The following is a 144,179-nucleotide window of genomic DNA, read 5'->3' on the forward strand; positions in this document are numbered from 1 at the left end:
TACATGGTAACGGTCGAGTATAAGGCCTACACAAAGCTCGGCCTAACTCAGCAGGAACCGAAAGCAGCAGGTTCTTTGTTTGCAGCAGGAATATGTTCCCAGGAAGGGGCCCCCACCAGACCGGGGCAACACCAAAAATAAATTTAGACACCTCTGACAGCAGCAGGTTCTTTGTTTGCAGCAGGAATGTGTTTCCAGGAATTGGCCCCCAGCAGACCGGGGCATTACAAAAAATAAACTTAGATGCCTCTGACAGCAGCAGGTTCTTCGTCTAAATGCAATATTTTCCTTTCACAATTTTTTTTTCAAAGGTATTTTAAGTTTGTAACGCCCACAATAAATTATTACAAAATTAGCTCCACTGCACCGGTCTGCTCTTAGTTTCCATATCGGGCACATCGAGTCTGGAGCAGAACACTGCCTACAGTAAAAATTTTATCCAGTGACCGCCTAATGTACCTCCAGCCACCCAATCACAAGTTCTTTTCTGTCAGGTTAATGCCTAATTTTTGGGGCCTGTACTGGCCTACAGTAAAACTTTTAGCCAGTGACCGCCTAATGTATCTCCAGCCACGTAATCACAAGTTCTTTTCTGTCAGGTGAATGCCTAATTTTTTTGTGCCTATACTCCCGTGGCCTAAAATAAATTCTTTCTAGGCTCCAGCAGGGCACATTTTTTAGAGTTTTCCTTTAAGACGCAGAAAATGGGCCCCTGATTAAAATGCATATTTTTTGTGGGAATTTTTGACAATGATCCCCCTCTGGTATATCACTGTCCATGTTGTGGGACTATTTGTGCACTTCTAGTAAGTATTTGGTGGCTGCAAATATGACCTGAAGGTTTTTCAGGTTCGCCTGCCATTAAAGTCAATGGAGCCCGCCGCAAATGCACGGTTCGCGAACATATGATCGCGAACGCGCGTTTGCGAACTGTCCCGGCCGATGTTCGTCCATCACTACCTGTAACCTCGTACTGGCTACAGTTATCCTGTGTATGCTGGTTGCCGTTTGGGATGTGCTGGCTGCAGCATTCTGTGACTGGTGTGAACTGACACTTGTGATTGTGTGTCATGTGCTTCTGGTACTCATGATTCTGGTGGGGTTAACATTCCCTGACCTGTTCCTGGGTGTGGCTTATCAGGTGCCTTCGTTATGCAGCTATTTCTACCTGTGAGCTGTGGGGCTTGTGGTCAGTCTGTCTTGTGCCTTGCTGGGTGTAGATCTTTGCTGCTGACCCAGGGGATTTTGCCATCTGCCCTTCTGTGTGGTGTCGCCTGGTAAAGTGTTGATGTTGTTGTATCCTTGTCCATGCCTTGCCTGATTTTCTGTACCTGTTCTGTGTCATTAATGTTGTATCCTGTCTGTTCCATGTTTTGCCTGGCAGTGTAACTGGTTCTGATCCTGTCTGTTCCATGTTTTGCCTGGCAGTGTAACTGGTTCTGATCCTGTCTGTTCTATGTTTTGCCTGGCAGTGTAACTGATTCCGAATCCTGTCTGTTCCATGTCTAGCCTGGCAGTGACTAACTGCTTCTGATCCTGTCCTACCTTCGTGAGAGGGCTCCTGGGTTCTCCGGAAGGAGGATTATCTAGTCTGTGTGCAGCTCTACCTGAGACAGCCATGCTTCTGTTTCGCATGTGGTCCAGGCATTTGCTTGTGTGCTGATTCCCTTTTGTCGTCTGATCCATGTCATGTGTTTGTTTGGGTTCCAGTACTTTTGTTGTTGCTTGTTTCCGCTGGTGCTTGCACCACCGTGGTTCTTTGTGGGTGGTAGCCAAGTGTACCGGGACCATCCTAAAGGTGCGACCAGTGAGCCCTTGGCCAAGTTCTTTCCCACCACCAGGGACTCTGAAGAATGGGGCTCACTGTCTCTTCACCCTCTGGGGTTTTCCTCTGGTCTACTGGTGCACTTGATTCAGTGGTAGTGCTATCCCATAATAGAGGTAGCCTGCAATCGGGCCGTGTAACTGTTTGTACTTGGAACAGAACCATTCCAGTCAGCATTTAGGGAGGGAAGAAATGCAAATGAGTTCTTAACAAGCTTTGCCACTAATGCCAAAAGATGTAAGGCAGCTATCCTATAAGTCAATATTCAGCTCTTAAAATAAGCCTTGAGACATGATTTGGATATTAAATAAGCCAGCACCTCATCTGCAGACAGCTGTTTCGGGTGATTGCCCTTCATTAGTGCAGAGCAGAGAGTACTGGCTTAACTGGGTAGGAGGCCTGTGTCCGAGCAAGGGCGGGAACTAACTCTCCTTAGGGAGAGAGCACCTTAATCAGTGTGAGGAGACTTATGGGCCATACATGCTCCTCTGGAATTATGGGAGTCAGCATTTATGCATGACCAGGTCAACTCAGACAGCTATTACCATGCTGCACAGCCCCTGAAGCAGACAGCGAAACTGCTTGTTCTGCTTTTTACATCTTTCTCAATATAGAATAATGATGCAGCCGTTTAGGGTTCCTGGAATAAAGGTGTGGTGGAGATACAGCTGGTTATGCCGGTTAAGGAACTTCACTTATTCTGTTAGACAAGGTCATAGACATACTGTATAATAACTGGTTAGTAGCATCCGATCCATACTGTCCATGTGTGTAAATCTCTGTTCCATCCTGTTATAGACTCTATATCACTGAGAAGGTTTTCTCTGCAGATAATCAGCCAAGGACCGCTCAGAATTTCAATACATGTCAGGGTAGGTCTGTGGTTCCTTGGGCCCAATTGAGGACATTGCTTTATGGGCCCTAGCAGAGACCCTCGGGAGGTAAAACCTCAATATTCCACCGGTCAAAAGACCGAAAATCCCTGTAGGGGCATGTGACGAAACCAATCTCACCACGTTGCATTGGAGAAGCCTGGTTGCCCGCCTGCTTCCTTTAGACTATGGCCCCATGTTGAAACGCTTGATTTTCCCCTGCAAAGACTATGTAAAAGAATTTGGCTCCATGGCAATTGAACTGTATTCGTGTAGTCTGAGTGCCATTCGCCTAATAATTGAATGCACTCAGACCTGTTAAATGTCTATGTTTTATGCAATAGCTGCACAGTTAAATATTCTTATGTCTTTTGCTACCATGTGGCTAATTAAGTTTTGCCTCTGCCCTTGGAGATAAATTGGATTACTTCCCAATTGTCTCCAGGACAGAAGACATTGTGTAAAACTGTGTATTCTCCTGCCTGTGATAATTACATTAACCCATTGTGTAAGGTAATTGTATCACAGGCAGAGGGGAGGATTTTGTGTGGGAGTGTCTTAGTGTATTGTACGTGTTTACTGGTTGTTTTACAAAACCCTGTGGGTGTTACTAATGTGTATATAAGAACAATAAACACACAGCTCTGGCTGTCCACTGCTTTACCCTCAACACAGAGCCTCGTCTCGTTCTTGGGGGGGATTCACTGTATGCTGTTAGAGACTGATTGCTAGGAGTGTAAGCCGCTTGGGTGCGTTTCCTATTCGTCTGCTAGCACCTATTCGTGAGGTTCCGTTCGGGAGTATGGAGCATTCCCTTGTATGCCGTTCGGGAGTTTGGTGTTCTGTAAGTAGCTGTGCCTATAGCTCTGGAAGGGAAAGATCGCCTAAACGGTTTTAACCCCTTTTATGCCCGGGGTGCTGTTACAATTGGTGGCAGCAGTGGGATTGGTTCTCACAGCCCAGAAGAACATCTACAAAGAAACATCATTCCCTGGAATTACAATTTGAGGACAACTCATGTCCCAGTACAGCGACCCTGACAGCAGCAGGATGGAACCATTAGTGGCATACGATGAGGAAGACCTGGATGGCCGGGATGCATTAAGGAAAGGCATCTGGTACCAGGCCCTGGATAATGTACAATACCAGCGAGGCGAGAGTCTCCCCAGTGAAGAGCAGCGATTGCAGAAGCAAGTGGCCCTGAGGATGCCCTTCCTGGGAGAGCAGCCCCTGGAGGAATGGGTGAAGGAACTAGAGCACCGGGTATGGCAGGAGCTATAGCTGGAGGATGCCTACCAGGCGCTCTGGTGGTATATGGCACAATATATACCCTGGACAGCTGAGCATGACAAGCCAGAGGGAGAGGAGTTTGATGGTCCTGGCTTGTTATGGGAGTCCTTTGCAGAGCCTGACTTCGGGAGCCCTGCACAGTCTAGACTTCAGGACATTTTCTATGAGAGGGAGGCTAGGCAGGATTGGGATGACCCCCATGAGGTAGAGAAAGACCTGGCTCACCTAGCAACCCTGGAGTGGGAACTGGAGCAGGACTACAGAGATCTCTTACTCCATTGGAAAGGCTCAGCAGGACAGCAAGATGACAGACCCGGATCCAGACCCATTCATCTGGGCAGATATTGTGGAGTGATACTGGGAAGAACCCCAGGTGGCTGGTGGAGATGGGACCGAGGTCTCTCCACCAGTCCTGCAGGGAATTGGGAGCCCAGTCTCCATTCCCCAGCGGCTGTGTGATTTACAGGGAATTGGGAACCCAGTCTCCATTCCTCAACGGCAGAGTGTCCTACAGGGAATAGAGAGCCCAGTCTCCTTTCCCCAGCAACAGGACACTGTACTGTGAGCGGAAACAGTTGGTCTCCCTCCCCAGAGGCTGGAAGTATGTATGGGAGAGGAGCTTGTTACCCCCTCTCCCTATTGGCAGTGTGAATTGCAGGGAATTGGGAGCCCAGTCTCCATTCCCCAGCGGCAGGCTGAGTTACAGGGGGCAGAGACAGTCGGTCCTGTCCCCCAGCAGCAGAGTGTTTTATTGGGAGAGGAGAGCTTTGTCCTCCCACCCCAGCAGCAGAGTGTCCAGCAGGTAATAGAGAGCCCAGTCTCCTTTCCCCAGCAGCAGGACACTGTATTGGGAGCGGAGACAGTCGGTCGCCCTCCCCAGCGGCTGGAAGTATGTATGGGAGAGCAGCTTGTTACCCCCTCTCCCCAGCGGCAGCTTAACGTACCAGGGGGAGACAGTAAGCCCCACAACAGTGCAGATGGGACCGTGGTCTCTGCACTTACAGCCCAGGGGGTAGGGACACTGTTCTGTGCCCCAGCAACAGGGCTGTTTAGCCAAAGGGGAGACAGACGGTCTCCCCCTCCAGCAGCAGAGCTGGGTATCCAAAGGGGAGACAGTCTGTCTCCCCCTCCAACAATCAGGCTCCAACCAGGCTTCTTCCGTGGTAGCGCTGGCACTAGGGCAAAGTACCGCTGGTCTCTGCCCACTCAGCAACCCACCAAGGCAGTCTACCAGTCCCCCACACAGCCATAGAGAGGCACATGGACAGGTTTCTCCCTTGCTCAGATGTAGTAACCATTTATTGTGGGTGGGCTGTTCTCATGTATGCATTGCTTGTTCACTGCATATTTATTGCCGGCTAGGCTGTAACGGCAACACATTTCCTCACACAACCACACATTGCGAGTTGGGTAATGAATACATTTCAATATGCTCAAAGACCAAAGCGCCAGCAGTAACCTGCCTAAAATAGATGCGCCTAACACTACTCCCCACCCGACATGTTTCGCTGCGATGCGGCTCCGTCAGGGGTTCGTTAGGTTAATACCCCGGACCCCTGAGGAAGCCGCATCGCGGCGAAAACATGTCGGGTGGGGAGTAGTGTTAGGCGCATCTATTTTAGGCAGGTTACTGGCGCTTTGGTCTTTGAGCATATTGAAATTTATTCATTACCCAACTCGCAATGAATGTGGCTGTGTGAGGAAATGTGTTGACGTTACAGCCTAGCCGGCAATAAATATGCAGTGAACAAGCAATGCATACATGAGTAAATACCCTGGAGACATAAACAAACAATCCAAAGATGATTAATTGAGTAATTACTGTAGGTTTAAACCAACTCATATTCTCCTGTAGGGACATATCCTACTCAGGGCATTGCAAACTGCACATATAAGGAGTCTCATCGGGCAACTTTGTGGCAAATCTTTCAGATATTAGGCAAATCTTATCAGTTTCATCAGAATAAATCATGTGGAAGGGTCGATTACTGTTCAGCGGCAAAAGAGGAGCCAGTTATCAGAAAGACTAAGTCATGTCCCAAATTTGTCTAGTAGAAGAAATCTCTCCTCCTTCTATCAGGCTATGAACCTGCCAATATACCACTCTCAGTACATGAACCCATTGATTTCTACACCATCAGGGTCACAGGTTTGGGCGGCATCTTTTCCTCCTCTTACTGATTAATCCGAGGCTTGTACGCTTCGCTGCCAGTGGCTATATTATGCTACGTCTGCTTACATGTTGTTGTTTTTCTATACTCAAGTTGCTGGTTATATCCCATCTGCCACCTATTCACATTACTGGGTGGCAATCTTGGGTATAGATGCTATATTGCTGTTGCCAGAACAGCAGCATTTCAATGTTTGCTGGCCATCCACCTGTTGCTGATATTAGGACCTGATAGTAACATTACACCAATGCATGATTATCTGAAAGTTCAGATGTAGCAAAATTAAAGGGGTTGTGTCCTAAATGATTTTTCGCTTTAGAGTGTATTTTCATGAATTACTCTACCTCCCATTCCTCGATTTTTTTTTTTTTTTTTTTTTATTTACCTCGTTTGCAGTTTTCTCTTATCCTCCCCCATGCTTGATTGCTACTTCCTGGTTTGTCATGTGACTGCTGTCCCGTTATGCCTTAGGGCAGTGAGATGTGTCCTGACATCAGCAGTAAGTACATGTGGTGATAAACACGCCTCTTGTTCTTACCAATGACGCTTGTATGTCCTGTATTACAAGGCTCCAATGCAGGACGAAACCTACAGTTTGCTGCAACTGTGTATTTAATGTGTTAACCCCTTGCCTACCGCCGCATGACTTTCTACGTTGCAGCGGTAGTCTCTTATCTGTAATCCGACGTATAAAAGCATCGGGTGACATCGTGATCTGCCGGCGGTCAAAGGGAGGTGTGCCGTGGCCAGCTGGAGCGGTCACACAATGATGGACGCCTTTAGCATCCAGCTACAAGCGTCTATTACATTGTAAAATCTAAAAGCCGGCAGGGAGCGTTTTTTGTTAGGTAAAAGTGCCACCTGCAGGCTGGGAATTAACCTCTTCCTGCCTTGACAGTGGCAGAAAGGGGTTAATTCGCTTAAAAAAAGTAAATAAAAATAAATTTATAAGAAAATTAATAAATAAAAAACCCTTGTAGCATTTTGGCGCTGTACAAGATTTTTCTGGCAGTTCGGTGCTGAAGAACCAGCAATACAACAATGAGGCCGCCAAAATCGAAAATGCGCTCCAGTCTTTTGAAATCTTGCGGCGGGCCCAGCCAGTAGATAAGTTACATAAATAGCGTCCATTTTCAGGGTACAAGCGTACGGGAATCGTTTTAGAAATGTTTTGTCTACAAACCTTTTGTAATAGTTAGAAAAAAATAGATAAAGGAGAATTTTTTTTTCATAATTTTCAGGTTGTTTTTTTTCATACGCCTCCCCAACCTTTCTGAGCATAATTAAAGAAACAAATAAGATTCCAAAAAAAAGCTGGCTTATCACGATTGTGGTCAGCCTCTATACCTCCCATTAGGCCTCTTGCACATGACCGTATGCCCTCCGACACATACAGTCCGCGAGCGGGCCATATGTCCCGCTTTGCACGTCTGGCTGCCCGTGGGACTACTGTCGCGCACTCATATGATTTTATGAGTGCGGGACAATAGCGCCGTGCGTGGCCCGACATCCACAGCATCATTGTAATCTATGATGCTGTGCGCTCCCGTGCACACTGGCGTACATACAGGGGTCGCCGTTGCGACCGGGCTCGGCACTCCAGGGGGCCCGGCCACCTGTGGACCCCCCCCAGGCCGCTGGCAGGGGCCACGCTGTAATCACATGTAATGGAGCGCTCTGATGGGGCCCAGCATGAAGTACAGTGGCAATTTTGGGCCCCATCAGAGCGCTCCATGCCTCCATTACATGTATAATAGGGGGGGGGGGGGGGGAGCGTGCACTCACTCACATCTGACCAGACAGTTCCGTTTCCATAGTGAAGCAGGGAAACCTCTCTCCTCCCTGCTTCGCTGATCTTCAGAGCTCAGGAGCTCCCCCTGCTGGCCCCACATTGCGCTGCTGGCTGTGGGAGGAGAGCTGAAAGCCAGGCAATCTGCCTCCTGTCATCAGGGAAGAAGGTAAGTGTTTTTTTTTCTAACGCTGCAGACTGGGGGCAGGGGGCAGGGGGGGGGGGGTTGGGTTGATGGGCACAACTAGAGTGAGGGGGCACAAAAGTGGGCATCTCTACTGAGGGGCACCTTATCTGGCATAACTACTGTGAGGGGGGCACATATGAAGGCATAACTATGAGGGGACACATATGAAGGCATAACTACTGTGAGGGGGCACGTAATCTGGCATAACCACTGTGAGGGGGCAGATAATCTGGCATTGCTATTGTGAGGGGACACATAATTGAGGGGGCACATATCTGGGCATATCTACTTTGAGGGGGCACAACTGGGCATAAATACTGTGAAGGGGCACTTAATCTTGCATTACTACTGTGAGGGGGCACATAATCTGGCATTACTACTGTGAGGGGACACATAATCTGGGCATTACTACTGTGAGAGGGCACATATTTGGCATTACTACTGTGAGGGGGCACATAACTGGGCATTACTACTGTGAGGGGACACATAATCTGGCATTACTACTGTGAGGGAGGCACATATCTGGGCATAACTACTGTAAGGGGACACATATTTGGCATAACTACTATGAGGGGGCACATATCTGGGCATAACTACTGTGACCGGAACAAAGGTGGGCATAACTACTGTGAGGGGCCACAAGGTGGGCATTAGTACTGTGTGGTTGCACTTAGGGGAAATGTCCTAGATTACCCTGCTATACATTGGCATGGCTCAGTCTTACAGGCCAGCACAGTGCCCCCTGCTGGTGATTTCACAGGGGCAGTCACCATCCCTTCCTTATGTGATTATTCATTTTTTCTCACCGCAGGGACCTTGTTCTGGATCCAGCTGACGCCAGCGACACCCTGGATGAGGTAGGACCAGATTTTATTAGGACTGGGTAAGTGTAGCCATGCATTGGGCTTAGGGCTCTTTCCCGTGCGTGGAATCTGCTGCGTGAAAGAGTGCCAAGCCCCGTTCCGGACAGCAGACACACGGAGCATTAACATGATTGATAATGCTCCGTGCCTCTCTGTGATCTTTTTACTACAAAATCACAGTGAGATAAAGTTGTCACCGTGATTTTGTAGTAAAAAGATCAGTCAATCATGTTACTGCTCCGTGTCTCTGCTGTCCAGAATGGGGCTTGGCACTCATTCACGCAGCGGATTAGCCGCATGGAAAGAGCCCTTAGTAAGAAACTCTGCCGGTTCTTTGTAAAAATGTTTGCACTGTGGCCCATAACACTATAGTTACACCACTCTTAAGGGAGATAGTGGGGGGGGGGGGGGGTGGAGGCAGGTTGGGAGGGGGCCCCATGGATCAGTTTCGCACCGGGGCCCAATGGATTGTGTGTACGCCACTGCCTGTGCACATTATCAATGCCGCTCTGGGACATATGGCCCGCATGTCACGGAAGGCATACGATCGAGTGCAAGAGGCCTTAGTCATAGTAGGGGGGAGGGGGGGTTGGAGGCTGTGTCACGTTTATTGCAGTCAAGTGTATACACTGATATACAAAGTTTTTGCTGAAACTGTTGCACCTTGTTTTAAAATTATTTCATGTTTGGAGATGTATTTTATCTCCAGCAGTGGGGGACCACAGTGGGCTCTAATGTGGCACCGCCATACGCAAATGCGTTTGTCATCATTTGAGGAAGACCATGTGTACAATGATCCATACTATCAAGAACATGTTTTTTTAATAGAAAATATATATTGATCACATGTTTTACGTGTGGGCGGGGCCACTCGAGCCCCTCGCGTCCTTTTTTTAACCACTTAAATGGAGTGCTCGCTGAATTAAAATTCACTATTTCATATGATCAAACGAAAGTGAGCTTTTTGGATACTCTAGTCATCAAGAATGAGGAGGGTAATTTATGTACAGATTTATATAGAAAAGAGATGGATAGGAACAGTATACTGCATTTTACAAGTGCCCATCCCCTATCATTGAAAAAGGCTATCTCTAAATCGCAAATTCAAAGGGTCAAAAGAATTGTCTCTGACCCACAGTTACAAGATTTGAAGTAAGGGGTTATCCACCTCAAGTTTTGAAAGAGGCTACTGTTACCTCGACACAATCAAAAAGGAGCAATAAGGACCCCCGCATTGCATTTCACACATACATTTCAGCCTTTTAATAGGAAATTCGACCATATTGTTTGTAAATATTGGACATTTTTCACCTTTCTGCCCAGGCCATTTTTAGCAAATCTGACGTGTCACTTTATATGGTAATAACTTTAAAACGCTTCTACTTATCCAGGTCATTCTGAGACTATTTTCTCGTCACGTATTGTACTTCATGACAGTGGTAAAATTGAATCAAAAATTTTCATTTTTATTTACCAAAAAATACCAAATTTACAAAAAATTTGGAAAAATTAGCAAATTTCTATTTCTCTACTTTTATAATAGTAGTAACCAAAAATAGTTAATACTTTACATTCCGCATATGTCTACTTAATGTTTGGATCATTTTGTTAATGCCATTTTATTTTTTGGGGCCGTTAGAAGGCTTAGAAGTTTAGAAGCAAATCTCCAAAACCTACTTTTTGGGGACCAGTTCAGGTCTGAAGTCACTTTGTGAGGCTTACATAATAGAAATAACCCAACCCAAAAATGACCCCATTTTAGAAACTACACCGCTCAAGGTATTCAAAGCTTATTTTACAAACTTTGTTAACCCTTTAGGTGTTCCACAGGAATTAATGGAAAATGGAGATGAAATTTCCGAATTTCACATTTTTGGCAGATTTTCCAGATTTTCCATTTTAATCCGCTAACAAAGCAAGGGTTAACAGCCAAACAAAACAATATTACCCTGATTCTGTAGTTTACAGAAATGCCCCATATGTAGTTGTAAACTTCTGTACAGGCACACGGCAGGGCGCAGAAGGAAAGGAACACCATATGGTTTTTGGAAGGCAGATTTCACTCGGATAATTATAAGCTGCCATGTCACATTTGAAGACCCCCTGATGCACCCCCAGAGTAGAAATTCCCCCAAAAATGACTCCATTTTGGAAACTACGGGATAAGGTGGCAGTTTTGTTGGTACTTTTTTAGGGTACATTTGATTTTTGGTTGCTCTATATTTTTAGTGAGGCAAGATAACACAAAATAGCTGTTTTGGCACTGTTTTTATTTTTTGTTATTTACAATGTTCATCTGACAGGTTAGATCATGTGGTATTTTTATAGAGCAGGTTGTTACGGACACGGCGATACCTAATATGTATACTTTTTTTAGAATTTATGTTTAACACAATAACAGCATTTTAACACAATAACAGCATGTTTCAGTGTCTCCATATTCTGAGAGCCCTATTTTTTTTATTTTTTTTTCGGCGATTGTCTTAGGTAGGGTCTCATTTTTGTGGGATGAGATGACTGTTTGACTGGCACTATTTTGGGGTGCATATGACTTTTTGATCGCTTGCTATTACACTTTTTGTTATGTAAGGTGACAAAAAATGGCTTTTTTGACATCGTTTGTATTTTCTTTTTTTTACGGTGTTCACCTGAAGGGTTAGGTCATGTGATATTTTTATAGAGCAGGTCGTTACGGACGTGGCAATACAAAATATGTATACTTTTTTTTTTTATTTATGTAAGTTTTACACAATTATCATTTTTTAAAACAAAAAAAAAAATCATGTTTTAGTGTCTCCATAGTCTGAGAGCCATAGTTTTTTCAGTTTTTGGGTGATTGTCTTAGGTAAGGTATCATTTTTGCGGGATGAGATGACTGTCACTATTTTGAGTAGCATATGACTTTTTGATCGCTTGCTATTACACTTTTTCTGATGTAAGGTAACAAAAAATTGCATTTTTTTTTTTTTTTTTTACGGTGTTCACCAGAGGCGTTAGGTCATATGAAGAAAAAGAGAAGTTCCAGCATTCAGGATAAAACCTAGATGTTTTCTTTATTCATAATGGACACAATTCACATACATGGACAGCTTCTCCCTCCACCGCTAGGTTGACATGTTTCGGACTTGTTAGTCCTCTTCGTGTTTCAAGTGAGGACTGGTCCGGTCTGTTCCGTGCATGGGAAAAGATATGGTGAGCTGGAAAAACATGCTTGTATATGTTAGGTCATATTGTATTTTTATAGAGCAGGTTGCTACGAATGCGGCGATACCTAATGTCAACTTTTTTATTATATATATTTTTTTTTTTACATTTAACACAATAAAACCATTTTTGAAACAAAAGAAAATCATGTTTTAGTGTCTCCATAGTTAGGGCAATTATCTTAGGTAGGGGTTCATTTTTTGCGGGATGAGGTGCCGATTAGATTGGTACTATTTTGGCGGGCATATGCCTTTTTTGATCGCTTGGTTTTGCACTCTTAGTCATGTAAGGTGACAAATGTTTTTTTGACAGTTTTTATTTAATTATTTTGACTGTGTTCCCCCGGGGGGTTAGGTAATTTGATATTGTCATAGAGCTGGTCGATACGGACGTGGCGATACCTAATATGTCTAGTTTTATTTTTTTCCCTATTTTTCACAATTTTTTTTTATTTTTTACTTTATTTTGGGAAAAAGATGCGTTTTTTTTTTACTTGAAACTTTACTTTTTTTTTAAAACTTTATTTTTTAAACTATTTTTTCACTCTGGGACTTCAACTTTTGGGGGTCTGATCCCCTTTACAATCCATTTACTTCTGTATTGTGATGTATTGGCTGTAAGTGTATTACAGACTGTAATACACTTACAGCCTGCTTGCCTGTGAGATCCAGGGGGCTGGATCTCACAGGCTCTCCCAGAAGGCAGCCAAGATGCCTAAGGAAGGCATCGGGCTGCCATCGGGTCCCCGTCACAGCAGCGCGGGGACCCGATGGCTGCTTCCTCCCTGCACGGACATCGCACGTGCCGCGGTCAGCGCTGACCATGGCCATGCAGGGGTTAATAGGCCGGCATCGGTGATTTCACCGATACCAGCGCATACAGCAGGTGTTCGGCTATCAGTGACTGAAACGCCAGAAATGCCAGTGTGAAAGTAGCCTAAGGCCTTTAAAATTAAGTGCTTTTTTACCTGTGATTCTACTAATGTCATTTATCTGATAAAGTGTCCTTGCGGTTTGACGTATATTGGGGAAACCATGCAATCTGTAAAACATTGCATATTCAAAGACATACTGATAGGGACCTTAGATTGTGAGCCCCATTGGGGACAGTTGGATGCTAATGTAAAGCGCTGCGGAATATAGTAGCGCTATGTAAGTGCATAAAAAAAATTATTATATTAAATAAATAAATATGCAAGCATAAATATTTGCACAGGCAATTTGCTATTACCTTTACCATTTCATTTCCCTAAATTTCAACATTCTATCTCAGATAAGATTTCAGGTACTGGAACAGGTGAAGAGACCTAGACGGGGTGGCGCAGAGAAGTGTATTGGATCCATACCCTGGGCACATTACAGCCCAGAGGACTGAATAGAAAGTATGAGATTATGCATTTTTAATATATTGTGTTATTGCATTATCAGGTAACTCATGATGATTACCTTTTTCTTTCAGACAGCAAATCAAAGATGACTCGCTGCAATCTGAGCGGTATCAGTATTTACGTATTTATGTTTGTATGTTTTTAAGTATGTAGCGTGGATAAAATATATTGTTGTTCTAATTGATTGGCCTTCGCATGATCACTGCCCATTTTTCGGTGTTTGACGTCACGACACGTGGCGGAGAGACTGTTATTTAGGTTTGTGAACTTTGTATTAATGTAAGCTGATGAAGGCTGGACGGGCCGAAACGCTTCCATTATCACATTATTGATGAATTAATTAAATAAAGAGTATATGATTTGAAGATTGCAAGTGCTCACTGGGAATTTCTTCATTATACTGTGGATCCTTTTCCTTCCTGGGCCGGCGCGTATTGGTTCTGAGTGCCGACTATTCTTCTGGATTCTTCCCCAACAGCACCAGCAGGAGGATATCCCGCCTCCCAGGGACTGGAAAAACATGGAGACCAATAATTTAAAAGCCCCCTCCCCTTCAGCTCCTTCAGTTCTTTTCTTTCCCCGGGACGGATGGAGACCTTCACAGGCAGAGGGGTCTGTAACGGATCACCTGGCACCCCGACCGGGTACCTCCGTTGAATGAATGCTCCTAGTGCTTTCCGAGGACTCCAAGCACTCCACTTGACACCGTACGCACTGCAGACCCCACGAACTGCCGAAGCTTGGTTGAGGTCTCACCGTCTCCTACCCACCCTGGACCTACGACAAGGCTCCAGGCTCCAGTGGGTGGACCTCTCCTAAAACCAGAGATCAGGAACAGCCCTTAAAAGAGCTAGTAGTTATAGCCAGGGGAGTATACACGTATAGCAATCCCCACACACATGAGACGAGGCTCTATGTTGAAGGTGAAACAGGAACTCCCTTTATTTTAGCACACAAGCATTTTATACACCTCTCCCAACAATGTTACCACCCACAGGGTTTTGTAAAAACAGCCAATCACATGTACCTACAGTATTCAACCTTCCCAGCAATTGTACACAAAATCCCCTTCCCTCTATCTGTAACGCAATAAACAAAATACAATGAGCATTTGTCTGAGACGCAATTAACTAACACAATGAACATTGTCTGAGACGCAATCCACAAAATACCATTACCAAACGTAATGGACTAACTTGACCCCTGGTCTAATTCATGGGGGTGAGAGTTCAAGTTAGTCCAAGTCCTTTGTGAACAAATGAGGCCTGGCTGATGAGAGGGCCCATAATCCTGGGGCAAGAGGCGGGCACGCAGCCCCCTCCAAAACCCAGTGGCGAGGTTGGTTTCGTCACAGGGTCTCTTTTTTTTTTCTCTCTGCCCCTGGAAAGACGCTCATCCTTTGGTTTGTTGGACCTGAGAATATCTTAGGAGAGCTGTAGCAGAGCGCAGGACTCGGGGGGGATGGAAGCTGTCTTATTTCTCTACCTGCGCTTTGGTGTAAGTCCTGCATGGATTCAGGCAGCCCTGGGCTATGCCATGGCTGAGTGGGATCAGCAGGCAGGAGGATCAGGCCCACATCTGTGGAAGGCTAGGGCCGAGCCTTCTTCTTGCATTGGACAGGATAGGAAGCAGGCTGGTTTAAAAATAGAGGCTGACACAGAGCCTTGTGTGTTTGGCATGGTGATCGCAGGATGTCTCTCCCTCCTGAGGCAGATGTGGTGAAAAAGATCTCTGACCCTTCTAGGGCCCTTGGTGGTGGTTCTCAGAGTTAGGCTTTCACACGGGCGAGTATTCCGCCTGGGTGCAATGCGTGATGTGAACGCATTGCACCCGCACTGAATCCTGACCCATTAATTTCTATGGGGCTGTGCACACGAGCGGTGATTTTCACGCATCACTTGTGCGTTGCGTGAAAATTGCAGCATGCTCTATATTGTGCGTTTTCCACGCAACGCAGGCCCCATAGAAGTGAATGGGGCTGCGTGAAAATCGCAAGCATCCACAAGCAAGTGCGGATGCGGTGTGATTTTCACGCACGGTTGCTAGGAGACGATCGGGATGGAGACCAGATCATTATTATTTTCCCTTATAACATGGTTATGAGGGAAAATAATAGCATTCAGAATACAGAATGCATAGTACAATAGCGCTGGAGGGGTTAAAAAAAAAATATAATTTTTTTTTAACTCTCCTTTTTCCACTTGACCGCGCAGCCCGGCTTCTCTTCTGTCTTCTTCTTTGCTGTGTGCAGGAAAAGGACCTGTGGTGACGTCACTCCGGTCATCACATGGTCCGTCACATGATCTTTTACCATGGTGATGGATCATGTGATGACCGGAGTGACATCACCACAGGTCCTTTTCCTGCACACAGCAAAGAAGAAGACAGAAGAGAAGCTGGGCTGCGCGATCAAGTGAATTAAGGTGAGTTAAATTATATATATTTTTTTTAACCCCTCCAGCGCTATTGTACTATGCATTCTGTATTCAGAATGTATTATTTTCCCTTATAACATGGTTATAAGGGAAAATAATAGCAATCTACAGAACACCGATCCCAAGCCCGAACTTCTGTGAAGAAGTTTGGGTACCAAACATGCTGATTTTTCTCACGCGCGTGCAAAATGCATTACAATGTTTTGCACTCGCACGGAAAAATCGCGCATGTTCCCGCAACGCACCCGCACCTTTTCCCGCAACGCCCATGTGAAAGAGGCCTTAGTCAATTTAATCAGTATTCCCTCTATGTTTTAGGGCAAGACCTCTGGGAAATCTGCAGAACCATCACTAAAAAGCAAAAAATGTGCTTTATGCAAGAAACTGCTGTCTTCCTCATACAAAAAGCATATATGTGTCAGATGCACGGAGAAGGTAGTTTCAGAAGAAAGCCCTTCTATTATGGAAAATCTCAGAGCACTCCTTAAAGAAGAGGTTAGCTCTGCCATAGATTCCAAGTTATCTAATCTACCCCAAAGACCTTCCATCTCTAAATCGGATCCTCAACAGTCTATGGAGGAGGACTTAGAGCTAGATGAAGGGGAATGAACTGATGATTCAGATTCTGCCTCCTCTAAAGACGATTCTGGAAGGCCGCTGTGTTCAGTGGATGAAACTGAAGCCTTATTAAAAACCATACGTGCCACCTTTAATGTAGAAAACTTTAAAGAAATGCATTCGATCCAAGATCAATTATTTAAAGGGCTTGGAGAAAAAGAGGAAGGTGTTTCCAGTACATGACACAATTAAGAAGTTAATAAATAATGAATGGAAAGATCCGGAAAAATGATCAGGCATTTCTAAATTGTTCAAGAGAAAGTATCCGTTTGAGGAATGGGATTCTGCTCTCTGGGACAAGACTCCTAGAGTTGATGCTCCAGTAGCAAGAATCTCAAAGAAATCCTCTTTACCCTTTGAGGATGTAGGACTTTTGAGGGAGCTTATGGATAAAAAAATGTGAGTCCATCTTGAAAAAGTCCTGGGAGGCAAACACAGCGAATCTTAGACCAGGGATTGCCACAACCTATACAGCTAGAACCTTGTCCCTTTGGGTATCTCAGTTATAAGAACACCTAACCTCAGGTACTCCAAGGGAAAATATTCTGGCTTCTTTACCGGTCTTAAAACAGGCTTCAAATTTTATTGCTGACGTCTTCGCTGATGTGGTTAAACTGGCGGCTAGATCTGCTGCCTTATCTAACACGGCCAGAAGAACAATATGGCTAAGATCCTGGTCTGGGGATGCAACATCCAAATCCAGACTGCAGCATCCCATATGAGGGGGACAGGATTTTTTCCCATGGAATCAAAATATTTTTTTCAGCGTCGATCCTTTCGTACGCAAAGGAGGGGCAGGCAATACCAGGAAAAAAAGAAACTATGCACCGCTGGCTGACATCCAGAGGTAGAGGAAAGGGCTTCCTGTTCAACCAGGATAAATCTGCCAGACAGTCTAACAAATGACGCCAGCGGTACAGTGGGAGGAAGATTAAAGAATATTGCTTGTGCCTGGGAACAGATATCTTCCTCCCATTCGATTCTATCTCTAATCAGGTCAGGTTACAGGAAAGAATTCGACTTCTACCCTCCAGAAAGGTTTATGGTAAACGAAACCTTAAATCCAGGAAGACAACTTCTCTTGGAATCCCAGATTATTCTCCTTTTACAAAAGAATGTGTTGATTCCAATACCGTCGGATCAAGAGAAGGAAGGATTCTACTCTCCGATTTTTCTTGTAAAAAAAACAAACTGAACTCGCAGGGCTATAATAAACTTAAAGGGCCTGAACAAATTCGTAAGCTACAAAAAATTCAAGATGGAAATGATAAAATCAACAATAAATCTCTTAACAAAAGACTGCTTTATGGTAACATTAGATCTGGCGGACGCCTACTATCTCGTCCCCATCCATGTAGATCACCAGAGGTTCATAAGGTTAACAGTCTATATTCAAGGTCGATTCCAACACTTAGAATTTCAAGCTCTTCTCTTCGGCCTTTCTTCAGCCCCGAGGATATTTACGAAGATTACAGCGGAAATTTCCAGCCAGTTCCATCAACAGGAGATCTTATTCATTCTGTATTTCGACGACTTTCTTCTTATGGCAAAAACAGAACAGATTCTTCTGGATCAGATCATAATAGTGAAATAAGCTTTGACCTCTTTAGGTTGGATGATAAATACAGAAAAATCTGATCTCCAGCCTTGCAAGAGGAAAAACGTTTTAGGGATAGAGCTGGATTCCCATGTGATGACCTCAAAGGAAGAAACTAGTCTTGGTAGAGAAAATAAAATGGTTTCTGCAATCAAAATTGGTCTCCGAGACATTATGACAGTGTTGGGCCTTTTAACTGCAACCATTCCAGCGGCAAAATGGGCTCAGGCCCATATCGGAGGGCTCCAGTCCTTTCTGCTTGGAACAGAAGTCAGTCATCCCTGGACAAAAAAGTATCAGTCCCTCTGAGTGTAAAGCACTCCCTTTACTGGTGGCTGATCCAAAAGAATCTAAACCAGGGGGTTCCTTGGCAACACCAACCTGGTAGTCATCACCACGAATGTGAGTGGCTCGGGATGGGGAGCACACTGCAATCAAGAGCTAATACAAGGCTCTTGGAACATAGCCCTGACCAGATCTTCCTCAAACGTAAAAGAATTGATGGCAGTCCTGAATGCTCTGATGAGATTTTTTCCAAAAAGCCGAAATCAAAATGTAAAGATCCTGTCAGACAATACCACGTCTGTGGCATACATCAACAATCAGGGTGGAACAAAGAGCAGAGCTTTGGCCACCATAGCAGACAGAATTTTCAGGTTAGCAGAAGATCATATTCTTTCCATCTGAGCGGTCCACCTGAAAGGAGATCAGAACGTCCTAGCAGATTATCTGAGCAGAAAGACCCTCAGAGAAGGGGAATGGTCTTTGAATCAAAAGGTCTTTGACCAGATTTGCAAAAGATGGGGATCCCCGATTCTGGATCTTTTTGCAACAAGACACAACAAGAAAATAGTTCCCTTCTGCTTCCTGTCCTATAAAGAGCTCTTTTCTGGGGGATGCCTTTTCTGCTCCTTGGCCGAAGGGCCTTCTGTATGCCTCCCCTCTCATTCCCACATGTCTAGCAAAAATTGCAGAAGAGAACTGTCAAGTAATCCTGGTGGCTCCTTGTTGGCCAAGAAGATCCTGGTTTCCCTTCCTGCTTCAACTGTCAAAAGGGAATTATTGGCGTCTTCCTCAGGTTCCAGACCTTCTTCTGCAGGGTTCGGTAATACATCCAAACTCCCTGCACCTCAACCTCTCGGCCTGGATGTTGAACGCGACATCTTAAAGGAAAGAGGCCTTTCGGATTCAGTGATTACTACCCTACTTAAGAGCAGGAAACCAATTACCTCAAAAATCTATAGTAGAACCTGGAATGCTTTTCTAGTTTTGTTTCTGCAGGTTCCTGGGACCCGTCCATGGTTTCGGATGTAAAAATCATCTTGGATTTTCTTCAGAAAGTTTCAGGGTCCAAATAAAGGACAGGCAGCAAGTAAAGCAACCATTGCACGTTGGATAAAAAGGACCATTTTCCAGGTTTATTCTCAGAAAGAGGTCGATATTCCAAAAGGGTTAAAAGCCCATTCTACAAGAGCCGTATCAACTTCCTGGGCAGAAGGTGCCTCAGCGTCCCTTGATCAAGGCTGCTACCTGGGCAAATCCATCTACTTTTTTCAGACGCTAAGCTAGATATTGCATATAACAAGGACTTATCCTTTGGACGTCAAGTCCTTTCTGCGGTTGTCCCACCCTAGAGGATGTTTGCTCTGGTAATCCTCCTGCTGGTGCCGTTGGGGAGGTGTTAATCCAATTAACGGTAAGAGTAATTTTCATCTTTCCTTAAAGGGACACTGACAGGCCCAAAAAGCATATTTAGGCATATATATGACAGTACAGGTCTTATAAAGTGTATTAGAATCATCTAAGTATCCCCCCTGTCCACCTTATAAATACAGTAAAATGAAGTTTTATAACCTGCTTGAATCGGGTTCAATCTGCCCAAGGGGCAGTGTTTCATCTCAACTTGCGCCCAGCCAGCCTCTCCCCAACTGCCGTTTGAAGCGCCGCCCAGCTCATCAATATTCACTTCGCTGGGCGGCTACTAGTGTCCCCGACGCAAGATCCGGCGCATGCGCAATTAACCCCTTTTGAGATGTAACAGAGCAGCGCTCTGAAGCGCTGCTATGAACTGTGCCCGGCGCATGCGCATAAAGCAGAGGCTGCATCGGCCTCTGAGAATCAGACTGTGCGCAGGCGCGATGCGATCCCGGCCAGTGAGGGTGCCGGGCGCATGCGCTGAAGATGAGCCGGAGGCCGATGCCCATAGTATTGTATTCGGCATGCGCCGGATCTTGCGTCGGGGACACTAGTAGCCGCCCAGCGAAGTGAATATTGATGAGCTGGGCGGCGCTTCAAACGGCAGTTGGGGAGAGGCTGGCTGGGCGCAAGTGGAGATGAAACGCCGCCCCTTGGGCAGATTGAAGACGATTCAAGCAGGTTATAAAACTTCATTTTACTGTATTTATAAGGTGGACAGGGGGGATACTTAGATGATTCTAATACACTTGATAAGACCTGTACTGTCATATATATACCTAAATATGCTTTTTGGGCCTGTCAGTGCCGGTGTCCGCAAAATGCAGAACGCACATTGCCGGTGTCCGTGTTTTGCGGACGTGTGAAATTTCTATGCAATGGGTCAGTGAAAAACAGAGCACACATGGAGCTGTTAACTGCAGCACTGTTCCTACTAAAGTGAATGAGAGCGGCGCTGCATTTACACAATACAGAGCTGTGTACTTCTGACACTGACTTCTGGTACCGGAGCTAGAGTGTAACAGCTGATCGATGGGGGTGCTGGGTGTTGGAACCCTGATGATCGGTGAACAGACCATCACTATCAAAATCCTGGACAACCCATTTAGAATAGTTCCATAGTATGACTGAACAATTGTGGTTTTTCAATTATTCTTCCTGAATCCTTGAGAAAAAACACATGAATGTAACCCCTATGAAATCAGAGGTAGATGTGGATGCTGACTGCTGTATTATCTTTTTGATGCCTTTCACAAATGTTTTTTTGTTAGTTTTAATCATAGATCGTGATACTTTGCATAGCAGCAGTCACATAAAGTTTCTTCTTTATGGATTCCTCTGGAATGTGACTGCCCACAGCCGAATGTGTAAACACTTCACCAAAATTCCAGAAAAATCACCTATAATGAAGGCGGCTCCTCAGTAATGCTGGCAATGACGTGCCTATTTTCATGTAAACATCAGCAGCATTGTGTAACTGCAGAATTTCACCACTCAGATCGCCACATTTTGTCTTTTTGGGTTTTTTATAGAATAATTCTAATCACATAATTACTGCATATGGGCAATTCTACCGATCAAGAGTTCAAAGCTTCATTGCATGGTCATCCAGGTTAGTGCTGTTCATCATCGTCCACGTTTTAAAGCTGAGTTCCGGTGAAATTTTGGAAAGACCTATAGTTTAAATCAAGATTCTATAGTAAACATTTTTTTTTTTTTACATTTTGGTTGATATCTTTACATTTTCATGACGCTAAATTAAAATCAATACATACATGCTTCTCTGGAATTTTGGGAAGAAGGGATTCAAATGAGCGTTTAGAAAGAGGTGCTGGCTTATTTATTATCCAAGTCATGTCTCAAGGCATCCGTTCTTCGCTAAATTTAAAAAAAATCCTTCAGTTTTCACACTAACCACTAAAACGGGCCAAACACATGAGATAACATCTGGTCCTACAGATGGACATTACATGATAAATGACAGTTTCATTATTTAGTCACCAAAAATGAAGCGAAAATGGAAAAGCCATGTGTGAATGCCACCCCATGAATCAATAGATGTAGAACCACCTTTAGCAGCAATAACTTGAAGTAATCATTTTCTATATGACTATCAGTCCTTCACATCGTTCTGGAGGAATCTTCTTTGCAATGTTTCTTAAGTTCATCGGGGTTTGAGGGCATTCATTTATGCACAGCTCTTTTAAGGTCTCACCACAGCATTTCAATTGGGTTTAGGTCTAGACTGTGTCCATTGCAGCACCTTGATTCTTTTCTCGTTCAGACATTCTTCTGTAGAATTTCTGGATTATTGTCCTGTTCCATGACCCAATTGTAGGTGTTGGATAGATGGCCTAGTTTTTGGTGGATAAATATTGACATGTTGTGATTTGTCAATGTGTTGCTGTTCATCTGAGCTTGGGTATGTACCTAATTTTAAGACCTTCTAAGAACCAGATGTTTGTTTATGTCCTAATATGTAAGACCATAGAATTCAGAGAGAGTAGACTTGGTTTTCTCACGACTGTATGTACATCTCAGGAGAGTTGATAAGTTTTGCAATGTGGTTTTCGTCCTTCTGGTAAGTTCAGGTGAAATAGATAAAAAATACATGTGCACATGTACTTGCTACACAGCTGACAACCACATTGTGGTCAACAACATGTGTTTTTTGTGAATTTTTTTTTTTCTACAATACTCCCGAGGGTGGAGTAAAATACCATTCGCACAAACAAATTTGCACAAATGGAGTTTAAAAAGTTGCAAATCCATGGTTTATAACTTTTTCAACGAGTTTTCAATAATTCACTATAGACTTTATAATCGCATCTCACCACAGGATTTTTGGTGAATTAAAGGGGGGAAAAAAAGTAAACAAAACACCATGAAAATGCCACGCAAAATGAAGCCAAATTCTGTATGCAGGCCCAGGATTTTGATATTAATGTCTTTTACGGGTAGGCCATCAATATTAAAACCCTAGGCATTTTAAGGTATTTTGAATTAGATTTCTTTAGGTTTCTTTACGTAGCTACGTGGAAGTTAATTTCTTCTGATCAGACTGGCAGCAAGCGTCAGGCAGGAAACTGTGGTTTAGGAGTTTTGCACAATCCATGTTCTGTAACGTCTTTCGTATTACTTATGTATATTCTGAGAAGAGCAAATCTCATAAATGAGACACGAACTGAAGTCCCAATAAAATTTTATATAGACTTCTAAGAATCTGACAACTTTAAAGGGGTGCATCATCTGCATCATCTGGAAATTACATAGTATCTCAATTAGGTTTTCAGTAGAAACATTTTTCCATGTTACTACCCAAATAATAAAAAAAAAAAGTCCTGAACTGTCTTCGCACAATGGCCACTGAAGCACAGGGTGATATTTTCTGTTTGATGCAGCTCACTTGTCAGCTTTGTATAGACTGGGACAGGGTTGGCAGAGTTATCTCATTACTATTGCACACACTAAGACCCTTACTGCATGGACACATGTAGCGCCCACTGTTTGGCCACCATGCATATAAACACTAAGCTGGTTTTACCACAAATCTGCATGGTTTTTAAATGGTTGTAAATGTCTCACGCCTTTTTTGAAGGTGCTGTTTACTTTCAGAAAACATAACAAAACTATGACATACTACAATAAAATTTAGACTAGCACATTCATATTCATAGTCGCAGGTGCATATCCATCAAGCAAACATGGTTGATAAAAAAATGGCTGCACAACATTTCACATACAAACAATAGAGCTGAGAAATGGGGATCATTCTAAATTAAAGTGGTATTATACCTACTAGAAATGGAAAAATAGAAGATCTTTGCGCACATTTTTGATCAAACGTGTGTCGGGCCCATCTACCAGGCGTCAAGGTGGCTTCCGCAGATGGGTACCTAACACTAATATACCGCCTCTCTTCGACTTGCCTAAGTCTACAATTTTCAGGGCAGTGTAGGAACCAGCTACATTTATATTAATCACAAAATGGTCCTAAGCACTTCACCAGGGGAAGTACGACGGTACACTCCTCAGCATAATCCCAAAACACTACAAAAATTTGAGTGCGAAAAACACCTAATTGATGAAAAATATATTATTATTCCGCTGTTGCACATAGGCCGTCTTCATGTCGTATACTTGTGTAAAGAGACTCCACATCAGCTGTAATCAGAAGCATCTCATCTGTCATTTGTATCCCCTTGATGACCTGTTGTTGTAGGTGAAAATCTGCAAATTTTCTCACTCAGGCTATTACCCGTCACAATAGGACGACCCGGAGGATCCTGACTGTTTTTATGAATCTTGGGAATAATGTAAAATGTCGCAATTCTTGCATGTTGGACCTGTAGACATTCCCTACTTTTTTTTTTTAGATAATCCCTTTTTCAGTCGCTATATCCAGAATTTGATTCAGTTTATTCTGAAAACACAAGAGGGGATTATTTGGTAAAACCGTATAACATGTTTTGTCTCTCAATAATTTGAACGCTTGCCGTTCGCACATCTCTGTAGGCCACACATTATTTTCACCTTTATCAGCTTGTTTAATCACCGCCCCCTTAATTTGCTTCAGTTCTTCTACAGCTTTAAATTCTGCTTTAAGATTTCTCATTTTGGTATTTCTTTCCATGTGACTCAAATCTTCACATACTAATTTAACAAAGATATATCTATAGAAGGGCAGATGTTAAAAGGTGGAAATATTTGGGATTTTGAAACCATCCCTTTAGGTATGGGGCCTACCTTTTGTTTACCAATCAAAGAGGTGTGTATCTTTTATTGCTGTGAAAAGATGCATATTAGTTGAGGGGCAAAAACTCAAACCTCTTGGTAAAACATTTATTTAATCAACTGTTAATGAAATATCAGAGATTTATTACCTGAGGTGTATCGTCCTTCCCTTTCTTCATTGCTCTATTTTCAATTTAGTTAGTTATTTTTACGTTTAACATTTTGATTGCGAGTTAGCCAATTCCCTCTTGTCCTTCCCATTTTTGGGATAGATTCCTCCATATTGAGGGAACTTGCCCCCGAGACAGATCCAGTTGATGAAAATGACTGTGTGCGGGACCAGGCTGATCTTTCACCTGTTCCCTGCTGCCATATATATACATTTTGATTATTGTAATCCATTACATCTTGGTTAAATTTTTTAGTTATTTCCTTTTCCCATATCGCAAAGCTGGACGTCAGCTCCTCTTCAAAATGTTGGAGACTATCCCCAGTAACTTCTCCCTTAATTTGAATCTGCAAGGCTGCAATCTCTTCCTGAATATTTGCCAGCTTTCTACTATTTACATCCATAATGATTTCCATCAGTTCAAATGAACACTTTTATTTGCTGTCTCTTCCCATCTCCCTTTTAGGTCCTCATCCTCCTAATCCAAAGTTGGGAAATTTTTGTATTCTCAAGCCTCTTGGGATAATTCTTTTATGTTTATAATAATCTAGAGCTGTCTTATTTCACCATATTTTGATCTTTTTATGGCATAAAGTTTTCAATCTTTTTTGCAATTCTATCACTTTGACAGTAGTATTATTAAAAACCTGCTGGATTTCCCTGCTAAATAGATTATCCGCTTGCGCCAACCAGGCTTGCTCTCTGGCTCCTACGTCCATAATACTGGGACCAGAACTCTGTTACAAAAACAGAAACGATAATATTAAACACAAAATTGTCCAAAGCACTTCACCAGGGGAAGTACGACGGTACATTTATACTCTGCTCAGAAGCCCCAGGTAGATGGGCGTTGATGCCTGGTAGATGGGCCCGACACGTTTGATCAAAAATTTGTGCAAAGAGGTTCTATTTTTCAATTTATAGTAGGTATAATACCACTTTAATTTAGAATGATCCCCATTTCTCAGCTCTATTGTTTGCATGTTAAATGTTCAACCATTTTTTTATCAACCATGTTTGCTTGATGGATATGCACCTGTGACTATGAATGTGCTAGTCTAAATTTTCTTGTAGTATATATTGAGGGTAGCGCCTCTTTTAGACTGAGCAATGCCCATCTGCCTAGGGCTTCTGAGCAGAGTATAAATGTAGCTGGTTCCTACACTGCCCTGAAAATTGTAGGCTCAGGTAAGTTCAAGAGAGGCGGTATATTAGTGTTAGGTACACATCTGCCGAAGCAACCTTGACGCCTGGTAGATGCGCCCGACACACGTTTAATGAAAAATGTTAGCAAAGAGCTTCTATTTTTCCATTTCTAGTAGGTATACCACTTTAATTTAGAATGCTCCCCATTTGTCAGCTCTATTGTTTGTATTTTTTTTATCAATCATAACTATGACATAGTGGGAGTAACTGAAATATGGCTGGATGATAGCTATGACTGGGCAGTTAACATACAGGGTTTCAGTCTGTTTAGAAAGGATCGCAAAAACCAGAGAGGGTGAGGGGTCTGCCTTTATGTAAAGTCCTGTCTAAAGCCCACAGTCCGAGAAGATATAAGTGAGGGACATATACAGTACAGACCAAAAGTTTGGACACACCTTCTCATTCAAAGAGTTTTCTTTATTTTCATGACTATGAAAATTGTAGATTCACACTGAAGGCATCAAAACTATGAATTAACACATGTGGAATTATATACATAACAAACAAGTGTGAAACAACTGAAAATATGTCATATTCTAGGTTCTTCAAAGTAGCCACCTTTTGCTTTGATTACTGCTTTGCACACTCTTGGCATTCTCTTGATGAGCTTCAAGAGGTAGTCCCCTGAAATGGTTTTCACTTCACAGGTATGCCCTGTCAGGTTTAATAAGTGGGATTTCTTGCCTTATAAATGGGGTTGGGACCATCAGTTGCGTTGAGAAGTCAGGTGGATACACAGCTGATAGTCCTACTGAATAGACTGTTAGAATTTGTATTATGGCAAGAAAAAGGCAGCTAAGTAAAGAAAAATGAGTGGCCATCATTACTTTAACAAATGAAGGTCAGTCAGTCAGCCGAAAAATTGGGAAAACTTTGAAAGTAAGGGCTATTTGACCATGAAGGAGAGTGATGGGGTGCTGCGCCAGATGACCTGGCCTCCACAGTCACTGGACCTGAACCCAATCGAGATGGTTTGGGGTGAGCTGGACCGCAGAGTGAAGGCAAAAGGGCCAACAAGTGCTAAGCATCTCTGGGAACTCCTTCAAGACTGTTGGAAGACCATTTCAGGGGACTACCTCTTGAAGCTCATCAAGAGTGTGCAAAGCAGTAATCAAAGCAAAAGGTGGATACTTTGAAGAACCTAGAATATGACATATTTTCAGTTGTTTCACACTTGTTTGTTATGTATATAATTCCACATGTGTTAATTCATAGTTTTGATGCCTTCACAGTCATGAAAATAAAGAAAACACTTTGAATGAGAAGGTGTGTCCAAACTTTTGGTCTGTACTGTACATGTGGATTCACAGTGGGCAGAAATACATAGAGGCAAAAACAATAATAAAATACTAATAGGAGTTTATTATAAGCCACCGAATATACTAGAGTCCACAGAAAATCTACTTCTAAACAAGATAGACGAAGCAGCAGATCATAATGAGGTCATTATTATGGGGGACTTCAACTACCCAGATATAGACTGGGAAACTGAAACCTGTACATCTCATAAAGGAAACCGGTTCTTGGCAATAACCAAATACAATTACCTTTTCCAACTGACTAGAGGGACGGCCATACTGGACTTAGTATTAACCAATAGACCTGACAGAACAACAGGTGTGCAGGTTGGGGGACACCTGGGAAATAGTGACGATAAAGTAATAACCTTCCAATTGTCATTCAAAGGAGTGTTTCTTCAGGGAGGAACAAAAATACAAAACTTAAAAAAAGCTAAATTTTGCCAACTAAGAGAGACCATAGGCCTAACTACGGTAACTGGGACAAAGTCCTTAAAAAGAAAAATACAGCCACAAAATGGGATATTTTTTAAAACCATCCTAAAATCTAATTGTGAGATATACATACCTTATGGTAATAAAAGGTTAAGCAACAAGAAAAAAACAATGTGGATAAATAGACTTGTAAAGAAAGCAATAAATGACAAAAAGAAAGCATTTAAATCACTAAAACAGGAGGGTAGCGAGGAAGTGTTGAACAAAACAGAATATGTAAAAGACAAATAAAAGCAGCCAAACTAGAGACCGAGAGATTAATTGCCAAAGAGAGTAAAACTAACCCTAAAATGTTCTTCAATTAGGGCTCATGCATGGGACATGACAATTTGCAGTCCCCAACACACGGGCAACATCTGTGCGGCGGCCAGGATGGATCGAGACCCATGGTAAAAAAATAGAACCGTATCCGTGATGTGGGGTGCACACGTCCGGTGCCCGTGTATTGCGAACCCACTGTATGCGGGCTGCAATACGGCCATGGCCGGGCAACAGCCGTTTGCATAAGCCCTTATATAAATGGTAATGGTAAAAAGTATAAATCTGAAGGTGTCGGCCCTTTACAGAGTAATGAGGTGGGAGTTGCAGTGAGCGATGAGGAGAAAGCAACGCTATTAAATATTTTTTTCTTCACTGTATTCACTGAAGAAAATAAACTGTCAGATGAAAGTCAGTATGTAAAAGTAAATTCCCCATTAAAAGTGCCCTGTCTGACTCAGGAAGAAGTACAGCAGCATCTTAAAAAGATAGACAAATTGCCGGAACCAGATGGCATACACCCCTAAGAGAATTAAGTAATGTCATAGTCAGACCCTTATTTCTGATATTTAAGGATTCTATACTGACAGGGAGTGTTCCACAGAATTGGCGCATACCAAATGTGGTGCCAATATTCAAAAAGGGTCCAAAAACAGAGCCCGGAAACTATAGTCCGGTAAGTTTTACATCTGTCGTGGGTAAACTGTTTGAAGGTTTTCTAAGAGATGCTATCTTGGAGTACCTAAATGGAAATAAGCAAATATCTCCATATCAGCATGGCTTTATGAGGGATCGGTCATGTCAAACTAATTTAATCAGTTTCTATGAGGAGGTAAGTTCTAGACTTGACCGTGGCGAATCAAGGGATGTTGTATATCTGGACTTCTCCAAAGCATTTTACACTGTACCTCATGAAAGGTTAGTATATAAAATGAGAATGCTTGGACTGGGGGAACATATCTGTATGTGGGTAAGTAACTGGTTCAGTGATAGAAAACAGAGGGTGGTTATTAATAGTACACACTCAGATTGGGTCACTGTCACTAGTGGGGTACCTCAGGGGTCAGTATTGGGCCCTATTCTCTTCAATATATTTATTAATGATCTTGTAGAAGGCTTGCACAGTAAAATATCAGTTTTTGCAGAAGACACTAAATTGTTTAAAGTAATTAACACAGAAGAGGACAGTATACGGCTGCAGATGGATCTGGTAAGATTGGAGGCTTGGGCAGATAAGTGGCAGATGAGGTTTAACACTGACAAATGTAAGGTTATGCACATGGGAAGGAATAATGCAAGTCACCAGTACATACTAAATGGTAAAACACTGGGTAACACTGACATGGAAAAGGACCTAGGAATTTTGGTGAACCACAAACTAAGCTGTAGAAACCAGTGTCAGGCAGCTGCTGCCAAGGCCAATAAGATAATGGATTGCATCAAAAGGGGGATAGATGCCTGTGATGTTAACATAGTCCTACCACTTTACACATCACTAGTCAGACCACACATGGAGTACTGTGTACAGTTCTGGTCTCCTGTGAACAAGGCAGACATAGTAGAGCTGGAGAGGGTTCACAGGAGGACAACTAAAGTAATAACTGGAACGGTGGGACCACAGTACCCACAAAGATTATCAAAATTAGGGTTATTCACTTTATGAAAAAGACGACTGAGGGGAGATGTAATAACTATGTATAAATATATCAGGGGTCAGTACAGAGATCTGTCCCATCATCTATTTATCCCCAGGACTGTGACTGTGACGAGGGGACATTCTCTGCATCTGGAGGAAAGAAGGTTTGTACACAAATATAGAAGAGGATTCTTTACGGTAAGAGCAGTGAGACTATGGAACTCTCTGCCTGAGGAGGTGGTGATGGAGAATTTACTAAAAGAGTTCAAGAGGGGCCTGGATGTACTGTATTTCTGGAGTGTAATAATATTACAGGCTATAGCTACTAGAGAGGGGTCGTTGATCCAGGGAGTTATTCTGATTGACTGATTGGAGTCAGGAAGGAATTTTTTCCCCTAAAGTGAGAAAAATTAGCTTTTACCTCACAGTTTTTTTTTGCCTTCCTCTGGATCAACTTGCAGGATAACAGGCCGAACTGGGTGTACAGATGTCCTTTTTCAGCCTTATAAACTATGTTATAATGATATTTCCACGTCTTTGAAAACCATAACTTTGTGGTAAAACCACCTGTTGGCTTAGGGTTCAACTGCAATGCAGCAGCAGTGGCACAGTACCCGAATAGTATAGAGTAGGGTATTTGGATTTAGCCTTTAAAAGGAATTCCAGTATATTACTTCTGATGGGCCATCCATATCTGATTAGTGGGGGTCTGACAACCCTGCTTATCAGCTATTCTGGAGTAGCTCCAGTGCTGGAAGACAGCGGTAGAACTACATAGCTCCATCCACTACAAAATTGGTGGGCGCTGTATATTTCCGGTGCCAACTTCTGACAACAGGGGTACCCCAAAACAACTGATCGGCGAAGGTGCTGGGTTTTGGACCCCTGCCAATCAGATATTGATGGTACATCAGTAGTACAATCCTGGAATTACCCTATTATGGGGACTTACTTTTTGTTTCTATAAATATTTGGGTTTTATTTAAAGGGGTTATCCAACCTGATGTTGTTCTTGGTCATAAATTCAGAATCAAACGTAGGACATCAGCGCTGCAAGGCACCAGTGCTAACCACTGAGCCACCGTGCTGCCCAACTAGTTGAGTTGACTTTTCAGGTACCAACAGTAGAGGGTGGCATTTGTCAGGAAAAAGAGCTGTGAGGGGGAGCAGGAAAGGGTGAAGATTAGAAATGGAGAACATGAAGGAGCTCCACCAGAGAGTGGAAATAAGGACATAGCTATAGGGGGTGCAAAGTTAGCAGTCGCACCGCTGCCTATGGAGTTCTAAAGACCTCTCTGCCACATAAGACACCAGTATTACTAAGGCTACATTGACATGTGTCACGCGACATCTAGGGTACAACTACACCAACACATGTGTTGCACAATGTTCATGTCGCACAAGATATTTGTAATGCTAATCTATGATGTTGCACTGCAACATGAGACATGTTGCGACGCGACAGTCACTCAAAAATCCATCTTGGATAGATTTTTTTTCTGACTGTCGTGTTGCAGTCGCAGCATGTCTAGCATTACAAAATCTGTTGCGCGACATTGGTTCGACAAAATGTTGCGTAACACAAGTCGTCGTGTAGATGTAGCCTAATGGCACACAATGGCTTTTGTACTAATGCCCAGGAGCTTTATTTCACCTCTTAACAGTGCTTTAAGTGGGCCAAAAGAGGTGCCGGTACTCTATTAGGCGCCGGTGCTCCCCCCCCCCTGCACATCAGACCCCCCCATCACACACATATATATTAGTTCCTCTATGTACCAGTACAGTACCCCCCCACCACCGCACATTCGTTCCTCTCTGTACCAGTACCCCCCTGCACATCAGACCCCCCCCCCCTCATCACACACATTAGTTCCTCTCTTTACCAGTACCCCCCCCCCCACCACCACCACACATTAGTGCCTCTCTGTACCAGTACCCCTCTGCACATCAGACCCCCCATCACACACATATATATTAGTTCCTCTATGTACCAGTCCCCCCCCCCCCCCCACCACCGCACATTCGTTCCTCTCTGTACCAGTACCCCCCTGCACATCAGACCCCCCCCCACTCATCACACACACACACATTAATTCCTCTCTGTACCAGTACCCCCCTGCCAGGGGGGGGGGGTACTGGTACAGAGAGGAACTAATGTGTGTGGGGGGAGGGGGGGTGCCTGTCACTCACCAGTACTCTTCAGAAGTTGGATTCCAAAGCAAAGTCGATGTTCTTTGCTGCACCGTCCGACTCCTGACTCCAAGGAGGACCAGTCACTGGTCGCCGCACTGATCGCTCCTCAGTCACAGGCGCGCGGGAAGGAGTTGACGTCACCTAACGTGAGGTCAACTCCCTGCCTGCGCCAGCCTGAGCCGTACTCTGCAACGACCCGCCCCCCTCCACTAGCTGCCCAGCCAACGACATTAGGGAGGAGATACTGCCAGCTCTCCGCTGCGCTCCGGTACCGGAAACCCACGTACTGGGCGCACGGAGAGGTGCTGGTACTCTCCAGGGCAATTTTTGGAAGTGGCGGTACTGAGTACCGCCGCGTTCCGGCCCACTTCAAGCACTGCCTCTTAATGAAAAGAGCTTGGACTGAGGCCTGCCATATTTGATGACCGTGATCAGAACCCACCAGTTTAGTCAGGACTGGCTCACCATTTAGTGTGTATAGTGGTTCCCCGACTCTCCACCCGTCGTAGACAGGGGAAAATTTTCTAAATCCATGCCACCTTAAAGGGGAATTCCAGGACTGGATCCATTTTAAAATAAGCCCCCTAGCATGTCGTAAACAACAATACTCACCTGCTTCCTGCTGCTGTGTTCTGGCGCTCTGGCTCTGTTTGGCTATCTTCCACTGCCCAGCTTCTTTACTTCCGAATGGGGTAGGACGGGCTCAAGTGTGCTGATTCAGTCAATGGCATTTAGACCATTTTGTACGCCTAAAACAGGAAATTATTAATGAGATGGGCCTGCCGGACCATCCCCTTCCTCACCCACATCACGCCCACTTTTTTAGACCTGGCGTAAGCGGGGAAAAGTCTCAGATTGCGGCATAACTTTCCGTTGTACTGCAGTCTGCGCCAGATATACGCCTAATATAGGCATATTTCTGGATAATAAATGAACCCCCAAATGTTTAGCAAATCCACAAGAAATCTGTGACAAGGTGACATCTGAATATACCCTTGCTGATATCATCATCACATAACATAGTGTAACATAAGACAACAGGTTTAATGTCAATAAAACAAAGTATGATAAAAAAAAACAGCAGTTTATTAAATATAATTATATCTACATAACAGTCATGGCACCTGATACACAGCATGTAAGTGACTACTAATGGCTTTACATAAAAAGCTATACCAGATACCAGCATCTTCTCCTGTCAGTCCCCTGACCACCTTCATGGTGGTGGTGACAATCAGAAATATGAAAATTCATAACTAGATATTGCAAAATGTATACTGTTTGGCAAGTTAAATGTTGGGAGATGTAGTGCAGCGGTGGCATCAGTTTTATTGTACACCTTGAGTCATACGAGACTTGGTCAAATTTCTGTAAATATATATGAGAAAAGAGTAAGGGTCCCTCTACACTGGCCGAGAATCCAAAAGATAATCGCTAACAAGTGAATCATTGTTTGCCAGCAGCAGATTGTGATGACACAGCACGATCTGCCGCCGGCAAACGATGATTTTTAAACGTGCTGAAAGATTCCATTTGCCCGATGAACGAGCGTTTGGGGTAATCGGCAGAAGTATTACACTGCCAGATCATCAGCAACGAGAGTTCATTCAAACGCTTGTTAGCGATGATCTGCACAATTATCTACGCCTCTAAGGCTACTTTCACACTAGCGTTTTTGCTGCTGATCATACAACCATCTGCAACCGTTATGAACGGATCCGGTTGTATTATCTTTAACATACCCAAGACGGATCCGTCATGAACTCCATTGAAAGTCAATGTGGGACGAATCCGTTTTGTATTGTATCGGATTGTGTCAGAAATGCTGCGGTTTGCTCTCCGGTGTGAGAACGGAATGGAATGCATTTTAGAGCACTCCGTTCTGTTACGTTTTGTACCCATTGACAATGAATGGGGATAAAACGGAAGCGTTTTTTTTCCAGTATTGAGACCCTATGACGATCTCAATACCGGAAAATATTAACGCTAGTGTGAAAGTAGCCTAATATATGCTATACTCTGGAGGAGATTGTTGCATGTAAATGCAGCGCTCTCTTCCACCAGGGAGCAGCAGATTGTCAGGAAGGAACGCTTCTCTGTCGTATATGTAAAGGGACCTTTAGAGTGATGGGCAGCAGCGGTGCGGTATTCAGTTGCCTGTTGTACTGCCAACCCTGAGGTTGGTTGGTTGCCTGAGCAAGAAAGCAGCAAATTTATCCACATGGCATCAAGAAAGATAAATCATCATTCCTGTGGCTCTGCCGGCTGAAGACTGGTTTCCACTCATGGGATTGTGTAGATTCGGACTTCACTGCTGTCAAGAAAAATGTAGACATGGTTAGAGTTTATATACTTGCTGGGTAAATATCAGAATAAGATATTGCAGTGTCCCACTCAGTGATGGTCGTGGGCACTTCAAACTTTTGTATTTGCTTATCAAAATGTATTGCTGTATATTCCTGTAATACCTATTAACAGGCTGTTAGTGTGTCATTACACCCTTTTGCCCATAGGTGGTGCTGGCATCACATATATATATAGCTGGGGTATGCTAATAGGAAGTATGAATTCAGTAGAGAAGTTGAGGAAGTTAGTGTAGGAGCAGAACAGGCCTAGTCCACCATGTAGCTGCCATATTAGCCCCCTTGGCTGTGGCCAGGCTAAGGGAGCACACAGATCAAGAACAATGTTGTTGCAGCACAGCCCAGACCAGTGAGTCTACGTCTGAATATAGAGAAAGTCTAGTGGAGGTTGGAGCTAAATTAGCCAATGTACTTCACAAGCACCAGTGACCAGGAGGAACCTAAAAGTACCTGGACACAGCCGGATGATTAAAGGGGTATTCCCATCTTAGAAAATGGGGGCATATCGCTAGGATATGCCCCCATTGTCTGATAGGTGCGAGTCCCACCGCTGGGACCCGCACCTACAACGAGAACAAAGCGGGGAGCGCTGTGGCTGGAGGACCCCGGATTTTCCGGGGTCTGTCCACCACCAAGCGCTGCTGCCATAGAAGTGAATGGGAGTGAACCGCACATGCGCGGCCCATGCTCCCATTCATTTCTATGGGGCAGACGGCAATAGCCGAGCCAGTGCTCGGCTATTTTCGGCGGCCGCATAGAAATGAATGGAGGGCTCTGCGCATGCGCAGTGCGCCCTCCGTTCATTTTCCGGCTCCGTTCTCATTGTAGGTGGGACCCGCACCTATCAGACAATGGGGGGCATATCCTAGCGAAAACCCTTTTAATGTGCAAAATTATCCTTTACCACATGCCTCTATGGACATAGTTGACCATAATTCTTCAGTGAGCATCCATTCCAAAGAATGGAGAAGACTGATGCCTGCCATTAGGGAGACCGCCCTGTGGATTGCTACTGACCAGTCAGAAGTTTATTATATCCAGTATCCAGAGTGCTAGAATGTGGACCTAATCTAGGCAGATATAGAAAGAAAGGAGAACTCCTCAAATTACAATTACCAAGCCTTTTTCAAGGAATACATACAGCTGAACTGATAGTTACATTACTGCTTTATTATATCATTTTATGCTTTATAAGAGGCACCCCAGGTTTAAGAGGAGAAAAATAAGAAAAAAATATTTTTCATCAGACCTCATATCAGGTCCTCAGATCAGACCCCCATAACTATCAGGACATCAGATCAGACCCCCTTATCAAGACATCGCATCAGCCCTTCATGTCATAACCCCATCAGACCTTATATCAGCCCATAGTGAGACCCCCATCAGACCTCAGATCAGATTAAAATAAAAAAAACATCTCTTACCTGTCCTGCGCCGTGGCTCCTCTCCAACTCCGGCAGAAGTTGCGCTCCCCTGTCTTCCCGGCCGGCACTGCTCTGTCACCTTACTTGCGTGCAGCATCAGGTCATAGTGCGTTTGCTTACCAAAGTAGCAGTAGCTACAAAATTCTGTTTGTGGGCGTGTACTTAACCACCTCAGCCCCCAGTGCTTAAACACCCTGAAAGACCAGGCCACTTTTTACACTTCTGACCTACACTACTTTCACCGTTTATTGCTCGGTCATGCAACTTACCACCCAAATGAATTTTACCTCCTTTTCTTCTCACTAATAGAGCTTTCATTTGGTGGTATTTCATTGCTGCTGACATTTTTACTTTTTTTGTTATTAATCGAAATTTAACGATTTTTTTGCAAAAAAATGACATTTTTCACTTTCAGTTGTAAAATTTTGCAAAAAAAACGACATCCATATATAAATTTTGCTCTAAATTTATTGTTCTACATGTCTTTGATTAAAAAAAAATGTTTGGGTAAAAAAAAAATGGTTTGGGTAAAAGTTATAGCGTTTACAAACTATGGTACAAAAATGTGAATTTCCGCTTTTTGAAGCAGCTCTGACTTTCTGAGCACCTGTCATGTTTCCTGAGGTTCTACAATGGCCAGACAGTACAAACACCCCACAAATGACCCCATTTCGGAAAATACACACCCTAAGGTATTCGCTGATGGGCATAGTGAGTTCATAGAACTTTTTATTTTTTGTCACAAGTTAGCGGAAAATGATGATTTTTTTCTTTTTTTTTTTTTTTCTTACAAAGTCTCATATTCCACTAACTTGTGACAAAAAATAAAAACTTCCATGAACTCACTATGCCCATCACGAAATACCTTGGGGTCTCTTCTTTCCAAAATGGGGTCACTTGTGGGGTAGTTATACTGCCCTGGCATTCTAGGGGCCCAAATGTGTGGTAAGGAGTTTGAAATCAAATTCTGTAAAAAATGACGAGTGAAATCCGAAAGGTGCTCTTTGGAATGTGGGCCCCTTTGCCCACCTAGGCTGCAAAAAAGTATCACACATCTGGTATCTCCGTATTCAGTAGAAGTTGGGGAATGTGTTTTGGGGTGTCTTTTTACATATACCCATGCTGGGTGAGATAAATATCTTGGTCAAATGCCAACTTTGTATAAAAAAATGGGAAAAGTTGTCTTTTGCCAAGATATTTCTCTCACCCAGCATGGGTATATGTAAAAAGACACCCCAAAACACATTCCCCACCTTCTCCTGAGTACGGAGATACCAGATGTGTGACACTTTTTTGCAGCCTAGATGGGCAAAGGGGCCCACATTCCAAAGAGCACCTTTCGAATTTCACTCGTCATTTTTTACAGAATTTGATTTCAAACTCCTTACCACACATTTGGGCCCCTAGAATGCCAGGGCAGTATAACTACCCCACAAGTGACCCCATTTTGGAAAGAAGAGACCCCAGGGTATTCGCTGATGGGCATAGTGAGTTCATGGAAGTTTTTATTTTTTGTCACAAGTTAGTGGAATATGAGACTTTGTATGAAAAAAAAAAAAAAAAAAAAATCATCATTTTCCACTAACTTGTGACAAAAAATAAAAAATTCGAGGAACTCGCCATGCCCCTCACGGAATACCTTGGGGTGTCTTCTTTCCAAAATGGGGTCACTTGTGGGGTAGTTATACTGCCCTGGCATTTTCCAGGGGCCCTAATGTGTGGTAAGTAGGTAAATGACCAGTGAAATCCGAAAGGTGCTCTTTGGAATGTGGGCCCCTTTGCCCACCTAGGCTGCAAAAAAGTGTCACACATCTGGTATCGCCGTATTCAGGAGACGTTGGGGAATGTGTTTTGGGGTGTCTTTTTACATATACCCATGCTGGGTGAGATAAATATCTTGGTCAAATGCCAACTTTGTATAAAAAAATGGGAAAAGTTGTCTTTTGCCAAGATATTTCTCTCACCCAGCATGGGTATATGTAAAATGACACCCCAAAACACATTCTCCACCTTCTCCTGAGTACGGAGATACCAGATGTGTGACACTTTTTTGCAGCCTAGGTGGGCAAAGGGGCCCATATTCCAAAGAGCACCTTTCGGATTTCACTCGTCATTTTTTACAGAATTTGATTTCAAACTCCTTACCACACATTTGGGCCCCTAGAATGCCAGGGCAGTATAACTACCCCACAAGTGACCCCATTTTGGAAAGAAGAGACCCCAGGGTATTCGCTGATGGGCATAGTGAGTTCATGGAAGTTTTTATTTTTTGTCACAAGTTAGTGGAATATGAGACTTTGTATGAAAAAAAAAAATAAAAAAAAAAATCATCATTTTCCACTAACTTGTGACAAAAAATAAAAAATTCTAGGAACTCGCCATGCCCCTCACGGAATACCTTGGGGTGTCTTCTTTCCAAAATGGGGTCACTTGTGGGGTAGTTATACTGCCCTGGCATTTTCCAGGGGCCCTAATGTGTGGTAAGTAGGTAAATGACTAGTGAAATCCGAAAGGTGCTCTTTGGAATGTGGGCCCCTTTGTCCACCTAGGCTGCAAAAAAGTGTCACACATCTGGTATCGCCGTATTCAGGAGACGTTGGGGAATGTGTTTTGGGGTGTCTTTTTACATATACCCATGCTGGGTGAGAGAAATATCTTGGCAAAAGACAACTTTTTCCATTTTTTTATACAAAGTTGGCATTTGACCAAGATATTTATCTCACCCAGCATGGGTATATGTAAAATGACACCCCAAAACACATTCCCCAACTTCTCCTGAGTACGGCGATACCAGATGTGTGACACTTTTTTGCAGCCTAGATGCGCAAAGGGGCCCAAATTCCTTTTAGGAGGGCATTTTTAGACATTTGGATACCAGACTTCTTCTCACGCTTTGGGGCCCCTAGAATGCCAGGGCAGTATAAATACCCCACATGTGACCCCATTTTGGAAAGAAGACACCCCAAGGTATTCAATGAGGGGCATGGCGAGTTCATAGAAATTTTTTTTTTTTGGCACAAGTTAGCGGAAATTGATATTTTTTATTTTTTTCTCACAAAGTCTCCCGTTCCGCTAACTTGGGACAAAAATTTAAATCTTTCATGGACTCAATATGCCCCTCACGGAATACCTGGGGGTGTCTTCTTTCCGAAATGGGGTCACATGTGGGGTATTTATACTGCCCTGGCATTCTAGGGGTCCTAAAGCGTGAGAAGAAGTCTGGAATATAAATGTCTAAAAAATTTTACGCATTTGGATTCCGTGAGGGGTATGGTGAGTTCATGTGAGATTTTATTTTTTGTCACAAGTTAGTGGAATATGTGACTTTGTAAGAAAAAAAAAAAAATTCCGCTAACTTGGGCCAAAAAAAAGACTGAATGCAGCCTTACAGAGGGGGGGGGGGGATCAATGACAGGGGGGTGATCAATGACAGGGGGGGTGATCAATGACAGGGGGGTGATCAGGGAGTCTATATGGGGTGATCACCCAACTGTCATTGATCACCCCCCTGTAAGGCTGCATTCAGACGTCCGTATGATTTTTACGGATCCGATCAGTCTATCAGTGGATCCGTAAAAATCATGCGGACATCTGAATGGAGCTTTACAGGGGGGTGATCAATGACAGAGGGGTAATCAATGACAGGGGGGTGATCAGGGAGTCTATATGGGGTGATCACCACAGTCATTGATCACTCCCCTGTAAGGCTGCATTCAGACGTCCGTATGATTTTTACGGATCCGATCAGTCTATCAGTGGATCCGTAAAAATCATGCGGACATCTGAATGGAGCTTTACAGGGGGGTGATCAATGACAGAGGGGTAATCAATGACAGGGGGGTGATCAGGGAGTCTATATGGGGTGATCACCACAGTCATTGATCACTCCCCTGTAAGGCTGCATTCAGACGTCCGTATGATTTTTACGGATCCGATCAGTCTATCAGTGGATCCGTAAAAATCATGCAGACATCTGAATGGAGCTTTACAGGGGGGTGATCAATGACAGAGGGGTAAATCAATGACAGGGGGGTGATCAGGGAGTCTATATGGGGTGATCACCACAGTCATTGATCACTCCCCTGTAAGGCTGCATTCAGACGTCCGTATGATTTTTACGGATCCGATCAGTCTATCAGTGGATCCGTAAAAATCATGCGGACATCTGAATGGAGCTTTACAGGGGGGTGATCAATGACAGGGGGGTAATCAATGACAGGGGGGTGATCAGGGAGTCTATATGGGGTGATCACCACAGTCATTGATCACTCCCCTGTAAGGCTCCATTCAGACGTCCGTATGATTTTTACGGATTCGATCAGTCTATCAGTGGATCCGTAAAAATCATGCGGACATCTGAATGGAGCTTTACAGGGGGGTGATCAATGACAGAGGGGTAATCAATGACAGGGGGGTGATCAGGGAGTCTATATGGGGTGATCAACCCCCTGTCATTGATCACTCCCCTGTAAGGCTCCATTCAGACGTCCGTATGATTTTTACGGATACGATCAGTCTATCAGTGGATCCGTAAAAATCATGCGGACATCTGAATGGAGCTTTACAGGGGGGTGATCAATGACAGGGGGGTGATCAGGGAGTCTATATGGGGTGATCACCTCCGTCATTTATCACTCCCCTGTAAGGCTGCATTCAGACGTCCGTATGATTTTTACGGATCCGATCAGTCTATCAGTGGATCCGTAAAAATCATGCGGACATCTGAATGGAGCTTTACAGGGGGGTGATCAATGACAGGGGGGTAATCAATGACAGGGGGGTGATCACGGAGTCTATATGGGGTGATCAGGGGTGATCAAGGGCTAATAAGGGGTTAATAAGTGACGGGGGGGGGGGTGTAGTGTAGTGGTGCTTGGTGCAACATATTACTGAGCTGCCTGTGTCCTCTGGTGGTCGATCCAAACAAAGGGGACCACCAGAGGACCAGGTAGCAGGTATATTAGACGCTGTTATCAAAACAGCGTCTAATATACCTGTTAGGGGTTAAAAAAATCACATCTCCAGCCTGCCAGCGAACGATCGCCGCTGGCAGGCTGGAGATCCACTCGCTTACCTTCCGATCCTGTGAACGCGCGCGCCTGTGTGCGCGCGTTCACAGGAAATCTCGCGTCTCGCGAGAGGACGCACCGGCGCGTCCACCCAGAACAACAGGACCGCCGCAAAGACGCAATCCTGCGTACGGCGGTCCTGAGGTGGTTAACCCCTTAATGACCTGCGCCGTACATGTACAGCGCAACCGGACGTGACTTAACGCCCAGCGCCGTACATGTACGGTGCGCAGATCGGTCGGCTGCAGGAGCTGCACCCGCCTGATCCGCGGCAGGGGTCCGGCAGTCACTAATAGCTGGACCCCTGCTGTAGATGTCGGCGCATTAACCCTTGATGTGCCGCAGTCAGCGCTGACTGTGGCACATGCAATGTCCTTGCGGAGATCGGAGCTGCCATTGGGTCCCTGCGCTGCTGTGACGGGTACCCGATGGCAGGGAAAGCAGCCCGATGCCTTTCTTAGGCATCGTGGCTGCCTTCCGTGACAGCCTGTGAGATCCAGCCCCCTGGATCTCACAGGCAAGCAGGCCGAAGTGTATTACAGTGTCTAATACACTTACAGCCAATGCTTTACAATACAGAAGTATTGTAAAGCATTGTAAAGGGGATCAGACCCCCAAAAGTTGAAGTACCAGAGTGGGACAAAAAATAAAGTGAAGAAAGAAGTAAAAAAAATAAAGTTTTACAAAAAATGAAAAGTTTCAAGTAAAAAAAAGTGTCCTTTTCCCAAAATAAAGAAAAATATATATTTTTTAAATAGGGAAAAAAAGAAAAATAGACATATTAGGTATTACCACGTCGGTATCGCTCTATAAAAAATATCACATGACCTAACCCCTCAGATGAACACCGTCAAAAAAATAAAATTGTGCTAAAAATAAAACATTTTTTTGTCACCTTACATCACTAAAAGTGCAACACCAAGCGATCAAAAAAGCATATGCCCCCCTACCTAAGACAATTGCCCAAAAAAAAAAAAAAAAACTATGGCTCTCAGACTATGGACACTAAAACATGATTTTATTGTTTCTAAAATACTTTTATTGTGTTAAATGTAAAAAAAATATTTAAAAGTAGACATATTGGGTATCGCCGCGTCCGTAACAACCTGCTCTATAAAAATACCACATGACCTAACCCTTTAGGTGAACACTGTAAAAAAGATAAAATAAAACCGGTGTCAAAAAAGCCATTTTTTGTCACCTTCATCACAAAAAGTGTAATAGTAAGTGATCAAAAAGTCATATGCACCCCAAAATAGTGCCAATTAAACCGTCATCTCATCCCGCAAAAATGATACCCTACCTAAGACAATCGCCCAAAACATAAAAAAAACTACGGCTCTCAGAATATGGAGACACTAAAACATGATTTTCTTTGGTTTCAAAAATGATATTGTTTTGTAAAAAAAAGTATACATATTAGGTATTGCCACGTCTATAACACAGAGTGCTGTCCGCATCTTTTGCGGACCCATTGAAATGAATAGTTTTGTATACGGAATCAAAATACGGAACATATACTCCTTGCTCCGGCGAGCGGGTCTTAGAGTTTCACAGTCCGCGCATCCAGGTTGTCAGATCGCATGTCGGAGGACTTAGACTATTTTATTCCTTTCAGATGCACTGCGCATGTATTCCCACTTAGTCAAAATTGTTGTCCCTCTGTATGTATACCAATTAATGTTTCTCTGCATGTTTCCCACTTGGTCAGGATTGTTATCTCTCTGTATGTATACCAATAAATATCATTCTTAGAAAAACTACCTTCTATTTTTCAAAGGAGATTTAGTTTTGGGCATAATTGAATATTTTATAAAATGTAATAAGCTATAAAACTATATAAATATAATAGGTTCATAATTTGATCCATATATTAGATCTTAAATGGATAAAAAAATCATGTGACAGAAATGTAAATATATTAAATTAATTGATATTCAAATACATTATTCATAAGGAAAATTATTATTTTATTCTAATAATTTCTAATAATTTTTTTCTATTTATTACAGTAAGAATTGATTAAAGGGCATTTATGCTAATTATGGATTTCCTACCTATATTTATATTACTTATTTTTATTTATTCAAACATTTTAAAGATGAACTTCGAGGATTTTTTATATATCTTATCTATAGTTTATTTTTATATATTTTCTCAGATTAGGTGAAGGTCAAATGGCCAATCTGGAAGCATACAGTGGGATCCTAATTGGCATCAGTTGCACAGATTTGAAGTTATTTGGACTGATTAACATTTTTCTGTTTCATCATACACCAGTCTATCTTTGGCCTGTAAGTTGGTAAATACCAACAAAGGGCTGGGAAAGACTGCTAACAGAGTGTTCACTAAAACTGATAAAATACCTCCTATGAAAAAATTGTTTTTAGTAAATTAGATGAGCAACTCGAGAAGGAAATAAAGGAAATACAAACGTTTAATCAACATCCGGACTTTCTTAATCTGGAAGCTAAACTAAAAAAGAATTTAGATAAATTAAAAAGTGAGATAAAAGAAAGGAAACACAGAAAATACAATAGGGATAGTGTGGACTTTAAAAACGATCAAGTCTACATTTGGAAAAATAGACAGAATACTATAGGACCTTCTCAAAAGTTCACAGACCTGTCAGATACAGAAAAATCAGGGACAGATGGCTCAGTGCAATCTGGAGCACTAAAAGGGGCATAAAAAGAAAGACTTTTAAAAAAAGAAGATGCCAAACACCTAAATGACAAAATAAAGATCAGGTTTACATAAAAGAAACATGCTCAGATACAGGCATGAGAATGCAGACGAACACTTTAGCTGGAAAAGAAACAAGCGGAAATGTGAATATGGCCCCACAGACATCTTTTGGTGGTTTACAACCTTTTGTCTTTTCACAACCCTCACAACAAATGATGGACTCATGACAAATCCAGTCAACACAACCATCCAGCTCTTGTGGCGAGAAGGGTATGGCAGAACTAATATATGCATCAAATTATGAACCTATTATATTTATATAGTTTTATAGCTTATTACATTTTATAAAATATTCAATTATGCCCAAAACTAAATCTCCTTTAAAAAAATAGAAGGTAGTTTTTCTAAGAATGATAGTTATTGGTATACATACAGAGAGATAACAATCCTGACCAAGTGGGAAACATGCAGGCATAGGCAGGGATGTATGGGGGACGTACTACAGACGTCTTCTCCCACGTCTAATAGCTAATAATAGGGCAATAGCGCTGTGTCATAAGCAGATATCTCAGTAAGAAAGAAAGTAACTAACTTGAGTTTAGATCAGAGGCGTTGCTAGGGTCTCAAAAGATCCAGGGCCCAAGCACCAATGCATATGGCCCAATTCTCTAAGTTCAACAACCGCATTCCCCCTCCCCCTGCAAACACTAGCACTGAAGACATTTTGCTGTACTTGCTATACCGCAGCACATACCTCTCACATCCAGGGCCTCCCAGGTGACGTCTCCTCTGATGTAGATCTTCTCCGTTATCATCTTCTCCATTCCGTCCGTACAACTTCTCTCAGCCGCCTCTTCTCTGCAGAGTCTGACGCACAGACATCTTAGCTTCCTTACTTTTCTGTACCCCCATACAGATAATCTTCCCCATAGTAATAGTGCTCCTCATGGTCCCACCAATAGTAATTCCCTTCTAGAATGCTCTCATTAGTAATACTGCCCACTACTGGACCCAACAGTGATAATGCTCCACAAGAGTGCCCTCATTAGTAATACTGCCCCCTACAGTGCCCCCAACCGTGATAACGCTCCCCAAGAGAGCCTCCATTAGTAGAAGAGCCCTCCAGTATTAATAATGCCCTTACAGAGCCCCCAGTAGAAATAAGGCCCCCTATTGTTCCCCCAGTGGTAATAAAGCTCTCTGCAGACCCCTCAGTAGTAATAAGGCCCCCATAGTGCTCTTAGTAGAAATAAGGCAGAAATAAATCTATAAGTCCCTCCTATAGAACCTCCAGTAGTAATAAGAACGCCTAATGACCCCTGGATTTAAAATGCCCCCACAGTGCCCCTAGTATTTATATCTCCCCCTACTGTTATAATGCTCGCCCTGAAGCGCCCCCAGTATTTATAATGCCCCCTGCAGTTCCTTCTGTAGTTATATTTCTTTGTTTAGTGTCTTCAGAAATTATAATTCCTCAGCCCCTCCGCCATACAGTCCCATGTAAATAACTCTATTTCGCTTCCTCCGCCAAAGAGTCCCATATTAATACCATCATACCATCTCTCCAGCCTCCTCCAATATACATTCCCATACAAATAACATCCCTCTCTATCTACAGCCCCCTCCAAAATACAGTCCCATGTAAATAACATCACACCATCTCTCCTGCCCCTTCCAATATACAGTCCCATGTAAATAACATCACCCCCTCCCCAGCCGCCTTCAACATACAGTCCCATGTAAATAACATCACCTCCTCGATATTCAGTCCCATATAAATAACATCACTCCCTCCCCCAGACACCTTCAACATACAGTCCCATGTAAATAAAATCACCCCCTCCCCAGCCACCTCCAACATGCAGTCCCATTTAAATAACATTACCCCTCAACATACAGTCCCATGTAAATAACATCACCCTACCCCAGCCACTTCCAAATTTCAGTCTCATGTATATAACATCACTCCACCTCACTGTCCCATGTAAGTAACTTCCCTCCCTTCAGCCCTAACATACAGTCCCAGTTAAATAAGTATAACTCCCAACATTGCTCTGCCTCTCACACTGAGTAATCTTCACTTACCTCTCCTCATGTAGCAGATCTCACCTCAGCCTCTTCCCAGGGCTTCTCTTCACTGTTGAGTCGTCCTCTCCTGCACTGGTCACATGATGGTGACATCATCCCAGGTCCTTTTCAGCTACTGCATTTAGAACTGATCACATGACCTGTGAGGTCATCACCGTTGTGGCCAGTGATTGGCTGCAGCATCGTCAAATTGGAAGTTTACATGGAGGGACCCGAGTCAATACAGCGGAGACCGAGGAGTGAAGAAGCTGGAATCCAGCTCTGGGGATCAGGTAAGTATGATCACCAACGCGGGTCCTGCCAGTCTGAGAGGTCTGAAAATTTGTGCACGACCCCTTTAATACGAGACCCATATTGTGCTTCCATATTCCTCCGATTTCATATGAAGGTTGTTTGTGTCATGTATTTCATCCAAATAAAATGAATGATTCCAGTATTATGTCGGTATTCTGCTTTGAAGCACCATATAGCAGCACACAGAGTACCTACAGCTCTAATATGGAGCCTCGTGCACAATATGGTGTGTACGAGGCCTTACTCTGTATACTCCAAGAGGGGATTTTTCAAGTCCTTTTTGATAGAGGCAAAGTTGCCGTCATTTGCGACAAATGTATCAAAATGTTGCAGAAAATAGATTGTGTTGCATCTTTAAAGGGGTTATCCAATGTCTAAAACATGCCCCGCTAATTCCCGGGCCCCCCATATAGATTATACATACCCCACTCCCAGGCACCCGCGTCACTCCTGTTCCCCGCATGGCTGCCGCTGCATCTTCCCATTGCGCGGATCAAAACATCTGGCGATAGGGGGAGGAGCCAATAGAAGGTTGTGACGGGGATGATCCTCCTTAGCATCGCGGGTGATGCTAGGGAGGCTTGTCCCCATTGCGGCCTGCTTATTGGCTGCTCCCCTTGGCGGATGTTTTGATCCGCGCAATGGGAAGATGCAGCGGTGGCCCAGGGCACTAGGGGGGATGTGTTAGACATTGGATAACCTCTTTAAATGTATCTAGAGAGGCTTCTTGTTAAATAGACCTGTGGTGTGGATTTTAAATCTGGAGCACGTCCATTGATGCTGCGGAGTTCCACCTCTTACTTCACCCTTGGCCATGCAGAGGGTGAAATCTATCGCAAATCCTCAATTCCACACCATGTCGCCATACGCTTGGGGTGCAATTATATGTGTTTCTGGGTAATGCTCATGATTTACCGCCAATTACCAGTCCGGAACTGGACATGCTGTCATTCCATTCAAGTCGTAAGTCCAAGTGTAGTGCAGTAATTAGCGGCAAAAGCACAAACATGCCCGCTAACGTGTGTGTATTAGCGCCCTACAGTTATACAGAATTAGAAAAACATGTTTGCTTTCTTTTAGAAACAGCGCCCCACCTGTCCATGGGTGGTGTATGGTATTGCAGCTCTTCTACAATATTACATACAACCTGTGGACAGTTTGTGGACAGTGGCGTCATTTTTTTACGGTTCAATCATTATTTTATTAAATCGCATAATAGAATAATGTATAAATATATCCAATGAGTATACAAAACAGTAAAGTACAAGGTCGAGAACTGGACATACCAATAAGTCTGAGGTAGTATTACATTCAATAATTAGTCTTACGGAACAAAATTTCAAGCATTAGTACCGTTGGGGCTTCCAGAGATGAATCTAAGAGCATACACGGCATTTATTCTCTAACTTCCAGACTAGTAACCACATAAGACAAGGAAGACATCACAAGACGTGACAGACCAAAACAAGACATACACAAAAGGAAGGGGGGGGGGGGGGGGGGGGGGGTAGAGGATAGGATAGGAGATTCTGCTTAGTGTAGTATTTAGGAGCTATTACCGGGGACAATACCTGTTGTCAACCAATCATGGAAAGATGTTGAGGTACGAAATTGATTCCATGGGTCCCAAGTCCCCCAAAAGGCTGTAGCAGATCCTGAATCCCTAGCGCCTAATTCTTCCATATGAACTAGTGAATCCAGGGCGTTAGACCAGGTCACTCTCAAAAGACTCTCTGTAGACCTCCATTGACGGGGAATTATCTGTCTCATAGCTAGGATAAACAATCGAAGGGCACCCTTCTTAATCTGTGAGATCCGCCCTGAGAACATGGATAGAAGAGCTAACGCAGGTGAGGGTGTAATAGTAGCTTTGTATAAGAAATTATATAAGTCAAAGATCTCCCGCCACAGTGGGGCTACACCCGGGCAGTCCCACCAAATATGAGTCATGGATCCCCTTGCACTAAGACATCTCCAACATGCATCAGAAACCTGAGGATAAAATTGGTGTAATCGCACTGGGGTCCTATACCATCTGCTAAGGATTTTATAGTTGAGTTCCTGTAAATTACAAGACACAGTTAATTTGTGAGTGAAGAGGAGAGATCTAGACCATTGGTCTACAGAGAAGGTGGATCCCAGTTCCGATTCCCAATCAGACATGAATTTGAGTTTAGTTCCCTGGGTGCCTGTGGAAGAGTCCTCCTTCTCCCCAGAGTTCAACATGGCATATAAATGAGATATAGCATGATCAGGAGCTGACCTCGCTGTGCACATCTTTTCAAATTCAGTTAAGGGGGGACATGACCGTGATCCAGGTATCAGGGATTTAATGAAGCTTCGCAACTGAAAGTAGAGGAGCCAACGCCCAGGGCCTGCAGGAATAATGTGGGAAAGATCCTCCAAAGGGAGTAAACCATTCTGTTTATATATGTCTATTAATTTGATTGGTTGTCTATTCTGGTCTCCTAAAGCTGGGAGTTGACTCAAGCCTGTGGGGAGATCTGTATGACCCGTGAGTGTCGTGAGAGGACCAGGAGAATGTATAAGGCCAAGTTTAACCGCAAATTTAGCCCAGGACCTAGCCAAGGAATATAGAAGCATCGGGGATTGCGAATTAGATAATGAATTCAAGGAGGTAGGGGACAACCAAAAGATTCCAGTGGCTAAATGTGGAGCCATTTCATGCTCAATTTCTACCCATAGTTTAGTAGAGCGGTTGTGACATAGATCAAGCACACAATTCATGATTGTCGCTTTATAATATGAGCTAAAATTTGGTAGTCCCGTACCCCCCAGAGCTTTAGAACGAGATATTAAGCTATAACTTAGTGGCGTCATTTTTTTAAAAGAAAGCAGCCATTTTTTTCCGTATCATGCATAGCATGCTAGATGGCTAACAATTTAGGTGATTATGCAATTAAACAACTGTTTTATTCAAGGAGGGGTGTCAATAAAATCCCTTCTCAAAATCCACCATGAAAATCCAATCAAAATATTCTGGTCACCGTCAGGTCAATTTCCAGCATAAACATATATTGTGCTCCAATGTTGGACTGACCTTTTACATGCATCTCCAGCCCAGGTGGTAGCTCTGGTAGAGATTGTCCTGTCTGGGACATCTGTATGATCTGTCCAGCGCTAGGGAAGTTGCGTCCATGATATAGTCGTCTCGGGCTAGAATGGACTGGAATTTGTCCTGGAAGGGTCTGTCATTGTACCAGTAAAAGGCATCACCTCCTAAGAAAGAAAGAAAGAAAGAAAGGTCTATGATGACAATGTCATATGGCAGGAGCACCACTTACTGCAGGATAAAATAATCCAACTTTCCCAGGAACAGAAAACAGTAGGACATTTCTGACTAGTGGAAAAGGCAGGGAATGGAAAGTCTTCTCTGAAGATCATCATCATGGCTATTAACTCAGCCAAGTGTGTGATGGTGATCACAAGGAATAAATCGTACATTTACACTGGGGTCTTCCATCCATCATAAGGTCTACACCCACCATCACAGATAACCTGACCTATCAAGGTCCAATGTCCACAATATTCTGGACCAGTCAGAGTTTTATAGGATTTGTCAGGGTGAGCATACCTACTATAGATAGAGTCCATGGAACTTGAATGGAGAGAGCTTCTTTATTCAATCTTTGCCTAGATGCAGCACCTGACTCATGTGGAGGAACAGTGGTCACAGTGGTCACCCCCAAGTGAGGGCATCATCACCTTCAGGCTTGAGATAGAGTGGGGGAGGTGACCGTACAAGTCCGTAGCTATCTCCATTCAAGTGTATGGGAGACAAAGGGTTCCAGAATGAGCGCCACACCTGTACATAGGTTACATCTGGTACTGCAATACCACATACAACCTGTGGACTGGCGTGGTCCGGTTAATCAAAGAAAGCAGCCGTGTTTTTCTAATCCTGGCAGAGCAGGGGTCTTGGGACTCCTATGGGGAGTTCCAGACGTGGCAGGATCCTCACCTATCAGATATTAATGGAATGTCATATGGTGGGTAACCCCCTTTAAAGGGTTTGTCACCCCATTAAACAATTTTTTTTTTTTCTTTACTAATAATCCCTATAGTGCGATCTCATGATACATAAGTCATTTTGGTTCATTTTGGTTCAGTAGAATTTGCTAAAAATCGATTTTTAAGATATGCTAATTACCTTGCTACCAGCAAGTAGGGCGGCTACTTGCTGGTAGCCAGCCGCATCCTCCGATGGTAATGACGCCCCCTCGGCATGCTGATTGACAGGGCCAGGGAAGGGAATCGTTCTCTGCTGGCGCTGTTAGAATTTGAAATCTCGCGCCTGCGCCGTACCTGTCTTCAATCGGCGCAGGCGCACTGAGAGGCGGCCGCTCGCTCGACCGCTCCATCCTCAATGCGCCTGCGTCGATGACGTCATCAAGTACACCCGGAAGAGATTTATTATTAATAATCGTTGGTGGTATAGTGTTAATAACTGTCATTTTTATAAAATTATTTATTCCCATTTCGTTGGTGGTTTTTGTGGCAGCATGCTTATTATGTACATACTTACCTGATTCGAGCATCCAGCGACGTCACCAGACTCTCCGCCTCCTTCCAGCGATGCCGGCGTCTTCTCTTCCGGGTGTACTTGATGACGTCATCGACGCAGGCGCATTGAGGATGGAGCGGTCGAGCGAGCGGCCGCCTCTCAGTGCGCCTGCGCCGATTGAAGACAGGTACGGCGCAGGCGCGAGATTTCAAATTCTAACAGCGCCAGCAGAGAACGATTCCCTTCCCTGGCCCTGTCAATCAGCATGCCGAGGGGGCGTCATTACCATCGGAGGATGCGGCTGCTACCAGCAAGTAGCCGTCCTACTTGCTGGTAGCAAGGTAATTAGCATATTTTAAAAATCGATTTTTAGCAAATTCTACTGAACCAAAATGATTAATTTGCTTATGTATCATGAGATCGCACTATAGGGATTATTAGTAAAGAAAAAAAAAAAAAAACGGTTTAATGGGGTGACAGAAACCCTTTAATTGGTGCCCACTGGTATCAATAGGCATCAATTGATTTCAATGGATGTTGGTGGTCTTCCAGAACAAAATGCTGCACTGGCCACGGCTCCCTTCTGTACATAATAGGAAAGGTTTCTTGGTTGTCATTGGACCCTGCGTGGAACTCGTAAAAGTGGGATCCTTACGAATTCCGTTAAGTATCAATGGTGAGAGAATCCTACTTAGGCCTCCTGCACACGACCGTATGGTTTTTACAGTGTTTTGTGGTCCGTTTTTAAACGGATCTGTTTTTCAGTTTTTTGTTTCAGTATTGGTTCCTCTTCTGTTCCGTTTTGCCGTTCCATTTTTCCATTTGGTATCCATTTTTTGCGGATCGCAAACGGGAGCATGGCATATACAGTATACAGTAATTACATAGCATACCATAAATTGGGCTGGGCATAACATTTTCAATAGATGGTTCCGCAAAAACGCAACGGATACAGAAAACATACGGATGCATTCCATATCCGTTCCATTTTTTTTTACAGCCCCATTGACTTGAATGGAGCCACGGAACGTGATTTGTGGGCAATAATAGGACATGTTCTATCTCTGAACGGAAGAACGGAAACGGAATGCATATGTAGTACATTCCGTTTTTTTGTGGACCCATTGAAATAACTGGTTCCATATACAGACCGTATACGGAACGCAAAAAACGGAACGTAAACGAAAAAAAAAAAAAAAACGTTTGTGTGCAGGAGGCTCCATTCGTACACCCGTAGAATGGGTCCGCAATTATGCGGAACGGGTGCGGACCCATTCATTCTCTATAGGGCCGGAAGAGATGCGGACAGCACAAAGTTGGGTGTCCGCATCCGCATTTCCGGAGCGCGGCGCCAATCTTCCGGTTCGCAGCTCCGGAAAAAAATAGAGCATGTCCCATTCTTATCCGCAATTGCGGACAAGAATGAGCATTTCTATGGGGGGGCTGGCCGGGTGTATTGCGTATCCGCAATGCACTACGGACGTCTGAATGGAGCCTTAGGGTGGTTTCACACATTGGGGGTCATTTACTAAGACCTGGATTTCACGCGCCAGTCTTAGTAAAAAAACCTCCACTGGCAGAAGATCCAACCAATTTCTTAACAGTCGCATGCCCCTTAATAAATGTATATAATCTGTGAAGGATCCGTGGTTGATCCATCTGTCAGCTTTTACTCTCCGTGTGTCATCCGTAATCCAAGGACGTTGCACAGATGAAAATTAATTTCATGGGCATTTTCTGTCTGGCTTCCATGAAAAACGGATGCCTTCCATGTTGTCTCTGTGATTTTCACGGACCCATAGACTTCAATGGACGTATGCAGTGTGTACAGGGGAGCAAATCCTGCACTTGTAGCCCGTTGCTAATGGCGATCCCCAGCAAAAATGCATACAGTGGAGGATGCCCGCAGCGGACCACAAGGACCTTATGCTCCTGTAATTTGCCCACTGGCTCCTGGTATTGCCCATACGGCATAGGTAAGTGAGTGTTAGGACCCGAGCTACTTAAGAAACCTTGGTGCAGTGCTCAGGCTCAGACATGTCCTCCACAGTAGGATATGTTGGCTAATCTCTCAATTTTAACATCAGTATGAGGATTTAGTAAGAGTGCACCTGGCTTTGCAAATGTTATTATATTTTTAACAGGACACACCCTAGACTTTCTGGGGCTACTGCCAAAGATTAGATTGGAGCCTCCACAGATATAAGGGAAAGACCTGCACCTGTTCTGTGTAACAGGGAATCGGCGGTGCGCTCCCTCCTTGGAGCACCGCCGGTGTCCCGCTGATAGAGGGAGGAGGAGCCAGCGTCAGACGTGGCCGGCGTCTTCCTCTCCCTGGCAACAAGGGGGTGGGGAGGACCCCGCGGCGCACGCTTCCTTAGCGCGGCCGGCGGCCTCCATCCCCTAGGCAACGAGCAGGGTCAGGAATGAGCGCCGATGGATATGAGTCAGCACTGGGGCTGATGCAGGGTCACGTGACGCTGGCCACATCACGTGATCATTCAGTCTGGCCAATTTAACAGGCAACTTGCTGGCCACAAGTTGCCTGTGATTGGTCTTACTACTCCACTAGCAGTTTCCTGCATGTGTGATTTTGTGAACTCGACCTTGGCTTGTATTTGACTCTTGATCCTGCGTAATCCTTTTGTACTGACGTGATCTCCTGGCTCCTGACCTCGGCTTGTTTTTGACCTTCATCCTGTGTTATTCCTTTGTACTGACGTGACCTCCTGGTACTTGACCTCGGCTTCTATTTTATTCTGGTTTTGCTTATGGTTGGTTATTTGCTTGTTTGGTTACTACCCAGCCTGGTAGCTTACGTTTCTGTCTTAGGCCTCATGCTCACGGACGTTTTTTTTCACGGTCCGCAAAAATGGGGTCCGTAGGTCCGTGATCCGTGACCGGTTTTTCGTCCGTGGGTCTTCCTTGATTTTTGGAGGATCCACGGACATGAAAAAAAAGTCGTTTTGGTGTCCGCCTGGCCGTGCGGAGCCAAACGGATCCGTCCTGAATTACATTGCAAGTCAATGGGGACGGATCCGTTTGACGTTGACACAATATGGTGCCATTTCAAACGGATCCGTCCCCATTGACTTTAAGTCTGGAGTCCCTTTTATACCATCGGATCGGAGTTTTCTCCAATCCGATGGTATATTTTAACTTGAAGCGTCCCCATCACCATGGGAACGCCTCTATGTTAGAATATACTGTCGGATATGAGTTAGATCGTGAAACCTCATTTCCGACAGTATATTCTAACACAGAGGCGTTCCCATGGTGATGGGGACGCTTCTAGTTAGAATATACTACAAACTGTTTACATGACTGCCCCCTGCTGCCTGGCAGCATCCGATCTCTTACAGGGGGCCGTGATCAGCACAATTAACCCCTCAGGTGCCGCACCTGAAGGGGTTAATTGTACTATCATATCCCCCTGTAAGAGATCAGGGCTGGCAGGCAGCAGGGGGCAGACCCCCCCCCCTCCCCAGTTTGAATATCATTGGTGGCCAGTGTGGCCCCCCCCCTTCCTCCCTCTATTGTAATAATTTGTTGGTGGCACAGTGTGCGCCCCCCCCCTCCTCCCTCTATTGTAATAAATCGTTGGTGGCACAGTGTGCGCCCCCCCCCCCCTTCCTCCCTCTATTGTAATAAATCGTTGGTGGCACAGTGTGCGCCCCCCCCCTTCCTCCCTCTATTGTAATAAATCGTTGGTGGCACAGTGTGCGCCCCCCATCGGCCCCCCCTCCCTCTATAGCATTAACAACATTGGTGGCCAGTGTGCGGCCTCCCATCTCTCCCCCCCCCCCCCCCGATCATTGGTGGCAGCGGGTTACTAGCAATAGTACAATAGTAAAAGATTCATACTTACCTGGGAGCTGCGATGTCTGTGTCCGGCCGGGAGCTCCTCCTACTGGTAACTGACAGTTCATTTAGCAATGCGCCGCACAGACCTGTCACTTACCAGTAGGTGGAGCTCCCGGCCGGACACGAACATCGCAGCAGCCAGGAGCAGGTAAGTATGAATCTTCTACTATTGTACTATTGCTAAGTAACCATGGCAACCAGGACTGTAGTAGCGTCCTGGTTGCCATGGTTACCGATCGGAGCCCCAGCGATTAAACTGGGACTCCGATCGGAACTCCGCTGCCACCAATGATAGGGGGGGGAGATGGGAGGCCGCACACTGGCCACCAATGTTGTTAATGCTATAGAGGGAGGGGGCCAATGGGGGGCGCACACTGTGCCACCAACGAATTATTACAATAGAGGGAGGGAGGGGGGGGGCGCACACTGTGCCACCAACGAATTATTACAATAGAGGGAGGGGGGGGCCGCACTTGCCACCAACCTATTATTACAATAGAGGGGGGGGGGCCGCACTGGCCACCAATGATATTCAAACTGGGGAGGGGGGAGGGTCTGCCCCCTGCTGCCTGGCAGCCCTGATCTCTTACAGGGGGATATGATAGTACAATTAACCCCTTCAGGTGCCGCACCTGAAGGGGTTAATTGTGCTGATCACGGCCCCCTGTAAGAGATCGGGTGCTGCCAGGCAGCAGGGGGCAGTCTTGTACACAGTTTGTAGTGTATTCTAACTAGAAGCGTCCCCATCACCATGGGAACGCTTCTGTGTTAGAATATACTGTAGGATCTGAGTTTTCACGAAGTGAAAACTTAGATCTGAAAAAGCTTTTATGCAGACGGATCTTTGGATCCGTCTGTATTAAAGTAACCTACGGCCACGGATCACGGACACGGATGCCAATCTTGTGTGCATCCGTGTTCTTTCACGGACCCATTGACTTGAATGGGTCCGTGAACCGTTGTCCGTCAAAAAAATAGGACAGGTCATATTTTTTTGACGGACAGGATACACGGATCACGGTCTCGGCTGCAAAACGGTGCATTTTCCGATTTTTCCACGGACCCATTGAAAGTCAATGGGTCCGCGAAAAAAAACGGAAAACGGCACAACGGCCATGGATGCACACAACGGTCGTGTGCATGAGGCCTTAGTCTTTTGTTTTCTCCCACCTTGTTCCCTCCCTGTAGACCCCTGCACGTACTTAAGCTTGGGACTGCCGTCCAGTTGCGCACCGTGGGTTAGGACGGACCGTGTAAGTAGGTAGGGATAGTGGAGTGGGTACGCATGAAATCCCTACCAAAATGCCCAAAGCTGCACTATTGACTTTGTTTTTGTGCTGTTTTTGCCACTTTGTTGGTACTGTATTATGCTGCAGATTATGTGCGGTGAAAATACGTGCATCATTTGCAGACACCCTAAGGGCTCATTCACACGAACATAAGGGCTCCGTGCCTGTGCTGCAGACCTTTGCCCATTTGCCCATTAACTCCTTTGCATTATCAACTACAGTATTAAAGAGGTTGTCCGGCCTTTTTCTATTGAAGAAATTGAAATTGAAGCAAAAAATTTCATACCTCAAGCAGGCTGCCGTTTTAAAAAAATGCCACTGGCGCAATAAAAACGCAAGTGAAGAAAACACGACTAAAAAAAAGGTTTAATAAAGCATTTAATAATTCCCATAGACTTACAGCCCCGATCTGGAGGTTCTGAACGTTTTATGACATTTTTTTGGGTAAAAAAGTAGCAAATTTTATTGCAAGTGCTGTTTTGTGGCAATATTTGCAACTTTTAGCTTATTCCAACACCTTCACCACTTTTCCAAAAGGTGGGCAGGAGTGCAGTGACCGACTGAATTAAAGGGGTTGTCCAGGCTTTTTCTATTGATGAGCTATCCTCACGATGGGTCATCAATATCGGATTGGCTGGGATCCGACACCCGGCAACCCCACCGATCAGCTGTATGAGGAGACGCAGTGCGCACGTGCCGTCTCCATTCACTCTTCCTCTCACTCCCTTCTCTCTTCCCATAGACATACAGCAGAGAGTAGGAAGAGAGACGGCACGTGCACACCGTGCGTGCCGTCTCCTCAAACAGCTGATCAGCGGGGGTGCCGGGTGTCTGACCCCCGCCGATCTGATATTGATGACCTATCGTGAGGATAGGTCATCAATAGCAAAAGCCTGGACAACCCCTTTAATTCAGCTAAAAGTTTCAAATATTGCCACAAAACGGCACTTGCAATAAAATTTGCTACTTTTTTACCCCCAAAAAAGTCATAAAACGTTCAGAACCTCCAGATCGGGGCTGTAAGTCTATGGGAATTATTAAAGGCTTTATTAAACCTTTTTTTTTTTTGTCATGTTTTCTTCACTTGCGTTTTTATTGCGCCAGTGGCGCCTGCTTGAGGTATGACATTTTTTGCTTCAATTTCTGTGCTATAGACATCCATTGTTTTTGGTACTGCTTGAAAAAATGCATATGTCAATGTGTGTTGTGTTTCTGCATCATGTGTTTCTTAGTTTTTTTTGGTTTTTTTTTATCCGTGGCTTTTTCCATACGGATCAACAGAGGGGGGGGGACATACTTTCCTGTAAGAAAATGACTGACTTGAAAAACAAAACAAAACATAAAAGCGCGTTCTAAAAAAACAACGCAAAAAAAAAAAAAGAAAACTGAAAAACGTGCATGCTGGAGGACTTCCAAAGTGAATGGAGTTGCCCTTTAAATCTAGCACACACCAATACAGAATAATTGAACGCAAAGAATCAGACGTCAGTAACTTACTGTATTTTCCCACTCTGTTCGGTCTGCACGTATTGTTACCACGTAACATTTTTGCATCAAATTGAAACTCTCTGCGGTGAGTGTTCGAGGCAGGCTGCACCGTGACATGGACGTTCTCATCAGGAGAGGTGCTAATGAAACAGCCCGGTTGCTTCGCTGACTCGATTGAATAACTTGTGCTGTTGACATTACTGAGGTAGAAGAAAAACTCTTTGGTCTCAGGATTATCGAAATCAAGTCTCTTCTGTCCTAATGACTGAATGGGAATGAGAAATTGTTAGCTCAATGGACAAGGAAAAAAATCTGTGTATTAATAATCCTGTCCACCTCTTTCTAGTGTAAGAAGTGGTAAGGATTACGGGTGGGCGATGGGGTGTATCATGGTGGGTTGGCAATGAAATGATCAGGTACACCTTACTGAAAATCGCCAGCACAGTAGAACGGGCACAAGGCGGTGAAACAGTCTGTCAGTGATAACTTGGGCACAGGTTGGCGGTCCTACTCACAGATGGAAATGGTGCCAAAGGAGAGTATGGCGCCATGGGGCTTTCCACCCAGACTCGGTGTCTGGTGATCTCTCCACCTGATGTACATCTAGCCCTGGGGTCACACACAGCTTTTAGTACTATCACTCCTACCAGTTTCTCAGCTGCTCTCTATCTGCGGGGAGACCCATCTCTTCACCCAATGGACGCTCTCTATTCACCTATGGCCTCTGCTCCATTGCAGTGCTTGACTCAAACACAACCCGGCCTTGCACAGGGGCAGTTACTAGTACGGGTGTACACCCCCTCCAATACCAAGGCGGGCAGCCCCTTATAAACACAGATTACTCTGCCCACGTGAGAAGCATGGTGTCCCCACCCCTATGTGTTCTCATTAACAGGCCTAACTACGTTCCTAACTAGACTTTAAGGCCTCTTGCACATGAACGTATTTTCTTTCCGTGTCCGTTCCGTTTTTTTTGCGGACCGTATACGGAACCATTCATTTCATTGGGTCCGCAAAAAAACGGAAGGTACTCCGTGTGCATTCCGTTTCTGTATTTCCGTTCCGCAAAAAAAAAAAAAAAAATGTTCTATTCTTGTCCAAATAGTACTGTTCTATTAGGGGCCAGCTGTTCCGTTCCGCAAAATACGGAATGCACACTGTTGTCATCCGTATTGTTTGCGGATCTGTTTTTAGCGGGCCGGAAAATACATACGGTCGTGTGCAAGAGGCCTAATACTGATGACCTATCCTCAGGACAGGTCATCAGTTTATGATCGGTGGGGGTCCGACACCTGGGACCCCCAACAGTCAGCTGTTTGAGAAGGCAGTAGTGCTCGCAGTAGCGCCACAGCCTTTTCTCACTTTTCCCTAGGCCAGTGATGTCACATTCATGTGAATGGGGCTGAGCTGTGATACCAAGCACATCCGCTATACAATGTACGGCGCTGTGCTTGGTGAGCTGAGAGAAGGCCGCGCGCTAGTGCAAGAGCCAATGCATTCTCAAACAGCTGATCGGTGGGGGTCCCAGGTGACGGACCCCACACCAATCAGATACTGATGACCTATCCAGAGGTTACGGTTATTACTGTACAATCTTATGCAATATTTTGCATTTAACAAGAGGAGAACATTTTAGTCTTGGAGTATGTTCACATGAGGGATTTAGAAAACACTCTGAAAAAAAATCAACAAGGAATCCACACTGATTTTCTGTGCGTTTTTTAGCTTCCCATTCATTTCAATGGGAGAATTAGCGTGGATTCTGCGCAAAGACCTCATTGAGATGTGCATTTCAACCCTATTGCACACCATGTTGCTGGCCACATAATGCTGTGTGGGGTGTCATGGCTCACACGGACTATTTCTTAAGGGAAAAATACATCTTGGGGCGGGTTTGCATATACGTTCGTAATTCCGTTATACTGTTCCTTTATAGCACAGTTATAACGGAATATAACAGACTTTAAGGACGGAATGCAAAACTGAACCCTTTAGGCCCTTTTCACACGGGCGAGTTTTCCGCGCGGGTGCAATGCGTGAGGTGAACGCATTGCACCCACACTGAATCCAGACCCATTCATTTCTATGGGGCTGTGCACATGAGCGGTGATTTTCACGCATCACTTGTGCGTTGTGTGAAAATCGCAGCATGCTCCTCTTTGTGCGTTTTTGACGCAACGCAGGCCCCATAGAAATGAATGGGGCTGCGTGAAAATAGCATGCATCCGCAAGCAAGTGCGGATGCGGTGCGATTTTCACATGCGGTTGCTAGGAGACGATCGGGATGGGGACCCGATCATTATTATTATCCCTTATAACATGGTTATAAGGGGAAATAATAGCATTCCTAATACAGAATACATAGTACAATAGGGCTGAAGGGGTTAAAAAAAATAAAAAATAATTTTGTTCCCCTTAATCCACTTGTTCGCGCAGCCGGCATCTCTTCTGTCTTTATCTTTGCTCTGCAGTAGTAAAAGGACCTGTGGTGACGTCACTGCACTCATCACATGGTCCGTGACATGACCCATCACCATGGTGATGGATCATGTGATGGACCATGTGATGAGCGCAGTGATGTCATCAAAGGTCCTTTACCCAGCTCCTGAAGAAATAAGACAGAAGAGAAGCCGGGCTGCGCGAACAAGTGGATTAACGTGAGTTAAATATTTTTTTATTTTTTTTTAACCCCCCCAGCCCTAATTTACTATGCATTCTGTATTCAGAATGCTATTATTTTCCCTTATAACCATGTTATAAGGGGAAATAATACAATCTACACAACACCTAACCCAAACCCGAACTTTTGTTTAGAAGTTCGGGTTTGGGTACCAAACATGCCGATTTTTCTCACGCGCGTGCAAAACGCATTAAAATGTTTTGCACTCGCACGGAAAAATCGTGCATTTTCCCGCGACGCACCCGCATCTTATCAAGCCCTAAAACATGATGCCCATGTGAAAGAAGCCTTAGAGGCATTCCTTTTTGCTCCGTCCTAATACATTTCTATGGGCACAAATAACTGTTCCGTTATGTATGACAAAAAAGATTCCTGTCGACAGGACTTTTTTTTCCGTCATACATAACGGAACCATTATTTGTATCCATAGAAATGTATTAGGACGAAGCAAAACGGAATGCCTCTAAAGGGTTCTGTTTTGCATTCTGTCCTTAACCCCTTCCTGACTGCCCACTGTGAATATACGTCCTATCTGCACATGCCCCGGGCAGATAGCACGTATATAGACATGCAGGCAGCTCTTTAATCCCAGCGCTGATCAGCAATCTAGCAGGAGCAGGTCGGGTCCCGGCTGACAGACACAGCAGGGACCCTGAGGAGAAGACCGGAGCTATTTATTACCGCTTCTGCCTTCTCCTGTGCTGGCAGCAAATCGCTGCACCAGTGCATGGGGGAGAGCAGGCCGAGCCGTTTCCTCTGTTAGTCCCGGTGGTCACATGACCGCCAGGGGTGTCTGGGGCAGGGACAGGAGCAGAGCTGCAGGGTCTAAGGAGACCCTGATCAGCTCTGCCTGTGTCTCATGCCCCCACAGGGGGCTGTCTTCCCCTGTAACTGAGACTCCTGTGGATGCCCCAATTACAGTGGAAACAGTAAAAAAAAAAGTGGAAAAAAAAAGTCTGTGTCCTCCAGAGGTCTTTTAATGACCTCCTGGGGGACATATTATCAGTGATGGCCAGTTCGCATTGTTCGCCCACGAACACATGCAGGCTGCCATCTTTTTTCACAAGTCCGGCGAGGCCCAGGTAAGTCCTTACCTGTGCCGCGAGCCGGTTTGAAAACAAACGCGGTCACCGGGAGCAGGCAGTGGATTATTATATGTGGGGGAAACCTCAATGAGAATGAAGGACAGACAAGTAAACACAAATCTACTATCCGCAAACAGAATTTATTACTTCCAATACCCCTTCATTTTCATGATAAAAAACATAACATCTCGCAGTTGAGGTATCAGATCATTGAAGGTGTATCATTACCCCGTCGAGGGGGTGATAGAAATAAATTGTTATTGAAAAGAGAGGCTTACTGGATCCATCGTCTGCAGACAATGGAGCCCAGGGGCCTCAATCGTGAGTACAATGTGTCCTGCTTCCAATAAGGCATTCGGCCTTATGCAATCAGATAAATATATTTCTTTCTTTCTTCAGCGTGATTAATCACTGCCAAAATGGACTATTTGACTGAAAATCTTCGCCAGTACAGAGTGGATATGTTTTTGCGAATTTTTTTTGCGAATTTTCTAATGCGAATTTTTCATTGCGATTATTTGATATGCAAATTTTTATTTAATGAGGGAGGCGGAGCTCCTCTGATGATGTCAGTTCCTTAGTGTCTCATTTATGTATAAATAGCTGGAGTGTAAGATGTTTCATTGCAGTCTGATGAAAGCACACTTGTGCTGAAACGCGTCACTATGCCACTTGAATATGTGACTGAATAAATCTACATTGTGATCTACATCTGCGAAGTGACGGTCTTCTTCTTTGAAAAGAATAGGACATGTTCTATTTTTTTTTGGGAACGGAATTGCGGACCCGGAAGTGCGGGTGCGCAATTCCGTATCCGGGCAGCACATCGTGCTGCCCCATAGGAATGAATGGGTCCGCAATTCCGTTCCGCAGAATGCGGAACAAAATTGCGGACGTGTGAATGGAGCCTTAATATTTAAGAAATAAAAAGCTATATTTAAAAAAAAATTACTCTTTAATGATAATTAGCAGTTTTCCTCCAAATTAAGGGCTCATGCACATGACCGGTCCGCAATGCACGGGCACCGACCGTGGGGCAGCCGCATGCGGATCGCGGACCCATTCACTTGAATGGGGTCCGCGGCCCACATCCAACGGTCCGCACCACAAAAAAGTAGTGCATGCACTACTTTTCTGCAGTGCGGAGGCACGGCCAGAAACACCACGGAAGCACTCCGTAGTGCTTCAGTGGGGTTCCGATCCGTGCTTCCGCACCGCATCTCCGGGTTTTCAGACCCATTCAAGTGAAAGGGTCCGCATCCGTGATGCGGGGTGCACACGGCCGGTGCCCCATGTATTGCGGACCCGACGTATGCGGGCCGCAATATGGCCACGGCGGGGCAACGGCCGTCTTCATGAGCCCTAAACCTAAAAAAAGGAAAAAGAATCTCTAAAAATGATTTTGGTACTCAAACAAATAAATAAATTTGTTGAAAGTGGCATTTTAAAAAGTCGCAAACACAGGCAGGGGTGCACCTAGCTTTTCTGCTGCCTGAGGAGAAAACTGAAACGGCCCCCCCCCCCCCCCCCATGCCAATTTCTTAACCTAATCCCTTTGCCACAATGAAAGCACTCATTGCCCATGGCCCTTCTGCTGCCCCCCTCTTGGCCCTACCAGGAGCTGCCTGAGCCGACCTGGCCTCATTGGTGGTGCACCCCTGAACACGGGGGGGGTTTTTTCGGTCAAAAAACTGAATGATAAATCTCCCTCTTTAATATATATGGAGCATGGCGCAAGTCAGACAGATGAGGATTTATGAAGATATAACAAAAAAAACAACTCACCAACACTTTGAGCTGCTTGTCTGGGTTAGGTTTATATGATAGATACTGATCCTGGTCTTTGACTTGTAGGGTGATAACAGACCTGTTTTCTCTTGTTTCGTGGAAAGTGATCTTGAATTTTGGTGCTATGATAGTAAATGTAGAAAATGTTTGTACCGTGTAAACAGTATGAAAATATGGATCGCGATAATAGTATCATACATAAATGTGCAATTCTAAAAAAATAACATGATTTGATTATCTAAGAAAGTGGCATCATAGATTACACCAAGGTGCTGACTGCAGTCTCTGAGCGGGTCAGTGGGTCCCCTAATCAAGGAGGGAAGATCCCTTTGATCATGCTGTGGTCACAAACTGTGGCACTCAAAGGGTTATATGGCTGGGATCAGAGCTTCCCCGATCCCAACCATAATCAGGTGTATGCTCTAAGATCAGGAACTGTTAGTAGCAGCTCGTCCTTAGAGCAGGGGCACTGCGGGAAGCGCTCACTGCTCTCTACAGTGATGCCAAAAGATGCCACTGTAGGCTTAGTACCTGCACCACTAACCATCAAAAGACAGCCTGCGGTTGCTAAAAAGGACCTTTCATCTCTCCTGACATGCCTATTTTAATAGCTTCATGCATTCCCCATGTAATAACAATTCTGGAACATCTAGTCTTATGGCTCTATGTTGTGCCATTCCATTATTATTCCTGCTAGAAGTTATGAATAAATTGCTAGCAGTCTGCAGTAAGGGTACAGAGGGGAGGTAACCAGTTGGGGGCGTGTACCTGCACAGTCTCACTCTATCCAATCAATACTGCCATTTTCAGATTGTGCAGGGACACACCCCTTGTGGCAGGCGCAGCACTATGAAGTGCCTTTTGCGCTGTGGCATTAGAAGAATTCTGATATCTCTGACTTTTTAGTCTAACCAGACTGTCTATTACTTTGTAATTCCTCTAGTGCCGTTCTAGAGCACACCAAGTTCTTGAAATAACTTCTTTATTAACCTCAACTTTTCTTTGTATATAACACTGCCGCCTCCGCAGCAGATAGTCCATGTACAAAACACGTGTTGCATAAAAATTCATAAAATGGCGGTATGCATAAGATGGTGGTTCAACTGTTCAATCTTGTCATTCAACATAAAATGGTGGATATATTTCTCTCTTCAGTATCTGTACTCTCACTTTAAGTTATTTGAGCACTTTATGATCTCTCTAAGAGGCATATCTGAGGTCTAACCAATAGTTCTACTTGCTCAACTTGGTTTGCAGTTAGCAGTAACTATTTGCAGATTGGTTGAGTATGATCTGGTATGGTTGTATGCAATTTGGATTGCAATATAGAATTTTAATTTGTATGGAATTTGGTCGCAATTTGTAATTTGGTGGAACTGTAAGTAAACACACATATAACTGGTTCAGTATACAGTTCTAACCACAATACTAACCATAGGCGTGCGCACTGGTTGTGCCGGGTGTGCCTGGGCACATCCTAATTAAGCCTGCTGGCCGGTGAATACTCATTAGTACCAGAGGACCAGGAAGCGATGAATGCTATGTACTTACCGCATCCTGGTCCTCGGCTGTCGGCTGTGCAGGGCTGTGCAGGGCTGTGCACAGTGTGAGGCGATTTGTGATGTCACGCTGTCCGCGCCAGTTCAGAGCACAGCAGACAGCAGGAGGAAGAGGATCGCGGGCGGCGAGGAGCGGCGGTGTCCAGGAGCAGAGAGTTAATTTATTTTTATTTTTTTTAATAAAAAATGAGGCTGCTGGGGGCATAATGGAGGCTAATGAGAGGCATAATTGGGGCTAATGAGAGGCATAATGGGGGATAATGAGAGGCATAATGGGGGATAATGAGAGGCATAATAGGGGCTAATGAGACATAATGGGGCTAATGAGAGGCATAATGGAGCCAATGAGAGGCATAATTAGGGCTAATGAGAGGCATAATTAGGGCTAATGAGAGGCATAATGGTGGTTAGTGAGAGGCATAATGGTGGCTAATGAGAGGCATAATGGGGAATAATGAGGCATAAGGGCTGATACTGTTCTAAATACCTATTTTGGCCTCTCTGCTTCCATAAAATGCAGCTCTTTGTGGAGTGAATGTCTGTTCAGCTCCTCTCCTCTAGTGTAATGATTCTAGCAGCTCCTGCTAGGGGAATTTCCCACACAGGCTGTGTGTGAGGCTGGCTGTGATTGGTCAAGACTCCTGCCCAGCAACAACAGTTTAACTCTACGCTTTCTGTTGTGTCTGCTGTGTCATTGAGCTTACCTACATTCATATAATGAATCTTAAAGGCATATTATCTTTTCTGCTTCTATGAACACAAAATATAACTACAGGGAGTGCAGAATTATTAGGCAAGTTGTATTTTTGAGGATTAATTTTATTATTGAACAACAACCATGTTCTCAATGAACCCAAAAAACTCATTAATATCAAAGCTGAATATTTTTGGAAGTAGTTTTTAGTTTGTTTTTAGTTTTAGCTATTTTAGGGGGATATCTGTGTGTGCAGGTGACTATTACTGTGCATAAATATTAGGCAACTTAACAAAAAACAAATATATACCCATTTCAATTATTTATTTTTACCAGTGAAACCAATATAACATCTCAACATTCACAAATATACATTTCTGACATTCAAAAACAAAACAAAAACAAATCAGTGACCAATATAGCCACCTTTCTTTGCAAGGACACTCAAAAGCCTGCCATCCATGGATTCTGTCAGTGTTTTGATCTGTTCACCATCAACATTGCGTGCAGCAGCAACCACAGCCTCCCAGACACTGTTCAGAGAGGTGTACTGTTTTCCCTCCTTGTAAATCTCACATTTGATGATGGACCACAGGTTCTCAATGGGGTTCAGATCAGGTGAACAAGGAGGCCATGTCATTAGATTTTCTTCTTTTATACCCTTTCTTGCCAGCCACGCTGTGGAGTACTTGGAGCGTGTGATGGAGCATTGTCCTGCATGAAAATCATGTTTTTCTTGAAGGATGCAGACTTCTTCCTGTACCACTGCTTGAAGAAGGTGTCTTCCAGAAACTGGCAGTAGGACTAGGAGTTGAGCTTGACTCCATCCTCAACCCGAAAAGGCCCCACAAGCTCATCTTTGATGATACCAGCCCAAACCAGTACTCCACCTCCACCTTGCTGGCGTCTGAGTCGGACTGGAACTCTCTGCCCTTTACAAATCCAGCCACGGGCCCATCCATCTGGCCCATCAAGACTCACTCTCATTTCATCAGTCCATAAAACCTTAGAAAAATCAGTCTTGAGTTATTTCTTGGCCCAGTCTTGACGTTTCAGCTTGTGTGTCTTGTTCAGTGGTGGTCGTCTTTCAGCCTTTCTTACCTTGGCCATGTCTCTGAGTATTGCACACCTTGTGCTTTTGGGCACTCCAGTGATGTTGCAGCTCTGAAATATGGCCAAACTGGTGGCAAGTGGCATCTTGGCAGCTGCACGCTTGACTTTTCTCAGTTCATGGGCAGTTATTTTGCGCCTTGGTTTTTCCACACGCTTCTTGCGACCCTGTTGACTATTTTGAATGAAACGCTTGATTGTTCGATGATCACGCTTCAGAAGCTTTGCAATTTTAAGAGTGCTGCATCCCTCTGCAAGATATCTCACTATTTTTGACTTTTCTGAGCCTGTCAAGACCTTCTTTTGACCCATTTTGCCTAATAATTATGCACACCTGATATAGGGTGTTGATGTCATTAGACCACACCCCTTCTCATTACAGAGATGCACATCATCTAATATGCTTAATTGGTAGTAGGCTTTCGAGCCTATACAGCTTGGAGTAAGACAACATGCATAAAGAGGATGATGTGGTCAAAATACTCATTTGCCTAATAATTCTGCACTCCCTGTATTACATTACATCAAAAACATGAAGTCACAGTAAATAACTCTGCTTTTGTCGTTAACACACTTACATAGGAACTGTATTAACCTCTTCCGGACACATGACGTACCGGTACGGCATGTTGTCCCGGTACTTAAGAACACATGACGTACCGGTACGTCATGTGTATTTCCGATCGCCGCCGCCCAGCGGGCGGTGATCAGAACAAGGCGCCTGCTCAAATCATCGAGCAGGCACCTTGGGTCAATGCGCGGGGGGGTCCCGTGACCCCCCCATGTTGGCGATCGCGGCAAACCGCAGGTCAATTCAGACCTGCAGTTTTCGGCTTTTGCGGTGCCATCGGGTCCCCTTGCGGCTGTAGGGGGACCCGATGGCATGAAAGGAAGCCTGATGCCTTTCTTAGACATTGGGGCTGCCTTCCGGTGATGAGCCTGTGAGATCCAGCCCCCTGGATCTCATTGGCAGGAAGCTGTATGAGTAATACACACTGTATTACTCATACAGCTAATGCATTCCAATACAGAAGTATTGGAATGCATTGTAAAGGGGATCAGACCACCAAAAGTTGAAGTCCCAAAGTGGGACAAAAAATAAAGTAAAAAAAAAAGTTGAAAAAATAAAGTCCCCCCCCAAAAAAATTAAGTTTCAAGTAAAAATAAACAAAAACGTAATTTTCCCCAAATAAAGTTAAAAAAAATTGGTAAAAAATAGGGGAAAAAAAAATAATAGACATATTAGGTATTGCCGCGTCCGTATCGACCGGCTCTATAAAAATATCACATGACCTAACCCCTCAGATGAACACCGTAAAAAATAAAAAATAAAAATTGTGCTAAATAAACCATTTTTTGTCACCTTACATCACAAAAAGTGTAATAGCAAGTGATCAAAAAGTCATATGCACCCCAAAATAGTGCCAATTAAACCATCATCTCATCCCGCAAAAATCATACCCTACCCAAGATAATTGCCCAAAAACTGAAAAAACTATGGCTCTCAGACTATGGAAACACTAAAACATGATTTTTTTTGTTTCAAAAATGAAATCATTGTGTAAAACTTACATAAATAAAAAAAAGTTGACATATTAGGTATCGCCGATTCCGTAATAATTTGCTTTATAAAAATATCACATTACCTAACCCCTCAGGTGAATACCGTAAAAAAAATTAAAATAAAAACGGTGTAAAAAAAGCCATTTTTTGTCACCTTACATCACAAAAAAGTGTATTAGCAAGCTATTAAAAAGTCATAGGCACCCCAAAATAGTGCCAATCAAACCGTCATCTCATCCCACAAAAATTATACTCTACCCAAGATAATCGCCCAAAAACTGAAAAAACTATGGTTCTCAGACTATGGAAAGACTAAAACATGATTTTTTTTGTCAAATCAAAAATGAAATCATTGTGTAAAACTTACATAAATAAAAAAAGTATACATATTAGGTATCGCCGCATCCGTGACAACCTGGTCTATAAAAATACCACATGATCTAACCTGTCAGATGAATGTTGTAAAAAAAAAAAAAAAAAAACGGTGCCAAAACAGCTATTTCTTGTTACCTTGCCTCACAAAAAGTGTAATATAGAGCAACCAAAAATCATATGTACCCTAAACTAGTACCAACAAAACTGCCACCCTATCCCGTAGTTTCTAAAATGGGGTCACTTTTTTGGAGTTTCTACTCTAGGGGTGCATCAGGGGGGCTTCAAATGGGACATGGTGTAAAAAAAACAGTCCAGCAAAATCTGCCTTCCAAAAACCGTATGGCATTCCTTTTTTTCTGCGCCCTGCCGTGTGCCCGTACAGCGGTTTACGACCACATATGGGGTGTTTCTGTAAACTACAGAATCAGAGCCATAAATATTGAGTTTTGTTTGGCTGTTAACCCTTGCTTTGTAACTGGAAAAAAAATATTAAAATTGAAAATCTGCCAAAAAAGTGAAATTTTGAAATTGTATCTCTATTTTCCATTAATTCTTGTGGAACACCGAAAGGGTTAACAAAGTTGGTAAAATCTGTTTTGAATACCTTGAGGGGTGTAGTTTCTAGAATCTGGTCATTTTTGGGTCGTTTCTATTATGATAGCCCCACAAAGTGACTTCAGACCTGAACTGGTCCTTAAAAAGTGGGTTTTTGAAAATTTCTGAAAAATTTCAAGATTTGCTTCTAAATTTCTAAGCCTTGTAACATCCTCAAAAAATAAAATGTAATTCCTAAAATGATCCAAACATGAAGTAGACATATGGGTAATGTAAAGTAATAACTGATTTTGTAGGTATTACTACGTATTATAGAAGTAGAGAAATTGAAACTTGGAAATTTGCTAATTTTTCAGAATTTTAGGCAAATTTGGTCTTTTTTTTATAAATAAAAATGCATTTTTTTTACTCCATTTTACCAGTGTCATAAAGTACAATATGTGACGAAAAAACGATCTCAGAATGGACTGGATAAGTCAAAGCATTTTAAAGTTATCACCACATAAAGTGACACTGGTCAGATTTGCAAAAAATGGCCTGGTCCTTAAGGTGAAAATGAGCCCGGTCCTTAAGGAGTTAAAGTTATTGGCAGGTCTAGCTGTATAAACATATAAGCTATACTAGCAACCTAGGACAGGTCTTAGCTGGTCAGCTACACCCCTAACTTGTTACTTCCCCTCTGTACCCTTACTGCAGACTGCTAGCAATTCATCCAGTAATAAAAGAATGGCACAACATAGAGACATAAGAATAGATGCTCCAGGCTTGTTATTACATTGGGAATGCATGAAGCTATTAAAACAGGCAGTTCAGGACTCTCAGGAGTGGTAAAAGGTCCTCTCTAAGGAATTAAAAGGGTCAGAGTGGCATTTAAAAAAAAAGGCGCACCTCTACTATCCCCAGCTGCTCACGTTCCGTCACTCTCTAGGTTCTCTTTGGTTTCTGTTTCCTGTTACCTCTCGACAAACAGGAAATGCCACCTCAGCCAATCACAGGCTGTAACCGTGACCTGCCTCAGACACTGATTGGCTGAACAGGCATTTCCTGTGTGTTGAGAGGGACCAGGAAGCAGAGACCATCAGGGATCTAAGGAGTGACGGAACAGGAGCAGCAGAGGATCGATGAAGGTGAGTATGACTTATTATATTTTACACCTTCTAGAAAACAGTAAGGCCTCTTTCACATGGGCGTCATGTTTTAGGGCCGAAAAAAATGCGGGTGCGTTTTAATGCATTTTGCACGTGCGTGAGAAAAATCTACAAGTTTGGTACCCAAACCCGAACCCGGACTTCTTCACAGAAGTTCGGGTTTGGTATCGGTGTTGTGTAGATTGTATTATTTTCCCTTATAACATGGTTATAAGGGAAAATAATAGCATTCTTAATACAGAATGCTTAGTAAATTAGGGCTGGAGGGGTTAAAAAAAAGAAATAATAATTTAACTCACCTTAATCCACTTGTTCGCGCAGCCCGGCTTTTCTTCTGTCTTCTTTCTTCAGGACCTGGGTAAAGGACCTGTGGTGATGTCACTGCGCTCATCACATGGTCCATCACCATGGTGATGGATCATGTGACGGACCATGTGATGAGCGCAGTGACATCACCACAGGTCATTTTCCTCCTGCACAGCAAAGAAGAAGAAAGAAGAGAAGCCGGGCTGCGCAAACAAGTGGATTAAGGTGAGTTAAATTATTTTTTATTATTTAACCCCTCCAGCCCTATTCTACTAAGCATTCTGTATTCAGAATGCTATTATTTTCCCTTATAACCATGTTATAAGGGAAAATAATATAATGATCAGGTCCCCATCATCTCCTAGCAACCATGCGTGAAAATCGCACCGCATCCACACTTGCTTGCGGATGCTTGCGATTTTCACGCAGCCCCATTTATTTCGATGGGGCCTGCGTTGCGTGAAAAACGCACAAAGAGGAGCATGCTGCGATTTTCACGCAATGCACAAGTGATGCGTGAAAATCACCGCTCATGTGCACAGCCCCATAGAAATGAATGGGTCCGGATTCAGTGCGGGTGCAATGCGTTCACCTCACGCATTGCACCCACGCGGAAATCTCGCCCGTGTGAAAGAGGCCTAAGGCCGGGAAATAGCATTGATGACCTAGGAAAATATTCAATTGCCATGTAAAGGCTTAAAAAAGACATGCAGTCCATACCTGTGTTTGGTTGCCGCACCCACTTTGCCCACACACTGTTACCACTTATGACAAAATATTTATGTGAAGTATCTTGAATGGAGGTGGCATCATTTGGGAAACGTTCAAGGAAACTGCTATCTTCAATGTAAGTGATATCTGAAAATAAACACACGTGATCATGACTTTGTCGAATGTTACAGGCTGGGCTGCCATAAGAAATATTGGGGCCCCATACAGTAAACTTGGTGATGGCCCTATAGGTTAACATTTTAAGGTCCATTTACATGGGCTGAATGAATGTTCCGACAAACGTTCATGCCCCATGTGAACACAGTCAGCGCTCATTGGTTGACTGATCTGATCTTTAATGTGGCCAAAAAAAATGCCCACTTGTTAATGCAAACTGTACGGGGTCAAATCTCTGTATTACTATGAGCTTAGCTCGATGTCAAGATGTCTGTCCCCCTTACCAGCTATCCTGAGCTCAGCCCTTTCTGCTAGGTCCAGCATTGCTGCCCAGAAGGTCTTTCTTTTGCACCTCTCATGCCAGGAAAAGTTCTACATCATGGAGAAGCAGATACTGACTATCCTCTTTCTAAGGGCTCATGCACACGAACGTATTTTCTTTCCGCTTCCGTTTTTTTTGCGGACCGTATGCGGAACCATTCACTTCAAAGGGTCTGCAAAAACAACGGAAGGTACGTTTCCGTATTTCCGTTCCGCAAAAAAGTAGTGCATGTCCTATTACTGTCTGCAAATCACGGTCCGAGGCCCCATTCAAGTCAATGGGTCCGCAAAAAATGGGGAACGCACATGAAACCCATCCGTATTTTGCAGATCCATACTGTAGAAATGCTATGCCCAGCCCATATTGCTCATGTGTTTGGTGATTAATAAGTTACTGTTTCCGTTTCCGATCCGCAAAAAAACGGATCGCATACGGAAACCATACAGATATGTTTTGTGGAATAACGGAATGGAAGAGGACTTAAATCAGAGAAAAAAAAAACCTCAGATACAGAACAAGCAGTGGCGTAGCTATCAGGGAAGCAGCTGCTTCGGGGCCCGAGAGCAGTCACTGTACTTCATCACCCCGGGCCCCTGTCAGAGCAGCTGACTTCTCCTGCATCGGGTCCAGAGTCCTGCACTTGCACCTCTGTCACTGACCTGACATCAGTGACATTGCTCCGCCTCTCCCTAGTTCTGATGATGGACAGTGACCAGCAACAGGACGGCCCGATGTGGGCGGTGATGGCGTATAAGTAACTCCATTTTGTCTTATTCAGCCACGTGTATTACGATTGCATCAGGCCAGTGCACTATTCTAAGATTTCCATTTGTGTCTTTCTCCCTCTGTAGTATTGAGACCAGATTAGAAAATGCATACATACATTTGTTTAACCAGCCTTACTTCACAAGGTCATTCTCATGTTTATACCTGAATGATTAACTGTCGCTACTATGAAACATCTATTTCTGTAAATGCAGAGCTCATGTGTATTCAGGCCATACGATAAGACTAATGCTAACATATGATTGGATGTAATGGGAGGTCAATCCTCCCCTATATTAAGTGTTGGCACGCAGTGAATAAACCAGAATGGATCAGAGAAAGACACGTGTTTTTGGTCTCCATCTAATTCATTCTCTCGGTACCGAATAGGGCTTAATTCAAGCTGATCACCGAAATCTTGTGGGACACATTTAGGCAAAGGGCCTATTTAGCCTTACAGCTTTGGCGGCTTGTCCGTGATCGAGAGGGCCATCTTTAGGTACAAGAGACATCAATTGTCTTCTTCGGACCTGGAGGCACTGACCAAAATCTCGACTTAAAGTAAGTTGAACCATCTATTTATGATTTCGGTGAATTGCGGTGTCTGGGGTGTCTGGGGCACACGCAAAAGTTGATTGTAAGAGGCTCCGGGAGTCCATATCGTGAGATATAAAAAGTGCACTATGAATATGAATAATCTGTTCCGGGAACAGAAGGTACAAGCTTGGATTAACTCCTATATATATATATAGTATAAGTATTTTAGAAGTAATAAGATTATCTGTTTGTGTGAGATACTGACCGGGTGGTAAGTGTACGGTCGCATCCCACTGTTATTATCAAATTGATGTATTTTGGGTTAAACTACTGTTAATGTGTAAAATTGTTTGTGTTGTGGAGGACTGCAAGACGCCCCAGTTTTTCGGCTAAGAGTAATCTGTTGACCCGGAAAATTTGAACGCAAGTGGCGGTCCGAAACAACAATAGTCGATAGGGGTCCAAAGAGTATAGAGAGACATTAAGATACGAATCAGCTGATCAGTTGACAGGTCTTGTCGGCGCTATTTCAGTGCAGTACAGCCAGTCCTGACAGCGATTGTCTCACTTACTCTTTGAACTATAAATACTAACATGGGAGGACAAGGGTCTAAAACTAAATTCCCTAAACCAGAACCAGGAGAAACTTGCAAAGTCTATGTAGCCCGTGTTAGTCCAACAAACTATTACCTGATCAACCCGTGGGTAGATAATCTAGCAGGCTGGACTGAGGTAATGGATGCTGCAGATCCATTCCCCAGGGACGGTGATAATAGTATTTATCATATGGATATGGTCAAAGGACTATGTCTAGGTGATAAAACAGCCTGGCCGCATTTCAATGCCGATCCTTCCTGGGACATGGAGTACATGTCCAGGAGTGCAGAACAATGGCTGGAAATAGCCCCCCACTGGTATGATGCAGGTAATAGCAAGAAGAATAAGAATCTAAAAAGTCCCAAAAATGATAGGTCTCTACATGAAATAGAACAGGAGGTAGGCACAAAGAAGAGAAGTCAGAAATCCCCTCCACCTTATAATAAATCCACCCCCACGGCACCTCTGTACCCAGTTCTGACTCAGATTGAGGAAGATGCTGTAACAGCGGTTATTCCATTAAAACTAGAAGAAAAATACCGACCCCCCATGCCAACATTTGGAAACATAGCAGAGCGCAGTCTAAATACTGGCACACCACATACTAGTTATACTACACGCAGTACAAGTAGAATGAAAGATGAAACAGAACAGGGTGAATCAAAGGAAGGAGTCCAAGTAATCGCTCCCTTTCTGACAGTAGGACAACACTTAGTAAAAAAGCCCATAGAAATAGAGGATCTCAACAAAATTATAAAGTATTGTCCCAAACCTTCCATAGCCCCACTAGGGACTATTACATACCTAAAAAAAAGGCCTGTAGAGGGCGCAACTACACACAGGAAGATTTAAGGCTTATCCTGGATGGTATTATAGGAACACACACAACCTGGAATTGGGACAAGGTTAGCTCCATATCTACTATTACACAACACAGTGATGCTCTAGATTATGTATGTAATACAGAAGTGGGTCAGAAAAGGATATGGGCGGAGATTGAGGAACATATGAATGAGGTATTCAAACAAAAATCTTCATTGCCCGTAGCAGTAGCCTGCAAACAGAAATCTGTTGAAACGGTCACTGAATTCTGGAAAAGATTCATTGATTGCTGGAAGACTGAGGCGGGGCTACCTGTGCGTGACAATGACAGTTTGATTATCTCCACATTTGTAAACAATCTATCAGATAAATTGATCCTAACTGTGAAACAAAATGTGTCCTCTTGGACTTCAGATACAACTGATGAGTTTGAGAAACATCTCTTTGAAAAAGAAGCAGCAGGATGCTTTGAGATAAGGAAAGCAACATCCCCCACACACGCATATACTAGCAGAGGCAGGGGGAGGGGTGGGAATAATAGCAGACCCTACAATGGAAAACATGACTCATTGCCAAATAATTGTTGTTATAACTGTGGAAAAGAAGGACATTGGGCACGTCAATGCCGTGCACCAAAAAAGGGTAAGGGGAGAGGTCAAGATTACAACACACAGAAACCTGACACTCAGTCACAAAACAACCAACCAAGTCAGATAAACCACAGACAAGGTCCACAGAGTCAGCCCAGATTCCCATTAGATTGGCATCAGCAAAACTCATACTGAGGATGCCCTGAGGGACGAAGCCCAGCTTTCACGCAGGTCACAACACATTGGAAGGACACACCAGTAATTCTACTTAGAGTAGGAGGAAGAAAAGTGGGATTTTTAATAGATAGTGGAGCTACTTCTAGTGTGTTAAACAACTCAATGTACAAAGGGCCTTTAAGGAAGTGTGCGCCCTCTATGGGAATAAATGGGGTACTGACGAGGACATACAGAACAGATTCCTTACCAGTAGAAACCATTGATAGGGAATACATTACAGATCATGCTTTTAGCATCATACCTGAATGTCCTGTGAGTCTTCTGGGAAGAGACTTATTCATTAAGTTAGAATTGCAAATCACTGTTGAGAACAATGGCATCAGTGTATACTCTGATGCTTTGCCCATAATAACCCCCACACCTCTGATCCTTACAAACTTACAAGATCACTCAGAATTAGAGGATATAGACCCATCATTATGGGCAAAGGGGGACTATGACACAGGATTCATTGACTGCACACCATACAAAGCAACCATCAAAGAGGGCAGTTCACCTGTATATCAGAAACAATACACGCTGTCAAAAGAGAAACTTGATGGGCTTAGGCCAATGATAAAGGAATTCCTACAAAAGGGAATCCTGGAAGAGGTGATTTCACCCTACAGCACGCCCGTGAATCCAGTGACAAAGGCAGATGGTACTACCCGCTTTGTGCAGGACTTAAGGGCAATAAATAATATCATTGTGCCTATTGCTCCTATTGTCCCAGATGTCACCTCACTTCTTTCTGCAATTCCTGCAGACGCTGTCTATTTCAGTGTGATAGATCTGAAAAATGCTTTCTTTTCTATCCCAGTTGATAAGGCAACCAGACTACTTTTTGCTTTTTCCTTTGATGGACGACAACTGACCTGGTGCAGAATGCCTCAGGGATTTGCTGATTCACCTGTAGTGTACAGCATAGTCCTCCAAGCCACGTTAAAACTATGGTACCCCCCCCAAGGCTCTGTGTTGCTGCAATATGTTGATGATTTGTTACTGTGTAGCATGTCAGCGGAGGCCAGCATTCAGGATGGTTTATCACTGTTAAAATGGTTGTCAGGATGTGGTCACAAAGTGGCACTCAAGAAAATGCAATGGTGTAAAATGCAGGTTGAATACTTGGGCTTTGTCCTCACAAAAGGTGAACGGAGAATCAGCGCAGAAAGAGTCCAGTCTATTGCGGGTTTGGTCGCCCCGCACACCAGGAAAGAAATGTTATCTTTCCTTGGTATGATAAATTACTGTAGACAATGGATTCCTGATTGTTCTTACTACGACAATGTTTTGAGGCAAGCCACTCTGGATGGAAATCCAGATCTGATTAAATGGTCTTCTGAAATGTACAATGCATTTGATTGTCTGAAATGTTCGCTCATGTCGAGTCCAGGGCTGGGCCTCCCTGACTATAATATGCCCTTCCACATGTTTGCACGCCAAAATTGTAAAACCATGGCGGGGGTACTGACACAAGAACACGGAGGCAAGTTGCGTCCTTGTGCGTTTTTCTCAAAGGTTATGCCCACCTCTGTCCAGGGGATGTCGGCATGTCTGTGTTCCCTTGCAGCCTGTGCAATGATGGTAGAATTAGCAACTACTTTCACCCTGGGACATTTAACCTTCTTGCACACTACACATGATGTTGTAGGTTTACTCAGAGGTGTACATACACAACACATGTCAGCGCAAAGATTATCTGGATATGAGATCCTGTTGCTCAGTAACCCTTCACTCCAGATTAAATATGCATCCAACATTACAGGACCAGCACCTATTTTGAATGCATTACTAGGGCTGAAAGGAACAGAAGACGCCCTTCCTGACACACATGATTGCTTACAGGTGCTCAATCACGAGACGTCACCTAGGGCTGACTTATCAACTGTTCCCATACCTGATGCACAAGAAGTTTTTGTTGATGGATCATGCTCTCGCCCCACTGATACTATATTCTGTGCAGCATATGCTATTGTTATGCTGCCAGATATAGTCTTGGAAGCAAACCCAATTCCCATCCAGTCTGCACAGGCAGCTGAACTCATTGCACTCACAAGGGCTTGCATACTACACACCAATAAACCTGTCACTATTTACACAGACAGCAGATATGCTCATGGTGTAGTATGGGATCATGGGATGATTTGGCAGAGGAGAGGATTCACTGCAGCAGACGGTAAGAGAATCTCACATGCACAGCTAGTCACGGACCTCTTGGCTGCAATCAGATTGCCTTCAGATTTAGCTATAGTACATTGCAGGGCACACACAAATGGAAAAGACAGAATTTCGAGAGGTAATGCATTTGCAGATAGTGTAGCTAAAGACACAGCCAAGAGTAATCCAAATAGAATGAATCATGACAATTGGGAAATGGCAGTCTTACACCCACCCTCACCTGATTTGACACACATGCTAACAGACCTACAAAGGTATGCCACTGAAACAGAGGAGAAGGATTGGTGCTATCCAATCTTGCAGAAAAATCCAAAGTCTGGATTGATCTGCAAGGAGGGGAAGCCATGCATACCTCAGCATAGTGCATCCATCTTCATTGCACACTTTCACGGTGTAGGACACAACAGCATACAAACCACCCACATGTTGCTGAGCCAAAGTTTTTACATTACTGATAGCAAACAGCTAGTCACAGACTACATACACAGATGTATTACGTGCTTAAGAAACAACCCTAACAACCCACTGAAAATACCTCACCAACACCTTGACTATCCCACTACACCATTCACCCACTTGCAGGTGGATTATACGCATATACCTAAAACAAAAGGGAAACAAGAGTATGCATTAGTGATAGTGGACATGTTCTCAAGGTGGCCAGAAGTCTTCCCTACAAAGGCAGAAGATGCTAAAACTACAGCCAAAATTCTGACTCAGCAAATAATCCCAAGGTGGGGCTGTCCTCTGGTTATTGAATCAGACCAGGGGCCGGCCTTCACCTCAAAACTTAACAAGGAGGTAGCTAGACTGTTACAGGTGGAATGGAAATATCATATTCCGTATCACCCACAAAGCTCAGGCATTGTGGAAAGAATGAACAGGACAGTTAAAGACAAACTCAGGAAGGCCACTGCTGGTACATTTGAAAAATGGAAACAAATCCTACCCATAATACTTGCAGAAATTAGAATGACGCCTAATAAGAAGTTAGGGATTTCACCATTTGAAATTCTGATGGGTAGGCCTTTCCCCACACCATGGGCAAGACGCCCCCTGGTAATGCAGGAAGGGGACTTGGACCTGATCAGAGAGGAGTATGTTACTAATCTGATCAAAGTCCTCAGTAAAACTGAAGAAAAAGTTGCTTGTAAGTCTCCTTCTCTTTCACAGGAACCAACCCATCCATTCCGGGTAGGCGACCAGGTGATGATCAAGATCTTAAAGAAGGGAAAGGAACCAGGAAGCTTCACCTACGGACCACCCACCGAGGTAGTCGCGATCACCAGAACAGCAGTCCTCACTGAACAGTCACCCACGTGGATCCACGCCACAAGGATTAAGTTGGTGAAGAAAAGAGAGGTACTAACGGGGGCAGACAGCCCTGACCTCCAACGAGGCCCAGAGGTACTAACGGGGGCAGACAGCCTTGACCTCGAAGAAGATACAGAAGGGGTACTAACGGAGGCAGACAGCCTTGACCCTCAACGAGATGACGCAGTTGGGAAATTCCTCGAGATGGCTGAGATGCAGTGCCTTAATAATTGCAATTTTGTGTCTCCTGCAGATATACCTGAAAACAGAATGCAGAGGGGAAGACAATCTGTGGAAGACAAAGGAGAACTTATGGCTGTACCTGGCCAAAACTCTGAACTTAACTGACTTTTGTCTCCGAACCACTTTATCGGCATCTAACATTTTGGAGACATGTCTGGTAGCGGTCCCCACCCCAGTAGCTGTATGGACGGGGCTCCTACGTTCCCAATGGAATGACACTGATTTGGAGGATCATGATGTTAAATATGGATATGTAAATCCTTATCATGCTTGTTATGACTGTCCTACATATGAGACTCTGCAGAGTAATATGATAGAAATAATTACAGGTCTTGTCACAGCAGCAGAAATATGTTATAACTTCACCTGTGATGAGACACTATTGCCCCCCTGCATACAAGCAAAAATGCAGAATAAGACTAAGCCAAATATTTGTGATAGAGATATAGATAGTTGTAAAAAGATAGTATCAGGAAAAAATATGCAATGTAATATTACAAAAACAGTACCATCCCTAGACAAACATGTACCTCTACCAGCAGGATGGGTATTGGCCTGTGGAAATACTAGTTACACATACATACCGGCCAATATTACAGAGGGACCCTGTACAATAGCTAGGCTGACATTAGCAATGATACCACTATTCCCAGCAATGCAGACACGACACACGAGAGACACTTCCCTACAGCTACCAGAAAATTGTGATTATAATGTGAATCTCCTCTCTAGATCAGAATATATGAGTTTAGGGGTATCTTTGATAGGGGTACCAGGGTTGGCCATATATAACCACAGGACAATATCAAAACTTGCCTGTTTTATGGTAAAACAGATAAATGTCACTAGTGCAATTCTGCAAGATATGCTTCTGGATATACAATCGTATAAAAAGGCTATCTTGCAGAATAGGGCAACTATTGACTATTTATTGCTCCAGCATGGTGTAGGATGCTCAGCGTTCGCAGGGATGTGTTGTTTCAATTTATCAGATCACTCCCGTGGTATAAAAGATAAAATAGGCCAACTAGAAGACATGATTAAACATATAAAACAAGATGTTGACCAAGGTTGGTGGGACTGGCTTTTTGGCTGGATACCTGACTTTGGTCAAATAAGATATGTTTTAGGAGTGGCATTTGCTGTGGTCGCTGCAATAGTGTGTCTCTGCTGTTGTCTGCAGTGTGTGCCCTCCCTTCTAGCCATATGTAAAAATGTGGCCGAAAGAGGGGTACACTCAACATTCCTCTATACTCCGGTAAAGGTAGAAGAGGCAAACACAACCCCAACAAAGCCTGAGGATTATACTCCTGAAGGGTATATGGAATATCTAAAGGCTTACAAGCAAACCAAGGAAGAGCAGAGAAAGAACCATATAGTATAAGATATATAAGGTTCTAAAGAGAGGATTGATGGCGTATAAGTAACTCCATTTTGTCTTATTCAGCCACGTGTATTACGATTGCATCAGGCCAGTGCACTATTCTAAGATTTCCATTTGTGTCTTTCTCCCTCTGTAGTATTGAGACCAGATTAGAAAATGCATACATACATTTGTTTAACCAGCCTTAGTTCACAAGGTCATTCTCATGTTTATACCTGAATGATTAACTGTCGCTACTATGAAACATCTATTTCTGTAAATGCAGAGCTCATGTGTATTCAGGCCATACGATAAGACTAATGCTAACATATGATTGGATGTAATGGGAGGTCAATCCTCCCCTATATTAAGTGTTGGCACGCAGTGAATAAACCAGAATGGATCAGAGAAAGACACGTGTTTTTGGTTCCCATCTAATTCATTCTCTCGGTACCGAATAGGGCTTAATTCAAGCTGATCACCGAAATCTTGTGGGACACATTTAGGCAAAGGGCCTATTTAGCCTTACAGGCGGAGCTATAATAGCCCCGTCCCCTTTCCCACCCGCGATTCCTGCAGCCTGAACCTTCCCTGCCCAGCATGCTGAACATCAGTTGGATTGCCACAACTGCACCAGTGATGTGAGTGGCAGGGGAACTACTGCTGTTATATTCAGCTTTCCCAGACTGTGCACATGTGACCTGCAGTACAGTAGGAAAGCTGGGTGAATTATATCATGAAATGTCATCCAGCTTCCCTGCTATCCTGCATGGCACAAGTGCAGAGGCATTAGAGTATGGGGGAGAGGCACAGCAGGAAAGCTGGGTATCTATATATGTGTATTGTACTGTCGTGGCCAAAAGTTTTGAGAATGACACAAATATTAGTTTTCACAAAGTTTGCTGCTAAACTGCTTTTAGATCTTTGTTTCAGTTGTTTCTGTGATGTAGTGAAATATAATTACACGCACTTCATACATTTCAAAGGCTTTTTGTTGGCCCTTCTTTTTCAGGACCTCTGCAATTCGACTGGGCATGCTCTCAATCAACTTCTGGGCCAATTCCTGACTGATAGCAACCTATTCTTTCATAATCACTTCTTGGAGTTTGTCAGAATTAGTGGGCTTTTGTTTGTCCACCCGCCTCTTGAGGATTGACCACAAGTTCTCAATGGGATTAAGATCTGGGGAGTTTCCAGGCCATGGACCCAAAATGTCAAAGTTTTGGTCCCCGAGCCACTTAGTTATCACTTTTTCCTTATGGCACGGTGCTCCATCATGCTGGAAAATGCATTGTTCTTCACCAAACTGTTGTTGGATTGTTGGAAGAAGTTGCTGTTGGAGGGTGTTTTGGTACCATTCTTTATTCATGGCTGTGTTTTTGGGCAAAATTGTGAGTGAGCCCACTCCCTTGGATGAGAAGCAACCCCACACATGAATGGTCTCAGGATGCTTTACTGTTGGCATGACACAGGACTGATGGTAGCGCTCACCTTTTCTTCTCCGGACAAGCCTTTTTCCAGATCCCCCAAACAATCGGAAAGAGGCTTCATCAGAGAATATGACTTTGCCCCAGTCCTCAGCAGTCCATTCACTATACTTTCTGCAGAAGATCAATCTGTCCCTGATGTTTTTTTTGGAGAGAAGTGGCTTCTTTGCTGCCCTTCTTGACACCAGGCCATCTTCCAAAAGTCTTTGCCTCACTGTGCATGCAGATGCGCTCACACCTGCCTGCTGCCTTTCCTGAGCAAGCTCTGCACTGGTGGCACTCCGATCCCGCAGCTGAATCCTCTTTAGGAGACGATCCTGGCGCTTGCTGGACTTTATTGGACGCCCTGAAGCCTTCTTAACAAGAATTGAACCTCTTTCCTTGAAGTTCTTGATGATCCTATAAATTGTTGATTGAGGTGCAATCTTAGTAGCCACAATATCCTTGCCTGTGAATCCATTTTTATGCAACGCAATGATGGCTGCACGCATTTCTTTTCAGGTCACCATGGTTAACAATGGAAGAACAATGATTTCAAGCATCACCCTCCTTTTAACATGTCAAGTCTGCCATTTTAACCCAATCAGCCTGACATAATGATCTCCAGCCTTGTGCTCGTCAACATTCTCACCTGAGTTAACAAGACGATTACTGAAATGATCTCAGCAGGTCCTTTAGGCCTCATGCACACGACCGTTTTTTTTTACGGTCCGCAAAAACGGGTTCCGTTTTGCCGTGATCCGTGACTATTTTTTCGTCCGTGGGTCTTCCTTGATTTTTGGAGGATCCACGGACATGAAAAAACAGTCGTTTTGGTGTCCGCCTATTACAATGCAAGTCAATGGGGACGGATCCGTTTGACGTTGACACAATATGGTGCAATTTCAAACGGATCCGTCCCCCATTGACTTTCAATCTAAAGTCAGGAGTTAATATACCATAGGATCGGAGTTTTCTCCAATCCGATGGTATATTTTAACTTGAAGCGTCCCCATCACCATGGGAACGCCTCTATGTTAGAATATACTGTCGGATATGAGTTACATTGTGAACCTCATATCCGACAGTATATTCTAACACAGAGGCGTTCCCATAGTGATGGGGACGCTTCTAGTTAGAATATACGACGAACTGTGTACATGACTGCCCCCTGGTGCCTGGCAGCACCCGATCTTTTACAGGGGGCTGTGATCAGCACAATTAACCCTTCAGGTGCCGCACCTGAAGGGGTTAATTGTGCGTATCATAGCCCCCTGTAAGAGATCAGGGGCTGCCAGGCAGCAGGGGGCAGACCCCCCACCCTCCCCAGTTTGAATATCATTGGTGGCCAGTGTGCGGCCTCCCCTCCCCCGCCCCCCCCCCTCCGTCGGCCCCCCTCTATTGTAATATCATTGGTGGCCAGTGTGCGGCCTCCCCTCCCCCCCTCTATTGTAATATCATTGGTGGCCAGTGTGCGGCCTCCCCTCCCCCCCTCTATTGTAATATCATTGGTGGCCAGTGTGCGGCCTCCCCTCCCCCTCCCCCCCTCTATTGTAATTTCATTGGTGGCCATTGGGCGGCCTCCCCTCTCCCCCCCCCCCCCTCCGCCCGATTATTGGTGGCAGCGGAGATTCCGATCGGAGTCCCAGTTTAATCGCTCTGGGGCTCCGATCGGTAACCATGGCAACCAGGACGCTACTGCAGGCCTGGTTGCCATGGTTACTTAGGAATATTACAATATTAGAAGCATCACTTCATACTTACCTGCTGGCTTCTGCGATGTGTGTCCGGCCGGGAGCTCCTCCTACTGGTAAGTGACAGGTCTGTGCGGCGCATTGATCTGTCACTTACCAGTAGGAGGAGCTCCCGGCCGGACACACATCGCAGAAGTCAGCAGGTAAGTATGAAGTGATGCTTCTAATATTGTAATGTTGCTAAGTAACCATGGCAACCAGGCCTGCAGTAGCGTCCTGGTTGCCATGGTTACCGATCGGAGCCCCAGAGCGATTAAACTGGGACTCCGATCGGAATCTCCGCTGCCACCAATGATCGGGCGGGGGGAGAGGGGAGGCCGCCCACTGGCCACCAATGAAATTACAATAGAGGGGGGCCGACGGAGGGGAGGCCGCACACTGGCCACCAATGATATTAATACAATAGAGGGGGGGAGGGGGGGGAGGCCGCACACTGGCCACCAATGATATTACAATAGGCGGGGGGGGGCCGCACACTGGCCACCAATGATATTCAAACTGGGGAGGGAGGGGGGTCTTCCCCCTGCTGCCTGGCAGCCCCTGATCTCTTATAGGGGGCTATGATATGCACAATTAACCCCTTCAGGTGCAGCACCTGAGGGGTTAATTGTGCGGATCACAGCCCCCTGTAAGAGATCGGGTGCTGCCAGGCAGCAGGGGGCAGTCATGTACACAGTTCTCAGTATATTCTAGCTAGAAGCGTCCCCATCACTATGGGAACGCCTCTGTGTTAGAATATACTGTCGGATTTGAGTTTTCACGAAGTGAAAACTCATCTCTGAAAAAGCTTTTATGCAGACGGATCTTCGGATCCGTCTGTATAAAAAGTAACTTACGGCCACGGATCACGGACGCGGATGCCAATCTTGTGTGCATCCGTGTTCTTTCACGGACCTATTGACTTGAATGGGTCCGTGAACCGTTGTCCGTCAAAAAAATCGGGCAGGTCATATTTTTTTGACGGACAGGAAACACGGATCACGGATGCGGCTGCAAAACGGTGCATTTTCCGATTTTTCCACGGACCCATTGAAAGTCAATGGGTCTGCGAAAAAAAACGGAAAACGGCACAACGGCCACGGATGCACACAACGGTCGTGTGCATGAGGCCTTAATGACAGCCATGAAATGCAGTGGAAAGGTTTTTTTTGGGATTAAGTTAATTTTCATGGCAAAGAAGGATTATGCAATTCATCTGATCACTCATTATAACATATAAAATTGCTATTATAAAAACTTAAGCAGCAACTTTTCCAATTTCCAATATTTATGTAATTCTCAAAACTTTTGGCCACGACTGTATATGTGTGCGTCCATGTATGTGGTGACTGTGTGCATGAATGCATCCATGTATGTGGAGAGTATGTGTATGAGTGCATCTATGTATGTGACAGTGTGTGTATGAGTGCATCCAGTGGCGTACACACAATCCATGGGGCCCCGGTGCGAAACTGATCCATGGCCCCCCCCCCCCCCGGTCTCGTCTCGGGAGGGGCATTTCCCTGGGCAATAGGAGATTATGGGGCCCCTGTGTCCCCACCTGCCCTCAAACCACACCCACACACAGCCCCACCCATAAATTGCGCCCGTACCTCTTACATCCAGTGACGTCTCCTTCGATGTAGATGTTCTCTGTCCTCGTCTTCTCCTTTCAGACCAGACCACCATTTTTACGCTGTTTTTAATCTCTGCAGTTTGACAAAAAAAAATAATCCTACCATCTCCTGGACAAAACATCCTACTACCCCAATACTGTGCCTTGTGGTCCCCAATAGTACTCCCAATAATGTGTCAGTAACAAGTGCCTCTCTCCCCCCCATGTGCCACTATCAAGTGCCAACTGCCCCATGTGCCAGTATCAAGTGCCAACTGCCCCATGTGCCAGTATCAAGTGCCAAACCCCCCGTGTGCCAGTATCAAATGCCAAAGCCCCCGTGTGCCAGTATCAAATGCCAAACCCCCCGTGTGCCAGTATCAAGTGCCAAACCCCCCATGTGCCAGTATCAAGTGCCAAACCCCCCATGTGCCAGTATCAAGTGCCAAACCCCCCATGTGCCAGTATCAAGTGCCAACCTCCACTTCATTTGCCAGTATCAAGTGCCAACCCCCCCTTCATTTGTCAGTATCAAGTGCCAAACCCCCCCTTCATTTGCCAGTATCAAGTGCCAAACCCCCCCTTCATTTCCCAGTATGAAGTGCCAACCCCCCCTCATTTGCCAGTATGAAGTGCCAACCCCCCCTCATTTGCCAGTATGAAGTGCGAAACCCCCCTCATTTGCCAGTATGAAGTGCCAAACCCCCCCTCATTTGCCAGTATGAAGTGCCAACCCCCCCTCATTTGCCAATAAGAAGTGCCAACCCCCCCTCATTTGCCAATAAGCGCCAACCCCCCTCATTTGCCAGTAAGAAGTGCCAAACCACCCCTCATCTGCCAGTAAGAAGTACCAAACCGCCCCTCATCTGCCAGTATGAAGTGCCAACCCCCCTCTATTTGCCAGTAAGAAGTGCCAACCCCCCCATTTGCCAGTAAGTACCAAGTTGCGAACCTCCCATTTGCCAGTAAGAAGTGCCAACCCCCCCTATTTGCCAGTAAGAAGTGCCAACCTCCTCCCCCTCATTTGCCAGTATGAAGTGCCTCCTCATGTCCCAGTAAAGTCCGGTATAAAAAAAATAAAATAAACCCTTATACTTACCTCCTTAGCAGCGATGCAATGCAGGCCTCTTCTGGCCTGTGTCCTGCGCTGTACGGCTCAGGCGGCGCGATGACGTCATCGCGCCGCCTGCACCGCTCTGATAGGCTGTCGGCACAAGGCCTGCAGCCTATCAGAGGAACAGGGAAGGGAGACGCCTCCCTCCCCTGCCCGGCCGCAGCACAGCTATCTGTATCGCTGTCCGGAGGACGTCGATACAGATCACTATGGAGATGAGCGCTTCCACAATGGAAGCGTTCATCTCCCTGTCACCTGCCGCCACCGCTGCAGCGGGCCCACACCTGAGTCTGAGTGGCACTACTGCAGGGGCCGGGGGTCCACAGGCGGCCGGGCCCCCTGGAGTGCCGGGCCCGGTCGTAACTGCGACCCCTGTATGTACGCCACTGAGTGCATCTATGTATGTGAGTGTGTGTATGAGTGCGCCCATGTATGTGGAGAGTGCGTCCATGTATGTGGAGAGGGCGTGTATGACTGCATCCATGTATGTGGAGAGTGCATGTTTGACTGCATCCATGTATGTGGGGAGTGCGTCCATGTATGTGGAGAGTGCGTGTATGACTGCGTCCATGTATGTGGAGAGTGCGTCCATGTATGTGGAGAGTGCGTGTATGACTGCATCCATGTATGTGGAGATTGCGTCCATGTATGTGGAGAGTGCGTGTATGACTGCGTCCATGTATGTGGAGAGTGCGTGTATGACTGCGTCGATGTATGTAGAGAGTGCGCGCATGACTGCGTCCATGTACATGGAGAGTGCGTGTATGACTGCGTCCATGTACGTGAAGAGTGCGTGTATGACTGCGTCCATGTACGTGGAGAGTGCGTGTATGATGGCGTCCATGTACGTGGAGAGTGCGTGTATGACGGCGTCCATGTACGTGGATAGTGCGTGTATGACTGCGTCCATGTACGTGGAGAGTGCGTGTGACGGCGTCCATGTATGTGGAGTGTGCGTGTATGACTGCGTCCATGTACGTGGAGAGTGCGTGTATGACTGCGTCCATGTACGTGGAGAGTGCGTGTATGAGTGCATCCATGTACGTGGAGAGTGCGTGTATGACTGCGTCCATGGCTGCAGAATAAAAGGTACAGGGGCTAAAATACTTGTGGATATGTAGAGGTAAATCAGACGGGTCTATTACAATTGCAGCGCAGGTTTTAAAGGGGTTGAGTTGAATATAAACTGTCAGCAACTGTGAATGATAAAAAACAATAAAGTTGTGCTAAAAATGACAGCAAATAAATAAATACAGTAAATAAAAAGGCACAAAATAGCCGTAAGAGGGGTTTGCACAGGAGGAGGGGGTTTGTGAAGAAGTGTGTAATTGTGAGTGGGGGGCCCAGTCAGTTCTAGCTACGCCTTTGGGAACAACGGATTCGTGAAGAACGGACCGCAAAACAACGGTCGTGTGCATGAGCCCTAAGAAACCAAAGGAAGACATGGAGCAGCAATGGGGTATATTTTGAAGGTCAGATGTGCGCTGACGTTTCATTTCTATGGGCAACTAGAAAATGTCCGAACTCCAATTTGGTCTAACGTTTGGCTTCTTTTCAACGCCCATATGCAGCACGAGTCGGGTTCTGAACAATGAATTGTTGGGCGTATAAATTGGTTTGGGCCACCATTAAATTTACAAAATCAAAAAAAAAATCACTGCAGCAGATGTTCCAAATGTTCTTCTTTCTTCTTCTTTACAGGTATCAGTAAAGGCAGTGGTGGTGAACCACAAGTCCCAGCAGTCCCAGTAGATACAGCACAGAGGGGCACAGGTCCACTCTGCATGCAGTCTTCAGCTACAATGGCTGCATGCAGAGGGATTCTTCTGGTTCCCTCTGCTGCTGTAGCGGTGCCATTGGCTGGAGCGTTGTTCCAGCCAATCGCATCGCTGGCATGTACGGCGCTGGTCCTGGGTCCTCTACGGGTTAAAAGATATCCACAGTGCCCCAAATAACAGTGATATCCACAGTGCCCCCAATAACAGTGATATCCACAGTGCCCCCAATAACAGTGATATCCACAGTCCCCCTCATAACAGTGATATCCACAGTGCCCCCCATAACAGTGATATCCACAGTGCCCCCATAACAGTGATATCCACAGTGCCCCCAATAACAGTGATATCCACAGTCCCCCTCATAACAGTGATATCCACAGTGCCCCCCATAACAGTGATATCCACAGTGCCCCCCATAACAGTGATGACCACAGTGCCCCCATAACAGTGATATCCACACTGCCCCCCATAACAGTGATATCAACAGTGCCCCTCATAACAGTGATATCAACAGTGCTCCTCATAACAGTGATATCCTCAGTGCCCCCAATAACAGTGATATCAACAGTGCCCCTCATAACAGTGATATCCACAGTGCCCCTCATAACAATAATATCCACAGTGCCCCCAATAACAGTGATATCCACAGTGCCCCCATAACAATGATATCCACAGTGCCCCATAACAGCGATATTCACAGTGCCCCCCATAACAGTGATATCCACAGTGCCCCTCATAACAATAATATCCACAGTGCCCCCAATAACAGTGATATCCACAGTGCCCCCATAACAATGATATCCACAGTGCCCCCATAACAGCAATATTCACAGTGCCCCCCATAACAGTGATATCCACATTGCCCCCCATAACAGTGATATCCACAGTGCCGCTCGTAACAGTGATATTCACAGTGCCCCCAATAATAGTGATATCCACAGTGCTCCCCATGACAGTGATATCCACAGTGCCCCCCATAGCAGTGATATCCACGGTGGCCCTAATAACCATGTGACATTCACAGGGTCTTTTCAACAGTGAATAAAAATGGCTGGGTTTTTATGGAAACCTGTGGGTCATTTATCAAACAGTGTAAACTGGCTTAGATGCCTGTAGCAACCAATCAGATTCTTCCTTTCATTTTCCAAAGGAGCTGTCAAAAATGAAAGCTGGAATCTGATTGGTTGCTATGGGCAACTAAGCCAGTTCTACTTTACGCCAGTTTGATAAATAACCCCACTGGTGTTTCTGTCAGTGAGGAGAAGACTGAAGGACCTGCGAGCTTCTACTGGCCAATAAGGACCATGTGACTGTGTGCATGTCAGCTAGGCACTGAATGAAAGACCTGTGAGCTTCTATTGGCTAAGGCTACTTTCACACTACCGGATCCAGCAAAAATGTTTCCGTTACCGATAATACAACCATCTGCATCCGTTATGAACGGATCTGGTTATATTGACTGTAACATAGCCAAGACGGATCTGTCATGAACTCCATTGAAAGTCAATAGAGGACGGATCCGTTTTCTAGTGTTCTAGATTGTGTCAGAGAAAACGTATCCGTCCCCATTGACTTGCATTGTGGGTCTTGCTCCGCATCCCAGGACGGAAAGCAAACTGCAGAATGCTGCAATTTGCTCTCCGGTATGAGAACGGAACGGAATACATTTTGGAGGACTCAGTTCTGTTCAGTTACATTTTGTCCCCATTGACAATGAATGGGGACAAAAGGGAAGCGTTTTTTTTTTTCGAGTACTGAGACTCTATGACGGATCTCAATACCGGAAAATATTAACGCTGGTGTGAAAGTAGCCTAATATGGGCCATGTGATGATGCCATATTTGCTTCTTTTTTTTTTTTACAAATCTCAAGAATTGTACACTCTAGAGCAGGGATGCTCAACCTGCGCCCCCCAGCTGTTGCAAAACTACAACTCCCAGCATGCCCGGGCAGCCTACAGCTATCAGCCTATAGCAGGGCATGGTGGGAGGTGTAGTTTTGCAACAGCTGGGGGGCCGCAGGTTGAGCATGCCTGTTCTAGAGAGTTAAAAAACCCTTCTAACCACCTCTATACCAAATTTGGTGCAGGTTGCTCCAGTGGTTTGGCCTTGCATAAAGTGATACAATAAGCTGAAGATTGGACCGCCAGCACACGGGGTTATTAAGACCGGCGTCTAAAACGCTGGTCTTAATAAATGACCCCCTATATGTAATGTCACAGAAAAAAAATAAAACCGCAATATATTCTGATGTATGGATATTTTACTCTCTGATGTGTCGGTGAGGTGAGTACTGATGCTTTGTTATTTTAACCCACTCCAACCCTGGTTGTAATTAACATGATCCCTGTGGAATACCCCTTTTAAAGCCTGTGAATTATTATATAATTTCTCACCATTTGGATCAAATTTTTTGATCATATCCATCAATTTGCGGCTCCTCACAGGAAACCGGAACACTTCAATCCCATCCCTCCTAATGCTCATGTATGGAGGGGTTGGGTAAATGATTTGCTTTATAGGAAACTGATGTTGAAAATTGTAATTATTCATCATTGGTGTCATGTCTGGATTCTCTCTGGTCTGAAACACATAAAAAAGGAAACGTTATATAGGGTTATGAAGCCGGTGGCCTTATATGATCTTTCAAATCAAATGGCCCCCCTAAGGGCTCATGCACACGACCGTATGTATTTTGCGGTCCGCAAAAAACGGATCCGCAAAAAATACGAATGACGTCCGTGTGCATTTCGTATTTTGCAGAACGGAGCAACGGACAATAATAGGACATGTTCTATTTTTTTGCAGAACGGAAATACGGACATACGGAAACGGAATGCACACGGAGTAACTTCCGTTTTTTTTGTGGACACATTAAAATGAATGGTTCCGCATATGGTCTGCAAAAAAAACGGAATGGACACGGGAAGAAAATACGTTTGTGTGCATGAGCCCTAAGGATCCCTTGTATTTGCACACAGCAGTGGACAACAAATCCTATACTGGGCTACACAGAGCGTCTATGTATTTGTAAGTGTATATTCACATGTGGCAGAGTTGTTGCAGAATTTTTCATTCATCTGAACAGGGCTTACAGAAATCAGTGTTCTTTCCACCAAAACCCTTCAGAGCAGGCATGCTCAACCTGCGGCCCTCCAGCTGTTGTAAAACTACAACTCCCACAATGCCCTGCTGTAGGCTGTTCGGGCATGCTAGGAGTTGTAGTTTTGCAACAGCTGGAGGACCGCAGGTTGAGCGCGCCTGCTTCAGATGAATTTCATTTTCAGTCACCTAAATTTCTGTAATAAATCAGCCGCAGGTGACTATAACCTTAGGCTCTCCCATATGATTATTTTCTTGCATATACTCATACACAGTAATCTGTGAAACCAAGGGAAGGCACAGTAAGGGCTCATGCACACGACCGTATGTATTTTGTGGTCCGCAAAAAATACGGATGACGTCCGTGTGCATTCCGTATTTTGCGGAACGGAACAGCTGGCCCCTAATGCGGACAATAATAGGACATGTTCTATTTTCTTTTGCGGAACGGACATACCGAAACGGAATGCACACGGAGTAACTTCCGTTTTTTTGCAGACTCATTGAAATGAATGGTTCTGCATACGGTCCGCAAAAAAAAACGAACGGACATGGAAAGAAAATATGTTGCATGAACCCTAAGGTAGGCATGTGGAACGGGATGCCTTCCTCCAACCTCTCCCACCTCTGCGGCTTTAGGGCCCATTTACATGTCCGCAATACACGGACACCAGCCATGTGCGTTGCGCATTTTGCGGACCGCACATGGCCGGCACTATAATAGAAATGCCTTTTCTTGTCCGTGGATGTCCACATCTTTTGCGGCCCAATTGAATGGGTCCGCACCCATTCCGCAAAATTGCGGAACGGATGTGGACCCATAATGCGGACATGTGAATGGACCCTTAAAGGGGTTGTCCAACTTCAGCAAATGGCATTTATCACGTAGAGTAAGTTAATACAAGGCACTTACTAATGTATTGTGATTGTCCATATTGCCTCCTTTGCCAGCTGGATTAATTTTTCCATTGCATTATACACTGTTCGTATCCAGGGGTAATGAACACTCTGCAATCCATCAGCGGTGGCCGTGCTTGCAAACTATCGGAAATAGCTCCAGCCTAGGCGCACTCTCGCGTTCCCAGGCACCAGAGAAGCTGGCACCTTTTCCTATAGTGTGCAAGCCTGGCCACCGCTGCTGGATTACTAGGTGGTCATAACCCCTGGATACAAGCAGTGAATAATTTGATGGAAAAATGAATCCAGCCAGCAAAGGAAGCAATATGGACAATGACAGTACATTAGTAAGTGACTTGTATTAACTTTCTCTACATGATAAATGCTATTTGCTGAAGTGACACAACCCCTGTCACCAAAAAATGCAATGTGAAAGCACCATATAGAGCAGGAGAAGCTGAGTGGATTGATATACAGTACAGACCAAAAGTTTGGACACACCTTCTCATTCAAAGAGTTTTCTTTATTTTCATGACTATGAAGGCATCAAAACTATGAATTAACACATGTGGAATTATATACATAACAAACAAGTGTGAAACAACTGAAAATATGTCATATTCTAGGTTCTTCAAAGTAGCCACCCTTCGCTTCGATTACTGCTTTGCACACTCTTGGCATTCTCTTGATGAGCTTCAAGAGGTAGTCCCCTGAAATGGTCTTCCAACAGTCTTGAAGGAGTTCCCAGAGATGCTTAGCACTTGTTGGCCCTTTTGCCTTCACTCTGCGGTCCAGCTCACCCCAAACCATCTCGATTGGGTTCAGGTCCGGTGACTGTGGTGGCCAGGTCATCTGGTGCAGCACCCCATCACTCTCCTTCATGGTCAAATAGCCCTTACTTTCAAAGTTTTCCCAATTTGTCGGCTGACTGACTGACCTTCATTTCTTAAAGTAATGATGGCCACTAGTTTTTCTTTACTTAGCTGCTTTTTTCTTGCCATAATACAAATTCTAACAGTCTATTCAGTAGGACTATCAGCTGTGTATCCACCTGACTTCTCCTCAACGCAACTGATGGTCCCAACCCCATTTATAAGGCAAGAAATCCCACTTATTAAACCTGACAGGGCACACCTGTGAAGTGAAAACCATTTCAGGGGACTACCTCTTGAAGCTCATCAAGAGAATGCCAAGAGTGTGCAAAGCAGTAATCAAAGCAAAAGGTGGCTACTTTGAAGAACCTAGAATATGACATATTTTCAGTTGTTTCACACTTGTTTGTTATGTATATAATTCCACATGTGTTAATTCATAGTTTTGATGCCTTCAGTGTGAATCTACAATTTTCATAGTCATGAAAATAAAGAAAACTATTTGAATGAGAAGGTGTGTCCAAATTTTTGGTCTGTACTGTATATAAGTATATATTTGTGGGAAAAGATTCAGTAAAACTTTGTGGTAAAAAATTCAGTAATTTTTACATTTACATCCGCAGCCCTGTGAAAAGTATGGGTACAGGAGGAGGTGTTATCAGTGACTGACAGATATCTCTAATGCACACTTATACACACAATACAATTAATTACTGATAACCCCGCCGTGCACCAAGGCTGTTCACAGAAGGTAGAAAAGCAGACACATAAATGTCTAAATTACAGGTTTTACTGAATCTTTTCCGACAAAAATATATTGTATATCAATCTACTTGGCTTCTTCTGCTCTATAACATGGTTCTGTAAGATTTCATTGCATTTTTTGGTGACAAGTCCTCTTTAAGTTACAACAGCCAAGGCTTCCTACTAGCTGTTGTAACTTAAAGGGGTTGTCCGGGTTCAGAGCTGAACCCGGACATCCCTCCATTTTCACCCCGGCAGCCCCCCTGACATGAGCATCGGAGCAGTTCATGCTCCGATGCTCTCCTTTGCCCTTCGCTAAATCGCGCAGGGCAAAGGCATTTTTTGGAGATCCGGTGACGTACCGGGGCTCTCCATGGGGCTGACAGGAAGCCCGGTGACGTCACCGGCACTGATGGGCGGGATTTAGCTCTGCCCTAGCCAGTAAAACGGCTAGGGCAGCGCCAAAGCCCACCCATCAGAGCCGGTGACGTCACCGAACACACTGCCGGGCGGACGTTACGGCCCGGCAGTGTGTTATTGTAAACAAAAGAGCCCGTGCCCTGCGCGATTTAGCGCAGGGCACGGGAGCGCATCGGAGCATGAGATGCTCCGATGCTAGGCTCAGGGATGCTGCCGGGGTGAAAATAAGGGTATGTCCGGGTTCAGCTCTGAACCCAGACAACCCCTTTAATCCAGGCATCTGCTTTGTAGAGACAGACAGAAATCTGAGGGGGTAGGAGTGCCTGCAGCAGAGGTAAGTATGTAGAAGGTGTATAATTAAAGGTATATGGGGGTCATTTATCAAACTGGTGTAAAGTAGAACCGGCTTAGTTGCCCACAGCAACTAATCAGATTCTTCCTTTCATTTTCTAGAGGAGCTGTCCAAAATGAATCTGATTGGTTGCTCTGGGCAACTAAGCCAGTTCCACTTTACGCCAATTTGATAAATGACCTCCAATATCTTTATAAATAAATAAAACATATTTTGTTTCCGTGTGCGTTCCGTTTTTTTTTTTTGCGGATAGGATGTGGACCCATTCATTTCAATGGGTCAGCAAAAATGCGGACAGCACACCATGTCCGTTTCGTAGCCCTGCAAAAAAACAAGGATAGGCATTGTTACAATAGATCCGCAAAAAAAAACAACGGATGACATACGGACGTCATCAGTTTTTTTTGCGAATCTGCAATTTGCGGACCGCAAAACACATACGGTCGTGTGCATGTAGCCTAACAAAAATAAAAGTACTGATGTTATATAGCGAGGTTTCGAGACAACTTAGGTCTCATCATGAGGCATAATATAACGGTGTCTGAAGCAACAGCAATGTATATAAAAAAGAGAAGATACATAATGTAATAAAAGGACATTAAATATGAAAAAAATAACAAAATACCAAAAACACCTGAAGTATTTAATTATCTTACAGATAAGCTGTGTGAAGGTTTTATGGTCTCTAAATTGATGTTATCTCAGAGACCTGCCCCTCTCATATCTTTAGATCTTGTAATGTGCCATAAATCCTTGGGACAAATTCAGTCCTGTGTTCAGTGTGTCAAACAGTGTATTCCCAAATTCTTCTGACTCTTTGAGATTTTAAATTGCCTTTTAATAGGATAACTTTCATGTGTTATCCATTGTGTCCTGGGCTATAAAATTAATTAGCTAGAGGAGAGCCACCAGGCTCCTACCTCGTGGAATAGTCCTGGTGTAGTTGTCAGCTGAACCTTGGGCGGGTCAGAGACCCCGGGGTGAAGCCCTGAGGAATCACACAAGACAGAAGCAGGCCAAGGTTTGGGCAGGCAGACAGTGCGTATCCGTGAAACAATCCAAGGTCAGGGCAGGCAGCAGAGGGTCAATACAATAAACAGGCAGAAGTCACGGCAGGCAGTGGTAATCAGAATCGGTAAAAGAGCATAGTTTGGTAAACCAGCAAGCTAGGAGCCTAAAGCTCAGGCACGGAAAGGTGCCTTAGATACTCTAAGGTGACCAAACATTGGCTGGAAGAGATTGAGGCAATTGAACATTGACCCATTAAGAGCCGGGAGATGCGCATGCCCTACGGGACCCAGAACAGGCCTTGCAGCCTTTCTGTGCCTCAAAATCAGTTATGGAGTTGTTTTGGTGGTAAGTACAAGACAAAGTGTGTGTGTGGGGGGAGAGTCAGCTTTTTTTTGACAATTTTAAGCTGGCCATATACATTAGTTGAGTATAAACAAAACCTGCCACTTGCGACAGGACTGGACAACCACCTAATGTGTATGGGGGCCACCTGCATCTCCCCTGACACCAGATGTTGTGGGAGATAAGGCATCAAGCGTTAAAATCAGATTTCATTCTTGGCTGAAACCAGATAGTATCACAGACTTGCCCAGCCACTTACCTGTTCCTCCTCAGTCCTCGCACCCTGGATTCCTTAGTCGTTGTGTCTCTAGGACTATTTATTCTCATTGAGGTATGTGGGTGTTACAGATTTCCAGGTATTGCATAATTCTCCAACAATTCATGTCAGCCTCCAGCTCAGCTGCTGATGAGTGTTGCCTCAATTAATAAAGGGTTTGACAGTCTTGTGTCACCAAAAATTAATCACTATATTATAAAAGTCATGCACAATTTTAATGTAGTTTGCATTTCAAGGGGTCATCATTTTTCAAATCTGTGCTCACTGTCAGCAGATAAAGACATTCGTATTTTCCAGACCGGGCAATGGTGGAGATTTATCAAAATTGGTGTAAAGGAAAACTGGCTTAGCTGCCCATAGCAACCAATCAGATTCCATCTTTCATTTTTCACAGCTCGTTTAGAAAATGAAAAGTTCAATCTGATTGGTTGTTATGGACAACTAAGCCAGCTTTCCTACTATTGATAAATCTCCCATTGGGTGTAACATATAAAACCCACTGCACCAAAACAGTGGAGTAATTTTTGGCTGGATGGAGAAGCTTTTGCAACATTTTATTTTGTGGTTTGCGTCAGGTGCAGACAGATATGTTGTGGGCAGAGCTTCATTCATAGCCAGATTTATTAATTGCAACTTTTTTTAAAGTTGAAAGTCCATTCCATTTCCCCGGTGGAGCAGAAACCAGTGGCATATCTACCATAGAGGCACAGATCGCCTCTGGGAAATGGGGAAAAGTGCCTAGCACTTTACTGTTTCTCCCATTCCTGATATATTGTTGATTCACTGCATTTTCCATAATCCTCCACTGGAAGGGGGGGGGGGGGTTTCAGTGCAGCTTTCTTTGATATCAATAGTAACTGTATTTATTTATTTATTGTACTTATATAACGCTACTATATTCCGCAGCACTTTACAGACATTAGCATCCAACTGTCCCCAATGGGGCTCACAATCTAAGGTCCCTATCAGTATGTCTTTGGAGTGTGGGAGGAAACCCACGCAAACACGGGGAGAACATACAAACTCCATGCAGATGTTGCCCTTGGTTGGATTCGAACCTAGGACCCCAGCGCTGCAAAGCACCAGTGCTAACCACTGAGCCACCGTGCTGCCCACGTATAAATTCCTAGTGGCAGCTACAGGCAGCCAGTTTTATAATACACTGTGTGAAGAGAAGCAGGAGATTTATCAGTGTATTTATGCCATATGTCTGGTGTAAATACGGTGTTCAGAAAAATAAATGGTTTTGAAAACTGAAAAAAAAAAGAATGAGTGCCACTTTATGAAGCACCTATTCCACTAGATAACGTTTGTGAGGCTAAGTGCAACTAAAAATTTCTTCAATAAAGCAAATTGTAAATTTGTCAGAAATCTGGGGAATTGTTTTTTATGTTACGTGTTGTCTGGAAGTGTTTGACGGATGTGTACTGGGAAACAGGGTGGGTCACGAGGGCCTATTGTGGTTTTTGTGAGGTCCTATGAGATTTGTGTACACCCCTGGCTGAAACTGCTGGCGCCTTTACAGTATAATATATTAGACTTTAGATTGAAAAATGACTAGGTAATTCATGTGACAAATTTAACAAATAAAGTGTGACATGTAAATCTCTTAAAAAAAATAAAAAAAAGGCTTTGAAAAAAGTTAAAATTTCACATTACCCCACTGTATCAAACAGTCAGCGATATTGTTGAGGGTTTGGTAATTGTGACAGTAAACTGGAGTTCCCGGAGGAAACCCACACAAATACGGGGAGAACATATAAACTCCTTGCCCTTGGTCAGCAGACCCTAATGCTGCAAGACCTCTTGGATCTGTTGCTGCACAATTTAAAGGAACCATGAGGACTATTCTGGATGAGGATACAAAAGTGTATGAAGCTCGTCTGTAAGGGTAGTGAGCTTAAAAACTAAAATAAGCTATTGTGCAGTGACCCACAGAGGAGTGTGTGGCGAATAAGAGTAGTGGTTGGGGCCCTGAGGGTGGTTGTAGTACTTAGTTCACAGTGACAAGAGGGTGCACCCTTTCTTCCCTCGGCGGCACACCGGTATTGAGGCTCCTACCCGGTGGTAGTTGGGGTGCCCTTGATGTTTGGTATTGATCAGGGTGCAAGGCAGGGGAGCAAGTGCCATGGCCTGCAAATGGATTGGTAAATAACCAGACTAGTTGGTCAATATAAATAAGTCTCACTTTACTAAAGTGACAGCAACAAGGCAGAGTTCCAATTAGATTGCTGTACAATTCCTTCCCTGATAGCAATGTATGGACAGCAGGTTGGAGGTTGTAGTACTCCTTTCTGATTCTCTCTAAAGTACAGTATCTCGCTCTTCAGAACCTTAGCAATGCAATGATGTTTTTGGTAAATGCGTCTTTAAATTCTTGTGCTGAGCGTGCAGATGACCAACTCATCTCAAAGTGCAGAAGGGTGTGCTAGCAATGTTCCCTCTAACATCAGTAAGGTCTCTGCCTTAAACATGAACAATACCTTGCTAAGTGACTCCAATGCATGTAGAATCTTGACCCTCTGAATTTCCTTTTCTCTGGAGCAGTTTTGATCATAAAGTAGGTTCCTTGGCTATAGAAGTCTCAGAGATAAAGGTTCTCTGAGCTTGGGCCTAGCTCTAAGGATCATAATCATGTATTCATTATTCATTCAGTAACAGTATGGTAGTAGTCACTATGTGGTGGTAAGACGGGATTAGGGTTGAGCGAACCCGAACTGTAAAGTTCGGGTTCGTATCGAACTTTAGGATTTTTGGACCCCGGACCCGAACTTTTCAGTAAAAGTTTGGGTTAGTGTTCGGCGAGTTAATGGCGCTTTTTCTTCAGCTAGACTCATGCTACTAACTGACTAACCAGGGGGCAGACCTAGTTCCATCTCTTGGCAACCTAAGAGGAGAAACCATGGGTTAACCCTAAACTGTCCATACCATGCTACTAAGTACACAAATACAATAAATCTGAAGATTTCACTTATATAAAATTACCTATGCTATTACTGCAGTTGTAACTTGTGCTGTTATCATAAATGGTGAAAAAGAATAATGTCACAATATTAGCATGGTAAAAAAAAGTCTGGCCAGCACTTGGAATCAAAGTAATTTAAGCTTTAATAGAATCCATTAAGATGCGTCCTTAATCATAGCATGTGTTTATAAAAAATATCCATAAAGTGATCCAATAAAAATGTTCCATGTTCATGAGTAAGCGATTTGTAATAGATGCATGGATAGGTATGTCATCTGTACAAAAAAATGCCAGGTGGGTATGGTTATGAAAATAGGGATGTTGGTAAGGCATTGTATCATTTCTAGCGGCATGTTCATGTAAAAAAAAAAGTTATGGAAGTTTTTTTTTCATGGGACTTTTATAGCATATTGTGGTAAAGTGTATGGAAAAGTCCTGGAAGGGGTGTATATCTCACCCAGGTTCATCAACTGGGTGATGTAAGTAAAATCCAGAAAGCTAAAGTGGTTTCAGCAAGGTGTAGGTTGCTGAGACAGTTTTGTTAACAGTTTAAGGTCTGGATTTTATTTGGACTGGAAAGGTAGGTTTGGTAGTGGGATCTCCCCAATCCACCCCCATTCCAGGCCAGGTTTTCCCCTAGCCTGAGGGATCCCCAGGTGTAGCCAGCAGGGATCGTTAGGGGAAAAAAAAAGCACATCCCAGGCTGTCAGTCTGAGAGAGTTATGCCTGGAAAAGTCTTGGAAGAGGGCTTCCTTGCTAGCTAGAGACGCCGGATTCTGTGTGTGTGACCTGCGCTCAGTAGGTGATCTAGAAACTAATTTGTATTAGTTAGAGCCCAGATGGGCAGGAGTTTATTTTGTTTGGTTTATGTTTTGTGGTTCTGGAGCTTCACCGTAACTAGTGCATTATAACTGGGTTTGCCTGTAAATTGCAAGAGTGTCATAAAATAAAGCTTCAATTTGGACTTTAAGCCTGTTGTCTGCAAAGGAATCTGTCACCACCGCCCTGCTTGAGAGAGAAATCCCTTACAATATTTATAGCATAATTCTAGATTTGCTGGTTTAGCAGTAAACAATGCCTGGATACTACTTTGTAACCTATATGCATAAAACCTGTTCCCAAACAATTTACCCTATCAGAAAAAAAACAAATCTTTGTATGATTGTATACCTTTAAATAATAGTCATACAGTTGCACTGTTATAAAACCGACACTTCATGATCCCGTCTAGAGTTGAGCGGACACCTGGATGTTCGGGTTCGACAGGTTCGGCCGAACTTCACAAAAAAGTTCGATTTCGGAACCCGAACTTGATCCGAACTTAACCCCGAACCCCATTGAAGTCAATAGGTACCCGAACTTTGGAGCACTAAAATGGCTCTAAAAAAGTCATGGAAAGGGCTAGAGGGCTGCAAATGGCATCAAAATGTGGTTAAGAGCATGGCAAGTGCTCTGCAAACAAATGTGGATAGGGATATGACTTAAAATAAAATAAAATACGCAAAAGAAATAATAATAATCTTGATCTAGGAGGACGAGGTCCATATGGAGAAGGAGGTTGAGGAGGCGGTGGATATGGCGGTGTAGGTAAAAGTGGCGGTGGAGGAGGAGGAGGTAGCCACAGCAGTTGGCACCTGTGTTTCGTCATCATCTGAGACGTGTTGCGGTGGTCCTCCCATGTACTCATCCTGAAACATAAGTGGTTGGGCATCAGTGCACTCAATCTCTTCCACTTCTGGGGTAGGGCTATGTGGATGGCCCTGGGAAACCCTGCTAGCAGAGTCATCACAAAGCAGAAGAGACTGCCCCATGACTTGGGGCTCAGACTGCTTGGCTGATTTGCAAGGGGGTGAGGTGAAGGACTGATGGAGGTGGGCTGCAGGTGCCAATTCTGATCTTTCAGCAGGAGACTGGGTGGGAGACAATGTGAAGGAACTGGAGGCACTGTCAGCCACCCAATCTACTATCGCCTGTACTTGTTCTGGCCTCACCATTCGTACAGCCGCATTCGGCCCTACCAAATAACGCTGAAGGTTTTGTCGCCTACTCGCACCTGAGGAAGGTGTTTCACTTGTGCGTGTAGCTGGCACAGATCGACCACGTCCTCTCCCTGCAACAGGAGCTCCACCAGCAGCACCACGACCGGGGCCACGACCCTTATTTGACGTTCTCCTCATTCTTTGCGTTCACCCACCAAACTAACAGATGGTTTTTGTCAGGCGACAATGTAACCGCCAATAGTCAACAATTAAGTTCACTGAGAGTAAGGCAGTGCTAGTGTCATAAGGAGGAAACATTTCTTGAGGTCACACAACAGTGTGCCAGGTGAATTTTATACAATTACTACACGGTCCCAAAAATTTGTAATTTGTCAACCAACAGTGTAATTGCAGTATTGACTGGTTGTATTTGACTGTGACAAATGCAGCAAAGGCCCCAGATGTAGGGTCTTGCAAAAAATGGGTGTTTTTTTAAACCAAGAATATAACAAGCACTTCTGATAAAAGATTCTTTCCTATTCTCTCCCTCATAGCAGCAGCATCCTATCCCTACACTAATAAGAGCAGAGTGACGTGCAGAGCTACGTGACTCCAGCTTATATAGAGGCTGAGTCACATGCTGCACTGGCCAATCACAGCCATGCCATTAGTAGGCATGGCTGTGATGGCTTCTAAGGGCACATGAGTTAAATGCTTTTTGATTGGCTGCTCTGCAGCCTTTCAAAAAGCGCCATTAACTCGCCGAACACCGAACTCGAACCCAAACTTTTACTGAAAAGTTTGGGTTCGGGTCCGGGGTCCAAAAATCCTAAAGTTCGATACGAACCCGAACTTTACAGTTCGGGTTTGCTCAACCCTAATCCCGTCTTACCACCACATAGTGACTACTACCATACTGTTGCTGAATGAATAATACCATACAAAGATGGATATTAAAAGTATATTAGTAAGCAGGCACACTCTGATTTGGGTCAGTCTAATAATTTATTTCTACGGTAAATATGGAGTGTAAAATATATTAAAAATAAAGTTACAGTAAAATGAGGAAAAAAATGTAGCATGTAGTATTGATGGATTAAATTCTGCTAAATGTCCTTTAATAGATAGTAGTATTAGAATGTAAAGGTAAGTACCGGTAGATCGTCACTGAATGGTTACCAGCTGGTAATTGGGATATATAGATACTAATAAAAGTGATGCGCTGATTAAAAAATAATAAAATAATAGATGATGCGCTAGTAAAGGGAAAAAAGGAAAAAGATAGGAGGAGAAGGTGATTGTTCTTATTCATGTAGTTTCGTATAGAACAGTCTTCTCATAGAATTATCATAAAAATAGTAGCCTCAAGGTGGAGGGTATCTGGTGGATAAAATGAGGTAAAATAGTGCGTCTTTTATCCTTATCCCCTTATGTATAAGATAGTCTTTTTATGAGGTAATATCCTCTGGAAAGGAGGTAAATGAATAAATAAAATAAAGAATGCGCCATATTGTGTAATCACCGCTATAAGTTGGAAGAAAAATAAAGGGCCTTGTTGCTATATACCGCTCTCAGTTGATTTCCTTAGAGCCACATGCATTTGTGATTATATAGCAATGTAGTTTTATACTGGGCTGTGGGAAGAAGGGATGCTCTGTGCCTAGGTGCGGCGTCCCGCACTGTCTCTGGCTACAGAGGTCACTTACCCTTCACCCGGCACTGCTGTGTTCAGTCTTCTCGCGGTGATCAGCTCTCCCTGGGCGGCTTTCTTGAATCCAGGTCCGGAGTCGGCGGCGTGTCTCACGTTGCCAAGGACGCCGGGGGGCGTGGTTCGCGCGTCTGGGGAGTGACGTATGTTGTCATGTGATCGCGATTTTCTCCCGGCTTGTTCTGAATGTTCCCGGCCTGTTCTGAATGATTCTCTTGCTCTGTCATTGGTATTCTTATAATCCTCTGCTCCTTAAACGCGTTTTGGGAGTCTCTCCCTTCATCAGTAAGTGGAGGATTGTGGTGAATGCTGAAGTATTTATAGGACAGAGGCAATCAATTCATTTGTGGGCTAATTGTCTTTTTCAATCAATGTATATATTTTGATCGGTTGCCTTGTTACAGTCTGATATGCCAGGTTCTAGTTTGGTGCATTTGGTTTATGGTAAAAGTAAACATTGTGCAAGTTGTGGGAATATGAAGAATAATAAATTAATGAACAATAAAGGATATTGAAATATATAGAGGAGTGTGCCTAATTGAGACAAATTGTTCCTTTGATCAATTTTGCTAGTTGTTGTGATTATGTCTTTTGATTCATAGGATATATTATACAGGGAGTGCAGAATTATTAGGCAAGTTGTATTTTTGAGGATTAATTTTATTATTGAACAACAACCATGTTCTCAATGAACCCAAAAAACTCATTAATATCAAAGCTGAATATTTTTGGAAGTAGTTTTTAGTTTGTTTTTAGTTTTAGCTATTTTAGGGGGATATCTGTGTGTGCAGGTGACTATTACTGTGCATAATTATTAGGCAACTTAACAAAAAACAAATATATACGCATTTCAATTATTTATTTTTACCAGTGAAACCAATATAACATCTCAACATTCACAAATATACATTTCTGACATTCAAAAACAAAACAAAAACAAATCAGTGACCAATATAGCCACCTTTATTTGCAAGGACACTCAAAGGCCTGCCATCCATGGATTCTGTCAGTGTTTTGATCTGTTCACCATCAACATTGCGTGCAGCAGCAACCACAGCCTCCCAGACACTGTTCAGAGAGGTGTACTGTTTTCCCTCCTTGTAAATCTCACATTTGATGATGGACCACAGGTTCTCAATGGGGTTCAGATCAGGTGAACAAGGAGGCCATGTCATTAGATTTTCTTCTTTTATACCCTTTCTTGCCAGCCACGCTGTGGAGTACTTGGACGCGTGTGATGGAGCATTGTCCTGCATGAAAATCATGTTTTTCTTGAAGGATGCAGACTTCTTCCTGTGCCACTGCTTGAAGAAGGTGTCTTCCAGAAACTGGCAGTAGGACTGGGAGTTGAGCTTGACTCCATCCTCAACCCGAAAAGGCCCCACAAGCTCATCTTTGATGATACCAGCCCAAACCAGTACTCCACCTCCACCTTGCTGGCGTCTGAGTCGGACTGGAGCTCTCTGCCCTTTACTAATCCAGCCACGGGCCCATCCATCTGGCCCATCAAGACTCACTCTCATTTCATCAGTCCATAAAACCTTAGAAAAATCAGTCTTGAGATATTTCTTGGCCCAGTCTTGACGTTTCAGCTTGTGTGTCTTGTTCAGTGGTGGTCGTCTTTCAGCCTTTCTTACCTTGGCCATGTCTCTGAGTATTGCACACCTTGTGCTTTTGGGCACTCCAGTGATGTTGCAGCTCTGAAATATGGCCAAACTGGTGGCAAGTGGCATCTTGGCAGCTGCACGCTTGACTTTTCTCAGTTCATGGGCAGTTATTTTGCGCCTTGGTTTTTCCACACGCTTCTTGCGACCCTGTTGACTATTTTGAATGAAACGCTTGATTGTTCGATGATCACGCTTCAGAAGCTTTGCAATTTTAAGAGTACTGCATCCCTCTGCAAGATATCTCACTATTTTTGACTTTTCTGAGCCTGTCAAGTCCTTCTTTTGACCCATTTTGCCAAAGGAAAGGAAGTTGCCTAATAATTATGCACACCTAATATAGGGTGTTGATGTCATTAGACCACACCCCTTCTCATTACAGAGATGCACATCACCTAATATGCTTAATTGGTAGTAGGCTTTCGAGCCTATACAGCTTGGAGTAAGACAACATGCATAAAGAGGATGATGTGGTCAAAATACTCATTTGCCTAATAATTCTGCACTCCCTGTATAGTTGTGGATTCGTTGTGTGGGAGCCTACCTATAGACAGTGGGTCCTATATTTTGTTTACTATAAGAAGTTTGTCTGTCTGCATTATGTTGTTACAGTTCCTGGTTGTTTGTATATAGTGGGATGTGCCCATTTTGTCACTGGTCCGTAGTATAAGAGACCCAATGAGTGTCAGGGTTTATCACCCTTATATATTCTAATGGTGAAGGATAATGCAGAACATAGCGAGCAGGGTAGGTGAAATGCAGCATGGGGAGGTACTTGCTGTGTAGGTGTTGGTAGATTTGAGGCTTCGTTATGTATTTGGTATGGATTTGGATTTTTATATATTTGTGTATTTAGTATGGATGTGGATTTTTGTATATTTTCTAGTGGTGATGAGTCCTGATGTTCCCTGGTTGTGAGTACACAGTAGGATGTACCCATTGCGTCACTGGTCCGTAGTTTAAAAGACCCAGTGACTATCCGGGTTTAACATTCCTGTGCATTCCAAACTGGAGAAAGGTGAGCGTCATATAGCGTGTCACCATAATGGAGAAAATAATAAAAATATTAATGGTAAATTCTTAATTTAGATATAGATCTTTGTGTATTTAACTATGGGGTTGTTGGTACACTGATTTGTGAGGTCTTATTGGTACGCTGATTTGTGAGGTCTTGTTGGTTAGTAAGTGGATAGTGGAGTGGTGAGGAGCGGCCGTCTGCCAAGGAGCAACCGGAAGGAGTAGAAAAACCCCTCCGGTTACTCGTCGGCAGGCGGCAACCCCCCATTAGAGGAAACCGAAAATTTCCATCTCTGCGTTTAGTTCATTTGGCAACACAGAGTTGAATTCGAAGATCCTCCTGGATTCTATTCTTGACATTTTGTGTATGAAATTGCCTCCCCTCCAATCCTTTTTTACCTTTTCAAGTGCCGTATATTTTAGTCCACTGGGGTCTTTGTTATGGGTTATTCTAAAATGATTTGAAACTGTATGCTTGTCATAGCCTTTTCTTATGTTTGCAATGTGTTCGGATACTCGTTTTTGTAATGTTCTTTTTGTGCGACCAATATACAATTTTTGACATGGGCATTCTAGGGCATAAATAACTTCTGTTGAGCTGCATGTCAAAAATTCTTTGATTTCTTGTTTATGGAGGTTTGTTTTGGATATGACGCAGGTGGTTTTCTTAGGAAAGGATGTTGTTTGACAATTTTAGCATTTTCCACATCTGAAAAAACCTGTGATGTCTGCCCATTCTTTAATTGTTGTTGGCTGTCCTATGTTTTGTTTAATGGTGGGGGCAATTTTCAAGCCTAGATTTGGAGCTTTGGTGAACGTGATTAGTGGGGTATCTGTGATGGTGGGTCCTATTATTTTATCCTGTTTTATATGGTACCAGTGATCGTTTATGATTTTCTTGATTTTTTTGTATTGTGGATTGTAGGGTAATATAATCCTGGGTGATGTGTCTGACTCTTCTTGTGTCTTCTTTGTATTATTAAAGAATGATTCCCTTTCCATTTTTTTCACTTTATTTAGTGATGTTTCTAACAATTCAATGGGGTATTTTTTGTCAATAAATTGTGTTTTCATTTTCTCCGACTCCTCCTTGAAATGAGATTCTGTTGTGCAATTTCTTTTGACCCTACTGAACTGTCCCTGTGGAATATTTATAAGCCACGATGGTAAATGGCAACTGTCATATTGGATAAAACTATTTCTAGATGTTGGTTTATGGTAGGTGGTGCATATGAGTTTATCTTTTTCTATTGCTATTTGTAAGTCCAAAAATTCTATTTTCGATGTGCTGATGGATGAAGTGAATTTTAGGCTGTATAGGTTTGTATTGATTGTTGTTAAGAAGGTGTCCAAATTGTCTCTACTGTCCTGCCATATAAAGATGATGTCATCTATGTAGCGTTGCCAGAGCACCAGATCCGACCCCAGTCTAGGTAGTATGATATCATCCTCCCACTGCGCCATAAATAGATTTGCGGAACTGGGGGCGAATCTGGTGCCCATGGCTGTTCCTTGAATCTGTAAGTAGAAGTCTAGGTTCCAGTAGAAATAGTTGTGATTAAGTATGAATTCTATGCCTTCTATTATGTAGTCAATTTGTTCCGGTGGTAGTTTTGCTTCTTTGATCAATTGTTTTTTAACTGCTTCTGTTCCCTGTTGGTGGTTAATACTGGTGTAGAGTGATTGAACGTCTAGTGTTCCTATGTGCCAATGTGGTTCAAACTTTAGGTTTTCTACTAATTTGATGATTTGTGTGGTGTCTTTGATATATGATTTAATATTTTTGACTCTTGGCTGTAAAAGTGTGTCTATATATTGTGATAGATTGCTCGTTAGTGATTCTATGCCTAAGATGATAGGGCGGCCAGGTGGGTTATTTCTGTTTTTATGTATTTTTGGAAGACAGTATAATGCTGGTAGTCTTTGGGACGTGTTGACTATGAAGGTGTATTCTGTTTCTGATAGGATGCCCCTTTCTTTCCCTCTTTCACAGTATTGTACTAGCTCATGGTGGTATTTTTCAGTTGGGTTATTTTTTTATTTTTTGTATGTGCTGGTATCTGCTAGTTGTCTCATACATTCGTTATTGTAGTCTGAGATATTCTGGATTACAATTGCTCCTCCCTTGTCAGCTGGATGTATTACTATGTCTTTTTCTTTTTGTAATTGTTTTATAGACTCTATTTCCTTTCTAGATAGATTATTCCATTTCTTTGGTTGTTCCTTCATTTTACGTATGTCTCTCTCTACACATTGTTTGAATGCTGCCAATTCTTGTCCTATTTCCTGTCGCGGATATTTTTTAGATTTACTTTTTAATGAGGTGTGTTCGTATGTTTTGTTAATTGTACTTTCTTTTATTATGGGATTTTTTATGTAGTATTTCTTCAAGCAAAGTTTTCGGATGAATTTTTCTATACCTATAAAAGTGTCAAATTTGTTGAGTGTGTTGGTGGGTGCGAATTTTATACCTTTGTTCAATAGGTTAATTTGGGCTTTATTTAACCGCCTCCGGACCGCCTAACGCAGGATCGCGTTCCGGTGGCGGCAGGCATTCGCTGGCAGGCTGGAGATGTGATTTTTTTAACCCCTAACAGGTATATTAGACGCTGTTTTGATAACAGCGTCTAATATACCTGCTACCTGGTCCTCTGGTGGTCCCTTTTGTTTGGATCGACCACCAGAGGACACGGGTAGCTCAGTAAAGTAGCACCAAACACCACTACACTACACTACACCCCCCCTGTCACTTATTAACCCCTTATGAACCCCTGATCACCCCATATAGACTCCCTGATCACCCCCCTGTCATTGATCACCCCCCTGTCATTGATCACCCCCCTGTAAGGCTCCATTCAGATGTCCGTATGAATTTTACGGATCCACTGATACATGGATCGGATCCGCAAAACGCATACGGACGTCTGAATGGAGCCTTACAGGGGGGTGATCAATGACGGGGGTGATCACCCCATATAGACTCCCTGATCACCCCCCTGTCATTGATCACCCCCCTGTAGGGCTCCATTTAGACGTCCGTATGATTTTTACGGATCCACTGATACATGGATCGGATCCGCAAAACACATACGGACATCTGAATGGAGCCTTACAGGGGGGTGATCACCCCATATAGACTCCCTGATCACCCCCCTGTCATTGATCACCCCCCTGTCATTGATCACCCCCCTGTAAGGCTGCATTCAGATGTCCGTATGATTTTTACGGATCCACTGATACATGGATCGGATCCGCAAAACACATACGGACATCTGAATGGAGCCTTACAGGGGGGTGATCACCCCATATAGACTCCCTGATCACCTCCCTGTCATTGATCACCCCCCTGTCATTGATCACCCCCCTGTAAGGCTGCATTCAGATGTCCGTATGATTTTTACAGATCCACTGATACATGGATCGGATCCGCAAAACACATACGGACGTCTGAATGGAGCCTTACAGGGGGGTAATCAATGACAGGGGGGTGATCCCCCCATATAGACTCCCTGATCACCCCCCTGTCATTGATCACCCCCTTGTCATTGATCACCCCCCTGTAAGGCTACATTCAGACATTTTTTTGGCCCAAGTTAGCGGAAATTATTTATTTTTTTCTTACAAAGTCTCATATTCCACTAACTTGTGTCAAAAAATAAAATCTCACATGAACTCACCATACCCCTCACAGAATCCAAATGCGTAAAATTTTTTAGATATTTATATTCCAGACTTTTTCTCACGCTTTAGGGCCCCTAGAATGCCAGGGCAGTATAAATACCCCACATAAGACCCCATTTCGGAAAGAAGACACCCCAAGGTATTCCGTGAGGGGCATATTGAGTCCATGAAAGATTGAAATTTTTGTCCCAAGTTAGCGGAAAGGGAGACTTTGTGAGAAAAAAATATATATATCAATTTCCGCTAACTTGTGCCAAAAAAAAAAAAATTTCTATGAACTCGCCATGCCCCTCATTGACTACCTTGGGGTGTCTTCTTTCCAAAATGGGGTCACATGTGGGGTATTTATACTGCCCTGGCATTCTAGGGGCCCTAAAGTGTGAGAAGAAGTCTGGGATCCAAATGTCTAAAAATGCCCTCATAAAAGGAATGTGGGCCCCTTTGCGCATCTAGGCTGCAAAAAAGTGTCACACATCTGGTATCGCCGTACTCAGGAGAAGTTGGGCAATGTGTTTTGGGGTGTCATTTTACATATACCCATGGTGGGTGAGATAAATATCTTGGTCAAATGCCAACTTTGTATAAAAAATGGGAAAAGTTGTCTTTTGCCGAGATATTTCTCTCACCCAGCATGAGTATATGTAAAAAGACACCCCAAAACACATTGCCCAACTTCTCCTGAATACGGCGATACCACATGTGTGACACTTTTTTGCAGCCTAGGTGGGCAAAGGGGCCCACATTCCAAAGAGCACCTTTCGGATTTCACCGGCCATTTTTTACAGATTTTGATTTCAAACTACTTACCACACATTAGGGTCCCTAGAATCCCAGGGCAGTATAACTACCCCACAAGTGACCCCATTTTGGAAAGAAGACACCCCAAGGTATTCGCTGATGGGCATAGTGAGTTCATGGAAGTTTTTATTTTTTGTCACAAGTTAGTGGAATATGAGACTTTGTAAGAAAAAAAAATTAAATAAATAAATCATCATATTCCGCTAACTTGTGACAAAAAATAATAAATTCTAGGAACTCGCCATGCCCCTCACGGAATACCTTGGGGTGTCTTCTTTCCAAAATGGGGTCACTTGTGGGGTAGTTATACTGCCCTGGCATTCTAGGGGCCCAAATGTGTGGTAAGTAGTTTGAAATCAAAATCTGTAGAAAAAAATGGCCGGTGAAATCCGAAAGGTGCTCTTTGGAATGTGGGCCCCTTTGCCCACCTAGGCTGCAAAAAAGTGTCACACATCTGGTATCTCCGTACTCAGGAGAAGTTGGGCAATGTGTTTTGGGGTGTCATTTTACATATACCCATGCTGGGTGAGAGAAATATCTTGGCAAAAGACAACTTTTCCCATTTTTTTATACAAAGTTGGCATTTGACCAAGATATTTATCTCAACCAGCATGGGTATATGTAAAATGACACCCCAAAACGCATTGCCCAACTTCTCCTGAGTACGGAGATACCACATGTGTGACACTTTTTTGCAGCCTAGGTGGGCAAAGGGGCCCACATTCCAAAGAGCACCTTTCGGATTTCACCGGCCATTTTTTACACATTTTGATTTCAAACTACTTACCACACATTTGGGCCCCTAGAATGCCATCTTTGAAACTAAAAATTGAAAAAAATTGCTGTGATCTACAAAAGGACATTGAGGCCACCAAACGTAAGAAATACACTAGAGATTTGGAGGACTATCAAAATAATAGAGTATACAAATGGCAAGACTCATTAGGCACAGCGACTCCATTAACTCGTCGTTTTGTACGCCGTGGAGGGTCCCAATCGTCTGGATCCGGCAGCGACTACAGTACCAATCCACGTCCATCGGCATCTTTTTTAGGGCAAAGACGCCGAAGAGGAAGAACACCAGGAGAGCAGGACGCCACTATAGGAGAGCTGCAAGTACCAATGGCAACAAGGTCCCAGGTACAAATGAGACTTTAATATACAATATATCATCTAAAAATTTAACTCCTATACAGTTACAATTGTTACAGAAAGGTCTCTCTTTTAGTCCTACTGAATTTTTTGATAGTTTCCAATTTGATATGGATTGTCGCCGTTTTTTCAGGAGTATACGTTTAAAAGCACATTTTGCAACTAAGGATATGTCGGTCTCTACATTGATTACACCTATACATCATGGCTTAAACTTGAACCAATTTGGTTTAAGATTGAAGAGTAATTTCCAGCCTCCAAAAATATATCATCCTGCTGAGACCTACATATCCTTGGTGCAGAGGGATTTTAGTGCAATCATCTCTGATTTTCAACATGAGGGTTTGGCTGTTGCACAGAACTTAACCAGGGAAGAAAGACATGCATTATATACGATGTTGGATGACAAATCGGTTATATTTAAACCTGCAGACAAAGGGGGTTCGTTGGTAATGCTAGACAGGGAATATTATGTCTCCGAAATTTTATCACAATTATCGGATCATGATACATACTATCCATTAGACAGGGATCCGGTTTTTGATATCAAACGTAAATTATCTGAGGTTGTGAATATACATAAAGATAAAGGGCTAATAGATGACAAACTGTGCCAATTTTTAATTAATCAATATCCGGTAACCCCTGTTTTATACATGTTGCCTAAAATTCATAAATGTTTGACAGCCCCCCCTGGTCGGCCAATTGTAGCCTCTAATGACTCTATATTGTCTGCACCTGCGATGCTTCTTGAAAAAGTGTTGACTCCGCTGATTAAGAAAACTCCCTCTTTTTTATTGGATACTACTCATTTTTTGTCCGATATTAGGAATGTACATTTAGAGATAGGAGACCTTTTTGTTACTTACGATGTATGCAGTCTGTATACATCTATAGAACACGTGAAAGGCCTTACTGCTGTGGAATGGGTCCTGGAGTTTTCGAGTTACAATGTACAAGAAAAAGATTTTTTTCTTCAATTATTACAAATAGTTCTAGAGGAGAACTATTTTTTATTCCAGGACACATTCTTCAAGCAGAAACGGGGGACCGCGATGGGCTCGCATGCCGCACCGCCATATGCAAATAGCTATATGGCTTGGTTTGAACAACATTTTGTATACAATAATCCATTATATACACAATTTTGCATTTTTTGGCGTCGATTTATAGACAATATTTTTTGCATATGGCGGGGCGGCATCGAGTCCTTGGACTTATTTACTAAACATCTTAATAATGTATGGCCTGAATTAACATTCACGGTCCAAAGTGATCCAAACAAGATAAATTTCTTGGATACTTGGGTAATAAAAGGCCCTGATAATTCTATACAGACGGATTTACATATAAAAAAAACGGACAAAAACAGTCTGCTTCATTATTCTAGCAATCATTCACCATCGGTAAAAAAATCTCTGCCCCTCTCACAATTTAGACGTGTTGAAAGAATTGTGTCAGATGAAACACTGAGAACAACGAGACTAAAAGAGATGGCTGATAAGTTTTCCTCTAGGGGCTACCCGAAACCTCTGTTAGATTGTGAAATTAAGAAATGTAGTGGTGAGGCTGACAACAAAAAAAGATCTTGTAGTGATAATAGACGATTACCGTTTATTGTTAAGTACCATCCGTGGATTAACAAATTCCGACATGTGATCAATAAACATTGGGGGATTGTGCGTGCGGCCTACCCTGATGTTGTTGAATTCAGAGATGTGCCTATGATTTGTTATAAAAGAACCAAAAATATCAGAGATATAATTGTTAAAGCTGATATAGGTGGCAGTAAGATGCCACGTCAACTTTTTCTTGCTACTCCTAAAAAGGGTACCTTCCCTTGTCTGCATTGTGTTCACTGCTTAGCAGTGATTAAAGGTCAAACTTTTTCCCATCCGCACACAGGAAAAAAATTCCTGGTCAAAGGATTTTTTACTTGTGACAGCAATTATGTAGTATACCTGCTAAAATGCCCCTGTGGCTTGGTGTATATTGGTGAGACATCTGTCAGAATGAAAGACAGGTTCAGTAACCACAAGTCCAGTATACGGAAGAAAAATTTGCTATTACCTATTCCCTTTCATTTGGATGTTCTCACAATATATCACAATTAAGATTTCAAATTATTGAACAGGTTCAGCAACCACGTAGAGGTGGCAACAGGTTATTAATGCTCAAAAAACGGGAAAGCTTTTGGATCCACACCTTGCAGACTTTGGAACTAAAAGGTCTTAATCGAGAGTATGAATTGAGTTCCCTTTTATGAGGTAATTTATTTATTTTGTTCCCTTCTTCTTTAGTCACAGAAAAAATGAAAATTGAAAACAATGAAAATAATGCAAAATTGAAATATGGAAAATTCATGGAATTAAGTTTAGCCTGTAAGAGATGGAGATATCTCAGGAAATTTATCATTGTTTTTTCAGTCTAATTGGCTTTTGTGTATGTTTGCACCACATGCTTGCCGTCTTCCCTATTTTCTTGTCCCTTGTTTTTCCTTATATATTACAAAAGTATTTAGTTTAGCATTGCGATCACCGATTTGAGTGATTGATCAATTGATTATGTCTTCAGCTATAACTTTTTACTTTGTATACATATTGTTACTATGGCAATGTGACGTCACCACGTTTGAACGCCGGTCATGGCGCTCTATTTAAATTCCTTTGTAACTCAGTTTCATTATGCTTGACAAAGGCTCATTGTTGAGCCGAAACACGTGTTGCTCTAAGTAATGCTGTATCCATGCTTTGAATAAAGCCAACAAAATCATCAAACAGTGAGTGCCGGTCTTTTGTCTATATATAGAATGCCAGGGCAGTATAACTACCCCACAAGTGACCCCATTTTGGAAAGAAGACACCCCAAGGTATTTGCTGATGGGCATAGTGAGTTCATAGAAGTTTTTATTTTTTGTCACAAGTTAGTGGAATATGAGACTTTATAAGAAAAAAAGAAAAAAGAAAAAAATCATCATTTTCCACTAACTTGTGACAAAAAATAGAAAGTTCTATGAACTCACTATGCCCATCAGCGAATACCTTAGGGTGTCTACTTTCAGAAATGGGGTCATTTGTGGGGTGTTTGTACTGTCTGGGCATTGTAGAACCTCAGGAAACATGACAGGTGCTCAGAAAGTCAGAGCTGCTTCAAAAAGCAGAAATTCACATTTTTATACCATAGTTTGTAAACGCTATAACTTTTACCCAAACCATTTTTTTTTTACCCAAACATTTTTTTTATCAAAGACATGTAGAACAATAAATTTAGAGAAAAATTTATATATGGATGTCGTTTTTTTTTGCAAAATTTTACACCTGAAAGTGAAAAATGTCATTTTTTTGCAAAAAATCGTTAAATTTAGATTAATTACAAAAAAAGTAAAAATGTCAGCAGCAATGAAATACCACCAAATGAAAGCTCTATTAGTGAGAAGAAAAGGAGGTAAAATTCATTTGGGTGGTAAGTTGCATGACCGAGCAATAAACGGTGAAAGTAGTGTAGGTCAGAAGTGTAAAAAGTGGCCTGGTCATTAAGGGTGTTTAAGCTATAGGGACTGAGGTGGTTAAAGTGACATTACTTAGGTTTATAATTGTGTCTTTGTGGTGGTCTATCTGTTGTATTTTGGTCTTGTATCCCCTTCCTCTACGTATCTTTTTCTTTCTCTTGAGTCGTATTGTCTTGTTTGATAGGTTTGGTGATTGTCTCTCCCTTGTGGTGCTTGGTGATTCTCTCCTAATTGTTGTTGTGCCCTTTTTGGTATTGTGGATGGTGTTGGTGATGTGGTCTGTATTCTTGTTCTTGTGATGGTTGTCTGTATCGTAGGTTGTATCTGTGATTTTGAGGGGTCGGTGTTGGGGAACGTGGTGGTCTCTGTCTGGTGTGGGGCCGGTGGTGTGGGGGAGTTCGGTCTAAAAAATGATTTGGTTCCTCCAGTATTTCAAATCTATTACTTGTGGATATTGGGTATTTGTTCGGTCTTTGTGGTGCGCTGGCTTGAGTGTTCTCATTTCTCTCTCTGTTGTTGTCTACCTCCTTATTTGTAGGGTTGTCGTTTTGTTTTCCTCTCTGTTCTTTTTTTTGGTAGATGTTATTTCTTAATTTTCGAATTTTTTTATTCATAATTTCTTGTTCTGCTTTATCTAGATTATTGCAGAGTTTCTGTTGCCAGGTGTTGTAGTCATCATTTTTTGTGAATTTTTCCATTATAATTTTGATTTCATCTAGTTGTGCTGTGGTTTCTTTTAATATAATAGATCTCCTTTTTATAATTAGGCGTATAAGTGACAGGGAGTGTTCATATAACAATGTGTCCCATTCTTCATTAAATTCCCTTTCCCATAAGTCTTGGGCAGGTGTCTTAGTCAGTTGTAATCCCTTTGGTACTTTTTTGTGTTCAATGTATTGTTTTATGGATTTAATCTCCCCAGTAAGATGGATATTAGCCCCAGTTCTACCCCAGTAACAGGGGGGTAACTACCATAGCTGCAGACCATGCAACTGCTATGGGGCCCAGGGCAAGAGGGGGCGCAGTCTTAGTTGGGATTATCTCCTCTTCTACTAGAGGTAAAAACTTGGTCAGGACTTCACCCTCCAAAGGTGCAACTTTTAGCAAATTAATCAGTGGAAAAATGGGCCAAGGGTCATTGAAAAGGGTTTAGGCAGAAACCCTTTTGTCCTGTGTGGGGGGCCTGGTTTGATCCTTGCTATGGGGCCCTTACTTCTCTATGTACGCCACTGCTCGGTACTCTGGCAAATAAAGTGAATACATAGATAAATCTAATAACTCACAAGTGACATCTTCTCTGATTAGTCATTTGCTTCTCTATCTGACCCAGACCGCTATAGTGATTTCTCCCAACCATGACTCCTCTCTGCAGTTTGTTGCCCACACAACTTTGCCTCCTTGCTTTTCCAGCACTCTCCCTAGCTATTCCCCACATTCTTCACATGTAGCCCATCCTGCCAGCCCTTTGATTGTACCATCCTGCTGCTTCACCCATTACCGTTCCTGCTACTGTCCCAATCACCTACATACTGTACATGCCAGGTGAAGTGCAGAGTATAGGGCATCAGCCAGATAAACATCTACCAGCCACAGAATGTATAAAACAATCAATACAGACGTAGTAAAGATATATCAAGTCTAACATGTAGAAAACATGAGGTGGAATGTATCATGATGGGAGTTTTGCTTTCACTTGGGGAAAGGTGTGCCAAATTTATCAAAAGTCGCACAATGTTTGCTACATTTGACACATCTTTACCACTTACCGTCACGCTAACGCCGAAAGGCGTCATCTCTGCGGCGCTCCCAGGTCACACTAACGCCGATTGGCGTCATCTCGCGTGAGCCGAGATTTCCTGTGAACGCGCGCACACAGGAACGGAAGGTAAGAGAGTTGATCTTCAGCCTGCCAGCGGCGATCGTTCGCTGGCAGGCTGGAGATGTGATTTTTTTAACCCCTAACAGGTATATTAGACGCTGTTTTGATAACAGCGTCTAATATACCTGCTACCTGGTCCTCTGGTGGTCCCCTTTGTTTGGATCGACCACCAGAGGACACAGGTAGCTCAGTAAAGTAGCACCAAGCACCACTACACTACACGACACCCCCCCCCGTCACTTATTAACCCCTTATTAGCCCCTGATCACCCCTGATCACCCCATATAGACTCCCTGATCACCCCCCTGTCATTGATTACCCCCCTGTCATCGATCACACCCCTGTAAAGCTCCATTCAGATGTCCGCATGATTTTTACGGATCCACTGATAGATGGATCGGATCCGCAAAACGCACACGGACGTCTGAATGGAGCCTTACAGGGGCGTGATCAATGACTGTGGTGACCACCCCATATAGACTCCCTGATCACCCCCCTGTCATTGATCACCCCCCTGTAAAGCTCCATTCAGACGTCCGCATGATTTTTACGGATCCACTGATAGATGGATCGGATCCGCAAAACACATACAGGAGTCTCCCTGGAGCCTTCCAGGGGGGGTGATCACCCCATATAGACTCCCTGATCACCCCCCTGTCAGGCTGCATTCAGATGTCCGTATGATTTTTACGGATCCACGGATACATGGATCAGATCCGCAAAACACATACGGACATCTGAATGGAGCCTTACAGGGGCGTGATCAATGACTGTGGTGATCACCCCATATAGACTCCCTGATCACCCGCCTGTCATTGATCACCCCCCCCTGTCATTGATCACCCCCCTGTCATTGATCACACCCCTGTAAAGCTCCATTCAGACGTCCGCATGATTTTTACGGATCCACTGATAGATGGATCGGATCCGCAAAACGCATACGGACGTCTGAATGGAGCCTTACAGGGGCGTGATCAATGACTGTGGTGATCACCCCATATAGACTCCCTGATCACCCCCCTGTCATTGATTACCCCCCTGTCATTGATAACCCCCTGTAAAGCTCCATTCAGACGTCCGCATGATTTTTACGGATCCACTGATAGATGGATCGGATCCGCAAAACGCATACGGAGGTCTGAATGGAGCCTTACAGGGGCATGATCAAAGACTGTGGTGATCACCCCATATAGACTCCCTGATCACCCCCCTGTCATTGATTACCCCCCTGTCATTGATCACCCCCCTGTAAAGCTCCATTCAGACGTCCGCATGATTTTTACGGATCCACTGATAGATGGATCGGATCCACAAAACACATACAGGCGTCTCCCTGGAGCCTACCAGGGGGGGTGATCACCCCATATAGACTCCCTGATCACCCCCCTGTCATTGATCACCCCCCCTGTCAGGCTGCATTCAGATGTCTGTATGATTTTTACGGATCCACGGATACATGGATCGGATCCGCAAAACACATACGGACATCTAAATGGAGCCTTATAGGGGGGTGATCAATGACAGGGGGGTGATCACCCCATATAGACTCCCTGATCACCCCCCTGTCATTGATCACCCCCCTGTCATTGATCACCCCACTGTCATTGATCACCCCTCTGTAAGGCTCCATTCAGACATTTTTTTGGCCCAAGTTAGCGGAATTTTTTATTTTTTTTCTTACAAAGTCTCGTATTCCACTAACTTGTGTCAAAAAATAAAATCTCACATGAACTCACCATACCCCTCACGGAATCCAAATGCGTAAATTTTTTTAGACATTTATATTCCAGACTTCTTCTCACGCTTTAGGGCCCCTAGAATGCCAGGGCAGTATAAATACCCCACATGTGACCCCATTTCGGAAAGAAGACACCCCCAGGTATTCCGTGAGGGGCATATTGAGTCCATGAAAGATTGACATTTTTGTCCCAAGTTAGCGGAAAGGGAGACTTTGTGAGAAAAAAATAAAAAATATCAATTTCCGCTAACTTGTGCCAAAAAAAAAAAATTTCTATGAACTCGCCATGCCCCTCATTGAATACCTTGGGGTGTCTTCTTTCCAAAATGGGGTCACATGTGGGGTATTTATACTGCCCTGGCATTCTAGGGGCCCCAAAGCGTGAGAAGAAGTCTGGTATCCAAATGTCTAAAAATGCCCTCCTAAAAGGAATTTGGGCACCTTTGCACATCTAGGCTGCAAAAAAGTGTCACACATCTGGTATCGCCGTACTCAGGAGAAGTTGGGGAATGTGTTTTGGGGTGTCATTTTACATATACCCATGCTGGGTGAGAGAAATATCTTGGTCAAATGCCAACTTTGTATAAAAAAATGGGAAAAGTTGTCTTTTGCCAAGATATTTCTCTCACCCAGCATGGGTATATGTAAAATGACACCCCAAAACACATTCCCCAAACTTCTCCTGAGTACGGAGATACCAGATGTGTGACACTTTTTTGCAGCCTAGGTGGGCAAAGGGGCCCATATTCCAAAGAGCACCTTTCGGATTTCACAGGTCATTTACCTACTTACCACACATTAGGGCCCCTGGAAAATGCCAGGGCAGTATAACTACCCCACAAGTGACCCCATTTTGGAAAGAAGACACCCCAAGGTATTCCGTGAGGGGCATGGCGAGTTCCTAGAATTTTTTATTTTTTGTCACAAGTTAGTGGAAAATGATGATTTTTTTTTAATTTTTTTTTTCATACAAAGTCTCATATTCCACTAACTTGTGACAAAAAATAAAAACTTCCATGAACTCACTATGCCCATCAGCGAATACCTTGGGGTCTCTTCTTTCCAAAATGGGGTCACTTGTGGGGTAGTTCTACTGCCCTGGCATTCTAGGGGCCCAAATGTGTGGTAAGGAGTTTGAAATCAAATTCTGTAAAAAATGACCAGTGAAATCCGAAAGGTGCTCTTTGGAATGTGGGCCCCTTTGCCCACCTAGGCTGCAAAAAAGTGTCACACATCTGGTATCTCTGTATTCAGGAGAAGTTGAGGAATGTGTTTTGGGGTGTCTTTTTACATATACCCATGCTGGGTGAGATAAATATCTTGGTCAAATGCCAACTTTGTATAAAAAAATGGGAAAAGTTGTCTTTTGCCAAGATATTTCTCTCACCCAGCATGGGTATATGTAAAATGACACCCCAAAACACATTCCCCAACTTCTCCTGAGTACGGAGATACCAGATGTGTGACACTTTTTTGCAGCCTAGGTGGGCAAAGGGGCCCATATTCCAAAGAGCACCTTTCGGATTTCACAGGTCATTTACCTACTTACCACACATTAGGGCCCCTGGAAAATGCCAGGGCAGTATAACTACCCCACAAGTGACCCCATTTTGGAAAGAAGACACCCCAAGGTATTCCGTGAGGGGCATGGCGAGTTCCTAGAATTTTTTATTTTTTGTCACAAGTTAGTGAAAAAGGATGATTTTTTGATTATTTTTTTTCATACAAAGTCTCATATTCCACTAACTTGTGACAAAAAATAAAAACTTCCATGAACTCACTATGCCCATCAGCGAATACCTTGGGGTCTCTTCTTTCCAAAATGGGGTCACTTGTGGGGTAGTTATACTGCCCTGGCATTCTAGGGGCCCAAATGTGTGGTAAGGAGTTTGAAATCAAATTCTGTAAAAAATGACCAGTGAAATCCGAAAGGTGCTCTTTGGAATATGGGCCCCTTTGCCCACCTAGGCTGCAAAAAAGTGTCACACATCTGGTATCTCCGTACTCAGGAGAAGTTGGGGAATGTGTTTTGGGGTGTCATTTTACATATACCCATGCTGGGTTAGAGAAATATCTTGGCAAATGACAACTTTTCCCATTTTTTTATACAAAGTTGGCATTTGACCAAGATATTTATCTCACCCAGCATGGGTATATGTAAAAAGACACCCCAAAACACATTCCTCAACTTCTCCTGAATACAGAGATACCAGATGTGTGACACTTTTTTGCAGCCTAGGTGGGCAAAGGGGCCCATATTCCAAAGAGCACCTTTCGGATTTCACTGGTCATTTTTTACAGAATTTGATTTCAAACTCCTTACCACACATTTGGGCCCCTAGAATGCCAGGGCAGTAGAACTACCCCACAAGTGACCCCATTTTGGAAAGAAGAGATCCAAGGTATTTCGTGATGGGCATAGTGAGTTCATGGAACTTTTTATTTTTTGTCACAAGTTAGTGGAATATGAGACTTTGTAAGAAAAAAAAAAAAAAATCATCATTTTCCGCTAACTTGTGACAAAAAATAAAAAGTTCTATGAACTCACTATGCCCATCAGCGAATACCTTAGGGTGTGTAGTTTCCGAAATGGGGTCATTTGTGGGGTGTTTGTACTGTCTGGCCATTGTAGAACCTCAGGAAACATGACAGGTGCTCAGAAAGTCAGAGCTGCTTCAAAAAGCGGAAATTCACATTTTTGTACCATAGTTTGTAAACGCTATAACTTTTACCCAAACCATTTTTTTTTTTACCCAAACATTTTTTTTTTTATCAAAGACATGTAGAACAATAAATTTTGAGCAAAATTTATATATGGATCTCGTTTTTTTTGCAAAATTTTACAACTGAAAGTGAAAAATGACATTTATTTGCAAAAAAATCGTTAAATTTCGATTAATAACAAAAAAAGTAAAAATGTCAGCAGCAATGAAATACCACCAAATGAAAGCTCTATTAGTGAGAAGAAAAGGAGGTAAAATTCATTTGGGTGGTAAGTTGCATGACCAAGCAATAAACTGCTAAAGTTGTGGAGTGCCGATTTGTAAAAAAGGGCCTGGTCTTTAGGGGGGTATAAACCTGTGGTCCTTAAGTGGTTAAACCTTACACTTTTGTTTAGAAATGCTACGTCACCTTTCCTACGACACTCCCCCTACTGGAGTGATTTTGGTACTTTTTTTTACAACTTTTAAAAAAATAAATCTCAATGATAAATTTGCTGTGAAACTAATTATCATACCTAAGCACCCCCAATTTTAAACCACTTCTCAGAATTGGCAAGAGCAGCGTATGAAGGTAAAAGTCGCAAATATTGTCATAAAAATTAGCAAATTTTGTGTGCCAGAACACTGGATTATAAACTTGTTACATTTCTCTCCATAATGTGGATACTGACCAACAGCCGTATCCCCAAATACGTTTCACTGTGTACATCTAAGGGGGAGCCTAAGTGGGTGCTTGGCACTTCTTCAGTGTATGTAAGTTCTGAATGTTTGACATTTGCTTTCTTGTGTGTTTCTCAGTTTTTTTTTGTTTTATTTTATATTTCAAGGCTGTACACTTTCTTTGTAGGAGTTATGGGAAGAGGGAATGCAAATGAGCTCTTAGCAAGCTCTGCCTCTGATGCCACCAGATGTAAAGCGGCTATCCTATAAGACAATGTTTGACCCTTTAAACAGGCCTTGAGATATGACTTGGACAATAATTAAGCCAGGAGCTCTCTGCACTGATGAGGGGCAATCATCCCGAAACAGCTCTCTGCAGATGAAACCCTGGCTTAATTGTTATCCAAGTCATGTCTCAAGGCCTTTTTAAAAGGTCTTATAGGATAGCTACCTTACATCTGGTGGCATCAGAGCTTTGTTGGAGTTACAACATAAACACAGCCTAAAGCCTAAGACAAAGGAGACCATAACAGAGAGATACACCTGCATTACCTACCAACATATATACATGTTCATAACAGGCTTACAAAATAAAGCATTACAATAAAATAAAAAAGGGCAATAAAATGTAACAAAAAAAAGTTCCGTCCCAGGGAGTATCAGAATATCATTAGTGTACTATAATGAGTCATATAGAAAAATATGTACGGTAAATAACAAACCTCTAAGAAGAGATATTTTTGTGACACTGTTCAAATGCATCTCTTTTCCAGCCTCCAGATATCGGAGTTTATTTGCCAGTGAGTCATTTACCTTCCTGCTTTATGTTTGGTATTGCAATGCACAATGATGGAAATATTATCAGGAAATAATAGGTCTAATCAGGACAAGAGGCTTGTACTGTAGATATTACATATGAATATGAAACAAGGAAAAGTCTGAGAAAATGTCTACTGGGTGTCTGGCTAAATGATGGAAGTGATAGAGTCCACAAGTCTTTTCACTCAATTATCGCGATATTTGCAGCAAGATTGCAAAGACTTCCGCGGAGCCCAAACGATTCGCTCAACACTAGACCCAACGGACTGATTTGGCTACATGCGTCAGCTATACCATGGGGTCCTACCTTGGGGGCCTCCCAAACGATTAGCTCATTGCAGTCTGTCCCACTGATGGATCTCCCATGGATTCATTGGGATCTGTAGGAAAACAATCGGTAAGTGTTCATTTGCTCTGTAGCGCCACCACAGGGGAAATGAGGCATTAAACATTCTTCCCTGAAATCAATGGGCTGTCCATATAATGCATGACATTGACTGGTCCTCCTGAGAGATAGAAACTCTTTCTCCACTCAATACTAGATGAGGGTCTTAAATGTTTGTCTCCTAACTCCTTAAAAAGGTATTTTATAGAGGTTTTCCTGGATTTTAATATTAAAGGGGTTATCCAAGACCTATAATGCCCCCCCATATGCCCGGGCCCCTCAAAGAGGTTGTACTTACCTCGCTTCCTGGCACGCGCCGCTTCTGATGCCGTCATAGCCGCCGCATCTTCCAGTCGTAAGATAGGGGTAGTCGTAAGGGGTAGCGAATAGCAGGCCGCAACGGGAATGAGCCTCCTTAGCGTCATCCATGATGCAACGATGCAACGGGAGATGTAGCGGCGGCCGTGCCGGCATCAGAAGCATAGAGGTTGCTGGAGAACAAGGTAAGAAAAACCTCTGCGAGGGGCCCGGGGCATTATAGGTCTTGGATAACCCCTTGGATAATGTATGAGGCCAGTGACATCAGGTCTATCGGTCACAAGGCTTCTCAGTCCCATTTAAGTGATGGAAGGGATTGATCTTCAATACCAAGAATAACCTCTACACAATGTACGACGCTGTGCTTGGTATAGTATGAAGAGGACGCAGCGCTCATCTGAGATGTGGCACCTTCAAACAGCTGATAGGTGGGGGTGCCAGGAGTCCGACCAATGAGGATAGGCCCCCAATATTTAAGATCTAAAATAATAACAAGGTCGGCCCTCAAGGAGAAAAGGGTATCAAAAAGATGTAATAATTAGACCAGTGGTAAATAAAATGTTAAAAACAAATAAAATCTAGTGCCTTACATACCATATATCACTGTATATGGCTATATACCAAAATATTTGAATATAATCTGCAATTAAGAAGAACAATCAAATGGTAAAAATTGTTAATATGGTTTAGTCTATCAGGAGTGCGCTGCTGTAAATAAATGGTGCGGCTTGCTTGTAATAATAGGAGGATAATTGGACGGTTCGGTCTGTGGTTGATCCATCAACAATGCACTAATAAGTCTTATTACTCACAGTCTGTTCATCTGGTTGCAGGGCGGGAGCGCTGGCTTCACTTGCCTTCGATATTTAGTAGTGAGGACTGTGCCTGTGCAGTGATACCGTGAGGAAAGGGAAACACAAGCTGCTTGTGCACCTGCGCAGGCTCTTTCACATACGCAACTGATCCATATCTGTCGCTCACTGGGCTCAGTACTAGTACTTCAATATGTTTAACCACCTCAGCCCCCAGTGCTTAAACACCCTTAGGCTGGGTTCAGACCTGAGCGTCTTTGATATGCGCGTTTAACGCGCGTTTTTGACGAGCGTTTTTTGCAATAGTAAACGCGCGTTTGACGCGCGTTTGTGTGATTGACTGCAATGTCCTATGGCCACAAACGCGCGTCAAAACGCCCCAAAGAAGCTCAAGTACTTGTTTGAGCGTAGGGCGTTTTACAGCGCGTTTTTCAGCGCTGTAAAACGCTCAAGTGAGAACCAGGGCCATAGGGAAGCATTGGTTTTCATGTGTTGAGCGTTTTACAGCGCGTTTGAACGCACTGTAAAACGCTCAAGTGTGAACCCAGCCTTAATGACCAGGCCACTTTTTACACTTCTGACCTACACTACTTTCACCATTTATTGCTCGGTCATGCAACTTACCACCCAAATGAATTTTACCTCCTTTTCTTCTCACTAATAGAGCTTTCATTTGGTGGTATTTCATTGCTGCTGACATTTTTACTTTTTTTGTTATTAATCGAAATTTAACGAAATTTTTGCAAAAAAATGTCATTTTTCACTTTCAGTTGTAATTTTTTTTTAAAAAACGACATCTATATATAAATTTTTCTCTAAATTTATTGTTCTACATGTCTTTGATAAAAAAAAAAATGTTTGGGTAAAAAAAAAAATGATTTGAAACAGGGTTGGGCGTCACTCAGTATCGGGCATCAAATAGACATGGACAGAAATTGATGTCTGAAAATATTATTTATCTCACATTTGCAACATGTTGTATAAAATTACACATAAAATACTCTAAAAACACATATAGCCTCCTGGGGATCGCTATGCTAAACCGCTATAATAGGTTGCCAAAGTCCATATTACGTCAGTGTCCTTGAAAGTTCATATAACAATCATCAAGGTAGAGCAAAAAGGTTAATTGTATAGTTCACAAAAGTACTTTACGGCTCCTTCAGGCCGCTTGTTCTCAGAAGTGCGACTGCTCTGCTTTGAGCTGTAAGGACCTGTGAGTCCGGTCTTTTTCATAGGAAGTTCCCCGTTCACTGGGTATTGCTTTACAATGTAGTCTGTAGCTTTGACCTTCCAGGACCTTCCTGTGGCGTCCCATGTGGTTTCACTGAATAGGTCAGGTGACTTACAATTTCCAGGCGGGGTTTTCGAACTTGTACAGCATCCGATCGTAGTTTTTAAAATCTTCCTTATATTGTCCCACACTGTCTCTTAGCCATACGCGTTTCGGGGTCAGTAGCCCCTTCCTCCATTCGCATCGATCAATGTGGATGAAAAAATCTCTGCCAAAAAAAAAAAAGGATGGGAAAGGCGTCTGCCAGGACATAGGAGCTCCGCCCAACATCCAAACCCACTTAGCCCGTATGCCCTGGCAAACTCGATTTCTCCATTCACATCAATCGATGTGAATGAATAAATCATTGCCGGGATTATTATTATTTTTTTATATACAAAGTGTTTGCCAAAGTATATGAACACCGCCGCCTCCTCAGCTCATATGCCTCGGCAAACGTATAGTATCTTTTACTGCAGAGGAGAAATCTCGTCTTGCAGCGCCGCATACCTCGACTTTTGTGTAATCTGACAGCAGCGCAATGCTTCTGTCAGAATGCACATCAGTGCTGCAGCTAGTCGATCGGTTGGTCCACCTGGAAGCTAAAAAAAACAAAACAAAAAAGAAAAAAACAGGCCGCAACGCAATCAATTTATTAACTTTATAATAACATTTGAACGGAACATATAAACGTTATTTAACTTTTTGAACAGAATGTTAACTTTTTTGCTTACCGGTGATTTTTATATATTTTTTTTTTTTCCTTTATAGGACAAACCTCTCCTTCCCCATGGGACAATGTGCAAAGCGCAAATCGCCCAAAGATGTGGCGAAGTACATTATGCACTTTGTCCCAGGTGAAAGGAGAGGTTTGCAGCAGCTGTGAGTGAAAGGGCCCTAATAGCCCTGTGTGCCTGTCCTGTGAGATGCAATCCCTATGCTAAGTGTACCTGTGTGTGGTACTTCCGGAAACACTCCCCTAAGCATAGGGCAGGGTGGTCAGGGCAGTCAGGACAGAAATAGCGGGTGTCACGCCTTATTCCACTCCTGCTACAGACACGACATCTTTTTCGGGGTGACGGTTGGGTTGAGGTACCAGCAACGACATTGGGGATATGTCGCTCGTGTAGACGGCTCACTACACTGGTGGATGGGGCCACGGAACCTCCTGGATACAGGAGGTTCTCGATGATCTCTTCCTAAAATTTGAGGAAGGATCCTGTTCTCCCAGCCTATACAACTGTAGAGAACAAAACTATTATATGCAGCCAATTGAATCAAATATACAGACACCTTCTTATACCAGCATCTGGTGCGTCGGGAAACTAAATAAGGAGCCAACATCTGGTCATTGAAGTCCACCCCTCCCATGTGAAGGTTATAGTCGTGGACTGAGAGGGGCTTTTCAATGACACTGGTTGCCCGTTCTATTTGTATTGTCGTGTCTGCGTGAATGGAGGAGAGCATGTAAACGTCACGCTTGTCTCTCCATTTCACCGCGAGCAGTTCTTCGTTACACAAGGCAGCCCTCTCCCCCCTTGCAAGACGGGTGGTAACGAGCCGTTGGGGGAAGCCCCGGCGACTAGGTCGCGCGGTGCCACAGCAGCCAATCTGTTCTAGGAACAAATGCCTGAAGAGGGGCACACTTGTGTAAAAATTGTCCACATAAAGATGGTACCCCTTGCCAAATAAGGGTGACACCAAGTCCCAGACTGTCTTCCCACTGCTCCCCAGGTAGTCAGGGCAACCGACCGGCTCCAGGGTCTGATCTTTACCCTCATAGATCCGAAATTTGTGGGTATAGCCTGTGGCCCTTTCACAGAGCTTATACAATTTGACCCCATACCGGGCGCGCTTGCTTGGGATGTATTGTTTGAAGCCAAGGCGCCCGGTAAAATGTATAAGGGACTTGTCTACGCAGATGTTTTGCTCAGGGGTATACAAATCTGCAAATTTGGTGTTGAAGTGGTCTATGAGGGGCCGAATTTTGTGGAGCCGGTCAAAAGCTGGGTGGCCTCTGGCACGGGAGGTGGTGTTGTCGCTAAAGTGCAGGAAACTCAGGATGGTCTCAAATCGTGTCCTGGACATAGCAGCAGAAAACATGGGCATGTGATTAATTGGGTTCGTGGACCAATATGACCGCAATTCATGCTTTTTGGTTAGACCCATGTTGAGGAGAAGGCCCAGAAAAATTTTAATTTCGGAAACTTGGACTGGTTTCCACCGGAAAGGCTGGGCATAAAAGCTTCCCGGGTTGGCGGCTATAAATTAAGTGGCATACCGATTTGTTTCTGCCACGACTAAGTCCAAGAGCTCCGCAGTCAAGAACAGCTCAAAAAATCCCAGTGCCGAACCGATCTGAGCTGTCTCAACCCGAACTCCAGACTGGGCGGTGAAAGGGGGAACTACAGGTGCGGCTGAAGTTGGGGACTGCTAATCAGGGTTTGCCAGCACCTCAGGGACTCTAGGGGCTCTACGGGCCTGTCTGACCAGCTTCAACTGCCCTTCTGGTGCTCGCCACTTCACCATGTTGTACGGCAGTGCTGGTACTAGGTCCAGGATGGGCTGCGCTGCTGGTGTATGCCTCACCACGTAATCCGACAGCGCCAGCCCCACTCTGCTGCCCTTGAAGCGGATCCTGCACAACCTGTGGTCTAGCGACACGTGGCCGGGTACGCCTGGTGCTATCAGGGACCTCAACCTCCTCGTCCGAACTTTGGGTCAGACTGTCACTGCTTTCTTCAGGTTCATATTCTGACCCGCTGGATTCGTCAGATGAGGGTTCCCATTCCTCATCCGACTGGGTCAGAAGCCTGTAGGCCTCTTCAGAAGAATACCCCCTGTTTGACATTTGGACTACTAAATTTAGGGGGTATTCCCTGAGATTACCCAAGAAAAAAAGCAAGCCTGTCTTACAAATGGGAGGCTAGCGAAGTACCGGAGGCCGCTGCGATTGATAAAAAATATCAAAACTGATTTTTTTTATCGCCGCAGCGCTTGTAAAGTGATTGTGCAGTGATCAAAAAAAAATATCAAAATTTTTGTCACTGCAGCGGGGCGGGCGTGGGTGAACGCACGTGTGGGCGACCGATCAGGCCTGATCGGGCAAACACTGCGTTTTGGGTGGAGGGCGAACTAAGGTGACACGAATACTATTATAGATCTGACTGTGATCAGTTTTGATCACTTACAGATACTATAAAAGTACAAAAGCTGATTAGCGATACGCTAATCAGCGAATCAGTGACTGCGGTGCGGTGGGCTGGGCGCTAAACGATTGCTAACTACCTAACCAAGGGGCCTAAACTATCCTAAACCTAACAGTCAATACTAGTGGGGAAAAAAAGTGACAGTTTACACTGATCACTTTTTTCCCTTTCACTAGGTGATTGACAGGGGCGATCAAGGGGTTAATTGGGGTGATGGGGGGTGATCTGGGGCTAAGTGTGGTGTTTGGTGGCTACTCACTGTGATGTGTGCTCCTCTGCTGGGACCAACCGACGAAAAGGACCAGCAGAGGAGCAGAGAAGCCATTTAACACCTTATATTTATAAATATAAGGTGTTAGATGGCTTCTGATTTGATTTTTTGAAAATCGCCAGCCTGCCAGCAACGATCATTGGCAGGCTGGTGATGAAATTGTTCTTTAACTTTTGCCGGCCCGCAATGCGCATGCGCGGGCCGGTTTAGACCGAAATCTCGCGTCTCGCGAGATGACGCACGGATGCGTCCAGGAGGAATGAATCGACCGCCGCCAGGACGCATCCGTGCGTTAGGCGGTCGGAAAGGAGTTAAAGGGGTTGTCTGGGTGTAGAGCTCAACCTAGACATATCCCCTTCTTCATTCAGGCAGCCCCTCTGATATAAGAATTGGAGCAGATTCACAGGACAAAGGCTTTTTCATTAGATTCGGTGACGTACCTGGTCTCTACTATGCGGAGGCTTCTGCCTAGCAGTGAGCCCACTGACGTCACCGGCAATAATGGGTGGGCTTTAGCGCTGCTATAGCCTGTTTTACATGAGCCGTGGTTAAAAAAGTGAAGGCCACAGGAATAATGGTCAAGTTCAAGGGCGGACTGGGAACTTAAAGTGGCCCAGGAGAAAATGCTAAAAGTTTTGTAGTCGGGTCCAAATTGATGGAAGGCAGGGCCAGCAATAACATATTGTGGCACCTTATACCACCCCAGCAGTGCCAAATACCACAGTCCATCACAAAATACTGCCCCAGCAACACAAACTACATCCCAAAAAACTTCCACTGGCCGGCTGTGAGGAGGGCTCAGGCGGCCCCCTGGGCATCGGCCACCGGGAAATTTCCCTGTAAGGTTTATTGCCAATCTGCCCCTGGTAAAGCTACACGCATTTCGGGGGGCCTGACCCCCTCCTCAGTAGCATAGATCAACAAAAGTGGAGCAAATAGGTGCAACTAGAATTTTATAACTTTTTCTGACTTGCTTGAAAAGGGCATGGGGCTTTGTGGGCAGGCCCTGATATGCAACATTTTGTACCCAAATTTTGCCACAATTCTGGTGGAAAATTCTTGTGTCTTGCCCGCGCCCTACCTGGTTGCCTCCCCACGTAATGCACTCCGAAGCAGTGTGGTTGCAGGACCTGCGATCACATGGTGTCCCACGTGACCATGACGTTGCGGTCACGTGACGGATCATGTGATCGGAAGGATGGGTGGTCTCCGGACAGCGCGGGCAGCTTTGAATAGTGCGTCTTTGCCGGCTGTCGGAGCGGTACTGCCATACGCGGGATCCAGCTATTAGGTCAGCAGGAAGTACGGTGCGAGGCCTGCCATCTTGGGAACATGTCCACTGACTGTGTCTCCCAAAGATAAGTAATTTTTCTGTTCAAGCTGCCCTATGTAGTTTTGGCATATTGGTATACTGCCAATACATTGGGAGGCTGTGAAGTGATATTTATACCATGACAGTTTTCGCTATTGATTTCTGTGTATCTTGTTGAGATGCTTTTATTGAAACCCTCATTTGGAGGGACAGTCCATTTTTTGTCAAGGCCCCTGATGACCTGGTGAGACCAGAGAAACGCGTCGGACTGTCACATGGTGTCTTGTAAGCATAGATTCTGGCATCGATCTTATACCATTGAAATTGGGTGTATACATGACTTGTGACACCTGAGTGCCTGGTTATGCAGGACACAGGTTTTTTTAATCCAAGCGCTGTATAGAGTGTGTCCCAGGGACCTGGGTACACAACTATTGGTGTAGTTGGCTTTGTGATTTAGGGTCTCCTGCCCCCCTCTTTCCTCCCCCTTCAGGACGAAGCTGGGCAGTCATTGCACTGTTTAGGGAAGGACATAGGGACGGCATAGGAGGTGTGCGGTGGATAGGATAGGGATTATTTCATTAGGGTGTGTAGTAGGGGCAGAGACCCAGCAGCCCCTTCCTCCCACTATCCTTTCCCCTCCCTAGATAACCACAAACCTACTCAAATCGGGGTAATTATATCCCGCTCATTTAATTTGCACTATTCACATATGGGCTTTTTTATAGATATATACTAATAAAAGTTATATTTTAAATGTTACTGTAACGGATCTCCTAGCACCCCGACCGGGTACCTCCGTTGATAGGTGCTCCTAGTGCTTCCCGAGGTCCCCAAGCACTCCACTTGACACCGTAAGCGCTGCAGACCCCACGAACCGCCGAAGCTTGGTTGAGGTCTCGCCGTCTCCTACCCACCCTGGACCTACGACAAGGCTCCAGGCTCCAGTGGGTGAACCTCTCCTAAATCCAGAGAGCAGGAACAGCTCTTACAAGAGCTAGTAGTTATAGCCAGGGGAGTATAGCAATTCTTCAGCGTATAGCAATCCCCCAGTGTTGATCAGTTACCCAAACACCAGCCTCAACATGATGAAGGGTAAAAACAGGAACTCTTTATTTGAACACACAAGCATTGATTTATACACATTTTCCAACAAGGTTACCACCCACAGGGTTTTGTAAAAACAGCCAATAACCACGTACAATACACTCAGACACTCCCACACAAAATCCTCCCCTCTGGGTTGATGCAATCATCACAAGCAGGAGAATACACAATGTCTTCTGTCCTGAAGACAACCGAGACGTAATTCAATTATCTCTCAGGACAAAGGACATCGCCAATACACACAGAGACAATGGAACAGACCTCACTACTCAGCGTATACAATGTCCCACCCTTTTCAATACACATAGTCATTTAACATCCCAAAATGGCACGAATTAGACCAGGGGTTCAAGTTAGTACAAGTCCTTTGTGAACAAAGGAAGCCTGGCTAATGAGAGGGCCCATAATCCTGGGGCAAGAGGCTGGTAGCCAGGCCCCTCCAAAACCCAGTGGCGAGGTTGGTTTCGCCACACATCTCCCCCTCCCAGGGAAGACTAACCAGATACCTGACCTCACGCCGATCGGTATCTGAGTTAGTCTGGCAGTCCACCCACAACCCAATACTGGACCTGTTGAATTTTGGGGCCTGGCTCTGTTCTGTATGTCCCCAGCTGTTGAGGGGGCATCTGCTACTCCTTGCTTCCTTGTTGTTCTATAGCTTGGAGCTGTAGGTACTTGGTGGGCAGAGGCCGACTGCGCTCTGCCCAGATGCCAGCTCTTCCGCTGGGGTAGCCTGTGGGAAGTCCGGCTCTGGAGAAGAGGATAGGGGAGGGAAGAGGCCAATTGTGTTCTGCCCCGATGCCAGCTTTTCCGCTGGGGAAGCCGATGTGGAGTCAGCCTCTGGAGAAGAGGATAGAGGAGGGCAGAGGCCAACTGTGTTCTGCCCCGATGCCAGCTCTTCCGCTGGGGAAGCCTGTGTGGAGTCAGCCTCTGGAGAAGAGGATAGAGGAGGGCAGAGGCCAACTGCGCTCTGCCCAGATGCCAGCTCTTCCGCTGGGGAAGACGGTGTGGAGTTAGCCTCTGGAGAAGAGGATAGAGGAGGGCAGAGGCCAACTGTGTTCTGCCCAGATGCCAGCTCTTCCGCTGGGGAAGCCGGTGTGGAGTCAGCCTCTGGAGAAGAGGATAGAGGAGGGCAGAGGCCAACTGCGCTCTGCCTAGATGCCAGCTCTTCCGCTGGGATGGGGTCAGGGAATCCTACCCCCAGGACCTTGTTGCGGATCAGCTGGGGAGAGAAGGGATCGCTTACCTCCTCCTACTGGCATTCCTGCGGGGTTGGTGGGAACTCTGTACCGGACGTCCAGCATCCCGGTAGGCCTGGTGCAAAGACTGCGGTCCCATCTGCATCATTGGAGTTAGGGGTGCTGTCCCCCTGTGGTTGGGGAGAGGGACCGGTTGTCTCCTCTCCCTTCAAAGTACACTGCTGCTGGGGATCAGGACCAACTGTCCCTACTCCCTGAAACTCCGGCTTCCGTTGGGGATCTGGGCCGACTGCCCAGCATCCCTGTAGGGCCGTTGGAGAGATCTCGGTCCCATCTCCACCTGCCATATGGGTTTCCCCCCAGGACCAGTCTATGAGGTCCCCTACCTCTGTAGCTGGTACTGAAGCAGGGGATACTTCAGTCGGGTCTTCCCAGCTGTAGGGTCGTAGGTCTGGGACTCCACCCAGCTCTCTGGCAGTGTATATTGGGACCGAATTAAGCTGAAGAGGTATTGGTAATCCTACTCCAGCTCCCACTCCTTTGACACTAGAGATGCCAGATCTTGTCTCGCCTCTCTCGCTGTAGCCCAGTCATGCATAGCCTCCCTGTAGTCATAGATATCCCAGAACTGGGACTCTCCGAACTCCGGTTCTGCGAAGGATTTAAACAACAGGCTAGGGCCATCATAATCCCCACCCTCGGGTCTGTCGTGCTCAGCCATCCAGGGGGAGTGCCGAATCACTGTAACGCACCTAGTTGATCAGTTAGGATCTCAACTGCGGAAGCAATGGACATCCACTATTATCCCACCGCCCTTGTTTTTGGCTGTGGGATTCGCGGTTACTCAGTATGTACCCCAGGCGTCTCTCTCAGTCTTGGGCGGAGAGTTTGGGGTAACAAAATCATTTACCGCTATCCAGCAATTAGTTACTGCTGGAAAGGAAGGTCCCCCAGTATTACAGGAGTCACAAGTTAGTATCAGCTTGTGCACAGTTCAGAGTTAGTATGCAGTATGCCCTCAGTTTAGTATATAGTATGCCATAGGTTCAGGGTTAGTATATAGCATGTCCTCAGTTTAGTATGTAGTATGCAGTAGTTTCAGAGTGAGTATAGCATGTCCTCAGTTTAGCATATAATATGCAGCAGGTTCAGAGTTAGTATAGCATGTCCTCAGTTTAGTATATAATATGCAGCAGGTTCAGAGTTAGTATAGCATGTCCTCAGTTTAGTATATAATATGCAGCAGGTTCAGAGTTAGTATAGCATGACCTCAGTTTAATATATAATATGCAGCAGGTTCAGAGTTAGTATAGCATGACCACAGTTTAGTATATAATATGCAGCAGGTTCAGAGTTAGTATAGCATGTCCTCAGTTTAGTATATAATATGCAGCAGGTTCAGAGTTAGTGTATAGCATGTCCTCAGTTTAGTATATAATATGCAGTAGGTTCAGAGTTTGTAAAGCATGTCCTGAGTTCAGAGTTGGTTTGGGAATATCGCCTCACACCAGCAGGAACCACCCCACTCTGAGTTCCAGGAGCTTAATCAGAGCAGGTAACAGGCATATACTTGCGGTTAGTTGGTCCTGGCTAGGAAGCCAGCAGTGGGGAAGCCAGTGGCAAGAAGGTAGGCAGTCCTTCACAATGTTGTTAGGGATCCAGGTCTGGATATGTGGACAGAGTCCTCAGATGCAATGGAGCTAGCAGGGTGCGCACTCCATTAGTGGAACACCCTGCTTAGCACCTGTCTTCTATTTAAGGCCCGGAGGTAAGTGGGCGGAGTCACAGGGAGCCGCTGCGATCCAGGCTGTACTGTTACAGTACCCCCCCCTTAAGGGACCCCTCCGGGGTACCCCACTAGGAGAGGGTCGGTTGGGAAATCTTCTATGGAACAATCTTTGGAGTCTGGGAGCATGAACGTTTTGCACATCTTCCCAAGAGTCATCCCGGGGACCATACCCCTTCCATCTAACGAGATACTGGATCTTCCCCCGTCTTCTTCTGGAATCAATGAGCTGCTCAACTTCAAATTCTTCTTCTCCTTGGACCTCTATCGGCGGCAAGGGTCGAGGATCATTTGATGGGAACGGCCTAGGTCTAAACGGCTTCAGTAGTGACACGTGGAATGTGGGATGTACCTGTAATCGAGGAGGAAGGGTGAGTCTCACCGTGTTGTGGTTAATAATCCTTTCTATCGGAAAAGGACCCAGGAATTGTCTTCCCAATTTCTTGGAAGGTACCCCCAACCGAAGGTTTCTTGTTGATAACCAAACCGAGTCCCCGACCTGGTAGGGAGGATTTTCTCTCCTACGACGGTCGTAGTAAAACTTCTGTCTTTCCTTTGCCCGTTGAAGGTTGTCTTTTAGCGTCTTAAGGGTAGTTTGCAAAGTGGTCAGATAATCGTCTGTGGCTGGAACGTTTGTGGGAAGGCTGGCTTGAGGAAGAGACCTAGGGTGAAATCCGTAATTAGCAAAGAATGGAGTATGTAATGTGGAGGAATTCGTAGAATTATTATAGGCGAATACAGCGAGAGGAAGTAGGCCCCTCTAGTCATCCTGGAGAAATGAGCAGTGACATCTGAGAAACTGTTCCAGACACTGATTCACCCTTTCAGTCTGCCCATTAGTTTGGGGGTGATAGGCGGTAGACATTCTGTGGTCGATTTGAAGTCTGGAACAAAGTGCGCCCCAGAATTTGGATACGAATTGCGAACCCCTGTCTGATATGACCTGGCTAGGAATTCCATGTAACTTAATAATATTAGACAGGAATACCACGGCCGTTTCCTTGGAGGAGGGTAACTTCTTGAGGGGCACGAAGTGTGCCATCTTAGTCAGCAAATCCACTACCACCATGATGGTATTGTTTCCTCTGGAAAGGGGAAGTTCAACTATGAAATCCATCGAGACCCATTCCCAGGGTCTGTTGGCGATGGGAAGACTCATTAGGAGACCATAAGGTCGGTTCCTGTCAGTTTTACATGAGGCACAGGTCTCGCACGTGGAAACGTATTCCTCAATTTGTTTGGTCATCTTTGGCCACCAGAAGTTCCTGCGTATCAGGGTTGTGGTTTTAGCAATGCCGGGATGTCCCGCGAGGGGTAAATCATGGCAAAGTTTGATCACCTGATTGGTGAGGGAGGGTGGTATATACAGTTGGCTGTCCTTGTAAAGGAGACACTGTTGGTTCTGCGAAAGACCAGGGGGGGTATTAGCATGGTCATTAATTAGAGCATCCTTGAGCTGGGTTTCCAACGTTATGGTGGCAAGGACGAGTTTCTTCGGTGGAATGATCCATGTGGGGGCCGTGTCTGAGGTGCGAATTTCAGCCAGTCGTGACAAGGCGTCGGCCTTCCCATTTTTTGAGCCTGGTCGGTATGTAATTTGGAAGTTAAACCTGTCGGAAAAAAAACTCCACCGTACTTGACGGCCTGATAGTGTTTTATTGGTTTTCAGGTATTGTAGATTACGGTGATCCGTATAAATTGTGATGGGGTGTATTGATCCTTCAAGTAAATGCCTCCAATTTTCCAGGGAGCATTTTATGGCGAGGAGCTCCTTTTCGCCTATGGGGTAATTGAATTCGGCGGTATTTAGCGTCCGGGAGTAGAACCCGATAGGATGTAACGGAGTTGAAAAAGAGCTTCGCTGGGACAGAACGGCACCTATGGCTGCCTGGGATGCGTCTACCTCCAGCACGTAGTGATGGTTCGGATTTGGGAGAGTCAGTATCGGTGCCGTAGTGAACCTGTTCTTTAATAACTCAAACGCTGATTGGGCTTCCTTGGACCAAACGAACTTCGTGTTGACACTAGTTAAGCGGGTTAGTGGTTTAGTGGTAGCGGAGAAATCTTTAATAAATTTCCTAAAGAAGTTTGAGAACCCCAGGAACCGTTGAAGAGCTTTCCTGGTATCCGGGATCGGCCAATTTTGGATGCAAGTGATTTTTGAGTGATCCATCTGGATACCCTTGGGTGAAATAATGTATCCGAGGAAGGGAAGAGAAGTAGTCTCGAACACACATTTTTCCTGTTTGACGTATAAGCGATGAACACTTAACCGTGCAAGAACCCAACGGACATGTTTCCTGTGATCGTCTAAGTTATCGGAATACACTAGTATATCATCAAGATAGATGATTACACATACGTCCAGTAGATCCCTAAAGATGTCGTTAATAAAATTTTGGAATGTGGCAGGGGCGTTGCACAACCCGAAGGGCATCACTGTATACTCGAAGAGTCCATACCGAGTGCGGAAAGCTGTCTTCCATTCATCACCTTTTCTGATCCTAATTAAGTTGTATGCGCCTCTCAAATCCAGCTTGGTGTAGATTGTTGCTGTTTGTAATCTTTCTATGAGTTCGGATATTAGCGGCAAGGGGTACCGATTTTTGATTGTTACTTTGTTCAAGGCTCTGTAATCTATGATGGGCCTTAGGCTTGAGTCTTTGTTTCTCACGAAGAACATCCCTGCTGCTGCCGGGGAGGTTGAAGGCTGAATAAAACCTTTTCGTAAATTCTCTTCTAGGTACTGTTTGAGGTGAACAAGTTCTGGTTGTGCCAATGGATAAATTCTACCAGTGGGTATCTCACTACCCGGCAGCAAGTCTATGGGGCAGTCGTAAGATCTATGGGGCGGAAGAGATTCCGCCATCTTTGCGCTGAATACCTCAGCAAAGTCTGCGTATTGGCTGGGAACCTGGTTCACTCCCACGTGCATGAGAGATTTGAGAGGAAAGCAGGTCTCCATACAATAAGGTGACGTAAACTGAACTCTCCCCTGTTTCCATAGGAGGGTTGGCTGGTGTATTTGCAACCATGGCAACCCAAGAATCACGGGAAACAATGGAGAGTGTATGATATCAAGGGATAAGAATTTTGTGTGGTTATTTTCACATGTCACCATGAGGGGTTGAGTCTGACTGTGGATAGGACTAGAAGTGGTACCGTCAATGAAACTCACGGATATCGGAACGTTTTTTCTCATGTGGGGAATTTTATTTCACTCAACCAGATGCATGTCGATAAAATTCCCCGAAGCTCCCGTGTCCACCATGGCTTCAACGATAATCCGGTTTTGGTCCCACTGTAAGGTGAGAGACGTGTATATGTAACCACCAGTACTATTTTTTGTACTGCCTAAGGTACAAAACGTGCCGCTCTTACCTTCGCACTTCTTACGTATCGCGGGGCATCCGTCAACGGTATGGTCAGCAGACGCACAGTATAAACAGAGGTTGAGGTTACGTCTCCTGGCTTTCTCTCTCTCGGTCAGAGGTCCTCGGATCGCCCCAATCTCCATCATCTCTACAGCAGGACCCTGGCTGGACGGTCTTGGGTTGGGTGTGAAGCCTGAGGCTCTCTCGGCTCTGCGTTCCCTCAGCCATCTGTCAATGGTGGTGGCCTTCTGCATCAAGGCATTAAGTGTAGGTGGTAATTCTCCTCGGGCTAATTCGTCCTTCAGGGCCTCGGAAAGACCTAGGCGGAACTGATTCCTAAGAGTGAGGTCATTCCATTCAGTCTCCCGGGCCCAGCGAGTGTATTCCGCAATAAAGTCCTCTACAGGTCGTCTCCCTTGTTTAAGGCAGTGTTTCCCAACCAGTGTGCCTTCAGCTGTTGCAAAACTACAACTCCCAGCATGCAAGGACAGCCTTTGGCTGTGCGGGCATGCTGGGAGTTGTAGTTTTGCAACAGCTGGAGGCACACTGGTTGGGAAACACTGGTTTAAGGCTGCGTATAGCGGTCTCAGCGGTCAGCTGTTTACTATGGTCCTCGTAGAGAAGGGCCATTTTTTCATGGAACAGAGGGAAGGAATCCAGGACTGGGTCTTCCTTTTCTAAATAAGTATTGGCCCATGCTCTGGGCTCCCCCCTGAGGTAAGAGATCATGGTAAGTACTTTTGTTCTGTCAGTTGGGTAAGTCCGGGGCTGCAGCTCAAACATTAGTTTGCACGCGTTCAGGAAATCCCTGAACTGCCTTCGGTCACCCGAGAATAACTCAGGTGGGCTGACCTTGGGTTCTGGTCCATCTCGGGGGTGTCCTGGCCCCTGAGTGACAAGTTGCTGTAAGGCCTGGTTTTCTAGCTGGAGATGTTGTACAGTCACATTGAGGGTCTCCACCCTCTTAGTGAGGGTGACGAGGTGACCTGCAACCTCCGCTGGATCCATGTGGGTTCCACTAATATGTAACGCACCTAGTTGATCAGTTAGGATTTCAACTGCGGAAGCAATGGACATCCACTATTATCCCACCGCCCTTGTTTTTGGCTGTGGGATTTGCGATTACTCAGTATGTACCCCAGGCGTCTCTCTCAGTCTTGGGCGGAGAGTTTGGGGTAACAAAATCATTTACCGCTATCCAGCAATTAGTTACTGCTGGAAAGGAAGGTCCCCCAGTATTACAGGAGTCACAAGTTAGTATCAGCTTGTGCACAGTTCAGAGTTAGTATGCAGTATGCCCTCAGTTTAGTATATAGTATGCCATAGGTTCAGGGTTAGTATATAGCATGTCCTCAGTTTAGTATGTAGTATGCAGTAGTTTCAGAGTGAGTATAGCATGTCCTCAGTTTAGCATATAATATGCAGCAGGTTCAGAGTTAGTATAGCATGTCCTCAGTTTAGTATATAATATGCAGCAGGTTCAGAGTTAGTATAGCATGTCCTCAGTTTAGTATATAATATGCAGCAGGTTCAGAGTTAGTATAGCATGACCTCAGTTTAGTATATAATATGCAGCAGGTTCAGAGTTAGTATAGCATGACCACAGTTTAGTATATAATATGCAGCAGGTTCAGAGTTAGTATAGCATGTCCTCAGTTTAGTATATAATATGCAGCAGGTTCAGAGTTAGTATAGCATGTCCTCAGTTTAGTATATAATATGCAGTAGGTTCAGAGTTTGTAAAGCATGTCCTGAGTTCAGAGTTGGTTTGGGAATATCGCCTCACACCAGCAGGAACCACCCCACTATGAGTTCCAGGAGCTTAATCAGAGCAGGTAACAGACATATACTTGCGGTTAGTTGGTCCTGGCTAGGAAGCCAGCAGTGGGGAAGCCAGTGGCAAGAAGGTAGGCAGTCCTTCACAATGTTGTTAGGGATCCAGGTCTGGATATGTGGGCAGAGTCCTCAGATGCAATGGAGCTAGCAGGGTGCGCACTCCATTAGTGGAACACCCTGCTTAGCACCTGTCTTCTATTTAAGGCCCGGAGGTAAGTGGGCGGAGTCACAGGGAGCCGCTGCGATCCAGGCTGTACTGTTACAATCACATACCACCAGAGTGCCCGGTAGGCGTTGTATAGCCAAAGCTCCTTCCATACCAGGCTCTCCAGTTCTGTCACCCACTCACCCAGGGGCTTCTCTCCCAGAAGGGGCATTCGCAGGGCCACTCGCATCCGCAACTGCTGCTTCTCACTGGGGAGACACTCGCCCCGCCGACGCTGTACATCTTCCAGGGCCTCGTGCCAGACGCCTTTCCGGACTGCATCCCTCCAGTCCGGGTCATCCTCCTCCTCGTAGTGGAACGCTGTTTGAAGACAAGGCGATTCCATCCTGCTGTAGACAGGGGCGCTGTATGGATACTAGCGTTGCCCTCAATTTTGTAAATCAACGAACGGTGTCTCCGAGCTGCTTCTCCTCTCACTAGGACGCCATCCCACTGCTTGCCACCAATGTAACGGATCTCCTAGCACCCCGACCGGGTACCTCCGTTGATAGATGCTCCTAGTGCTTCCCGAGGTCCCCAAGCACTCCACTTGACATCGTAAGCGCTGCAGACCCCACGAACCGCCAAAGCTTGGTTGAGGTCTCGCCATCTCCTACCCACCCTGGACCTACGACAAGGCTCCAGGCTCCAGTGGGTGAACCTCTCCTAAATCCAGAGAGCAGGAACAGCTCTTACAAGAGCTAGTAGTTATAGCCAGGGGAGTATAGCAAATGTTCAGCGTATAGCAATCCCCCAGTGTTGATCAGTTACCCAAACACCAGCCTCAACATGATGAAGGGTAAAAACAGGAACTCTTTATTTGAACACACAAGCATTGATTTATACACATTTTCCAACAAGGTTACCACCCACAGGGTTTTGTAAAAACAGCCAATAACCACCTACAATACACTCAGACACGCCCACACAAAATCCTCCCCTCTGCCCGCGATACAATTACCTCACTCTGGGTTGATGCAATCATCACAGGCAGGAGAATACACAATGTCTTCTGTCCTGGAGACAACCGAGACGTAATTCAATAAGCTCTCAGGACAAAAGACATCACCAATACACACAGAGAGACAATGGAACAGACCTCACTACTCAGCGTATACAATGTCCCACCATTTTCAATACACATAGTCATTTAACATCCCAAAATGGCACGAATTAGACCAGGGGTTCAAGTTAGTACAAGTCCTTTGTAAAAAAAAGGAAGCCTGGCTGATGAGAGGGCCCATAATCCTGGGGCAAGAGGCTGGTAGCCAGGCCCCTCCAAAACCCAGTGGCGAGGTTGGTTTCGCCACAGTTACCCACTCTTTTCTTTGTTTATGTGATGCAATTATAGGGTACCTGAATCTGATATCTAAGAATACCAGCTAATTGATAGTTTTTTTGTGCTACATATACAACCAGACTAAACGTTTCTATGTCTACGTCAGCAACCGTGTAGAAAGAATCAGGAAATCATCTAAACCTGAACAATGGCATTATGTCCCATCTGAAATTATTCCTACAGATCATGCTACTAGGCCAGTGTCTGCGAGTGTATTTGCCAATTCTTCCTGGTTAACAGGTCCTGAATTCCTGCTGGATCACACAGAAGAGACCACAGCTGACGTCTTCGGTCTTCTAGAGCCTGACAAGGATCCAGAGATTCGTCCTGAAGTTGCAACCCTCGTCACCAGAACTGAACAAAAACTCATCTTGGGCTGTCAACGCTTTGAACGTTTTTCCAAGTGGATAAAGCTTGTACGCACCATTGCAAGGTTAGTCTATATCGCACACTGCTTTCACGCAAAGCCCATGGATGTTCAATGTCAAGTTTGGCATGCGTGTCAAAAGCCTCTTTCTGCAAAGGACATTGCTAAAAGTGAAATGATCATAATACGCAGTGTACAACAGGATGTCTTTGGCTCTGAAATTAAATGTATCCGTGACAAGAGGGACATTCCAAAAAACAGTCTAATTGCTAACCTGAACCCATACATTGACAATGATGACATGTTAAGAGTTGGTGGACGTTTAAACAAGGCTGAATTGGGAGAACAAGAACAGAATCCTCTCATAATACCTGCTCGCCATCATATCACCACTCTGCTCATACGGCACTACTATGAAAGGGGCAAGGTACGCAAGGTGGCGGTGAAAGTTGCAAGACAAGGGACTGTAAAGACTTTCATCAGGCCTATCACGGAACTTGTTCTGCTCTTACCCTTTGGAGAATGAACTTATTGCCTAGGCTGCGGAATCTTACCTGAAACTTTAAGCAAGAAGTGTTTGAACTTTACTTCATTCACTTGAAGCCTTAAATGTTTGTTGTTGGATTATATGCCTGTTCTCTTATGTTTTTCAGGTCCTCGGACATCAAGCAAATACCGTTGTTTATTTGCAATCATATAACTACCGTTATGTTTATATAGTGACATTTTCAATGCCAGACGGGGAGTGTGCTGCTACGCAGTTAAATCTATATACAGTAGTTTGTTTCGTTGAACTATTCATATATTCATATGTTGTCATATGCTCCCATCTAGTGGCCGTTTTTGGTTATGCACTTTGTTTTCTGCTTTATCTGTCATTCATTTCCTTGCTCCACCCCTTCCTCTGTGTACCTCACTTCCTGTGTCTTCATTCTGCTTCTGGGATTCAACAGGTACACTTGTATTTCATGCTAGCTTGCTAAAGCATCATCTTTTGACCACCTACAACACCGCACAACTACAAAATCCATCTGTTTCTGCTGTACTCTATCTGGGCTACAGAATAAAGCAACTTTCTTGGATAAACTCAGTGTCGGTGAGTTCAAGCTATCTGATAAGGATTGTCCGCAGTGATTATATCTGCTTATACAGGCCAGGCATAGAGGTCTCACTAAGGATAAGTCGCTATTACAACAATCTGAGTCAGAATAATTCTGTTTCAAAGTAAGCAAAAAGTTAGTATAGGGTCAGAGAAAAGAGTATGTCCCAGCACCATATTTATCATCCATCCTGAGCCTCTGAGATAAATCTGGTGCCGGTCTACACAGTGTGTCTAAGCTTACGCTGCCAATAAGTTTAGTAAATCTGCCTCTTTATGTTTTTGGAGTGTTGGATGAAACCTATACAAACACAGGGAAAACATACAAACTCCATACAGATAGCCCTTGGATTTGAAACCAGAGCTGCACAGCAACAGTACTAACCAGTGAGCAACCATGGTTATACCAAATTATACCAAATGCCTGTCAACCATATCACTTTAGACTGACTTCAGCAGGAAATGTCTCCTGTTCGTGCACAAAACCAAATGAACCCACTAATTTTTACAATTCTTTTTTTTATTTCTTCTTTGGTTTAATCCCTAGTTATTAGAGCAAAGTTTAGGTTCCTCTCATAATTCTGCTGGCTTGTCACTTTCCTGGAAATTCTAAAAAAATAAAAACTCCTAACTTTGGTCACAGAATGTTGCTTCACCAAATAGCGAGCGCAAACAAGGAGCGATGATTTATCTCCTCTCTAGAATATACACTGCTCAAAAAAATAAAGGGAACACAAAAATAACACATCCTAGATCTGAATTAATTAAATATTCTTCTGAAATACTTTGTTCTTTACATAGTTGAATGTGCTGACAACAAAATCACACAAAAATAAAAAAATGGAAATCAAATTTTTCAACCCATGGAGGTCTGGATTTGGAGTCACACTCAAAATTAAAGTGAAAAAACACACTACAGGCTGATCCAACTTTGATGTAATGTCCTTTAAAACAAGTCAAAATGAGGCTCAGTAGTGTGTGTGGCCTCCACATGCCTGTATGACCTCCCTACAACGCCTGTGCATGCTCCTGATGAGGTGGCGGACGGTCTCCTGAGGGATCTCCTTCCAGACCTGGACTAAAGCATCTGCCAACTCCTGGACAGTCTGTGGTGCAACGTGACGTTGGTGGATAGAGCGACACATGATGTCCCAGATGTGCTCAATTGGATTCAGGTCTGGGGAACGGGCGGGCCAGTCCATAGCATCAATGCCTTCGTCTTGCAGGAACTGCTGACACACTCCAGCCACATGAGGTCTAGCATTGTCTTGCATTAGGAGGAACCCAGGGCCAACCGCACCAGCATATGGTCTCACAAGGGGTCTGAGGATCTCATCTTGGTACCTAATGGCAGTCAGGCTACCTCTGGCGAGCACATGGAGGGCTGTGTGGCCCTCCAAAGAAATGCCACCCCACACCATTACTGACCCAATGCCAAACCGGTCATGCTGGAGGATATTGCAGGCAGCAGAACGTTCTCCACGGCGTCTCCAGACTCTGTCACGTCTGTCACATGTGCTCAGTGTGAACCTGCTTTCATCTGTGAAGAGCACAGGGCGCCAGTGGCGAATTTGCCAATCTTGGTGTTCTCTGGCAAATGCCAAACGTCCTGCACGGTGTTGGGCTGTAAGCACAACCCCCACCTGTGGACGTCGGGCCCTCATATCACCCTCATGGAGTCTGTTTCTGACCGTTTAAGCAGACACATGCACATTTGTGGCCTGCTGGAGGTCATTTTGCAGGGCTCTGGCAGTGCTCCTCCTGTTCCTCCTTGCACAAAGGTGGAGGTAGCGGTCCTGCTGCTGGGTTGTTGCCCTCCTACGGCCTCCTCCACGTCTCCCGATGTACTGGCCTGTCTCCTGGTAGCGCCTCCATGCTCTGGACACTACGCTGACAGACACAGCAAACCTTCTTGCCACAGCTCGCATTGATGTGCCATCCTGGATAAGCTGCACTACCTGAGCCTTGGAGTTACATTGTGTTGTTTAAGTGTTCCCTTTATTTTTTGAGCAGTGTACATCTAAAGAAACCCACGATCAATGGATATGAGGTCAACAGCACCAGCCCTCTAACCACAAGACATTTTTATTGCTTGAATTTATTTAAAATAAAGCACTATTATTGTTTTGTGTACACAGCTTCTATCCACACCTATGTGTTTCCATGGTTACAGACTGCAAACAAACCTTGTGTAGTCTGATTCTACAGTCACACTCTTAAATATGCTTTCTCATATATAAGTTTTGGAATTGAATGAAAAGGTAAATTCTACTGAAAACTGCAAGTAGTTCATATGAGACATACTTGGCCTTTGTTCATAAGAGGTGAAAACAAATAGAAATAATAGAACAAATTGTAAAAAAATACAAAACATGGTATTGGTATGTAAATGGGCCGTAGACTGTATAAGTACTTACATGAGATTCTGTACCCCATTGGGAACTTTTGCTTAATATTACAAAAAATAGAGTAAATGTCCCACTAAAGTAACAAAAACACCAATAAATTTCCGCTAAGTTCTCTTTTTTTTCCAAATAATTCAAAATCCTACTTATGAGTCAG

The 144,179-nt window shown here is 44.2% G+C and overlaps 1 protein-coding gene across 2 annotated transcripts; it reads right to left on the reverse strand.

The window, feature by feature from the left end:
- Positions 1-33,925: 33,925 nt before the first annotated feature.
- LOC120986200 lies at positions 33,926-95,459 on the reverse strand. Of its 2 annotated transcripts, none has more exons than XM_040414614.1 (7): positions 95,417-95,459; positions 89,814-90,000; positions 70,598-70,735; positions 62,565-62,689; positions 57,024-57,279; positions 48,910-49,088; positions 33,926-34,233 (listed from the first exon to the last, which is right to left on the reverse strand). In XM_040414614.1, exons 2-6 carry the CDS (start codon positions 89,980-89,982, stop codon positions 48,913-48,915), a joined length of 864 nt encoding a protein of 287 aa, XP_040270548.1. In that variant the 5' UTR covers positions 89,983-90,000; positions 95,417-95,459; the 3' UTR covers positions 33,926-34,233; positions 48,910-48,912. The 2 variants fall into 2 exon arrangements, with proteins under 2 accessions (XP_040270548.1, XP_040270547.1); XM_040414613.1 differs by having other exon boundaries at positions 33,957-34,236.
- Between the last annotated feature and the right edge of the window lie 48,720 nt (positions 95,460-144,179).

This window comes from Bufo bufo, chromosome 1, assembly GCF_905171765.1.
Source record: "Bufo bufo chromosome 1, aBufBuf1.1, whole genome shotgun sequence".
In the NCBI taxonomy this organism is placed as follows: Eukaryota; Metazoa; Chordata; class Amphibia; order Anura; family Bufonidae; genus Bufo; species Bufo bufo.

Coding starts and splice junctions, on each gene's coding strand:
- LOC120986200 (XM_040414614.1), bottom strand. CDS start 89,982: ATGACACCAATGATGAATAATTACAATTTTCAACATCAGTTTCCTATA. Junction 57,280..62,564: donor ACAAGCAGCTCAAAGTGTTG/GTGAGTTGTTTT, acceptor ATTCCCATTCAG/TCATTAGGACAGAAGAGACT. Junction 49,089..57,023: donor GAACAGAGTGGGAAAATACA/GTAAGTTACTGA, acceptor TTTCTTTCTTAG/GAGGTGATGCCTTTTACTGG.